At 38.6% G+C, this 144179-nt stretch overlaps 1 protein-coding gene across 2 annotated transcripts; it reads left to right on the top strand.

Moving 5' to 3' along the window:
- The first annotated feature begins 33197 nt into the window (after window positions 1–33197).
- Window positions 33198–135615, top strand: ror2.S (receptor tyrosine kinase like orphan receptor 2 S homeolog). 2 transcript variants are annotated; one of them, XM_018243888.2, is made up of 9 exons: window positions 33198–33740; window positions 99954–100031; window positions 116461–116748; window positions 117318–117348; window positions 127540–127667; window positions 129562–129870; window positions 131081–131326; window positions 132133–132338; window positions 132968–135615. In XM_018243888.2, the coding sequence occupies exons 1-9, from the start codon at window positions 33650–33652 to the stop codon at window positions 134381–134383; spliced, it is 2793 nt and encodes a 930-aa protein (XP_018099377.1). In that variant the 5' UTR covers window positions 33198–33649; the 3' UTR covers window positions 134384–135615. The 2 variants fall into 2 exon arrangements, with proteins under 2 accessions (XP_018099377.1, XP_041436104.1); XM_041580170.1 differs by lacking the exon at window positions 33198–33740 and adding an exon at window positions 99210–99330.
- Window positions 135616–144179: the final 8564 nt, after the last annotated feature.

The raw sequence follows: 144179 nt of genomic DNA, 5'->3' as shown, positions 1-144179 counted from the left end.
GACCTCACTAATTGAACTGCACAATGCTATTATTTGGAACAAGCTATTATTATCTTGAACAATGCCATTATTTGGAACAAGTCTCAATTAATAATTCAATTACACAGAATCAGCAGCATGCATGTCATGACTGTTGATTTTCTATTACTCTACTACACTTAGTAGTAAATTATTTGTAATGTAGACAGAGCCCCGCCCCCTCCGTACGGCCAGAAACGGCCGCATTAGAACAGTGGCGCGAGCTGCCGGGGGGGGCCCTGAGGGGGTGCGGGCCCTGGCCCAATTGCACCCCCTGCTCCCTCAGTAGTTACGCCACTGAATGTAGAAATATAATTTAAACCCAGGCACGTTCCAGCGTTCAAAATGCCACCCCCTCCCGGGGGTCCGGGGGGGAGTCGCATCTCTAGCGCAGAGAGTGAAATTGTGCTCTCTGCACTAGAAAAGCCTAATTTCCGGAAATTCGGCTTTTAAAGTTACCAGGAGCGTATTTTTGCCGCCCCTGGTAACTTCTGGGGAGATGCCGCCTGAGGCAAGGTGCTCACCTTGCCTCATGGCAAAAAGGTCCCTTTTTCTCCCAATAATTCTGAACATAACTCTGTGTGTTTGTGTATAGCTATGAATGTCATAACATTGCTTTTTGTCTAAGGAGTATTTGCCTTTAAGCATTACCATTATTTGTAGACATTTCTCATTCCTAGTAAACAAATTATACAATTACTTGTAGCCCTTGTCCTGTCATAGACAAAACGGACATATACTGTATCTCTAACAGGTGCAAGCAGGTCAAGTACAAGCAGTTTTCTAAGGGCCCTAGGGGGTGAAATAGCCTTGTGGTCATATAATGCTTTTCCAAGTAAAGCAATAATTTTTTAGCAGCTAATAAGTAACTTTTTAAACCGTATGATTGAAAATACATGATGCTCACCAGCACCATCTCTGCCATTTTTTAATACAAAGTGGAGATCATTTGTGTTCCAGTAAATATTTCCATCTTTGCATTCTCCTTTCATACTGTAACTTATGAAGAAGAGTTCAGGAAACATTAGATCCTATTGCTGTGTTACATTATCAGATAAGATTTATTTAAACTACCTAAACAACAGAAAAATGCAGAATATAAGGAGCAGAAATAGTTTCAGCAGTGGAACCACACTTTGTTTCCTGTCCTCGACTATTTGTCCATTTAAAGTAGACTCTAATCTATGACTTTCTAAACATGCCCTCTGGCTCTTCTCAAAGAGGTTTGTGTCTTAGGAGACAGACCACCCCAAGGCTTAACATTATGGATTGAACACATTTGGGGATTGATCAGTTCCAGAACTCATTAAGACAAAGACCAGAGATATAATGCTTTACATTGCACAAGAAACATTGATACTGCTATAGTGACCTGTAAATAATATTGCTTGTAATCCCACAGTCATAGTTACACAGTTACTACAGATTATTACAATATTACAAAAATTTGTGACTAAACATTTATAAAACTGCATAACAGCCCCCCAAACAGAATTTCTGGGAAAGTCCTCTAAGAGTCGTTAGGCTTCAGTAAAACATATATTTAGAAGCGACAGAACAAAACAATAAAAAAAAAATAACTCGGAGTAGTCAAGGCAGAAAATATTAAAAGATTGTCTAAGAGGTTTATTAATTAGCACGATTAAACTCTATTTTTCTAAAATCACGATTGTCATGAATGTTGTTAAAAGATCCAAATATAAAAAGTACGAATGTAAAAAAATGCTGAATGATATGCTAAAAAATACAAATATCTCTAAAACCTCAAGTTTTTCTATAATTACGAGCTGGGGAAAAATCTGAAAACCTGAAGAAAAAAAAAACCCAACAAAAAATAGTATTTTGGCTCTGCTTTGTAAACCAATGTGCCACTGATTCTAGTTATGATTCTAGTCATTTTGTAATACAGGTATGGGACCTGTTATCCAGAATGCGCTGGATAAAGTATCTTTCCATAATTTGATCTTCATACCTTAAGTCTTCTAGAAAATAGTGTAAACATTAAATAAACCCAATAGGCTGGTTTTGCTTCCAATAAGGAATAATTATATCTTAGTTTGGATCAAGTACAAGGGCCCCGCACCGGATAGTCCAGTTACGGATAAACTTCCTGGTATGGGTACGGAGAAGAATAAGGCCCATTTTATATTACAAATGGAAAAGGTTTAACATAAGCCAGGTTGTAATTATTTCACTTAAACAGACATTGACTGTAGTAATGGTATAACCAGGAGAGGCACTCTTTTGAAACTTGTAATTACTAGTAATTCTGAATGTATCTCCAATATAACAAGTGTTGGTGAGCATTTGAGGAATAGTAATTAGTAAAGCATCTCTGAATTTGGTATTTTTGCCACAAGGCACAATGATAACCACAGGTGGCACTTTACTAAGAGTGGCAAATTGCTGCCCCAGGACATTTCCCCTTTTTTTTTTTTTAAAACTGAAACGGAATTTTTAGAAACCCCTTTGTTTTACCAGGTTCTGGCAAAAATCTCCCAAACTGCTATTTAGATTAAAACAACCTTTTTCTCAAAAATGCATTATTTTTTTTAACCTTTTTTAATTAATTTTGTCCCAAATCCCTTCCTAACGGTTACTTAGCCCTTATCCCCTCCATCGTCTCCGACTCGTGTTATAGACCTCTGAAGTGTAACGTAGTCGGCATCACAAATCTTGACGTCATCACACACCTTTACCCCTGATAAACTTCTTATCATCCCACCGCTCAGTGTACGTTCGGAGATCCTTGGGCAGTCACATTAATTAAGGAAAGGGGCAACGGTGTTTTAACTGTTTTTTCATTCATTTTTATTGCTGCTTAGGATAGATTTACAGGAAGGGGGGGAGGAGCAGGCTACAAAGAAAACGCTGTGGAAAGGAAAGCCGAATCACTGTCCCAGGGACTAATAAGAGATAAGGAGAGGCATTATGGGGGATGTAGTTTTTGGTCATGTAATTTGAAAAAGTAGTGGTGATGTCAGAAGCACTACATTGGAAACCTTTTGAAAATAAACAGATTAATGCTGCTAGTTTTCTGTAGTAGAAAAAAGGAAAAATCCTATTCAAAGATTGAGAGGTGGGGATTTTTGGATGCTTAATATTATTTTACATATTGAGGCCACTCTATTGAAGATTTTTTATCATAAACCTGGAGTTCTCCTTTAACTGGGACACTTTTTCACACGGTTAAACTTAGAAATGTGATGGAATGTTTTTTAAATCTCAGTTGCACCAAGGAAAGAAAAAGCCGAGAAAGAAAATTGCATTTCAGCTTCTTTAGGGCTGTAATATTCAGCTGTAGTCTACCTGCAGTGTCAGACTAGAGCACCTCAAGGGCTCAACCCAGTTGTGAACTTCCCGTCCCCATCGCAACTCCCCCCCTCCACACAGCTAACCGCCCATCCCTGTCCCATGTCAGTCCTCTTGCAGAAGGTTACAGGGGGCCTCAGATTCTGGGAAGGCAGCAGTCCAATGTTTGTGGGACCCTTGAGGACTGGAGCCTACCAGGATTTCTCCCTGGGCCCTGACAGCCTATTCTGACCCTCTTTGATTATATGTAAGCCTGCTTAACTGCTTTTGTTCTCTTTGCATGACATTTTATAGTTCAGCAACATGGCACTGGGTAAAGGCGATTAATGAAAAAACATAAAATTGTTGTGCAATGTTTTTTTCCTATATTTTGTTAGGGTAAATATGCACAATATATTGGAAACCCACGGAACACAAATGAAATATCAAGAAGGAAAGGCATACTAGGTGGTCCAAGTAATCTTATTATCTCTGGACATTGGGTATTTTCCCACCACAGAATGCCATGTGGAAGCAATGTATGTTCAAGGTTTCTGTGGGTCATACCAGAGGCCAAGGTGCTGTGTTTATTATTGCTTATTACTAGAAGTTTCTGCAGTCTGCCATCTAACTCTTATCTAGCTCTGTATCTACCCTTTTGCTGTTTTTTGTGCAGATTTAGAACAAGTTCAGATTTCATACTGCAAAATCTGTTGATCTGTAGAAGTATATTGGGGAGTAGAGATACACAACATGTTTCGGGCTATGCCCTTTGTCAAGTGTTTCTAATGTGCAAAATCTGTTGTCAAGAAAGGAAGATTATATTTATAATACACAAATATTTGCAAAAATCAGGCAAATAATAAGACTCTTATAACATCATGGAGTGTTCAGGATGGTCTTGCTGATGGCTTGATCCATCCATGAAGAAAGGGTTGGCGCAAGGTCAAAACTGACCAGTTAATCAATACATTTTCTACTGTGTATAGCTGCCATCCCTCCACCTACATTGTTACATTTAGATCAGCTTTTGAAATAAAATCACAAAGGTATAATCTTTAATGACATTGTACCTATGTCTTTTTATTCTCTGTTGCAAAATGGGTAGTTGCCATTTCCTTGTGTAGACTATGAATATCTGACTTACACGAGAGTAATCCTTCAGCTGTAACAACAAGATGTCTGCCAGTAGTAAACAGAACATTTTTGAGGTCATACATGGAGTGTGCTGTATTATAGTGTATAAGGTCAATAAACAAAGGCCAGCCACACTGTAAAGGAAACATTACTGTCAGGAAACATGTCTGGGGGGATAAAGTCAGTTGTATTTTTAAATAAGACAAAAATGTAGGGTAAATGGGGGGTTGGGGTGGGCTTGTTAACTGGATTACAAATGTCATCATCCATTTGTCAGTTGAGCTGGTCAGAGTTACAGGTATTTGCAGTCACCTACTGTCTTTGCTTATTTTCATACTGTCATATGGGAATCAGGGCCATTGCTTTATTAGATTCTACAGGTGATATTTTATTTTGCCTTGGCAAAGGCAGCAACTCCCACACATGATAAAAATATGCCGATAAATAAGGTTTCCAGAGCAGAATAAATCGTTCCAATATTTGACAAAACCTTTATAGAACAATAAAGTGAGCGCAAAGCCTTGCTTATAAATGGTGTATATTTTTCATTAACCCACCCTGTTAAGCCGCTGGAGTTGAACATAATGCTTTTTGATTGCATGGCAACTCTTGGCTCTGCAAATGGGAAATATGTGCTTTTTGTTGGTGCTATACACAAAACAAATGTTTCATCTGAGGGCATGAAAACACAATCTGTTGGTGGTTAAGCAACTGAAAATAAAATAAATCTCCAAACACAGCTTTTTTAAATAGGATATTAAGTAACATCCGGGGAATGCAGTGATTACATGGTGGTTTGTTTATGTATGTCAGGCAAACATTTTTGTATGAGAGCTGATTTGTTAACACGCCGAGAGGGGGACATGTTTAAATAAATATGACTGTCTATGAATCTTGTTCTCAGTTCAAGAGCATCCACTACAAATACATGTGTCTAATAAGTTTAGCTATGTCAAGTTACAATATATTAATTTCTTAAAGGCATGACAAATAAAGCAGACCAGCTTCCGACAAGCATGAGAACATTAGTTCAGAGCCATAATCGCCCGGCAAGGTACGAGAATCACAATCAAACAAGGACAGTAATTCATCTACCTGATACAAGGAATGAAACATTTTTACAACTGGGGTATTGTTAATGGATCTGGTATAGTATATTTACTAATACCAAATTGATGCAATAAAGCTAATTATAAGAGTGTTTTGCTGCTAGGAGAAATGATTTAAATTTTGCTCAGTTGTTGGTACTCCTGCGCCCTTCCAGAATCACATATATAATTTTTTTAATATACAGAGTTGCTATTGAAACTGATTATTTCTTGCTGTAAGGTCTGTCCATGTGTGAGAAGAGACTGGACGTTCTAGTGGTCATGCATGAATTAGGTGATGCAGGGACAGTATATATCCAATTACCGTATATACTCGAGTATAAGCCGAAGTACCTAATTTTACCTCCAACTTATTAACTTAAATTAACATATATTCTTCCTATAGCACCTGTAACGCCATAAGCACTAGTAATTTAAAGACAGGAGAAAATAATCTTTTTCAAAAAGCAACAGTAAATAGTGCTCCTCCAGCAGAATCCTGCAAAGAAATCCTGTTTTTTAAATGAGCAAATAGTTTTTTAATATTTAATTTTGAAATTTGATGTGAGGCAAGCTATTTTATTTCCCAAGTTCCTTCAGACTTTTGACTTGTGCTCTGATAAGCTTTGTATATTCATTCAATGGTATGTCAGATGTTATATATATTACGACTTGCTAGCATGGAAGCTGAACCCTTAGGATAATTACCTGTTATTACAAGTTGTAGTTATATAATTCAGTGCAAGTGTAAGAATTAGAAACACTGTAACCAATGTTCCCTCTAATTCCTTCTCGGCAATGTGTGAAAAAATAAATTTTGTGCACACAAAATTCTTTGTGCGCATCACAAGTTGTTGTGTGTGCTGCCCTCAAACTTTGTGTGTGTGTGCACAAGTGCACATCTTAGAGGGAACATTGCCTGTAACAAAATCCCCTTAACATGTCAGTAAAGTAACAGGAAGGGGGATCGGAGGGAGTTGTTCTGGATTTCATCATTTTCTCTCCCATACATCATAGGTTTTTGGAGGTATCTGTAGGTGCTTTCTCACGCTCACTTGGGACTGGACTTATTAAAGAACGCTAGAGAAATGCAACACCGTTTACTGGTTACTGGTAAGGGAAATAATAATTTTAGTTAGATGGGGGAAGTGTCGCCTACTTTTACTGACTTTTCCTGACATAATGTGAACCAGAAGGAGAGCCAACCCAGTTGAAGGTATCATAATGCTTCCAACAGCAGAGGCATTTCCACTATTAGCAACCTTTTAAACTGCTAATATACAGAAACCTCTTTATCCATCTTTCTTAATGTAAAATCCTCAAGATTCTAGATCCTACAACTAGTATGAGTTACTAAGAACTATCTTTAAATATGATACATACGCCTGTGAGTAAATATACAAGATGTACTCCAGAGTGCTCTATTCAGCAGCAGACCTTTCCAGAAGGTATAAGGGCAACCCGCAAAATGTTAATCTTTTTTGGTACAAACAACTTTAAATTACTTTGCTATTTAATAACATAATATGATGGTGATTACAGAAACATGGTTGCACGATTCTCTTTAGTGTACAGTTAAATTCATGACAATCATGTAGCCATGGAGTGTTAAGGGTCACATGCTTAAACCTGTGCTGTTCTGCTTTTGTCTATTCTGAAATTGTATTTAGCTAAATCCTTTAGCTAAACCATCTTAATAGAGCTTGGCTTGCACAAAGTTGAGCCTGCTGTTTCTCATTCAAGCCTATGTTGCGGCAGGGGATCAGTGTTCCACTCCGTTCAATGATGTACAAATTAGTCGATGGATAGGAGCTGAGAGATGCTGTGTCTTGTGTGCTTTTCCCCAACTGCCCCTCATGCTGAATGTGTTCCATTTTGGAGTGCAGAGACCAGCAAGAATTCTGTGTGCAGCTCAGGGTGCAAAGTGTAAAAAGATTTTTTGCACTATACACTGGGGCTCATTTATCAACACTGGGCAAATTTGCCCATGGGCAGTTAACTATAGCAACCAATCAGTGATTAGCTTTTTCAAGCCAGCTGCAAGTAGAACAATGAATGCAGCAATTTGATTGGTTGCCATGAGTTACTGCCCATGGGCAAATTTGCCCAGTGTTGATAAATGACCCCCACAGTGTCAATGATCCATTGTGTCATGTGACTTTAAAGTCTTCAAGAAATTTTAGAGAACTATGGCATCTATGGGATCGCTGACCTTTGATGGATTTATGGAACACAGATGATTTGATAGACTCGGTGCTCACTGGATGCACCACAGCATTTAAAGCACCTTTTATTGCCCGTCAATCCAGCTTCATAAGAATGGGAATTGCTCTTACTATGGCAGACACTGGTGATGGCAGGCATTCCAAAGTTGCACCTGTTGGACATCATCAGCGAATTTCATTCCCTGCTGAAACAGAGAAACACCCCACTTCTGCCATTTAATTGATAACTTTAACATAATGCAATCAAGTTAGTCTAAGCAGGATTGAAGAGAACAAGGTAAAAAGACTGGTGTATGATTCCGAATCATCAGCATAAAAAACACAATAGATCATCAGACCCCAATCCCATCTATGACATTTTTCTTCACTGGGAAAGTCTTCCAAGATCTGCTACAAATTAAAGAGTCATTTAGCTGCAGGCATGTATAACAACAACAAAAAGACTGGCCTCCTCCCATTACCTCCTTTACAAAAAATATTACCTGCAGAGAAGCACTGACTGAAAATTATCTGTTCTGGCCATAACCCAGTCCACTAATGAAATCCTTCTGCAACTGTATGAGTCTAATGTGCAGATGAGAGGTATTTGCCAGAATGCTGCTTTGTCATAAGATACTGTATATCACTCTGACAGAATACTGCTCTTTATCTATCTATTATCTATTCACAAACTGATTATTATTTCTATCTTGTCAGGTCTTTTACCTACACGTGTCATGTTGTTTGGAGTTTACCAAGTTGCATATCACTTTTATGCCTTTTTCTACACTTTATAAAAACTCAGAAAATGGTAGGGCCGATCAATTGCTCTCCATGTGTGGTTTGTTTTACTCTGTTGTATTTACAGCATACCCGCTTGGATCCAGTAAGGGACTTTCATTACTGAAAATAGAAGAAAATAATAGATTAAGGTTTTCAAAGTAAAATTATGGGCTCTGACTTCCAACTTGTATTAACATATTGCTTCCCCTCTGCCTGCTCTCAGCTGCAGATTCCATAGGTACAGCTGCAGGCAATTTACCCATTAATGTCACCTTAAACTTCTCCTCCTCCTCCTCTACCTCATTGCTGGATCATTGGTGATCAAGCCTGTTACTGAGTTCTGGATTCTCTAAGTTTGACTTACCCTTATTTTCCCCACATTCCAACTTCCTTTTTTTTTTTATCCCTGGTCTGTTCTCAGATTTTGCTTGATGCTGCCTGCCCTAAACTTTTGCCTGCTTCATGGACAGGTTTTGCTGCTGCCTGCCTCAATCTCTTGCATACCAGCCTCTCTGCCTGCTCCTTGTACGCATCTCTGCTGTTATCCTTTTTTGCAATGTTTTATTAAATCTTTTGTTTTCCACACTGTTTTCATCAAGCTTCTGTAATGTTTACTAGTGGTTACACATTACAAAGGCTCCTGCCAACTAGTTCAACTAACCATTCCGACAAACTGTTCACATCAGCCACACTGAAATGCTGCTTTGTTTTTATCCAAGAAAACATACCTTTAAACTCTGCATCCTGAGTTTAAATTCTCCTTATTGTTTTAAAATATAAGCTCTAATGAGCAGGGCTCTAATTTCCTCTTGTATTCGTATATAAGTTGGAGTATACAACCTTATATTGTATAGCACTGTTGAATATGTTGCCACTTAGGACTTTGAACAATGTCCCTTTAAATATCTCTTACCATTTTACCTGCCATTATGAACATTTTATTAATACAAAAAGTCTTAATTTTACCCTTTTGTGTTTTTAAACAATGTTTCCAAAACATCCCATACTTGAAATAACAGGAACATCTTTCTACACTTATTGCCAAATCATGCTCAGAGTTGTGATCTTGCTGCTGTGAGGTCATACTGAGTACATGAGTATTTTAGCGGGGCCTCAGGACAATTATGGAAGTTACTGGTTTAAATTAGGCAAGTTAACTAAACCAACCTTAAGAAGGGACAGTCAGGATGGCAAAACAGTCAGGTTTAGGAACTTCAAGTAACAATTACTAAAGCAGAACTATCAGCGAAAAATTTTAGTGTCAGTATCACTTTAACCACTAAGAACGTATTATATATTCTTCACATCTCACACAGTTGAATTGTATAAAATTATGGGCAAGTCTTCCGAAGTATTGGATTCTATTTTTAAGAGGTAAAACAACTGGCAAATAATGATGTTCTTTGCAAAGAATAAATGCAGAAGGGAAATATGCTTGCAATAAAAAAGCACATTTTATTTGAGAGTTAAATTTAACTAGCTAAATGGAAGGGAAGAGATCACAGACACCAGGACAAGGCCTCTTCTTCGGGAAAGTTTTACAGAATTAAAAACCTGCAAGATACTGAGGGCTAATTGTATGATAATATTTATTGGAGAGGGCTAGAGAATTTTTGCTGCTATGTTAATATCAGGATTATTGGAACCAAATGAACTTTAACCATTATGAGGCCAACCTCAGTCTGCCAGGTTTGACATTGCTGCTTTTTGGACATATGGCACCATTATGCATTCACTTTAACAGTTTCAGCAGAAGGTTTTATTGCAGAGGTCACAACCAATGGATCTTATTCAATAACAAAGAATGAAATATTTTACCATAAAAGCTATATGGACACATACACAGAGGCCTTTTGCAGATAAGAGAAAGATGTTAATTTGTTTTATCCAGCATTTCCAAGTGGATTTGATGCATGCTAGTGGTTTTGAGGCTGACTTATACTGCTGCAAAATGGTGAGCAGAAACTGAAGAATATGGGTGTATGAGTGGAACCAAGAAACATTTCCACACTGAGACATTAGAGAGCCTCTACTTTTGGGTGCAGGCTAACCTGGAGATCTCCACAATGGTGTCAGGAAAAACTTTGGTTCAGTTCTATGATTTCGGCCCCTTACAGAAGTAGGTAAATAGTCAAAGATAGAAACAAAGGTTTTTATTGTGCACCTCAAAAAGTAACGCTCACCAGTTGTAACGTGAGGTCTGGGTGAGCACGCCCTAGACCTGCAGTTTGAAAATGGAAAACACCATCAAAGATTTTTGGCAGGCACCTACAGAATACCCCAGGCATTATATAATAATAGTAGATATTTATTCAAGTGCGTTGTCATGAAAGCATAATAATGCTGTAATTAAATAATTACTGCTGTAATATCAAACATCCATCCCTCAATTAAATAAAAAAAAAATATAGGGGTAATATTATGAAGCTGCTTTTGTGTTACAGTCTACAACTGTAACACTTAAGATCTCTGTTTAAGATCTTCGTATTGAGTAAGATCTACCTTTTTGGTGTTACAGAATTGGAAATGTTACTGGTCTGTGTCGGAAAGATACGTTTAGTCCTACTCAGGGCAGACTGTGTGCAAAAGCTTTGACTGTAGGAATGGGTACCAGACAGACCAAACTTCCATGGGTGGCATCAAGAAACATCGGTTAGTTTCAGAATTAAAAAAAAATGCTCATAGATAATCAAAAAAATAATAATTAACTAATTAAAATAACAATTAATTCAGATAAAAGAAGATTTTAGGTAAACTACTGCTCAGCCCCATGATGGTGCTGTGCTTTGGGAAGGCCATGTATAGTCAGGGGTCTTTAAATCTGGAGTACAGCTAACTTATGCTCTAAAATACACTTTGGAGTGCCAAAGTATTAAGTAGTTTCCAAGGGAAATTTTTAACTAATATACAATAAATACAGTTCACATTAGAAAAGTATGAGTAGGCAAGTTTTTATCATTCCCACTGGGTACCATATCACATATTTGGACTGAAATGTAGCAGCTATTTATAAATATTGCCTGTCATAATTGTTTGTTTTCCCATAATAAAGCAAAAATTGGCATCTCAGTGTTTATCACACCCAATATAAAATAACCATAGGGAAAATAGATTCATTTTGCCTGAGCTGGCAAAGCAAATTCATTTGTTACTGTTATAGTGAGTTATGTTTGGAAGAAGAGGATGTGGGTCATTCTCAAAAGTGTTCATTGTGGGAGTGTAACACTTTAAATGCTAAAAATAGCTTTTTAAATAAAAAGAAACAACATCATTGATTGAGGATATTTTTTCCTTTTAAGGGTTTTTATTTTTAACCTATTGCTGCTCAGGATTTTAACTCCTACCTTTATGCTGACATTTCTTACCTTCTGTTACTACTTATATTCATATACACAGATTGTTTGCTGTTTTCTACATACATCACACACTATTTAAAGGGGTTGTTTAAATGAATTATAGTATGATGTAGAGAGTGATGTTCTGAAACAATTTGCTGTTGGTTTTCATTTTTCATTATTTGTGGTTTTATGTTATTTAGCTCTCCGATTTGCAGTTTCAGCAATCTGGTTGCTTGGGTCCAAATTACTCTAACAACCACGCATTTATTTGAATAAAAGACTGGAATATGAATAGGAAAGGGTCTTATTAGAAAGATGGGTAATAAAAAGTAGCAATAATAATAAAGATGTATCTTTACAGAGCATTTGCTTTTAGATGGGGTCTGTAATCTCAAGAAGAAGGCAAATAATTAAAAAAAAAAACATTAAAAAGATAAAATGAGGGCCAATTGAAAAGTTGTTAAGAGTTAGCTTAAAAAACCCTTTAATGTTTGTTTTGTTTTATATTCTACTTTGTTAAAACTTTTTTTAAATAAAGTTTTATATTTATGGAAATACAAGCAAAATCAAGAATAGTTTGGATTATATAAAAATTAAATATTGAATAATATAAATCCTATATTGAAGAGATACAGGTATAAGACCTGTTATCAAGAATGCTTGGGACCTGGCTTTTTCCAGATAATGGGTCATCTGTAATTTGGATCTCCATATCTTAAGTCTACTAAAAAATAATGTGAACATTACCTAATAGGATTGTTTTGCCTCAGTTAGGAACAAGTACAAGGGACTGTATTATTATTACAAAGAAAAGGGAAAATGATTTAGAAAATTTGAATTTTGTAAATTAAAATGGAGTCTATGGGAGATGGCCTTCCGGTAAATCTGCTCTTTCTGGATAATTGGTTTCTGGATAATGGATCCCATACCTGTAAAAAAAAAATACAGCAAATACTTGAGGTCTCATATGCTAAAACTAGAAGTGTTCTCGTATTAATTAACAAGTGATAGAACTGATGCATTACTGGTTTTACCCAGAGAATTTTTTTTAAATTAAATTGCTAATCCCTGGCACAAAGTGCCCAAATTGTAACTGACCAAGGACACTAACCCTGCAAAGCAGCAGGGACAAGTAGTCATTGAGCTTTAAACCATACAAACTTCCTTATTGTAAGAATACCCCATTGTTAGCAGAAACATTTGTGGGTAAGCATGTCCACCTATATACCATACAAACAACAAGCAGAGAACTGAGTCAATATAGTAATAGTTACAACTCAAGCACAAAGGAGAAAATAAACGTATGGAAAGATGACAAGTTCATTTTTATACAAGGTCATTTTACTTGGTGTGAGAACATCCAGCATAATACAATACTGTAGTCTGAAATGCCACTTCTCTAGATTGACTAAAAGTATATGGGCAGTGGCATGCCAGGCAAAAATAGGAATCGATTTGTCTTTGACAGATGCTGGTGATGACATAAAGGGGGTCCTTGTAATGTTTTGGATTCCTGAGTGGTCTCTGTCTTATACTGCTAGCCTCTTTCAGTTACAACCAGCATAGTTTCCCATTTTTTTTAAATGTGAGCAACAAAAGGCAGGAAAGGGCTATTGTCAACTGCACAATGATGGATACATAGTTAAATCGGGTTGAAAAAAGACCAAAGTCTATCAAGTTCAACCCCTCCAAATAAAAACCCAGCATCCATACACACACCCCTCCATGCCTTCACATAAACTATATATACCCATATCTATACTAACTATAGAGTTTAGTATCACAATAGCCTTGGATATTATGCATGTCCAAGAATCACTCCTAAAGGAATTAACAAAATCAGCCATCACAACATCACCCGGCAGTGCATTCCACAACCTCACTGTCCTGACTGTGAAGAACCAGTTCTTCTGCACTCTCTCCAGCTCATTTATATCCCTCTTAAGGACTGGAGTCCAAAACTGCACTGCATACTCAAGATGCGGCCTTACCAGGGACCTATAAAGAGGCTAAATCAGGGGTGTCCAAACTTTTGGCTCACAGGGCCACATTGGAAAAAGAAAAATTGTCTGGGGCCACACATGAAATACACAAACATGTTTGGTTTGTAAAAGTAAAGGAAATACACAGAAAAGAACTACAATGCCAGTTGGATAACCAGATGGAGCTATACACTGAAATATGGGACACCTGGATATTAAATAGACTTATTATTATATTATTATTACTAACTGGGCAATGGGCAGAGTCCCCCCTCCTCCTATATCTTTTGCAACATGAAGTTTCCTCGGGAACCAAGCTGGGCTGCATTCATATGCATCCTGGGCCGCATGTGGCCCTTGGGCCGCAGTTTGGACACCACTGGGCTAAATTGTAGATTGTCATCCCTTGAATTTATGCCTTTTTTTTATACAAGACAGAACTTTATTTGCCTTAGTGGCCACAGAAGGACACTGCCCAGAATTAGACAACGTGTTATCTAGAAAAATCCTTAGATCTCTGTGAAAGAAACTCCCTACACACTGCCATTTAGTTTACAACTTGCATTTATATTATTTCTAGTGCATAACCTTGCATTTATCAACACTGAACCTCATTTTCCAGTTTGCTGCCCTTGTGTACCATATGAAAAAAGGTTTGGGTTCAGTAGTAAATCAATATTAAAATGCGTCTCAGGTTTCAGGCAGCAAATCCAAAAAAGTCGCAGTTTTCAGAGACAAATCAGAAAAAAATGGTGTGATTCTTATTTTTTCACGATTTTATCGAGTCTTTTCCTGCACAAGAAATTTTCATGAAAATGAATTTATAAATAGGTGAGAAAAGTCAGTGCAGACTTGGTTGGGGTGGTTTTCAGAAAATAGTGAGAACATTTCAGATTTTGATAAATAACCCCCTAAGTATCTGCACTGAAAACTAACCAGTGGTGGAAGGAAAGATCATTATTGTCTATGGCCACCTTTACAGAGCATTTGTTTTTTTTGATGGGGTTAGTGACCCCAATTAGAAAAATGGAAATACTGTTAGCAGAAGAAGGTAAATAATTTAAAAACCATAAAAAATAAAGACCATTTGAAAAGTTGCTTTGATTTGACCATTCTACAACATAAGAAAACAACTGCTTGGCACGCACTCCACAGGACTCCAGGTAGCGGTAAAAACTTTTTACTTTATTGCACAAACATATCTATGTATGTATATATATATGTTTGTGCAATAAAGTAAAAAGTTTTTACCGCTACCTGGAGTCCTGTGGAGTGCGTGCCAAGCAGTTGTTTTCTTACCTTGATGTCTCCCCCATGCTGAGGGTTCGGGGCGCAGCACCCGGACCACCAAACAGGAGCGGTGAGTGACCCACAGTCTTACCATATTGGAATATTTTAAGCGGAGGGCCCGGGGCAAGTGCACCCGAGCCAATTTGAAACAGCGGTGAGCGCATTTGTAATGAATGATATAACATACCGCTATGTAGAAAGGGTTTCCAATTCGTGATATCAAAGTGTGGCGGGTGGTTTGAGCGCTCCTGCCTTCCTTCTCTAAAAGTACATTCTACAACATACTAAACGTTAACTTAAAGGTGAATCACTCCTTTAAGTTTTAAGGGAGCTAGAACACGGACAGATTCGGTTTCCGAAGTCGCAGATTCGATTTCGATGCCTCACGAGGAAACTTCAGAAATCAAAGCACCACTAGTGCATTGGCGCTAGCGTTTTCTCATTATAGCAGGCGGAAGGCAGAGGGAAGGCAGTTCGGATTTCAGATTTAGTTAGCCAGAAATGTAATCTTTAAAGTGACTGCTTCATGCTTTTCAGCTCTCTAACTCTGAGTTAGTCAGCGACTTGAAGGGGGGCCATATGAGACTTATCTGTTCAGTGAGTTTGTAATTGATCCTCAGCAGTCAGTTCAGATTCAAAAGCAACAGTTATGACCCATGTGCCCCCCTCAAGTCTCTGATTGGTTATTGCCTGGTAACCAATCAGTGGAAACCTAGAGAGCTGAAAAGCAGGAAGCAGTGTTCTGACTATTATATCAGACATCCAGCCACTCCAGCCTTTATACATTACATTTTTGGCTAAATAACTATATGAGAAACATTTTTTATTTTGCACATATTATCTATTTACCCAGTTTTTATTTTTATACTGAACAATTCCTTTAATTTTGGCACAATTTGTATGTTTCCATGATATTTTATGTGTTTCTGTATCCTGCGTTAGTTTCTCCTATGGTACAAAAACGTCACAGTAAGTTAACTGTCTCCTGGTTGTCCCAGTATTTGTGTGGCTCTCTCGTAGATATACTACTGGTACAAGAACTGATGTGGATGATAAAATATTCTCTGGTAAGTGTTAGGTAATATATTGATGTTATATAAAAAAGGATTATAAAAGGACTAACATTAGGACAATAATAGGTATGCAGTTGTTGTTTGCTGAAAGAACATAAGTAGGAGGCTCCATATCAATCAATACTTCCTATTTATAGTGCAGGGGTCCCCAACCTTTTTTACTCGTGAGCCACATTTAAATGTTAAAAGAGTTTGGAGAGCAACACAAGAATGAGAAAGTCCATGGGGTTGTCAAATAAGGGCTGTGATTGTCTGTTTGGTAGCCTCTATATGAACTGGCAGCCTACAGGAGACTCTGTTTGGCAGTGCACCTGGTTTTTATACACCAGAAACTTGTCTCCAAGCCTGGAATTCAAAAATAAGCAAATGCTTTGAGGCCACTGGGAGTAGCATCCAAGGGGTTGGAGAGCAAGATGTTGCTCACGAGCTACTGGTTGGGGACCACTGTTATAGTGAGTACTGTTCAGTACTTGTGCCCCTGGACAGAAAAGTAGATTGTAGTCATCTAGATGGCATATGATAAGAGCACAAATAACTACTTTACTGTTCAAAGTTAATGGCTACAGAACTGTATAGGAACCTGGGCTCCAGTAAGATGGAAAGATTACTAGTTCATAATGAGATTTAAGCAGAAAGAGAACATAAAGGAAAGAAGTGGTTCCAGGCAGTTTTTGACACAACAGGAAGGAGTTTAAGATCTGGAATAGAGAGTGTATAAAAGATACTGAAGCCTAAAGAAGATGGTCAACTGATCAAGGCCATCAAGAATAATCATCATCATCATCATTTATTCATAATTATTAATTATTCATATATTCATAAAGCTCTAGATTTACATTATTTCACAACAAACAGGGGTTTTACAGTAATTTAACTCCTTATCAAGAAAAAAGTACAGTAAGGAGCCTGTAATATATATCTTGCTACTGGTAATGTTGAAGAGATCAGGAACAAGGGAAACTAGCTGATGACTGTAAAGAGATTGTGCACCAACCTCTACAACTCATTTAATTTTGTATCCCTAGCTTTTTGAAATAGATTTAAAACATTCACAAAAATATTATTTTATGTAGGTGCAATGAGCAAAGGACCCCTTTATCAATAGTAGGTATAAAGTACAGAGCTACATTGTGCAATCAGAACTTTGCATGAAAGCACCTTACGTATTGTATTCTTGAGCCTAGATCTTTCCTCTTTCTATTATAGCCACAAAACTGTAACTGGCTGCCCTAAATAGGTAAAATAGTGATATGTGGAGGAAGAAAACCTAATGAAAGCAATAATGGAGCTAAAGTACAAGTAATCGTATCTAGTTTCCCAATTAAACTGCTGTGTTTTGTCTCTTTAATGCAGAAATTCTTAACCTATGGGTCAGGACCCAAAAATGCCCCCCCCCCCATACTGTTTACTGGGATCACAATAATTCTATAAAAAAAGATTCTGCTTGGATATAGAAAATAAGAAAATGAACCAACTTTTGGGTTGCAAAGCTATTTCTTTATTATTGTGAGTCCCCTAAGAGAAAGATTAAGCAACTATGGAAAAGAGTTCCAACCCTATTTTCCCTTTTAGATTGGCACATTACCAGAATAAATAATAATGAAAAGGCATAAAACATGCAATAGCCCTCGGAAAACAATTTTACTTAGAGGATAAAGGCAGGATCCACATCAAACCTATTGCTTTAAACTTAGAATTACCAGTTGGCAGATGCAAACCAGATTCCCAGTTTTTTTCTTACAGATGCCTGTTTGCATGTTGGCACTAATACAAAAATTATTAATATCCACCTTTTACCATGTCATCCTCGGCTGTACCCTGCTGCTTAACCCCTTCTTTTATGCCCAGTCAGATGTTCTAGAAATAAATCTGCTATTGTTGCACATATATACAGTTAGATTGTATTGCTGCAGGTTATCTTCCTGGGTAGTAACTATAGTTCCTGACACCCACAAAAGCTTCTTAGGTCAGTGCTTATCTTTTTACCACTTCCAAAAGATATGTGGATGTTCTGTGTTATGTGTCTGGGGTGCCAGGCACCCAGGCATATTTATGTCTCATCATGGGAATACTCATTAAGCTAATATAAGCAATCTTAAAGGAAATCTCTTTTATTACACATGGAAAGTATCATATGGTTTCTGTGTCTTCAACACAAACTTGGGGGATAGTTATGATTTTTTTTCAGCTTTATAAAATAAGATGTCCCTTTGAAGGAGTTGGAAGGAGCAGTCACCCTAAAGAAAATACTACTTATTCATTGTCAGCGCTGTAATAGAATTTGATGGACACTACAGATTTTTTTTCAGATTGTTGCATAGAGGCATCTGTGGGCTGCTGCTTTGTTTGAGTTTACTCTTTTGGGATAAGGTAGAATGTGACTTTAATTTCATTTTCAATGTTTGCCCTGTTTAGAGGGCAAACAAAAACCATATTTTTCTTGACTAAAGGAAAATGGAAATAGCATGTTCAGCACAAGCCCTATTCCCTGAACCAATGTTGGAAATGGGGGGCATATTGTTGCTTTAGGCAAGGGTGGGGCCACCATAAGGGGGGCACAGGGGCAACTATCGTCCTTTGCTGCTGAAGACCCTGCTTCGGAGAAGAACTAAGCCGCCACTATGGAAAAGAATGAAGAAGCCCGCAATGGAAAAGAACGAAGAAGTAGGAACTTTAAAGGATGTTTCACTGAACACCAACGCTTTTTTTTTTTTAACTTTCAGGGGGCACTGGCACCATTAGTTTTTTTAACTTGTCGGGGACCCTGGCACCAATTTTTTAACTTGCAGGAGACACTGGCCACAAATGTTTTTTTTTAACTTTTCAGGGACCCTGGCACCAATTTTTTAGCTTGTAGGTGGCCCTGGCACCAATGTTTTTTTTAACTTGTCGGGGGCCCTTGCCACCAGTGGGGTGGGGCAGGGCCCAGAAAAATTTGTTGTACAGGGCCCTGTGATGATGGCAGCCCTGGTCTAGGGGCACATGGCAGATGATCCACTTTTGCCCATTTGTACTTAGCACAAAACATAGGCAGAGAAAAGCGTATCTGCTCCATTCCTTTGTGTAGCTCCACTGGTGTGGGTCTGTGCGCAGCTACTCTGAGTTGATTTTGGTAGGAAAATGCATACAGTTCGTGTTTTCCCAGTGAAACTGCTCAATGTAGCTGGATGCAGGCTGACACCCTGTCTGTCAGTGTAGCTACACAAAGGAGCAGATGGGTGTGAATCTGCTTTTCTCCTCCCGAATTAAAAAAACACAGAAAAGCAGATCATCTGTCCAGTGTACCCCTGGCTTTAAGCTAAGTTTCCTGCTAGTATCAAATTTGTTTATCACAGTGCTATGGAAATGGTTAAGTTGGTTATAAAAAGTATAGATCATGGGCACACTCCACATAATGCTTCTGCAGACAATCTTTTGAAGAAAACTTCTTTTATTAATGAGATCCCAGCAAACGTTTCGGGGATGTGCACCTTCATCCAGTGCTGCTTCATCCCTTCATATGAAACAAGTCTTTGCGGGGAATGAGTTTACAAGTTTGGTTAAGTTGGTTATAGTCAAATTAGAGAAATTTTAGTATTCATTTTGGCTAGAACTTCAAGCAAAGGCAGTAACACCTTGTAGGAAGCCAGGAAAACAATACCAGAATAATTATAAATTAACTTATGAAATTTGTATGTTTTCAGCAGCTGTTGGCAGCCCAGTAGTTAAAAAGGTCCCTGTGGGATCTCAACTGATGAAGTATTTCAATTAATTATTGCAGGAGAGTTGAAAATATTTTGATGTGGCAACCAAGAACCTCTAGTTACACCACTGAACAAATGGACACTAACTTTATTGAAACTAACTTAAATTTATTTTACAATTTATTGTTGACATTCAGCTTTTTGGGTTATTGTTGGCTGAACTCCTCCTCCTTTTTAATCCCTCTTTTCCTGACAGTATAATACAGCATCTGCATTTGTTTTCATGGTTGGAAGGTTATGTTATGAGCTTTTACTTTTTCATAAAAGTGAATGTGGCCAGTCTTATCTGAGTCCTGCAAATGGGCCAAGTCTAAATTTGGTTGCTCCAATATTGAATTATATACTACGGTGTCCTTTTGTTAAAATACAAGATACAGTATATGTCAGTATTATAGTCTCCATTATTGAATGCTCCAGTAGTACATAATAGTGCTCCAAGACCCTAAGAAAATAGAGCGATAACCTCATAGCCACTGAAAATGATTCTTCAGCCCGACACAGAAGGAAAATAACATGGCACTGATGAAAACAACACTGTTGGTTAATGAGCTGCCATATTATTAATCTGTACAAATGAGTTGCCATGAAAGATTATCACAGGGAAAAGACATTCCAATAAATTCCAAATCTAAAAAGTAAAAGGATTTCTAAATCTGCAAAACCAAAAACCTGAAAGTTGTTTCTACAAAACATCACAGAAAAGGCTATCCAAATTTCTGCTCATTTATAAACTTTATTATTTTCTTTCACATAAATACAAAACTCCCTTGCATCTGTGCACAAGCCAAAAAAGGATCCCACAAAGTGGGCAGGGACAGGGCAAGGGGCTAATGATAGAGAATATTAGTGCACCAAGGCAATTTATTGATCTCAGTTTAGGATAGATGTCTGTGAGTTTTGCTTGAAACCCACAGCCTCTCAATAGATAGAGATATTAGCTTGTTATCCTATAGAACCTACAACACAAAATTATATGAGGTCTAAGGATTAAAAATGATAGCCGTGTCCTTTTGTGCTGTGCAGTCCAACCCCACTACTTTTCATCAGGCGCACATTTTGCGAGCGTAATGGTTGCAGGATGTTGCCTGAAGGAAACGGAATATTATTGAGTGCATTTGATCTTGCGTGACAGAGATATTCACTCAATTACGAGTCAGACTAGATGAGAAAATCAGACTATATTTCCCTTCTAAAAGGTATTTTTTATATGCAACAATGTGAAACACATGTGCATATTTTCATTCTCTCAAGTACATACTGACATTTATGGAATACAATTCTTAACCCATTCAAGGGGGCTGTGCTACAATAAAAGTGTAATGTTGCACAATCCCCATGCCATGAAATTTGCTTAAATGGCATTTCAGGATATTAGAAAATGACAGAGGATATTTTCTTCTCACATTACAAAGAGAATGTTTTTGACTCCCCCCAAACCGAAAATTCACTTAGGGAAATATACAACAATAAATAAGTGTTTGTTAGGATTTCCAAGGACATGGCAATTTAATGGGAAATATATATTTTATATGGTGATATTATATTGTCACTGCACATTTGACTGCCCATCTTACCCCAACAAGAATTTGCAAGGGAAAAAATAGGTTAATGGGCAGATCTTAAAATCTACAGGGTAGGGACTTCCATCCTCTTGGGTCCTTGACACTAAGCTCTTAATCTTTACTGTAACTGTACTTTGTATTTATATGTATGTATTGTTGTATTCTTTATTTGTATTTATTAGTGTAATGACCCCATGTTTGTTCTATTAAAGGGCTTGTTCACCTTTGAGAAAACTTTTAGTATGATGTAGGGCAGTGATCCCCAACCAGTAGCTCGCGAGCAACATGTTGCTCTCCAACCCCTTGGATGTTGCTCCCAGTGGCCTCAAAGCAGGAGCTTATTTTTGAATTTCAGGCTTGGAGGCAAGTTTTGGTTGCATAAAAACCAGATGTACTGCCAAACAGACCCTCCTAGAGGCTGCAAGTCCACATAGGGGCTACCAATAGTCAATCACAACCCTTATTTGGCACCACCCAGGAACATTTTCCGTGCTTGTGTTGCTCCCCAACTCTTTTTAAATCTGAATGTTGCTCACGGGTGAAAAAGGTTGGGGACCCCTGATGTAGGGAGTGATATTCTGAGACAATTTGCATTTGGTTTAAATTTTTCATTATTTAAGGTTTTTGAGTTATTTAGCTTTTTATTCCGCAGCTCTCAGGTTTGCATTTTAAGCAATCTGGTAACTAGGGTCTAAATTATCCTAGCAACTATGCATTGATTTGAATAATAGACTGGAATATATATAGGAGGGGGCCTGAATAGAAAGATGAGTAATAAAAAGTAGCAAAAACAGTACATTTGTAGCCTTACAGAGCATTTGCTTTTCAGAAGGGGATAGTGACACCCATTTGAAAGCTGCAAAGAGTAAAAAGAAAAAGGCAAATAGCTATAAAACTATAAAAAATAAATAATAAAAACTAATTGAAAAGTTGGCCATTCTATAACATACTAAAAGTTACCTTAAATGTGAACCACCCCTAATGTATTGTTCTGTTGTATAGTGTTGCATTCTCAAGTAGCGCTATATAAATAAAGATATACATATGTAGATCTTGTAACATAGATTATTTTGAGTTTTTGTAGTTGGCGTCCGTTTTGTGGCCACACCCCATAATTACCATGTTCATTTTACAAAATTTGGCAGGTTATGAAAGTTTGAACATACTGTATTTCTGTGGTTTTTTCAGTTATTACAGTTTTGCTAATGAAGGTTAATTGCCCTTTAAGCTGGGAATCTAACTTTTCCCAAGGGACCTGTTATCTTATAATGTTACAATTACTTATTTGCTTATCTTGAAATTGTTACAAAAGTATCTTATCAGCTGCTGTGGCTGTTCTTTGCTCTCTGCCAAAAGCCAATTAAGTTAGAAACATTGTTTCTGGCTGTTCAGTGCAGAGAAAAACTGGACTTTATGAGGTTAAGGCTGGAGTGACTGGATGTCTAACATAATAGCCAGAACACTACTTCCTGCTTTGCAGCTCTCTTGGTTTCCACTGATTGGTTACCAGGCAGCAACCAATCAGTGACTTGATGGGGGCCACATGGGTCATAACTGTTACTTTTGAATCTGAGCTGAATGCTAAGGATAAATTTCAAACTCACTGAACAGTTATGTCCCATGTGGCCCCCATTCAAGTCGCTGACTAACACAGAGTTAGAGAGCTGAAAAGCAGAAAGTAGTGCTCTGTTCTATTTTGGTAGATATCCGCTTACTCCAGCCTTTTTCAATTACATTTGTGGCAGACTAAATATATTAGAAAAAATTTTTTATTTTGCACAACCTAACTATTTAACCCATTTTTTCAATTTTACATTGAACTGTTACTTTAAGACCTACCCTTAATTCCATATACCTCCTCCCCTGTGGATAACACAGTACCCCCCAGCACATGATTGAACACCGCAGGGACCCCTAACAACAATTTTCAAATGCTAACAAACCCACAAAACAAATACCAGCCTTATGCTCCACAGGCAGAGTATGGCACACAAAGAGAGCATAGGCAAGGCAGACTATGGCACACTGAAGGAGAATAGGGCAGGCAGAGTATGGCATACACAGGCAGAGTAGGACAGGCAAAAAGTATGGCACACACTGGGAGCATAGGGAAGGCAGAACAGATCAGGAAACAGTTTCCACTGATCAGGACCACTCTAATATGTACTACATACAGTGACACAGTGCTGGTGCCCCATTAGCATTTTGTATAAAGTGTGAACAGGTGAACAATGTGGGCAGTTTCAGTCTGGGTCTCAGGTGTGAACAGTACAGGCCTTTAGGGGTGTGAACAATAGAGGTGTCACAAGTGTGAACAATACAAGGGGGATCACATGTGTGAACAATACAGGGGATTACAGTCTCAATTTGATTAAATAAAGCAGGGGCCATTTAATCTCTGCAGTGAACACAGCAGGCAGACACCTGACGAAGGGCTACGCCCCCATAATGTTGTACGCAGCTACGTGTGCTGGAGTTACTTCTGTGGAGGGGTCGTCCTTAGTGATGGGCGAATTTGCACCGTTTCACTTGGCCGAAAAATTTGCGAATTTCGCGAAACTTTGAAAAATACGCGAAACGGCGAAAAATTCGCCAAGCGGCGCCGGCGTCTCGTTTTTGACGTGGGTGCCCGTTTTTTGACGCTGGCGCCCGTTTTTGATGCCGGCGCCCGTTTTTGACGCCGGCGTCCGTTTTTTCGGAAAAAAAGTTGTTGACGTGGGCGAATTTTTGCCGCGAATTTTCACGGGCGTTTGGCAAATTTATTCGCTGGCAGCGAATCACGCAAATTCGCCGCGAAGGGGTCCCTGTTTGAACTGAAGTGTCACGTCAGCTTTTTATGTAACTTTTAAATACACCTTTGAGTATTTCATGAGATATCTCGGTTTTGCTGGTCATTTCTTCATTATATATATAAATAAATATATATATAAATATATATTTATATATTATGTACTGGAGTTTGTACTGGACAGCACTGGCTTCCATATAGTTACCTTGTAGCTGCCCTTGTGGACGTAAAACTAAAACATTTAAGAAAAATGAAAAACAGCACCAAGGGTCTTTGCAAAAATATTTTTTTTTATTATGGCATGGTATGCACAACCGACGTTTCAGTTAACCATTTGCGTAATGGTTTTTAATTACAAGTAAAACCTTTGCTGTTAAACCTTTGCTGTTTCTATGAATGTATCCCTTGAAGTCATTTTTCTGTTATCAGCCTAACCCTCAGACAGTTTTCTAGCATTCCCAAGATGTAAGGCAGATTGATACATAAGTGCTGCACACTCGCTCTTGTAGCTTTTGCCATGTGCTTGCACACACAGATTGTCACTGTCAGTGATCACATTTGGAAACTGTTCCAACTAGTTTGATTAATAACAGATTCTTCCTGGCAGCATTGGTATGCAAGACAGCGTCATAGCTCTTTCAGTGTTAGATGTATATACACAATTTACAAATACCAGTTACACATATGTCTATGAGGGATTAAAGAATGTTGAATTTAACAGGCCTCCCGGTTTACAGAGCCTGTCTCTATTTAGAGGCTTTGCTAAAACTGGGACTTGAGGCTTAATTAAGTCAACGTTGAATGCTAATCATCAAGCCCCATATGCCCGTTGCAGTGGTGTAGGGGAAGTAATGGGTGCCCACACACCCAACAATCCAAAAGAAAAAAACAATAGGGCCATTTAGAATAATGAAAAACCAAAGAATAAAAGTCAAATAAAATATGGTAAGTACTGCATCATCCTCTTCTGAAGAGAACTACCTATCATCTTAATTTTCAGAAAATTTAGAAATACATTACCACCTGCCTGGAGGGGAGACCGCATTGCTAAATCACATGGTGGACGTGGCTTATCTTCTAAATTGCTCCTGATGTATTAAATAGAGTGAATAGGTAACAGTAACAAAAGATAACCAGATTTTCTATTTAAATTCCCCTAACTCAGTAGGTTGGAAGAAGGGTACATGCATTCCTGATAAAACTCCCGTGAGAATTATCTGAAGACCCCTACTAGTCTGCCTGCAGCAGCACCACTGGAGTGGGCAGTCACAAGACCTTTTGGGGGAATGTAATAATAATCGGTAATGGGAAAAAATATGCCTCTTTGCGAACAAATATTCCTTTGCGCAAATTTAATATAGCTTTTGCGAACCCGGAAACTGTTTAGTGTCCACTTCTGACAGTGGAAGAAGGTTTGCAAATTTTATAGTTTGCGCCAGTGCGCAGTGAATGTAATAAAACGTCTTACTGAAAAAGTTGTTACCGTATATACTCGAGTATAAGCCGACCCGAGTGTAAGCCGAAGTACCTAATTTTACCTACGAAAACTGGGAAAACGTATTGACTCAAAAATAAGCCTAGACACAACTACAGCCCTGTCTCCCAGCAGCGCACATTCCGCCAAAGCGACCCCCCCAGCAAAGTTGATGGTGACAGAGAATTGCCAAATGGATTACTGTGTGCATTGTCCCACTGTCCCACTACCATGTGCAGAGGGTGCTGTGTGATATTGCCATCACTGTTATTCTTTCATATAACCAACAGAGGGCGCTGTGTGATATTGCAGTCACTGTTAATCTTTCATATAACCAACAGATGGCGCTGTGTGATATTGCAGTCACTGTTATTCTTTTATATAACCAACAGAGGGCGCACTTATTCTTTCATATAACCAACAGATGGCGCTGTGTGATATTGCAGTCACTGTTATTCTTTCATATAACCAACAGAGGGCGCACTGTCATTCTTTCATATAACCAACAGAGGGCGCTGTGTGATATTGCAGTCTCTCCCCAAGCGAACTGTTGGTATAGGAATGATTAAAGGTGACTGCTATCTCAGCTACTGCCCACTGACTCAAGTATAAGCCGAGGTAGACTTTTCCAGCACATTTTGGATGCTGAAAAACTCGGCTTATACTTGAGTGTATACGAAAAAATTACAACACCTTCAAGCTCTTCTTAAAAGTGGGCTCTACATGATGGCTTCCATTTACAAAAGGACCTTTTCTTTATACTATTCTACCCTTGTATCCCTTTCTGACGGCTCTTGGGTTGTAGCATCACCATCATCACCACATGCTACAGCAATGTTTGTACCCCTAGTTTATGTTATATTAGTTTCATACAATATATATTTTACTGGCCATATCGTTTCCTGTAACCGTTTTCCTCATCTGAGAAGATATTTGATGTGAAAGTTTGTTTCACTAACACTGCTGTAATGATTTGCCACAAGAATCCAGGTACACTGTTTTTTAATTACTATTCCTATTACTTCAAATACCTGGCAAGTTTGTCTGGCAACTAACTAAATGCTGTTCCCAAAGCAGAATGCAATGTGATAGTTGCAGGCAGCCTCTTTCCTCCATAAAGAACATTGACTTAAATGCTGGGTCAATGACAGCAATTCTGCAGGAGAATAGAGAAGCTAATAATCATGAAATATGGTGCAAGCCTGCCAAAGTCTAATTATGACTTCTAATGAAATCCAGCTCTATAACTGAAAAAAGAGAGTATTTTTTTTACACTAAACTATTTACTCAGTGTTACACAAGGTTTATAGATACAAATAAAAATCTTTTATAGTTGCCCAATAAAATATTTCCTAGCACTATATAAATATACAGTATATATATATCTTGAAAACATTGTTATTCTGTTATCCTGTTGGTCTGGGGCAGAGACTGTATCTTGTAGACATGCAGCAATGACCATCTATCAGCATTCCAAATGTCCTTACAGGAACAGTAACACCAAAAAATGTAAGTGTTTTAAAGGAATGACAATATAATGCAGTGTTGCCCTGCACTGGTAAAACTGGTGTGTTGGCTTGGGAGACACAACTATAGTTAATAAAAACAAGTTGCTGTGTAGCTATTTAAGCACAGGATACACAGTAGATAACGGATACATTCTGAAGAATCCCATCATATACTACAGTGCTTATCTGTTATCAGCTGTGTATCCTGAGCCTTTTCTCCTTTTTCCACTTTGAATGGCTGCCCCCATGGCTACACAGAATCTTGTTTATATGAACTATAGCAGTGCTTCTAAAGCAAACACATCAAGCTTAACAGTGCATAGCACACTACATTATATTTTCATTACTTTAAACCACTTTCATTTTTTGATGTTTCTGTTCCTTTAATCTAAAAGAAAATGATTGAAAACCAAGTTGAATGCTAAACAGAAAAAAGCAAATCAAAGACTTTACTCTACTTTCTCCTATTCAGGATTCAGGATTATGTCTGTAAGTGGCCCTTGTCTAAAATATTAATGATTGTTTGAAACATGGAATGCTAAAAAAAGGAACACTATGACCATATGATTTTCTTATGTAACATAAGCCCCCACCTCCAACACCTTTGAAAAAACATACCATTATACACATACACAAATTGATATTTTTTATAGTCAGAATCTCAGAGTCTCTTTATGCTTATGGAGAAAAAGATATGCCTCTTTGCGAAATGGGTAAGAATGGAGGCAAAATCATAGAATCTATGGTGTACCATCACTGAAGATTTTTATTTTTTCTGGGTTCTTTTGATACCTATGAGTAAAACGCATAGATTAGCAACAGTTAGGTTGGCTGTGGTCCCTGTGTCTGATTCTTTAAGGGTTAATTTGCTTATTCAATAAAGTTGTCAGACTGGTTATTTTACAGGATTCTCATCAGGCCGTTGGAATCTAATCTTCAGAGAAATTGCCTAGCCAAATAGTTTGTTTTTTCCAACTTGGAAGTAGGAATGGCTCAGAGCTTCTACACATGTTTGGCCTTTAGAGACTGAGCCAGATTGTTACTTCTTTTACCGAGTGCTAACAGATTACTCACATTATAGAGAATGTTCAATTAATCATATAATTCCCTGCCAGAGTGCATCTAACAGTCTTACTTTCAACTTCATCCAGGCACAGCCCTGGACAGAATCACCAAAGACCCTGATCTGCAAGCCAGTGAGTCTAATTTCTGTACCACCATAGTTATGCCTTGCATAGTTATGCCTTTACCTAGGAGTTGCATCTTCCACTGAGATGCCAACTGTCCGATGTACACTAAAAGGCCTATTTTCTAACATTCCATTTCTATCGTTCTCAAAATCTCAAAAAAATTTTGTTTTTCTTTTAAAAATCTCTCTTAAATTTTAATTGGATATTTATTAAGTGTTAGAAATACAAAAAAGTCACAATACAAAAATTTCCTTAGTAAAAGATAGTGAAGGTTCTATAGATAAACTCAAATTTTTAGAGGTTTTCGAATTCTTTAGAGCATTGTTCAGCAATTTTTTCCGTTCATGCTTTTTTTTATATTCGGATCTTTTAATAACGTTCATGACATTCCTGGTTTTAGAGAAAATTAATTTGTGGTTTATAAAACCTCTAAAACCTCTAGAATTAGAATGTTGATAAATGGGCCTCCCCAAGTAGCTAAAGTATATCAGTCCAAAGTCCTTTGACCTTGATCCAGATGAGATTTATGCTGTGTCATGTTTACTTTATATGTGTCTCCGTCACCAAAGTTTGTAAGACTGTAAGCTCTTTGGTCAGTGACTTAAAATATGCCTAAATAATCTTGTGTATAATAATTTATGCATAAAATACGGAGTGCTGTACTGATAACATGATCATCAACTTAGCAAAAGGGCTGTATTTTTCCTATGTGCCATTCCTACACAAGCATGCTGATATTTCAGTTACCTTACTAACAAATAGCTTGAGTATATTTTATAATAGTAACTCACTGTATAGCCACACACACATCACCAAGACTTAAGTAATTGCTGTGTTTTTCTTAGTTCATATTGATGATGATGTTACCATGTAGAGCGAAAACAAATGACTGCTAAACAAGCTTCTGAATTTGGAATCCATCTGCAGGACAGTGTGTACAGAATAATTAGTCAAAATTAGTGGTAAGCACAACTTTCCCTTGTTTGTTACAGAATAATTAGTACCACTGGGTTCCACAGTTATTAAAAACATGAATTTAGTCGGTAATGTTGTTTTGAGAGCATTTTTAAAGGATGTTTATTTCGATTCTTTTCTTCAATAGAGACATATAGCCCCGAGCTACCTATAAACGGAATTTTCAAGCATGTTGATAATAAATCATACGTTTATTCATGCACCAATGCGTAACTTTCAGCCCCTTTGGCAAAAAATGTGGATTACGCTTAGAAGGCAAGCTGTGCTGCAGCTGCAAATTCTAGCCTAGCTGCACCTTTACTGGACAATAGTTTCAGATCTAGTAGATGATAATGCAGCAAGAGGTACACCAAAAGTTCACAATGACTGAGCTAAGCTGAGCTAATGCTTTTTATTTAAATATTTATTATGTTATGGTCACATAAGAAATAGTTGTTAAACATAGCAATAAACAGTTTTTCATAAATCAATATTTAAAAGGGACCCGTCACCCAAAAAAATATTCAAAATCCTATTTTATCACATTAGTCAAGCAAAATGAACTTTAATTACACAATATGAATTATTTGAATCTTGTTTCCTTCAGTCTGGAAATTCATAATTATAGCAAGCAGGCAGGAGCCATTTTGTGGACACTGTTATTAAGACAAGCCTTGCATCATCTCAGAATCTTGTTTGTGCACCAGAATGGGGGACCTGATGTTCATCTTCATGCACTGGCTACACAATTAAACGGTGAAGAGAACTGGGGGAATGTGGGCAGAGCAGTGACATCTAGGAAGTGCTGAATGGAAAGTAATTGTCTGCCCTGGCTCTATGCCTAAGGCAGGGATCCCCAAACTTTTGAACCTGTGAGCAACATTCAGAAGTAAAAGGAGTTGGGGAGCAACACTATCTGAAAAATGTTCTTGAGGTGCCAAATAAGTGCTGTGATTAGCCATTTGGTAGCCCCTATGTGGATTGTCAACCTAGATTGAGGCTCTGTTTGGCAGTGCACCTGGTTTTTATACAACCAAAACTTGCCTCCAAGCCAGAAATTCAAAAATAAGCACCTGCTTTGAGGCCACTGGGAGCAACATTCAAGGAGTTAGAGAGCATCTGTTGCTCACGAGCTACTGGTTGGGGATCACTGGCTAAGGCATAGAGGAGGGGCAGACAATATTTGACAGACAGCTGAGATTTTTAAATTAGCTTACAACAGCTATGAATGCTTTAATAAAAAATAGAAATTGGATTTCATGTTTATTTTGAAAAGACAGGTCCACTTTAAGTAATATTTGCCATGGAACAGAATGCTAATAATGCTAATATGGATTTAGATCATAATGGGACAACATCACTAAAAGTAGACCTCGCATTAGTAAAGTATGGCCACTCCTGGTATATAATACTAAAAATGTATTGAAATATGAACTACCCTGTTAGTATTTTATAGATGGTACTATTCTAAGGAACTTTTACATTTGGCTATTATTTTTTTGTTATATTTTTTCAATAATTTGCCACCTTCTGCTCCCTCCTTCCAGATTTTGAAATGGGGTTGTTTGTTATTGGTACTTTTTATTACATATCTTTCTATTCTGGCCCACTCCTATTCATTCTTTTGTTCAAACCAGTGACTGGTTGCTAGGGTAAATTGGACCACGAGGTGTCAGACAAGAGCATTTGACTGCCATTGTTTTACACTAGGTGGCACTGGTAGTCAAATGCACCATTTGCCATTAGCCCACATTTCAAGCCTGAGAGCTTTTAGAACAAAAATATAAATAGTTTAAAAAAACACAAATTTAAAAAGAATGACCAATTGAAAATGATCTTAGAACTCTGCTGTCCACTTTATTCTAACATGTCATTTATAGTGAACAACTCCGTTAATCAACTGCAACCACTCTTAAAAATCTATTCCTTAAAGCTGGCCATACATTTAAAGATTTGCTAGTTTGGGGAACTCCTTTTCCCGACTTAGCCACCCAGGAGCTGATTTGGCTCCTGGGCTGATGATCAGATAATTCTGTCGACCTATAGGGACTGCATCAACAGGATTGGACTGGTCCAGTGGTGAACTGGGAAATAACATGGTGGGCCCCAGCTAGGGTTGCCACTTTTTCATAAAATTGGAGGATGGGACATGAAAGGGGCAGTTGTGACGTAAAAGGGCGTGGAGCCACATCACGCGACAGCCAGAAGGCGGAGAAAAGTTACGTTTCGAGGGGATTGGGGGCGGTCCAAAGGCTTTTGTTAAAGGTATTACCAGCAACTACATTGCCGGTAAATTTGTAATACCGGCCCTGGCCTTGGCAGGTGTTTTACAGGCTAGGCCTGTAAAACAACCCTAGTGCCAGCCAGGACCAGCGTACGCAAGTTTTTAGGAGGCGTATTGGGAGCAGGTGAGCAGACATGCACAGGGGAGATTGCCATGGGGTAGGAGTGGGCCCTTAAGGTTGGGGGCCAGTGGGCCCTGGACACCCCCAGTCCAACCCTCAGTCCAACCCTGTGCATCAAGATGGTCCTTCCCCAATAGGGATTCAAACCTGCCAGATATTGGTAGTACAATCGGTCCCAAGTACCCCATACAAGGGCCTGGAGGGGCCACAGCTCTGTATGACCATCTTAATATTACTGTGATTATATTCAGCCCTGTACATGAATATATAGTGAATAAAGTACCCCCTCTTGTAAAATATAAGGATATTAGAAGTTACCGAGGAGTTTCATAACCATATAAAAGTACGAGGCCGAAGGCCGAGTGTTTTTATACAGGTCATGGAACTCTGAGGTAACTTCTAATATCCTCATATTTTGCAACTGGGGGTAGTTATAATACACAAATTTCAGTGAGTCATGTGACAGAAATTACATCAGAACTCACTGTTTATAACTGATGATGACATCAGAACTCACCGTTTATAAGGATATAATTTACAAGATATTCATAACTTTTGTGTATTATATAGTGAATAAAGTACCCCCTCTTGTAAAATATAAGGATATTATTAGTTACCGAGGAGTTTCATGATCATATAAAAACACGAGGCCGAAGGCCGAGTGTTTTTATACAGGTCAGGGAACTCCGAGGTAACTTCTAATATCCTCATATTTTACAACTGGGGGTACTTTATTTATTATAATACACAAATTTTAGTGAGTCATGTGACAGAAATTACATCATTACTCACCGTTTATAACTGATGACATCACTACTCACCGTTTATAAGGATATAATTTACAGGATATTCATGGCTTTTGTGTATTATAAAGCAATAAGACATGCCATCAGCCTCAGTCATTATAGTATAGACAGGTGAATGACTAGCAGTATTTCTCACATCAAAACATCATAAATGAGGTCTGGCACTCAATCTAATGATTTATGAAGTGTATTCGCTACAATAAGTATTTATATCAGAGTTTCTTGTTCCTTGTTCTGTTTGTGCCTAAATAAATAGTATTTCATGAGCTCATAGTTAAGGTTGGTCTGGTTTTTCAATATACATATATATATATATAAACTCCAACCGGCAATAACTCTTCAAACCATACTACAAACTACAAACTCGAGAGGAGTATGATGATGAAGGAGGAATAAATTATCTCAGACAGTTTCTCCTCAGCGTTTCCAGCCCGCCCACTAAGCAGCCAGCAGATGGCGCACGCTCAGGTAGAACCCCGAGTACTTTCCAGTGGTTCCCCAGTGACGTCACGAAGCTGCTGGCAGGGAGGAAAGCCTGGCCACTCCCCTCACACTGTTCGGGACACACAAGGGGGCAGGACTGCCACACTAAGAAAGGGCTGCAGTAAACTTTTTTTTTTTTTTTTTTAACTTGCAGCTGAGTTTTTTTTCTGCCCATCAGCAGCACATACCTAGCGCCTGTGAGGAAAGATGGCTACACTGGCCACATAAACCGGACTGTAAGAGAAGGCAGCATTAGCAGAACGCTAAGAGCAGCGCTGACTTTGGAGTGTCACCATAAAGCTTCAGTGGAAAGGTATCAGCTCGGGCAGCAGCAGCAGCAGCGCGACAAACAGCTCATTGTACTGGACTTGGAGAAGAAGCAGCAGCAGCAGCAGGCGGTGGGTCGGGGGCTGCCAGGCAGCCCCTCTGTGCTTGGTTAGTGTTGCCCCTTTACCTCGCCTGACTTGCACTGTTCTCTGGGGACTTGGGATACTTTACACCGTTACATATTCTCTGAAGCAAATCTCTGGGGATGTCCAGGACCAGGAGCCAGAATGGGGGGATTGGATGTGTCCTGCTCGGGCTTCTCGTGGCTGCCGTATTGCTGCCTGTGCAAGCTTCAGGTAAGGAGAAAGTGTCACGTGTAGCCGCTGCCCCGGACACCAGGAGCAGCCAACGCGTTAGTGGGCGCCGCGTGTTGCCATCTTCATACTGTCCTAATAATGGCAAGTTTAATTCTCAGGACAATCCCCTGTGTCCTCCTTATGTTCTGGCTAGCATGTGCGGGTGCATTGGACTCAATGGGACTCAGGGTGGGCATTAGGACTGCTAGTGGGCTCATTCACATGAGTTAGTAGGGGAGCAGCCTTGGTATGATGGTATATTACTGGAATCACACTGTGTATTAGGATGGGTTAATAGGGGATCATAAAACAGAGAGATCAGCTGGTGCTCCAGAATCATAAAGTAAATAGCTCACCAACTTAATCATGAGGTTCACGTGTGCCAGCTTCAGATCCCCAGCTTCAGGGGCCCACCATAAACCCTTAGACCAGGGGCCCACCTAAAAACATTTAGACCAGGGGCCCACTCTAAGTATTATTTTCTTCCTCTCCTCACTCAACCTCTATTCTCCTCTTCTCTTTTCTTTACATACTCTATAACTTATTATTCCATCTATTTAGCCTCTTTATTCTAATAGAAATAGGCAATAACCATGAAATAGGCCAAATTTTTAGAAGCAGGAGGGCCCACTGACACCTGGGCCCACCGGCAGTTTTCTTGGTATCCCGGTGGGCCAGTCCAGCACTGTGTACAGCAAAGAAAAAGAGCTATCAGGAATCCACAGGGCCAAAAGTATAAGTTAAAAAATTTTTTTTTTTATTGATCATAGTTAAAAGTATAAATGCATCTCCACAGGCCCTACATGTTTCGTTCCCCCAAGGTACTTAATCATGAGGATCAACCTGTGTTTCATGGTGAGTTATTAGTAGCTTGCATGGGTGCCTGCTTTTTTTTGTTTGCCCGAGTTGGTAATGGAATCGCCCTCTATGTTATAATGAGTTAATAATAGGGGGTACAGGTTTTCATATGAGGATGCATTAGCTTGGTACCAGTATAAATGTGAGCATGGGCTTGCAGCAGGATCATTATTAAGCATCTAGATCTTGCAGATGATGAGTGGAGTGTTGCAGCAAAGAAATGTTATATTCATGGGGGAGGCAGCTTTGTGCCTGGATGAGATCTGCTGGGTAGATTGGGATTCAGTGAAGCTGATCGGGAGATCTGATGGTTTGGTGCTGCTGTTCCCTGTGCTGAGCCAGTCCTACCAATAGATGGAGCTCTGTTACGAGTCGTTGCAGAGCTGCTCTTGTTAGAGCTGGAGGGAAGATGTTATAAAATTTAAGGTAAATAGTACAAGGGTAAGCAGAAGGCGGTGGGAGCCTAAGGTGGCCCTGGGCCCTTCTACTTACTAACAACTCAGATTCAGTGCTGTGTATTATACCTGTTGCTGAAAGTTTCTCTACTCTTCTTGCTGGTGATTATTAGATGAGCAGCAGTGTCGGAATGGAATGCCAGGGGCCCACTAGTAAGCCTTAGACCTTGGGCCCTCCAGAAAACCTAAAACCATGAGCCCACCAGAAAACCATAGACAGTGGACCTTTCCAAACTATTATTCATCCTCTACTCACTCAACCTCTTTAATCTCCGAGTCTTTTATATATACTTACAATATTCTCCCATTATTAAACATGTTTCCCCATAAAGAAATAGGGAATGACAATGAAATAGACCAGATGTTTAGAAACAAGAGGGCCCACCAACACCTGGGCCCACCAAGAGTTTTCCTGGTATCCCGGTGGACCAGTCCGACACTGATGAGCAGGGCTACTCTCCTCTTTGTCTGCTGGGGGCACTCTTGCAGAAGGCCCTGAGCTGGGAAGTTTTATCTGTAACATTTTTTTCAGATATACACATTTAAAATGATACAAGAGGGGGCGAAACTTGTTCTCTATTTTGTATTCTAATGGTCTGGTGTCAGGCTGGGGGGGGGGAGTCAGGGATTACAGAAGGGGTCAGTAGGGCAGTGAGTAGAATGACACAGATAAGTCCCTTGAGTTACAGATAACACAACTGGGAAGTACTTAGGACAATAGAACTAGGATAATCTTATCACCAACAGGGCCCTCTATCTGCTCAGCTATTGAAGGTGACTGTGAGGTCTCAGTGGGTCCATGTCCTGATTATTGTGGCCTTTATCTCTATCCATGTCCTTGTGCGCTAATCCCATACTTCACATTAACCATACAGCTGCTATCACCCCGGCACCTATGGGTGCATATTAAATTGGAAAATATCAGATCATTCCACCCCATGCATTTTGTTTGTCTGTTTATTTGGTTCTGATTTAAATCCCATCCCTTAGTGGGCCAAGCAGTAAGGTTGCATATTGGAGCAGACTTGTTAATAGTATGCAGGCTTTGAAAGGATTTTCCCCCTCCTGCTTGGACCCTATAATCCATTTAACTCTCCCCGGGAGGTGACAGATGCTGAGATTGTGCACTTCATGTTGCTCAGATCTAGAGCCCGAGCCTTCTCACTGCCATTTGTTATGTTACCTGGAGGGGGGAGGGGAAGCCTATCTCTTGCCTCTGTGTCATGTGGGACATTTGATCTGAGCAATGTGGACAGTTTCCCTTTATTCCCTGTTGATTTATGATGACCCCTTTTGAAACGGTTGTGCAGAACCACTTTTTACCTTTTAAGAAGGAGCTTCTGCTGCTTGTTGGCTTGTAAATTCAAGGGCCTGCCATTTCCTTCAAAGCACAGCCTCCTCATTGTTATCTGAAAGGGGCCCATTTTAGGACTAAGTGAGTGCATTACTTTTATTGGCCTTTCTCAAGGGCCATCACATTGTAAGTTCAGTGTACAGTGGTGGAATGTTGGGGCTGTTTTATGTCTCAGTTTAATTCCTCTGTCTAACGGGAGAGGGGGAGAAGTACTGGGGAGAGAGGTGGGAGAACCACACAGCTTTTTACGCAGGGATTTTCCCCCATTTTTGCTCTGCTTTGTTGCTTAATGGGGTGCTTATGAGGTGGTATACCTTAAATTTCCTTTGACTGTGCATAAGAACATCTATTGAGTTATTTAGGACTGCCCAGGGTCCAGCTGTCTTGCACTACAGCTCCCAGCATCCCCTTTCAACTTACAAGTTTGTCAGGTGTTGCTGGATACTGTACTTTACAAACACCACCAAAAGGCTAAGTAAAATGACATATTACTATCCAAGCATCTGTGCTTTCACAACTTGGCTAAACTCTTGGAATACAACATTCATTTCTTTTGTACTTCTCCCAAAGAAATGTCTGTCCCATTTGTTTATCTATCCTCTCAGTGGCTGCAGATAGTCACCTCTCACCACAATAGAGCTCTCTTTATTGTCTTTCTGCAAACGGCACAGAAGTTAATTAGAAACCGGAGGTCTCATGAATTCCAAGATTTGGGTATCTATGCAGTATAACCTCCCTTTTTCGATGTTCCACATGAATGATGCAAGTCACTGGTCTTATCACCTCAGACAGTATCTCAGTCTTGCCTGGGCTGGAGAGGACTTTATTACTCCCAAATACCATTTCCCACAATGCTCTAGTACCCAAGCAACTAGGCGGTTGTTATCAGACAGTGGACGAAACAGATGGCTGTACCCTTAGGCACATTATAATTTTTTTTAAAACAGATATCCTTTCTTTCTTTTCTTTCCTATCGTTCTTTCCTTTCTATGGTAGAACAGACTATATCTTTTTATTAATGCAAATGCAAGTTTGCACCAGTCAGTATTGCATAGCAACCAAAAAAACAAACATATTCTGTAATTTTCCTAACTGTGAAATCCAATTTCTGATTATGGTTTCTGTTGGTTATCAAGTGAGACACTTTATAACTGAAGTATAAGCAAACTACCAATTCCAGCAGATGCAGAACTAGTAAAATAAAAACCTGCATGTGCCTGTCCTATCCAGAAACAGGCCATCTAGTTTCCTGCATCTCCTGGTATCCCATTCTTTGGTCTGACTGGCAGATTTCATAACCATTATAAACACCACATGTGAAGAAATACAGGAGGAGCGCAGTTCCCCATAGAGTTTATAATATAAGTAATAATAAACATTACAACAAACAAGACTCACAGCAGGGGTTGCTGACTGAAATAATCATGCAAAATGACTTTATATGGTTCTGACTATGGGAACAACATAGCAAAACCAAAACTGTATGAAAGTTTGGAAGGTCTTGTAAGTTATGAAGCTTGATTGGAGGAGAACTGACTTCTACCACATACAGTTACTTTACACGTCAGTTGTTATATATTGGAAAGCTGCTTAGGGCAAGGGCACACTGCAGTTAGCTGCACTAACTGGTACAGTGTTGGACTAAGAACAGTGTCTATTAGTGCTGCTAAACACAGAATTATATTGGACCTGTTTCCAAAACGCAGGTTTTTGCCTAATGTGCCCTTGCCCTTAGAAATACATCCATAGGCTAAAAGTATATTAAACACTAGCAGTTTTGCTCTTAATTGTATTTAATATATAATAATTACGATATATCTTACAAATAAGTGTGAAGTATTTATTTTAATGGTCAGAAAGGTTTCCTAAAGTTGTTGTCGCAGTATTTGTAGCTGAAAAACCGAAAGAAGAGTGGAAAAGCTTGTTCTTTCATCCACCAGATGATCAAGTAATTGCACCAACTTCTTGCATATAAAATTGGATTTGAGGGCTCCCAGGGACACGCAGTCCTTATATCTACAGACTTGCACTGTAATCACACAGATGTACAGTGTATTTTGCTGTCACCCTTGACCTGTCAATATTGTCATTAACTAAGGTCATTAAATGTTCTAGAATATTTTATGTAATGCTGTTCCAGTATAATACATGGTATTGACAAAACTCAATATTTTGTACTGTGTGTACATGACATTTCTTATCTGCATATATCTGTTCATTATACTTGTGTGGCTACCATATTTCATGCCCTAGCTGAAGGCTGTCTGTATAGACATATGAATTGTAAGATGTATTGGCTTGTGTTAAGGGGCGTAACTACAGAGGAAGCAGAGCCTGCAGCTACGGGATGGCACAAGAGGTGTAGGGGCCCCATGAGTCCCTATATATATATATATGTATATGTATATGTATATATATGTATGTATATATATATATATATATATATATATATATTTATATTGTATTTGTATACAATTTCAATAAATATTGATAAATCAATTAAACCTCTAAACATTTTGGGGGGCTGAAAAATAATTTGCTGTAGGGCCTAGTAATATCTACTTGTGCCACTACATGGGTTACTTGCTACTGTTGCATATTCTACTGCTGAATATGATGTAATCAAAATACAGCAGTATGACTCAGCCTAGGATGCAATTTGGGAGCTGTTATTCATAAATATAAATATGCAGAAAAAGCATACACTACACAGTACACACATCAAGCTATGCCCTCAGGTTTTGTTGTCTCATTAAAGGTGTTTTTCACCATCTAAACACTTTTTTTTCAGTTCAATTGTTTTCAGATTGTTCACCAGAAATAAAGACTTTTTTCAATTACTTTGCATCTTTTTATATCTTACGGTTTATCCAAATTCAAAATTTTAAGTCCCTGTCTGTGGTGTGGAGTCTGGCAGATCAGTAATTCAGGTGCAGACTCTAAACTGTTAAAATTCCTGCAACATTTAGTTGATACATTTTTTAGCAGCATCTCTATTAGCAACTATTGTATCAATTCTAACTGCCTTTAATAAAACTCAGGGATTCTGCTCAGCAGGGACAAAGATAACAATTGTATCAACTAAATGTATCAATTTAGAACAGTTCACAGAGTCGGCGACCCCCCCCCCCAGAGCTGCTATAGAAGGTCAAAAATGAAGTCTAAAAGTAGAGAGTAAACTGTCTGAAACCAACTGAACTGAAAAAAGTGTTGGAAGGTGAACAAACCCTTTAATGGAAAATAGATAATAAGCCATCAATATAAATAATACATATGACCCATATTGATACAGATCCAATTTTTCATTCATTTAATTAATTATTATGAATTTCATTTTGCCATTGACTTTTGCATTTAATGACTTGGTCTCTACATATGGATAGATTTTAGTTGGGGCCACACAGGAGATTTAGGTAACCAGTGAATAGCATACATGGCCACAAAATGAATTTGGTCAGTATTGACAGACTGCCATACACACACTAACTCCCAAATGTAATAAAAAGCGCTAAGTTTGCCCAGGAGCAGTAACCAATGGCAACAATAAACAGGTGACGAGTAAAGGAGAAGGAAAGGTTAAAATTAAGTAAGCCTTATCAGAAAGGTCCATCTAAATATACCAGTAAACCCCCAAAGTAGTGCTGCTCTGAGTCCCCTGTCAAAAGAAACACAGCATTTCTTTCCTTCTATTGTGTACTCATGGGCTTCTGTATCAGACTTCCTGCCTTCAGCTTAAACCTCATTGCCCTGGGCAAGAGCATGCTCAGTTTGCTCCTCTTCCCCCCCCCTCCGTTCTCTGCTGTCATCTGAGCCCAGAGCAGGGAGAGACTCAGGCAGGAAGTGATGTCACACCATGTTAATACTGCAGCTCCTATCCTAAACAAACAGAGAGTTTCTAGAGGTTTTTACTCAGGTATGGTAAAACATTCTACAGAATAAATATAGCATTAAAGCTTGCACTATTGCAGCTAATCTATTGGCAATAAAATGCCTCCGTAGCTTTCCTTCTCCTTTAATGCTACCTGCTTATTGGTTGCTATAGGTTACTGTTTCTGGGCAAATTTAGTGCTTTTTATTACATAACCTCCTATATGTATAGTTGCCCAGAATGGCATTATCTAATATGGCATGATCACTGATGGTGCAAAAATGCATGAAAATATTTTTGAGCCATATGTGAGCACTTTTAGTTATATCTAGGTATGTATTTAAAGTATTTGCACAACCAGCTGTTGACATTATGAGAGTTGTAGTTCAGCAAGAGCAGGAAGGCCAATTTTAGGCAATCTTATCTTTCTGCAGGAGAAAGAAGGGTAACTGCATGGGAATAGGCAGGCTTGAGACAAGCTTTCCTTTGAAAAACTGAAACCAATGGAAACTTCTAAATACAATAACTCTATTCAGTAGTGGGACATGTTCAGCATGGAGTTCACAAGGTGCCACTGTGCAGCCACACACACTGCATAGTCTTGTTTCAAAATCCTCATTGACTTGCATGGCAGATATTCATGGTTTTGTTTTATTATGTGTCAGTTCAGTGTATGTAGTGCTGGGCAGATAATCAAAGGTGTATTGTATATTATGTGAATTATGGTATCTGAAATGACTCATAAGAGGCCCAAATGGTCACAAATGTCTTTAAAAATCAGTTTAGCATACCATTAAATTAACATTTTGCTCCAACCACTAAGCAAGTTAGTTACAGAGTTTTCTAGATGTTTGTTGTTTACACTGGTGTCTTTGTGTCTGTTATTTAATCATAGCTACAGACTGCAAGGTGCCATCGTTTATTAAAGGCACTATTCTGCAGCAATGTTGCACAATATAGTTTTAATAAAGTAATTTGCAATGGTATTTATTTTGCACTGCTTTCTTAAGTCACCTTAAATCAGCCAAATGTATGTAGTTTAGGGCTCTCTTTTAAAGGGTTGATAACTTTCTAGAAGAGTTATGAGAAGCCATTCAGTGTTTTTAATAGGATACTTTCATGGAAAACATTTTTTTCTCAAAATGCATCATTTAATAGTGCTGCTCCAGCAGACATCTGTTTTTCAAAAGAGCAAATGGATGTTTTAATATTTAATGTTTTAATATTTAATTTTGAAATCTGACATGGAGCTAGACATATTGGCAGTTTCCCAGGTGCCCTCAGTAATCTGACTTGTGCTCTGATAAACTTCAGTCACTCCTTAGGGCTGATGGGGGGGATGATATCACTCCAGCTTGCAGTGCAGCAGTAAGGGCAGAGACAGATGCGAAGATTCTGGGAGATTTAGTCGCCTGTAGACTAATCTCCCCAAAAAGTCTTCCCGCCGACTAGAATCTAAATCGCTGGAAGGATGGCCCAAAGGCTTTTCGGGGAGATTAGTTGCCCTAAGAAGAGGCGATTAGTCACCGGGCGACTAAATCTCCCCAAATCTTCACGTCTGTCTCTGCCCTTAAGCTGGCCATACTGATATGCCACTAACGGCATGGCTATATCGGGGGTAATTCGAATGTTCAGCCGCATGGGCGAACGATCGAATCACGATACGCCAAGGAGCTCCAATGGGTCGGTCGGTTAAAAATCAAACCTTCCCGATTGATATCGTGGCCAGATATCGATCGGGAAGACCTGTCGGAAGCCCCCATACACGGGCAGATAAGCTGTCAAATTGGTCCAAACGACCGATACCGGCAGCTTTATCTGCCCATGTATGGCCACCATTACTGCTGCCCTTACTGCTGCACTGCAAGTTGGAGTGATAAACCCCCCCCATCAGCCCATTATCAGAACAATGGGAAGGTAAACAGATAGTAACTCCCTAGTATATATAAGCACAACACTCAATAGTAAAAATCCATGCCCCACTGCAACTCCTTCAGTTACATTGAGTAGGAGAAACAGTAAGATCAAGTGTAGTATCAGGAGGGGGTCTTCTGGTGGGATAGAGTAAAGGTGACCATACACGATCCGATAAAAGCTGCAGACGACCAGATCGGGCAAATGTCGATTGGGCAGGGTTAAAAATCCCGTCAGATCGTGGCCGCATCTGTTCATTGATGTGGTCCCGCAATCTGACCACCTGTATTGCCTGAATTATGATCCGATCTTTGGGCTCTAGGGCCCATAATCGGATCATCCCGATATTGCCCACCTCAATGTGGGCATATCACAGAGAAATCCATTTGTTTGGCCACATTGCCAAACAAGCGGATCTCAATGTGTATGGCCACCTTTACACTTAATCCTCTGGGCAGGAGCCGAAGTATCATGGAAGCCTGAAGTGTAGTGCCCCCTACAGGAGTGCCTGACTCAGGACTTGCACTTTATGGTTTTTATATGATGCTTTTATTTATTTGCTTGGGTCTTTTGGCTAGTCAAGACATTTTTTTTATTCAGCCTTACATGTCACTTTAGCACTTACTTATTGCACTTATTTTAGTACTTATTTTTATAGTACTTTTTATCTGTGTTTTTATATGTGTGTTTTACTGTACATTGATTGTGCAGTGGTAGTTGACCCTTTTGGGCTCTGCCCAGGCTTTTGGTGCTCAGGGGGAAGCACTGTGCACTTAAGGGTGGTGACAAATGCTAAGATTCTGGGGAGATTAGTCGCCCAGCGTCAGATCTCCTCTTCTTTGGGCGACTAATCTCCCCTAAATGCCTTCCAGAGAGCTAGAATGTAACGCTTAGTTTTCTGAAGTCATCGAAGTTGCCTCATGAGGAAACATCAGATTCCAAGTGCCATCCCGCTGGCGGTTTACATTATTTTTGATAACACATCCTCAGGCTTTCAAATAAAATAAAAAATAGACTGTCAGAAAGCAGTTCCATAGTACAGCACTGGCTCTTTCTGACCTATTTGCCCCAAATCTCACCCTATCTGTCCTTCATGCTGGACATTCTTTCCATTTCTCACCCTTCCTGTCTGAGCTCCCGCTGCACTGCTCAAGCCCCCCCCCCCCCAATTTAGGAACTGCTTCACTAAACAAATGCAAAATCAAAATGAAAGTATAGTGTCAGAATGGAGATTTGCAGAACACAAAAATTATTGAAAAACACATTTATAAAGTACCCACATTTTCTGAGCTCTTTCTGTGTTCTTTGCATATGTCCTGCCGGACTGCAAGGAGAGTAAACACTTGTGTATCATATTGGTTCTGTCACTTACATGTCACACTGTCATATCTGTCTGTAACATTTATACAAATGGGGAAAGAGCAGTTTATTTTTTCTTTTTTGTCAAACAACAGGGAAGCCTAGTTGCATTTTTATAGGGGCAAAAAAACTATTTACATTTGCCAGTTTCAAAATGGATGTTATCATTCCATTGAAATACGCTGCCACCCCCTGTGCATTGTTCTCTTTATCACTTTGTTGTGTTGTAAGTAACATATTAATGCTAAATTGTGGGGGTTGGTGAATAATAGGTGAGGAGACAGAAGGTGAAAATGGATCATGTTTAACCAGCATTAAGTTGCCAGCAGGCAGCCTAGCATTCAGTTTTATATTCACTGCCCTATGGTGTATGTGTTAATCACCTTTTTCATTTGTATGGAAATGGTTTGATTACTAATTATAAAACTCCTGGCCCTTTAAAAGGTGTGAGCTGAAAAGGAAAATGGCAGCGTTCCCATATGTATATGCCATTGATTACTGAACCAGTCAGTGCATATGACTGGTGAAGTACATGCAGGGTAAAGCTACTTACAATCCTTGAGGTGGCCATACACGGCAGATGAAAGCTGCCGATATCGGTCATTTAGAACGAATCGGCAGCTTATCTGCCCATGTGTGGGGTTCCAGACGGGTCCTCCTGATCAATAGGCCAAAAATTGGCCACTGGCCATATATTGATCAGTCAAGTTTGATTTTCCGTATAATCCAGGACTGCATCTGCTAGTTGATGCGGTCCTGCAACCCGTCGGAGCCTATTCATAGTATTGGAATCCAATTGTTCGGCCCCAGGGCCGAATGTTCGGATTCATCTGATATTGCCCAACCGTTAGTGGGCATATTGGGTTAAGATCCGCTCGTTTGGCCACCTTGCCAAACGAGCGGATCTTATAGTATATGGCCTTCTTTATTAGTTCAGTATGATTTTAAAAAGCATGCAGCATTAAAGCAACCTATTTATGTTATTATTTATGTGACCATTAAAAAACAAAAACATAACCAAAATTCTCACCCTTTTTTATAGTATCTGGTCTGATATTCCCTTACTCACTATGCTTTTATTTGTTTTAGGGTAAGGGCACACGCTGGGGCGACTAATCTCCCTGAATCTGCCCGTGTGCCTTTACCCTGAAGCTAAGGAAAGGGGCTCAATGCCTCTTCTATAGTAGCACATCCACGGGCTGCTGGTTTTGATCAAGAGAGAACTGATACACATAAGATAAAGAGAGGACCTCCAAGTGAGCAGAAAATCACATTTTACAGTGCAAAACGTATAGTAAACTATTGTTATGATAGATTAGGGGGCCCATTTACTTAGCTCGAGTGAACGAATAGAAGAAAAAATACTTTGAATTTGAAATGGTCGAATATGGCTACTTCGACCATCGAATGGGCTACTTCAACCTTCGACTACGACTTCGAATCGAACGTTTAGAACTAAAAATCGTTCAACTATATGACCATTCGATAGTCGAAGTGCTGTCTCTTTAAAAAATACTTCGACCCCCTACTTCGGCAAATAAAACCTACCGAGGCCAATGTTAGCCAATGGGGAAGGTCCCCATAGACTTCCTAACAATTTTCTGATCGAAGGAAAATCCTTTGATCGATGGATTAAAATCCTTCATTCGAAGGATTTAATCGTTCAATGGAACGATTTTTGCTTCGATCGTAGGAATTGCGGTAAATCCTTCGACTTGATATTCGAAGTCGAAGGATTTATATTCGGCAGTCGAATATCGAGGGTTAATTAACCCTCGATATTCGACCCTATGTAAATCTGCCCCTCAAATTCATGATTTTACAGCCGTTAGGGCCTAAATATGTTCCAAAGCAATGCATGACATGTCTCAACAAAATAATTCTAATTCTTGTCGATCAGCTTGCAGGTAGAGCTGTCTTTTGGTGGCAAAAACAGGGTCCTGTTTCTGGTTCCTGCTCCTAATTTATTATTATTGAAGAAAAAAAGAAATGATGTGCAACACCACATCGTTATTTAATCCTATTGTAGGGTTTGTGCTGTCATATTAATATATAACATGCACTGTGTTCCCAGGGAAGTAATTTACATGAGGTGCATGTGTTCCAAATCTCAGGAGCATTGTTTACAACTGTTAAATATAGGGGCGTTGTGGTTTTTGTGTGTGGGAGAATGGGAGCCCTTATCCAGCTTCTGCTTGCATTATCCCCAGGGGCCGGGAAACAGCCAGACTTTTCATTTTGTTTATTCCCATCAGAGCTGTTACTCAATAGAGGAAGTTGTCATTAAGCATGTCTGAGGGTTATGCAGGCTCAAGGCTTCCAGTCAGGCAGTTAAAGCTGAAAAGAAAGCAATGGAAAGGCATTACTTCACAGGCACATTGTCATTGCCTCTCACTTATACTGACCGAAGATGTGTCATTGCTGGCTGAGAAAGACAACCAAACAAAAAAAACAAGAGAAACAATGACCTGTATTCCATAGAACAAAAAAAGTGCACTCAATGCTCGGGGAAAATCATAGAACTCATCCCAATGTCAGGCATATATCTCTTCTCTGAACATCAGATGCCTTGGCTCATAATGATCCAGCAATGCCACACAGAGATATAGGTAGTGTTTAAAAAAATAAATCTTTTTCTACTTCATACATTCCCATTGGTATCATGCTTCAGCTCAGTGGGTGAGTGGACAATGATGGATGACATTTGACCTCTGGATGTTTATGCAAGCCTCTCCATTTCAGCAGTAAACAGTTTCATTTGAAAGTTTGCAGAGAAGCACAAAGGGACTGTGTATGTAGGGCAGGGGGTAATCACAGGCTTTCTTTGTTGCCTATTGCATGACCTTTAGGCAACTCTTCTTTTTGACTATTGACATTGAAGAACTCCAGGGCCACTTGCAGCAAAGATGGAACCTAAAATAAAATAATAAACCATGCTATTTTTACTAGCACAAAAACACCAGTGGAGGTAGTGCCAATACCTCCTGTGACACATCCCACTAACTTCAATGCTATCTGCTTGTCACAATTAAGTATGCATTTTTGGGTGAAATATTTTTGCCTCAAAATGTTTTTAAGAAAATGAAATGTTTGTATAAGAAGTTTGGCATAATATAATTCTGGCATAGCATTGGCACAAACAACCCCCTTAGCTTTCTTCATAGCTTCGTGGATAAAGACATACCTTTCCAAATAATAAACAATATCTTGATACCCTGCTCACTCTGATAGGCTGTACCAAAGGTGATGATGTGCTTAAGTAATCCTGAGTGTTGCACTGGCCTGGAAATATTCAAAATGGAGCTCATTGACTAACAATGCTGGTGTAAAGTATAACAACCAATCAGAGATTTGCATCCATTATTCAACCTGCATCAGTCTGATCAAAGCTAATTGCTAATTGGCTGCTATGGGTAACTAGCCTTGGGTAACTTTGATCTGAGGTATTATGTAAGTCCTCTGGCTTTTTCTTGAATGCCAGTTAATGTTATGGCTAACACATTTTCTCCAATATTTATCCATTCTCTCCATTTTTATAAAATGTAATTTATAGGCAAAATTATTGGATTTCATCCTCCAGCAGGGGAGAGAGGATTAATACACTGCTTAGGCCTTAGACAATGCACATACGTTTCATTACTTCTGTGATCAATCATCTTGTCCTTAAAGGATAGGTGTTCTTGAGTGATAATCGAAGAGGTTTATATGAGGTCAGGCCCTGGTAAAAAGTAGGGGGAAGCATGTCTTATATTTTAGGGGAAATGTTCAAAAGTAATCAGCTATCTTGTAAAATACATCTGGCTTTAAACTCAGCAATAAACTTTGAAAAGTGCAGTGCAAATTGACACTGTTTTCCACCTTAAATCACCTACATATTTCAAGGTTGCTGAAAATAAGTTGCTCAAATTGCAAGTAAGCACTAACACCCCCTACATGAAAGAGTTTAGTACTGTCATTGTATAGCCATGTATCATCAGATTTAATTAGTTTAATGCTCTGTAAATTATATTTCATTTAGGCTAAAGCCATTAGCTTAAGAATTTAGATATAGTAAATGCTGTTTCAGTAGATGAAATCAAAAACCTATGATTAAATGATTCCTGGACACAAAACGCATTTTACCTATTTGTGAAACAAATAGATAATTGTAGATGGAGTGTTGCAGCAGCAGGTCCATTTTGGCCGCAACTCCCTCTTTTGCCATAGGCAGATGCCTAACAGCATCTGCCTGTGTGTGGCCAGCTTTGGTCGCTTCTGCCAAGTTCTGCTATTAAGTTAACATTGGTTTGAAGAAAAAAAGATGGAAGCCCTTCTTTAGTTGTGAAATACATTAATGAATAAAGTTTTGTGTGTATAAGCTTATTCATGCATGGGGAGGGTATTTCATCAATGTAAGGATTGTAATTCCCACAGGTTCTCTTAGAGTTACAGTCAGAATGCCAAGATAGAGAGCTTTAAAATAAACCAGACTCCATAAATATACATGCTTATGTCGCATTCATTATTAAAAATAATCATGCTTAAATATTGATTTTGGCAGTTCTCATATTGCATTGGATAATTGTTTTGCCAAATGGTAATTAGCAAAGTTTTATCACATTGTACCAGAAACCTTTTATTTTCAATTCTGTTTAATTCAGCTTTAAGATTGAGCAGAGAGAAAATTCTCATATATGCATATGGGGTAGATTGTTATTAACAGGGTATTAAGACTAGGTAGGCCCTTTTCCAGCCTAAGCCTGTTCCAGTTGCTGGTATAAGCAGTGTCGGCCTGGGCCAGTGGGACACCGGGAAAAAACCCGGTGGGCCCCCGCCGGCCCAGCCATGTTTCCTGATCGGGCTCCCCCTAAAAAAAAATCTCTGCTGCGCTACAGCTCAGCGCAGGCATGCAGTGCGAGGGAGTTTGCGCAGGCGCGCACTGAATAGGCGTTTGTGCAGGTGCACGCCACTCCAACATTCTTGCAGGAGTGCGCACATGGAGACTGGGAGGCGCACAGAGGTAAGCCAGGAGGGGGCCCCTGGTGACTGCCTGCACGGGCCCTCATGTTGCAGTGGGCCCCCATTACTCCAGTCTGACCCTGGGTACAAGAGATTAGAAACCAGTGCCAGTGACTTGTCCCAAATTGTGAGGTGTTTGGACTAGTATATTTATCATTCGTTGATAAACTTTACTTACATTATATTTACTATTTACTATTTAAATGTTGTTTCCTTCAGTCTTGGAATTGCACAATAACAGCAAGCAGGCGGGTGCCACTTTGTGGACACTTTTATTAAAGGAGAACTTTAATAAGTTTAATAAAGGCAACTTTGGACGACTATTGAAAACGCATCGCCGCGTGTGCATTAGTGCAGGCAATTTTGCATTGTAGCCTATGGGGAAAAATGCAGAGGCAGTTCGGGGAGATAGTCACACAAAATCTCCCCAAATCTCCTAGTGTGGACTAGCCCTAATAGCACAGAGGTTTTGCTGAATCACAGACAGGAGAGCATTCCCAGATAAGATCTTTCATTCAGTCAGCGTTTGTAAGGTCCCCTGCGAAGGAAGGCTTATTAGAGATCATTATCTTTGTAAAGGAATCATTCCTATCCCATGCTATAGTGTGTCCGCATAATATGTTAACCCTTACATGTACCTCTCTTGTGCCGTAGTGCATTTTATTCTGCTAGAAGTAACTTATATAAACCAGCAGTTTGGCATGTCAGTTCAAGTGAACGGAGAAATTATCTGTTCTTATCTCTGCTGAAGTTTCATGTAACATTTCTCCCCCCCCCTATTCATGTACCAGATGTTACTTTTTTCCAAGCCTAATCTAGCAGTAATGAAATACAGACACAAATTAGACAATAGCATGTATCAAAACTGTTGCACAAGATTTAAATGTAGTCATCACATTGGTCTGCTATTTATTACAGCCAATTTAGCTTTTAACAGATAATACAGGCATTACCCGTGCAGTGCAGAGCTAACATTTCATTGATTAAGAAATCTTTCAATTGGGATTATGTGTTTTGATGAACACCTTGTAACGCCCTGGCTTTATGTAGCCTGCTGTATTAAGGAGCTAGCTATAAATTTAGAGTAGTCAAGTAACTGGGTGTAGGTTGGCAGGCCACTCTTGTATATATTGGTTCCAGAATAGATTGGCGTAATAAGCTACAAGCAAGCTATAATGTGTGATGCCTATTATTGCCCATCTATAATACTGCAATCCTAGCTACTACTTAAACTGGGGACAGATCATTTGCAATATGTACTGCAGCATTCATAGTGGATATAGTCATGATATTGCCTACATTTATTTCAGGACTTTAGCCATTCCATTACAGATGGTCCAAAAAGATACATATAGTGATACAATCTGTGACCAGCATTAGAGCCATATGGGTGGAAAGGATCATTTATGACAGCTTCATGACTATACTACATGTCCATATGCTGTAGTTCAAATGTTTTTAATAAAACGTGTCTGGATGGGTTTTTCTGGTAGGAAAAGTCATTTAACTTTTACTAATAAATATTTCACTTACTAATACATATCTCAAGTAGAAAAAGTGACTATTTATAAACATCACATTTTATTCTATCACAAAATTCTTATTCATTTACATTTATGCTCCTCTACTGACCTGCTACCTTAACTCTTCTCTCATTACCTCCTCACATGCTCGCATTCAAGACTTTGCAAGGGCTGCACCCCTCCTCTGGAACTCTCTCCCACGGTCTGTCGACTTTCTCCCAACCTTTCTGCTTTCAAGAAATCTCTTAAAACGCACTTCTTTCGAGAAGCCTACCCTCACTCTGCTTAACTACCAAATGCAACACCACATACAGTACCACATTTCTCACCCACTTAATTCGATCTTGCCCACTCCCACACCTTGTGTATTACTCCCTTCCCTTTAGAGTGTATGCTCTTTTGCATAAGGCCTTCCTCACCTTTTGTACCGGTATTAATTGTGATGTATGTAACTCCATATGTTCTATGTATATAATTCATGTGATTTAGTTGTATAATCACATTTACTTTACAGTGCTACGCAATATGTTGGCGCTATATAAATACATGTTAATAATAACATAATGTTACATAGTATGCCATAAGTCAAAATTAAACATATTTTGTTAGCTACAGAGTCTGAAATATAATAGGGTAGAAGGACATAATTTCACATAGCATATAACAAATAAGCTCTGTAGCATACAGTAATTGTAGTATGGGGTTAAGCACAGGTTAAATGGCATGCAAGGTTCTCTACAAAAGTATAGGATGAAAAACTCTCATACAAAACTGGAGATTTGTTGCCAAGAAATAGTTTATTTGTAGGTGCTGGATGGACAGATAAAAACTTTATAAGTTTTAACAGAACAGTAACACCAAAAAATGAAAGTGATGAAAATATCATGTACTGTTGTCCTGCACTGGTAAAACTGATGTGTTTGCTTCAGAAACACTACTATATATAGTTCCTATAAACAAGGTGCTGAGTAGCAATGGTGGGAATTGAAATAAGACTATATTGCACAGGTTAATTAGTGTATAACATATAACACCATTATGTTCTGCAGAACTTATCGGCTGTATAACTTGAGCTTTTTCTACTTTGAATGGCTGCCCCCATTGCTACACAGCATCTGATTTATATAAACAATAGCAGTGTTTCTGAAGCATTATATTTGTATTACTGTAAAAACAATTACATTTTTTGATGTTACTGGTCCTAAAAAAACAAAGTCACTTTACTGGACCTTTAAAACAATAAACAACACTTTATCTAGAACGTTTGCCTTGTCATACAAAAACAAAGCTTGCAAATAAACTCTGCTTTTCATTAAGATACCCTTATCTCTCTTTTTGAAGGCTGAAATATGTTAAGACATCACTAAAATCTGCAAGCAATGTGCTGAATAAGCTCATTTACAGACCTCCACAGTACCCCTGTCCTTTCCCACACTTCCAAAGGGCCTAAAGCCTAACCTTCTGCAAATACCTAATTTTTGGAGAAATAATCTGCTCCATATTCTTTACAGTATTTAAAGCAAGCTATATCTCCTCATATAAAACATTATTTGTGAGTGGTGGAATAATTGTAACCTCTTACTGATTCATTGGTACCTATGCTGCTGATCGGAATATACTGATAGGAGTATGGACGAACACAGTGACAGTAATCATGGTTTAGTTCCAGGCATCATTATTTCTAGGGGAAGCACATTACCTGATTTTAGGCTGCTGAGTCAGACGAGATGATGTAAGAATCACTAACATGGAGTGAATTACCTGCCCTTTAAACAGTAAAATATGCCAGTAATTATCTGAGGATTATAGAAGTAACATGCCCATATACAGTGTAGTGAGTGGCAGATTCAGCTTTATTCTAAGATTGGCCCCAGCTGCACTTAAAGGCACAGGTATATACTTTACCAAGTCTATAAAATGCTTCTGTTAAAAATGCATTCAAATAGAAAGGTTTATGCCAGGCTGAGAGAACATCTGGTGTGCAGGATCTGATTTCAGGCTCCGTATACATTGGGGAATCCGTCCTGGCTCTTTGCGTACCTGGCCGCTAATTCAACTCTGCTTCTGCAATTAACAAGGGAAGCATTATAGAGGGTTTTTATGCCCATTAAAGACATAATCATGATTGTGTAAAAACTTCCACTTAGTTTATCTGCATACCGTAAAATGCAATCTATTTAGTTGAATGTTGCAACATGTGTGTTTGGAGCAGGGTATGGCCGTGGGAAGCAGCTTTCCTTTGCCTAGTGCTCACAGTTAAGTGATTCACACCTTCTTAAGGGGCAAGGAATGGGATAATCACTGGGGTGCTAAATGTTAGACACATCACAGTGATTAAAATACTTTACCTGATTCCTGGGCCATTGCCTCTCTTGGTTAAAAGTACTTTCGCCAAAGTTACTATATTCTACTTCTACTATCCTACTATGCCAAACATGTGGCACTCCCAAAGGAATTTAATTTTGCTTTCCCTTTTAACTGGCCATACATGGCCCTGAGACAGCAATTTATTGTCCTGAATATGGGGCCCATGGAAAGGCTGGGCTGACTCATATTTGGCCTATATCGACTGGGTATGCTTGAAAATCCCATCAGGCAAAGGCAGAGGAAGCAGACCCTGTGGTTGCAGAGCGGCACAGGAGGTACAGTATTGTGGGCTATTTCAACATGTATTGGTAGAACTGGTCAACTTCTGGATATGTTGGGGCCCTCAAATGAATTTGTGGGGCCCAGTATCATCTAGTTTTGACACTAGACAAAGGATTGGATCGATGCAGTCATTCCAGTTATTCCTGAGTCATAACAGTGGCTCAGCTTTGGAGAAACTGTTATGTGGAATTCTTGATGCACACGCTATTAAGTGATTTGTTTCGCCTTGAATCATGGCCTATGTAAGGATACTGTGAAGGCTTTTAATCTATGTGGGCCCCTTTATGAAGCAAGGTTATCCAATTTGTAGTTGTGGTACTGTACAACAGCCTTTACTGTCACTGGAATGTAGGCTGAATATTGATATAAATTTTACAATTTACACTAACCCTTTCAGAAAGGTTATAAATCTGCATAATTGGGTTTATTTCCCTCTGCTAACAACTGCTTACTTGTAGCGATTCAGTTTCAACATGGGAATACAAAAGCAGTCATTTTTCTGTGATTAACCTGATTTTTCTGCACGTTTTTTACCTGTGCAATTACAAAGTTAGCGAAGGCAAGGCATTTTGAGGGCAATTTGCCGTCCGCAGTAGTACATTTTTAACTTGGGCAACAAATCTCCTGTATTTCTTTTTTTTCCCTTAAAATTCGCTAATCTAGCGGAAAATACAAAATAATCCAGCGGAAAATACAAAAGAATCTATTTTCTTCACTATACGCTGAATTGTTGTATGTAAAGTTTTTTCCATGTGGCAATCCCCATTCTTCTGCATTACAAGTTTCCCTTTTGTAAGGTTATGGAAAGACAGCATGTACAGTACAAGTAGGGTTTTTGGGGTAGGGCCAAGTACAAATTGAATGCATGTCAACACAGATTATACATTTCTTACATTGTAACAAAGCAGCACTTCCTGCTGTAAAATTGCAATAAAAAACATGTTCATTCAGAATATTAGTTTGCTTAACCAGTCTTGATGTGGGCAAGCACTAACTGTACAATAAAGTGTATTATTAATGTTAAAGACCCAGTAACAATATAAAATGAAAATCTTTTTAAAAGATAAAATTTGTATCTGTTGATTCAACATCTACAAACATACCATTCTATTGGTAACAAATGTTCTATTTAATGTAAGAATGGGTTTCATGCTGTAGTTCTGCTCCTGTTTATCTTCCCCTGAATGAACTAAAACCAAAGCATTCTCTCTCTGCTGTTCGCTATGTAAATGTCTACCTTTAACCCAATTTTTTACTAGAAAGTTTAGCCACTGTCCCTGTACCTAAACAGAAGCTTATTTATATTAACAGTAATAACGCCTCTGTAGAAAAACATTTTTTCCAGCACAGGGTAACAGTACATTCGATTTTTTTTTGGCGTTATTGTCCCCTTAAATATTACTGTAGACTTGGTAAGCACGAAAACTGAATTTCAAATCACACCTAATGCGCAAATGTATAATATGGATAGGGAACACTTCTATAAGTACCTGATGGGCAAGCCTGACTGTCCAGAACAATCAGCATGTACAGTTTAACAGTTTAATACAGTTTAATATAAAGGTAATACTGAATGTATTATTCTAAATGATATTGCAGGGATTTCCTTTCTACTGTAGAAATGTTATTAATTCTGCCTTCCCAATGAAATCGTATCTGAGAAACTTCCCACATGTCCTCCCAAAGCTATCTTGCCAATCAAAACCTTGTACAATAGTTGGAATGGCTCCTAATGGATGGGGTATGGCCAAACCTTTTTTTAGTGCATAAGCTCAGGGATGAGGTGCTAAGCAAATGTTTGTAGAAACCTCTAGGAAAGGTTTGATACATAAACTAATGACCTAGGGAGGAGAAACCAATTTTAAGCCTATCCATTCCACTATATAAGGCACCATTAGGCAGAAATGGGCCTCAGAAGATAATTTTATACAGGCTATTTCTGTCATTTATTCAAGAATTCTCACACCCATCTGCAGAAATAATAAATCACAAGCCCATTATGATTCCAGACCATTTTCTTGTAGGAGAGCAGCTGACTTCTAAATACAAATGTATATATCTATCTAGCTATCTATCTATACCCAATTCATATTCATGATCTTCTCCTGCTTTTATCTAGCCAGGTACCCAGTAATGCCAAAGAACACCCAAAATGACATCTGGTTATGCCCTTAGTTCACACCCCCAGTGTTAGAAACTTGTGAAACAGTTATCCCATGTCATTGAAACTTTATGCCAGCCTGAATTTATAGAAAGCCACCTAGGCATGGACCTAGGGGCCTAGGGCTTTATATATATATATATATATATATATATATATATATATATATATATATATATATATATATATATATATATATATATATATATATAAGTTAAAAGTAGCGACACTCACAGGTTTTGTAGAAGTTTTGAAAACAAAAGTGTTGTTTATTGAAGCTCAACGTTTCGATCCCCCACAGGGATCTTCGTCAGGAGAACACAAACAAACATTCAGAAATCCCAAAATATCCCAGTATTTAAACCCCAAACACAGGAAATGGCGCCAGACCTTGTTGCCTGGCAACCGTGCAAGCTGTCCATCAACCGCTGTACAGCTGTGCGCAGATGCGTGAAGTGCGAGGGAGAACAAAAAGGGAGGAAGGGACACAACTTGTGGAGTGCGGGAGTAGGTAGAGGTAATAAAAACATATAAGCGTGTAAATATGTGAGCCCAGGTTCCGAAGTTGCTATCTTTCGTGCCTGAAGGACCCACACTGTTGTGTAGAGCCGCCCCCACCCTGTCCGGTTTGCTGATATGTTAAGGGATCAGTAAGGGAGCGTCCAATCTACATCGTTGTGAGACCAGTTTGCTCCAATCATATATCTAGTAGAGGTGGGTGTGCGCATATGCGTACTGGACAACAGTATAGCCGCCCGTAGCCTGGTCCACGTCAGTTAGCAACCAGGGAATTAGCATATTGGCGCTGGACACAGCAGTCGCGGCTCCCCGCGGCTCCTGCGCCACTGCCCAGAAGGGGGCCGTGCCTTGTCATAACAGTTCCCCGTTGCCGGTAGCAATCACCCGCACACGGTAGCATGTATTCTCAAGGCATATGGATTAAAGGGATTCGGTTGCGTCGGGGGTAGATGCGTTCTACATTAGGAGTGAACGATCGGCTGGCAGGCATACATTTATCCGTCCCCACATATTAGATAGTCACAATGTAAGCAGTATACAGGTACAGCGTCAAAGGGTACAGGGCAGCCCCACCACGGTGGTACTCAGGCAGCAGATAGTCTTGGAAACAAGGGTTAAAAACAGCGTAGGAGAAACAGGTAGGTATAGGAGGAAGAGTATGGCATGTATATAAATATAGACAGTTTCGAAACCTGTCAAATTTCTGCTATTAGAAACATTATATCCACTAGCAGCAGCTATGAAACAATGTTGTAACTACATAGTAACAGAACAACATCTCAAGGAGCAATCAAGTTCACAGAAAGCATCCTAATGGGAGTGTCTCATTGAGCCCACGTGGGGTAACAGTATTCAAACGGTATATCCATTTCGTTTCCTTTCTGAGTAGGGCCAGGTCCTGGTTACCCCCTCTAGAAAGAGGAGGTTGGTGGTCAATGGCCATACACCGAAATGTAGGAAGTCCATGGCCCAATTGCAGGAAATGTCTTGCTACTGGTTGTTTTGCTGCTTGTTCCTTCAATGCTCTGCTAATCGCAGACCTGTGGTTGGCAATCCTTTCTTTTAGTTGAGTGGTTGTCTTGCCCACGTAGTAAAGCCCACATGGGCAAATGACAATATATACAACAAAGGTAGATGTACAGGTAAGTCTATGTTGTATCTTGAAACGTTTACCCGTATGGGGGTGAGGAAAGTCCTTGCCTACCAGCATAGAACGACATGTCATACAGTCTGGGCAGCGGTAGCAGCCAAGTTTTTTCTGCTCATTGAGCCAGTTAGTGTTCCTTAATGTTTTGTTGCTAAAGTCAGTCTGTACCAGAATATCCCTCAAATTCTGATTCCTTCCATGGCCAAACATAGGACATGGGGATTGGTGTAGGGATAGAGTGTCATCCATAGAAATAATAGGCCAGTTCCTTTTAACACATTGTTTCAGCTTTCTTGAAATATGGCTGTGTTTAGTAGTGAATATCAATTGATTCTGGGGATGTTCACTCTTTTGTTTAGATTTTAGCAGATCAGCCTGTGAATGGTTCATAGCTCTTGTAAGCTGTTGTTCCAGTAGGTCCTTACGGTAGCCTCTTGCCTGAAACCTCTCAAATGCTTCCCTCAGTTGGGCCTCTGCCATCGTTGGGTCACTATTGTTGCGAATTGTCCGAAGGAATTGTGAGTAGGGGATTGCCCTGATAGTTGAGGGTGGGTGATCGCTATCAGCATGAAGAATGGTGTTACGATCTGTCGGTTTTCTGTATAGTTTAGTGCCCAAGCCATCTGCTGTCTTGAAAATGAGCAAGTCAAGAAATTCAATCTCCTGATCACTGAAGTTCATAGTTAGACGGATTGGCGTATCTAGACTGTTGAGGCTATTGAAAAAGTTGGTAAGTGATGTGACATCTCCACCCCAGATTAGTAGCAGGTCATCTATATAGCGAAGGTAGGCGATCAGTGGTCCTCCAACCAAGCCCATGATGTTCTCAAGTTCGTACTGTAGCATATAGAGGTTGGCATATGAGGGTGCCAGGGCACTGCCCATAGCCGTGCCAGACACCTGCAGGTAGAATGTACTTTCATATTTGAAATAATTATGTGTGAGGGTCAATTCAAGTAAGTTCAGAAGAAACTCTGTTGGTACAGCCTTGCATGGTCTCAATTCGAGTGCTTTCCTACATGCATTAATACCTTGAACATGAGGGATCACAGTGTAGAGGCTCCTAACGTCCATGGTTGCCAGAAGAAATTCATTCGGTAGGTCTTCCAGTTCTTGTAGCTTTTGGATGACGTGGGTGGCATCACGAGTGAAGGAAGGCATATTCTTCACTAGTGGCTGTAGGAAGGAATCAATGTAGGTAGCCACCGGCTGAAACAGTGACCCTACTGCTGAGATAATTGGGCGTCCAGGTGGAGCCGTCTGTGATTTGTGAATTTTAGGTAACGTGTAAATAATAGGAGTCCTTGGGAAGTCAGAGGTCATATATAGGAAGGTATTTTGATCAATCCAACCTGCTGTAAGGGCAGTCTGGAGAATACAGTCAAGTTCCTTCTTAAAGATTCTGGTGGGGTCACCAGGCAAGGTTCTGTATGTCGAAGCATCTGTTAATTGGTTTAGTAGTTCCTGCTTGTAGTATTCATAGCTGAGGAGTACAATCCCCCCTCCCTTGTCTGCAGGTCGAATCACCAAACTGTCGTCTTGCCGCAAAGATTTAATAGCTACCCTCTCATCAGGGGAAAGATTATGATGGGGTTTACTCTGATGTAGACATTGTTCCATCTCCTTTGATATGATTCTGCCAAACGTGCGAATAGCTGCCGGTGTATTTGGAGGATCAAAGTTGCTGGTGGGTTTAAATTGTGGGGCTATCGACCTCGGTGTGTCCTTAAAATATTCCTTTAGTTTGAGTTTCCTCTGGAATCTGTTAATATCGCTCAGGATTTCAATGGGTTCTGGAGTCGAGCTTGGAATAAAGGATAAACCCCTATTAAGCACAGCTATTTCGCCTGGTGACAGAATATGTTGACTTAAGGTGGCCATACACGGGCCGATAAAAGCTGCCGACAGACCAAGTCGGCAGCTTATTGGCCCGTGTATGGGGGCCCCCGACGGGCTTCCCCGATCGAGATCTGGCCGAAAGTCGGCCAGATCTCGATCGGATGGGGTTAAAAATCCCGTCGGATCGCGGCCGCATCTGTTCGTTGATGCGGTCCCGCGATCCGACCGCCCGTTTGGCGAACGCTAGGATCCGATCGTTGGGCCCTAGGGCCCACGATCAGATCAGCCCGATATTGCCCACCTCAAGGTGGGCATATCGGAGGGAGATCCGCTCGTTTGGCGACATCGCCAAACGAGCGGATCTATCCGTGTATGGCCACCTTTAGATTATAGATTACGTCCGTCTCCCCCTTGGTGGTTTTGTTCCTATATTTGTGCCTCCCCCGCCTGGTGTGGCTTCTCTTCCTTTTTCTTTGTCCTGGCGTGATCTTGTTTTTACCCCTAAAAAACGGTCCTGTTCAGTTTGTGTAGGGGGAGTGGAGTCTGAGTCAGTAGACTGGTCTGAACTGTCGACGGTGTATAAGGTCCTAGGCTTACGTCTGCGCCTGATCTGGGAGAAGTGGTCGGATTTAATGCCCATCAGCCAACCATACACCCGTTTCTGTTTGTAATCATCCGCGACTTTTCTTATTTTGGTTTGTTTGAAGTTCGTAAGGTCCTGTTTGTGCCTTTCTATAATGTCTGTTAATTTCTTTAACCAGTCACATGTGTTATCGGTTTTCAGTGATTCCAGGTGTGCTGTTTCAAGCCTGGTAATGTCTTCCCTCACTGTAACCAGGTCTTTGCCGACTTGTTCTACCACCAGTAGGATTAAATCCAGGGAACAGCGATTCAGGATGCCGCACCACTTACTACAAAATTCAGGGTTATTTCGTCCCAAAGTAGGTATATTATTGATTCTAAACCCCCTAGTAGGGATGTAGCGAACGTCGGAAAAAAAGTTCGCGAACATATTCGCGAACTTGCGCAAAAATGCGAGCGGTTCGCGAACGGTTCGCGAACCCCATAGACTTCAATGGGAAGGCGAACTTTAACATCTAGAAAAGACATTTCTGGCCAGAAAAATGATTTTAAAGTTGTTTAAAGGGTGCAACGACCTGGACAGTGGCATGCCAGAGGGGGATCAAGGGCAAAAATGTATCTGAAAAATCTGCCTGTGTGTGCTTGGAAGAGATAGTGTAGGGGGAGAGCTGTTAGTGATTTCAGGGACAGATGATAGTAAGCTTGCTGGCTAGTAATCTGCTTGATACTGCTCTGTATTGGAGGGACAGAAGTCTGCAGGGATTTGAGGGACATTTTAGCTTAGGTAGCTTTGCTGGCTAGTAATCTACTGTTCTCTTTAAACAACTGCCATACGTTGACCTTGTAGGCATTGTTTGCCCAGTTTTTTTGGACGCAGCCACTGAAGCACAGTTGCCAGAAAAAATATGCCATATAAATGCTGAAAATAGTAATTTTTCGCCATACGTTGACCTTGTAGACATTGTTTGCCCAGTTTTTTTGGACGCAGCCACTGAAGCACAGTTGCCAGAAAAATTATGCCATATAAATGCTGAAAATATAAATTTTTTTGGTTGCAGCCACTGAAGCACAGAGGCCAGAAAAATTATGCCATATAAATGCAGAAAATATGCATTTTTTTGGTCGCAGCCACTGAAGCACAGTTGCCAGAAAAATTATGCCATATAAATGCTGAAAATATAAATTTTTTGGTTGCAGCCACTGAAGCACAGAGGCCAGAAAAATTATGCCATATAAATGCAGAAAATATGCATTTTTTTGGTCGCAGCCACTGAAGCACAGTTGCCAGAAAAAATATGCCATATAAATGCTGAAAATAGTCATTTTTTGCCATATACGTTGAGTCAACGTATGGCAAAAAATTACTATTTTCAGCATTTATATGGCATATTTTTTCTGGCCTCTGTGCTTCAGTGGCTGCGGCCAAAAAAACTGGGCAAACAATGCCTACAAGGTCAACGTATACACTACTACAGCGGTGGATACGGATTACGTAAAATATATGAATGCTGCTTGAAAAAAGTGACTCCGGTGTTTTTTCTGGAGACGGTAATATTATGGATATTTAGACAGAATGGGAACAAGGTCACACAGCTCGATGGCGGGTTGAAGAAAACAGTGTGCAAATAATGCCTACAAGGCCAACGTATACACTACTACAGCGGTGGATACGGATTACGTAAAATATATTATGGCTGCTTGAAAAAAGTGACTCCGGTGTTTTTTCTGGAGACGGTAATATTATGGATATTTAGACAGAATGTGAACAAGGTCACACAGCTCGATGGCGGGTTGAAGAAAACAGTGTGCAAATAATGCCTACAGGGCAAATAATGCCTAAAAGGTCAACTTATACACTACTACAGCGGTAGTAAAATAAAAAAAGTAAAATAAAAAAAAAATGAATATTAAAAAAAAAAATTAAAGTTGGTGCTGCTGAACTACTAGGAGCAGCAGATTAGCACACCAGTCCCACTCCCCAACACTGCTAGACTAATAGCACTGGGCTCTTATAGTAGTAGTAGTAGTAGTAGTAGTAAAACAACAAAAAAATAAATAAAAGCAGTCCTTACAAGGACTACTGTTATTGCAGCAGTCAGCAGATGAGATCAGAAGCAGGACAGCTGCCCACTGCAGCTACATACAGAGCACTGCAGTAGAAGGTAGATTACTAGCCAGCAAAGCTACCTAAGCTTAAATGTCCCTCAAACCCCTGCAGACTTCTGTCCCTCCAATAACAGAGCAGTATCAAAACGATTACTAGCCAGCAAACTTTCAACTGTCCCTGAAATCACTAACAGGCAGCAGCTCTCTCCCTACACTATCTCTTCAGCACACACAGGCAGAGTGAAAAAACGCTGCAGGGCTTCGGTTTTTATAGGGAAGGGGAGTGGTCCAGGGGAGAGCTTCCTGATTGGCTGCCATGTACCTGCTGGTCTGGGGTGAGAGGGCAAAAAAAAGCGCCAACAATGGCGAACCCAAAATGGCGAACGTCGCGCGACGTTCGCGAACTTCCGGCGAGCGCGAACACCCGATGTTCGCGCGAACAAGTTCGCCGGCGAACAGTTCGCGACATCTCTACCCCCTAGGAATCATTTTTTGTCTATGGTAATTCGATAGGAAAACACCATGCAAGTGTAAGTCCACTTCTTTGCGTTTCAAGTCCAAAAGCTCGTGGTAAATATTAATGGATGATTTACTCACAGTTTCTTCAAAGGTAACATCTGGAAATAAAATCCGGTCTGCGTCCAATGTAGTAAAGCCAAATTCTCTTGTCGTGTCTATATTCAGTACAGCTTGTGTGTTAGAATCCTCCATTTTCTCATCTGTTGGTCCTGCGATCCAATCCGCGTCCTGTTTAACTGAAGATTTGTCACTTGTCAAAAAAGATAGTTCACCATTGCCGGTGTGTCATTAGTCGAAGGTGACGGGTGCTACCATAGGTGGGATATAGGAGTCCCATATGTAACTGTCGTCTGAAGGTGCACACCGTTTCCACGTTCATGTACCTGGGTGCCAGCTGAATATTAAGTAGATGCAAAAGTTAAAAGTAGCGACACTCACAGGTTTTGTAGAAGTTTTGAAAACAAAAGTGTTGTTTATTGAAGCTCAACGTTTCGATCCCCCACAGGGATCTTCGTCAGGAGAACACAAACAAACATTCAGAAATCCCAAAATATCCCAGTATTTAAACCCCAAACACAGGAAATGGCGCCAGACCTTGTTGCCTGGCAACCGTGCAAGCTGTCCATCAACCGCTGTACAGCTGTGCGCAGATGCGTGAAGTGCGAGGGAGAACAAAAAGGGAGGAAGGGACACAACTTGTGGAGTGCGGGAGTAGGTAGAGGTAATAAAAACATATAAGCGTGTAAATATGTGAGCCCAGGTTCCGAAGTTGCTATCTTTCGTGCCTGAAGGACCCACACTGTTGTGTATATATATTTATTTATATTTTTATACATAAAATAAGAGCTGGGATTTTCCCCTGTGGATCAATATTCTATACTCCAAGGGTGGTGCCACAATATATTGGTCTACAGTGGCGTACATGGTTAATTTGGTCCTGAGATTACACTACCAGAAAGCAATGTCTCTCTAGGATGGTGTTCCCCAACCTTCTTTTTACACATTGAAATGAAAAAATAGTTGTGGAGCAATGCAAGCATAACAAATATCCTGGGTGGCACAAAATAAGAGCTGTGATTGACTGTTAGTAGACCCTATGTGGAATGGCAGCCTACATGAGGCTCTGTTTGGCAATGCACCTGTTTTTTTATTTAACCAACACTTGCCTCCAAGCCAGGAATTTAAAAATAAGGACCCGCTTTGAGGCTACTGGGAGCAACATCCAAGGGGTTGGTGAGCAACATGTTGTTCGCAAGCCAATGGTTCAGGATCACTGACCTAGATTAAGGTAAAATCTCCTAGTAGATTTTTAAAAATTACACTTTAGCATTTATTCATTGTCCAAAGTTAAGTTAAGTTTTCACAATAGGCCTTATCTGACCTGTATGAGTCCACATGACAGTTTCTGGTGATAGCCAGTGTGTCTGGTAACATTGAGGACTATTTTTGCTGTCTCTAAACAACTGCACTACGACGGCAGCCATTGTGTGTGATAATGAGCCTGTTCCTGTGGCCTTTAATCTCTTGAGTCTGCATGCTGTAGGAGCATTAATCTACATCTTGTGATAATAGCATCTCCACACTTCCTGCAGGACGTAGTCCAATTGGCCTCTGGTAACATTTCTCTCATCAGGTCAATAAAAGCTCAGCAAAGTTTGTTAATACACTCTTATGGCCTTCCCTGTTCTGCCTTGGAAGCTTTTACTCTTGAAATAGCCATCATGTAACAGGTCAGTTGTAAATATTGAACATTCCTTATAATTAAAATAATGAGAAACTAATGTCCAAGATGTGTTCCTCTCCAGTAAGAAATGTGCCTTATGGGAGTTTTGTATTTGCTGCTAATAAAACTATATGAAGTCATTAGAGTGCTTTTGCCATACAGCAAGAATGTCAACTCATTGGGAACTCTGCATACAAATGACTTTATTACTCACTGACCAGCTGGGAGAAATATATTTGGGGTTAAACTGGGGACTCACTGCAGATGAACTCTTCCTGGTATGACTTTTCAGCAAGTCTATACAGTAACCCTTCCCCTACCACACATCAAATGTCAGTTAGTTAAAGGGAAACTGTCATGGGAAAAACATTTTTTTTCAAAATGAATCCGTTAATAGTGCTGCTCCAGCAGAATTCTGCACTGAAATCCATTTCTCAAAAGAGCAAACAGATTTTTTTATATTCAATTTTGAAATCTGACATGGGGCTAGACATTTTGTCAATTTCCCAGCTGCCCCTGGTCATGTGACTTGTGCCTGCACGTTAGGAGAGAAATGCTTTCTGGCAGGCTGCTGTTTTTCCTTCTCAATGTAACTGAATGTGTCTCAGTGAGACATGGGTTTTTACTATTGAGTGTTGTTCTTAGATCTACCAGGCAGCTGTTATCTTGTGTTAGGGAGCTGCTATCTGGTTACCTTCCCATTGTTCTTTTGTATGGCTGTTGGGGTTGAAAAGGGAGGGGGTGATATCACTCCAACTTGCAGTACAGCAGTAAAGAGTGATTGAAGCTTATCAGAGCACAAGTCACATGACTTGGGGCAGCTGGGAAACTGACAATAAGTCTAGCCCCATGTCAGATTTCAAAATTAAATATAAAAAAATCTGTTTGCTCTTTTGAGAAATGGATTTCAGTGCAGAATTCTGCTGGAGCAGCACTATTAACTGATTCATTCTGAAAAAATTTTTTTTTTCCCATGACAGTATCCCTTTAAGTTTAATTTAGGACTTTGTGCACATTAACCCCCTTATTATTAAGCTGCTGGGGGGAATACCACCCACCCAAATTGTACCAAATTGTGTGTAAAACTAAAGTGTGACAGCGGTGGCCCTTTGGCTTGTAGTTGTTGAACTAAAACCCCAAGAATTGAGAGTTGCTTGAGAGTTGTTTAGCAACAGTTAGAGGGCCATAAATTGACTATGACTTTTGTGTAGTATAGATAGATAAATAGATAGATAGATAGATAGATAGATGCATGCTATAATAATGTACAATAGTTGAAATTGAAAAAAAAATGTCTACAACGAGCCGCCCAAATGAAGGTTTCCAGCTGCTGAGCAACACCTTCCATCATTCTCAACAATCCGCAGTGGCAGCCGTAATTCAAGATAGAATTTTACCCTTGCCCAAAAGACTAATGAGTCCTGTAATGAATGCTAATCAAAATAAGGAGTATAAAGGCCTTGCTTTTAGTAGCAAACGCCATCCTATCAACATTAAACCATTAAAAATGTACTTTTCTAGTTAATTGGCTATTAAAATAGTAAAGCCTTTACACAGCAGATTGAATGTGTACTTAAAGAGGACAAACCCAAATTACCATTTCAATTCATGGAAACGATGCACACCAGCAAGTAATCTCTTCCCTCTCTGGATGTAATTGTGGAGATTAGCAGACAGGAAATGCCCTATAATTTGCATAAACAAAAAGACAAGAGGTTTTCTTTGTCTCTTTCCATCTCTTTGGAATGGATTTTGTATGAATGGTTTGAATAATGCTCCAGGCACCAGACCTCTCCAGCTGCTGTGAAGCTGCCAGGAAATACCCACCTCTTTAGGTGTTTTTTTTTCCTCTTTGGAATAAATCTTCTCTTTTATTTGGAAGTTTTCACTATTTCTCATAAACCTCAAGCTCTTTTCAAACTGACCACATCAAGAATGGTCCAGGAACAGGGACTTCATTCAGTAATCCTCTTAAACACTTGTTAGCCTCGTGTAACTAGGGTGTCCAGCAAAGAGAGGGCTTACCCAAGCATAATTTCTATTTGTAATGAGCACGCTGTACAGTTGTGTGAATCTGTTTATTTTTAGGGAAAAACTGTAATTGTATGAACCATGGTTTGTTATATAATGCAAAGCTCGTTTGGTACTTGCAGTATCACACTAAAGCAGCTGTTTGACTAAGGCCCTCAGATTTTCTTGCAGAATTGTTATTACTATAAGAGAGGTAATGAGCTTGAGACCAGCCACCCAGAGAAACAACGGCAGTTTTAACAAGGTAAAAATGGCATGCTGAGTCAGTAATACCTTCATATAAGAACAAAATCAACTCATATTCATCTATTAGCAGAAAAAAAGATTTGCTGGCACTTAACCCCAGATTTTCTATAGAACTATACCGTATACCCTTTATGGAGAGATTGTCAAGCTTTGATCTTCCTCTGCAATGACAGCAGGAGGGCCATAAAAATATCACAAATATCACAATATCAAAATTAAATAATCTTCTAAATAATGTTCACTGCATTTTATTGTTTAATTATGGATGTATCTGGTCTCTGTTACTTGCACCAACTCAGGTCTGGAGAGATGGTTAACTGAAAGCCAATGTAACTAAAGTTTGCTGAGTGAGTCCCTAAGCTGAAAGTCAAAATGGACTGATATCTCCCCCTTGGGCATTCTTTGCATTTGAAGCTTTACCCAGCCCCCCTTATCTACATGTAATCGTAAGACCCTAAGTGGCAGCCTTTACAACTTGGCTGACCGTGAATTTAAGGTGACGATTGACTCAATCATTGGTGTAATGTCTTGTTTTGATTTACACCTTTGGGGGACTGGTCATTGTTGTGCTTCTTTAACATTAAAACATGTGGATATCATTATTGGCAGCAGAATACGAATTCTAAAGAGACTCCTCCACTTAGAGGCTAAACATCATATTCCACAGCCATTTTAGTCTGATGGGAAAAGAGCACAGAGCCCCTCCCAATCATTGAGTTTTGGCAGCAGTATGTTGAGGGTCTGGTTGACTTTATTTATTGTTCCCATTTTATGTTCCTTGTGACTTTAGCAGGAAATGTTCTTCATATATATTAGTTATCCACTCAGGATATAAGGACAACATCTTCTGATCTAATATTAGCTGTGTATTTCCAGTGGGAAATCAGTTACTGAACATATATACTTCTAGATATTTTGTGTATTTTTTAATATGGTGATATAAGATACAGGTATGGGACCTGTTATCCAGAATGCTCGGGACCTATAGTTTTCCAGATAATGGATCTTTTGGTAATTTGAATCTTCATGGCTATAAGTCTACAAGAAAATCATGTAATCATTAAATAAACCCTATAGGTTGGTTTTGCTTCCAATTAGGTGTGATGATATATAAGCTTGGATCGAGTACAAGGTACTATGTTATTATTACAGAGAAAAAGAAAATCAAGTTTCAAGTTTGAAATAATTGGATTAAATGGAGTTTATGGGCAAGGGACTTTCCATAATTCAGAGCGTTCTGGATAACAGGTTTCTGGATAATGGCCCCCTATACCTGTATTGGTATTTATTTTATTAAAAGGGGTCTCAATATTTTTAAATGTTTCTGCAGAATAGTGCTTTCTACAGAATGGTTTTATTTATTTGAAAAGATTACAAGAAAAGGGAAGGTATTGGTCTGAAATTAGAAATGAGAGATGGCATTACTGTGAAAAGGTCCATTTTGTGCCTTCTGCATATCTCCCAACATTTTGGAAATGTTTGACCACGCCCATTTTGTGGTCATGCCCCCTAATTACCATGTTCATTTGAACACATTTCTATGGTTTTTATGTATTATTACAGTTTTGCTAATGAAGGTGAATTGCCATTTAAGCTGCAAGTCACAGTTTCCCCATGAGACCTGCTTATCTTAATTTGTTATAATTGTTTCTTTGCGTATCTCAAATTGTTACAAAAGTATCTTAAGTGCACCTGTCATGTATTCTGGGCCCTCTGCCAGAAGCCAATTAAGTTAGAAACATTGTATCTTTTTCTGGTTGTGCAGGAGATCAAAGAGAAAGTGGTAACAATTCAGTAACAAACCCGGAACTGTGGTTTGAGCTGTCAAAATCGGGATTGTCCCGTGAAAAACAGGACAGTGGGGAGGTATGCTTCTGCCTTGTTTGAATAACTATGCCACCAGTGATGCCATGCTTCACTTTTATGTAAATATATAGGGAATTTTATGGTGAAAAGCTCTCTTTGAGGCTGGGATCTCAGGGCAAATGCTGTAGCAACCCACCTTTAAACTGACCCTGATAATTATTACATTTTTATGTATTCCTTTAATCTTATAAATTGCTGTGCCCCCATTTCTTAGTTTACTGTGAGCGGTTCTAGGAATAGAGTTCTGCTCCCTTCACTGCCAAGGACAAACTAAGGAGTTAAATTCTCACCTCAGACGGCTGTCTAATCATTTGTTCACAGCCCCAGGCTTCCTGTTTATTCAGTGCAGTGGGAAAGATTTTACATCATGATGTGCAGCAGAAAGCATTTCATCTGTAAGCCCTTCAGAGTATATAAGAGACTCCCTTTCCAAAAATGCTGACCTTTTGTTTGATCTGCTTATTATGGTGGCTGCATCATCATACACATTGCTTCTGTTGGGGGTTGCATGTCTGTGCTATGCATTTGTGTTGTAGAAATGAAGATACACAATCTTACACATGAGTGCTAAAGGGTGGAGTGTAGGCTTGCCTTTTAAGACGAAGGCGAAAGTTGTAGTAAAAGGGAGATAGCTTTGAGAAACACCATAAAAGCTCAAGCTCTTTAATATGCTTGAGACATGTTTTGACACCTTGTTCTTCAGACAGATGTCCTTCTTATATAAATAACACTTATCATCATGGAAGGGGGAAGAAGGCATGAGTAATGTCCTACTTAATGTCCCAATAATCTAACGCATTGATGAGACCCATCAGGGTGTTACACACATTAATGTGCAAAGCATAAATACAATTTGAAAGGCTTCCATGAAATGGAGTAGACTTGTTGATTCAGTTTTTTAGTCTGCTTCATAAACCCAGTAGATTTTAGAAATTTCACAATTGCAACTACAGACAGGCAAAGGATTCTGGGCATTGTTTGATGTGCTGCTTGTGTTTCATCTGTGGTTTGCAAGTTATAGATCCTTCCTTGCCTATGTCTCAATCATCATGTCCCAGCAATATCCTCTACTCTAAACCTGCTAGGAACAGAAAGTGCGATTTATTCTATCGAGTATCAAACAGTCGGAGGACCAGATGCTTGAAACAGTTGCTTCCACTAGCACTGTCTGGATCTGCAATGTTTCAGGATATATATTTAACTAATGTCTTTTTTCATCATCCATGTCGAAAAGTTGTTTTCTCACCATTTACAAAGGAAAGTTAAGACACAAAAACATGTCACAGGCCTGAATTGTGTTGTTTTGAAACTATCCAGAAGTAATGGTCTGTTTTCTTAGTAGTGTCCTAGGATGAAGATAAAAGGAAATGAGGAAGTGTAGCCCGGGGTGGGGGTTGGAGTAAAAAATAAAAAGGTGCCTGCTACCATTTTACTTGTTAACCTCCAATAATTTCTAGTTATGTGTTTAGAAAAGTACAGGATCATAAATTGCAGCCCAAATTGCTAATAAGGAGGACTGGAGCTGAGTGGGCAAGTGTTTACTAGCCTAGAATGGCAGAGGGTCCTACATTTGTCATTTTTATTAGAGTCTACATAGTAAGTTAGGTTGAAAAAAAGATACACATCCATCAAGTTCAAAGTTTTAACTCTATTTTAACCTGCCTTACTCCTAGTTGATCCAGAGGAAGGCAAAAAAAAAACCCAGTTGAAGCCTCTTCAATTTACCACAAAGTCCTTCCAGGCTCCAAGGTGGCAATCGGACTAGTCCCTGGATCAACTTGTACTATGAGATATCTTCCATAACCCTGTATTCCCTCACTTGCTAAAAAAGCAATCCTACCCCTTCTTAAAGCTATCTAATGTATCAGCCTGTACAACTGATTCACGGAGAAAAGTCCACATCTTCACAGCTCTCACTGTAAAAAATCCCTACTGAATATTTAGGCAGAACCTCCTTTCCTCTAATCAGAATGGATGACCTTGTGTCAGCTGGAAAGACCTACTGGTAAATAAAGCATTAGCGAGATTATTATATGATCCCCTTATATATTAATACATAGTTATCCTATTACCTCTCAAGTGCCTCTTCTCCAGCGTGAACATCCCCAATTTGGCCAGTCTTTCCTCATAGATAAGATTTTCCTTATCAACAGAGTTGCCAATCTCTGTACCCTCTCTAATTCAATAAAATCCTGTTTGAGCACTGGAGACCAAAACTGTATGGCTTATTTTACATGGGGCCTTACCAGTGCTTTATACAGTGGAAAAATGTTCCCCATCTCCTGTGAATCAATTCCCCTTTTAATACAGCTCAAGACCTTATTTGCCCTTGATGCTGCTGACTGGCATTGCTTGCTACAGCCAAGTTTATTATCTACAAGGACTCCAAGGTCCTTTTCCATAATGGATTTGCCTAGTGCAGTCCCATTAAGGGTATAAGTTGCTTGGATATTTTTACATCCCAGGTGCATGACTTTACATTTATCAACATTGAATCTCATTTGCCACTTAGCTGCCCAGATTGGCAGTTTGTCAAGATCCTGTTGCAAGGATGCCACACCCTGGATGGAATTAATTGGGCTGGATAGTTTTGTGTCATCTGCAAACACTGATACATTACTTACAATACCCTCCCCTAAGTCATTAATGAACAAGTTAAATAAAAGTGGACCCAATACCGAGCCCTGAGGGACCCCACTCCAAGTAGAGAATGTACCATTCTCCATGTAACATCATATAATATAAATAATTTGTGATGCAAACATAGACTGAAAGGGCCATGATCTTTTACAGATGGCATAGCCTGAGATTTGAAATAGAACTAGAGGCATGAATGTGTGATCCAGGTGTGATCAATATGAACTACACTCTCAAGCACACTGGATACAGCTTTCAGCCTGAATGTAGCCAGAGGCCATACTACATAGAGTAATGCACTCCAGATTGCTTGCATGTATTGTGTTTGCCTCAATTTCCAAGTGTCTGGTGGAGTATTTTATTTTGTAGCTTGCAAACATACATACCAATATGTCTGTAGCAGGGGATGGTTATACAGTAACATCAGGATCAAAAAATGGAACACTAATAAAAATGGCAAACTTCCGTAGTTCAAAGGCAACTATTTCATACCAGTCCCCATTATTATTTTTTTTTTTAGATCTTTCAATATTGCTGTGCGCATCTTAGAAACTTTATATTCAATAATATAACACACCAAAGCTCTTCAAAGCAGGAAAAATACAGTGAGGTGAGGAATGCTTAATAACTGTTTGAGATCACCAACATCTGCCATAGATATCAAATGATTTGGGAAGTTACTGCCTTTGGCACTGATCTAGAGTTTGTACACTGTTCTTCTGCATACAGCATCAGTGTGGAACTAAGTTGCCCAGGGGTTTAAGCTGAGCTCAGCTGGCATGCAATTAATCATGGGTTTGGAGGCTGAAAAAGTAGAAACGTATGTGCTGTGCAGACAATTAATGAAGGCCTCCCAGAAAGTTTGTTGAGGGAACGATAGATGGACGTACCGTGAAGCTTCATTTTGCATGTCATTAGTTAGACCTCTTGTTAAAGTGTTTTAATATGCTTTTTCTATTTTATATTAGACTCAGTGTTCCATATCATCTGGCAGAAGCTGACTTTGATTAATGAGGAAAGGGGCTAATTTAGGTAACATTGAATTTTAAAACGATTCTGTCAGCTGCATTTAAATTCTCTGTTTCCATCCCTGTCTGAATGATATCTCAGATTCCAACTTTTTTAGTCCATTTCAAATCTAATCAGCATTCTTTATGTCTTAGACTCACCACAATGGACAAAGGTTCCCGCAGTGTCATTTCTTTAATGCTATTTCAGAAAGATTTTCAGTGATCTGAGAGAATACGCAAACATTTTCTAAGCTGGTATTATATTTCTGAAGCACTAAACCTGTAATTTATATCACACAGAGACAGATGGAAGGGAGTTTGTTCATTTGGACAATGTTTCAAGTTTGTGTTCCAAAATATCTAGGGTTTCTGCTAGCAAATAATTTTTTTTCAGGCACAGAGATATTAAAAAAGCTATTTTGCTTTAAGAAATATTATCATAGTTTATGAAAAAAAGAAAGAATTATGCCAAGCAGCTGCTTTTGGGATTACATAAAGGTTCTGCTTCATATAATTTAACTTCCTTTACTTGTATTTTTTATTAACCAGGTTTTAGTGCTGTAACCATCACTATCACTACTGCTGTGACCTGTATATTTAATGCAAATTAATTCATAGATGCTTTACACAAAACCTATTGCTTAATTAAACAGTTGGTGGGCAGCAGGCCTGTACCCTTTACACATGGCTCACAGGAAGGTTACTTTTGCATATTGTATACATGGAATAAACAATAACAACAGTTTGGGAGGCATTGAGATATAGCGGTCCAGACACTCAACTTCTTTCTTTTTTTTGGATCTGTTACATATTAAGACAACATTCATGTAGAGTAGGACAAGAAAAGCAACAACTCTAGAGAGTGTTTACATTAATTAAAAAGAAGTAACCGTTTTATTGCAGGTTTCGAGATGCAGCTGTCTTAGTGGCACCTTGGCTTGATGCTATAAATGCAGATTTACCTGGAAGTTTCAGTTTGGAATAGATCGTTTAATTTTATCTAACAAAAATCCTATGTAACATTGAATAATCTTTGAGCTTTCCTCAATTTAAATAAATATATTTGAAAGTACTAGGGTAAATAATTTCTTATAGTCAAACAAAGCAAAGGCAAAGTGCTATGTAGGGTAGGCAGTAAGGCCTCCAGTTAGGGTTGCCACCTGGCCGGCCTGGCCGGTAAAAATGATGGTTGATCCAAATGTTTTTAATAGGGAAAAAATATAAATATATATGAAGGCCGCTATTTTTTTTTCCAGAAAAGGTGGCAACCCTACCTCCAGCGATGATTACTCAAACAAAGTCCAGATGGGTGACAATGATAAATAGAAAGAATGGTCTCAGTTATGAAGGCAGACTAGCTTGGCTGGTATTGTTTACATTATAAAATAGACATTTAGTGGTATTTATAAACATTATATATAAGTGAACATACATTTATATATATATATATATATATATATATATATATATATATATATATATATATATATATATATATATATATATATATATATATGTAAAGGACTAGTTTAAGATTAGAAGTAAGGTGGTTATATGTTAATGTGCCAATGATATATAAAGAAACAAAGAAATTTGTATCCTCTTTGGAGGAAAACTGAGCCCTAGTTATAACTGATAACAGTAGATGTCATGGAAACATCCCATAACCATGTAAACGCACAACTCTGAAGGACAAGTGCTTTTTTTAAAGGTCATTGATTTTTGAGGTGACCTCCAATATGTTCATATTTTGCAACAGGTGGTACATTGTTTTCTACAATACACAGTCACGACTGCTAAGTTTCTCTTTTAAAGGATATTCATGATGGCTCCAGTGTATTATATTAATAATATTGTAAGATTTTGTAAGATATATTTTAAAGGGTATTCATGGAGATTATGTATTGCAAAAAAAAAAATGTATTTTTGGTTTACCTCTGATTGCTGACTAAGGTGTATGATGAATGTCTTTTTCTTTTCAACATTTTTATTGAGTTTTCCAAAAACAAGCAAGATTTACTTATCACAGCGCAAATTGAGTGTGATTAAGCTATTTCAATGAATGTCTTGTGGTTGCCAGGGTTGCAGAAATGGGATAGCTAAGCATTCATGAAATTATCATATTTGAGAGTAACTGTCTATATTAATCATGATGTACATGTTCAAGATTACTTTTAAAAATTAAAAAAAAGGGTGATGTTTTTTGGAGCTAGAAAGTCATGCTTGCATCTAAATAAGGTGTGATTTTTTTCTTTTACAGTTTGCACATCTGAATTAAATGTAGTGAGTCTGTCTTTTCTCTTGAATTCTGAGTGATAGGCCAGGTCTAGCTCCAGCTTGGAAAATGCCTCTCTCTGAATGATGCAAATCCCTCTGGAGCTTACAGAATTCCAGGTTTTATTTCAGGAAGCACTGAGAGATAGGGCCATAGTAACGATCCTAATAGACCCCCTATAACCTTACATTTAGTCATTACTCTGGAAAGAATGTTTAATGTAAAGTAAAACAGTCACATTTTATGGGAGAGATGTAGAAAAAAGGTTGTATGTTGGGGGGAAAGATGCTGAGGACCAGTAACACTGATTTCTGGAATGAATAAAAATGATTCATATCTGGCATAGATTTGCCAACGTAAGGAAAACTTTAGCACATGTACTTTGTCTTTAGATTTGCATCCTGTCACAAGACATTTCATTGATGAATCCTTCCCCAGTAACTTCTTAGACTAGTCATTTTTCTTTTTCATTTTATATGCACTGTCTATTAAGTTCTGGTTGGTTTTCTCAGAGATGTCAACCCCCCCCCCCCCCCCGTATGGATTTTAATTACACACAGTGGTGCTCTATACATGGGCTCTAAGGGGTACAATGTTGCACCTGGGGCATGGGGGAACACTAAGGGGGTTAATTATCAAGGTTCAAATTTATCTCAGTATTTCTAATATCAAACTTTGAGTAACTCGGAATTCCTGAATGGACCTTATTTATGAAGAAAAAAGCCAGAAAAAATAGGGTCGGGCAAACATCGAAGTTTTCTGAGTTTTTTGCGCAGAAACCCCAAAATCATTGGATATCAGTACGGACATCAGCGCAGACACTGGGACCTTCCCCATTGACTTATACAGGACTTCTGAGTTTTTAGACCATCGGACTTTAATAAATCTAATAAATAAATCTTTTAATAAAACTACGAATTATTGGAGGCTCGGATATTTGGACCTTAAAAAATAACCCCCTAAGTCTCAGGTCTCGTATCCACTATATTAAAACATAAGTGTATTGCAGTACTGCTCTGGGAGTACAGATGGCAGAAATGGAAAGGGGACACATAAAGTATAACAATGACAGAAAAGTACAGTATAAAGTTGGGAAACAGATAACCAGTTTAATGCAGCTGGTATAGTTCCATGTGAGGCAAGAACATGTATCAATATACAGAACATTAAATATGGAAGTTTGGCTTTACAAACATAAATAATAGTATTTGTTGCACATTCATCTATATGGTTGATATTGTACAGTACTTAGGCTTCTAGTATAGCTTTTGCTCAGTAATTTTACATTACTGTGTTATTTCTTTAAAACCATTGTATTGTTTAGGTAATGATGATAGGGGTTTGAGTTATACTTCTGAGTTATACTTAATCCCTACCAGGGTTTGTTCAATTAATGCTTGAAGATTTATGGTGGCAGGAGCAAAAACCAGATCTCTGAGCTAATAAATACTTCCCATTAATTAAAGGCAGTGATTCCAATACACTTCATTTGTCTAGCCTCCTTTTTGTCTTTTTTATTCCCTGCCCAAAATGTTATACACCTGGCATGAGACACTGGGGTCACACCAAATTTTAATTCATTCAAAAAATATTGGAGCTTCGCCAAAGCAAACTGCTGTAAAGCACTGTCCAGTTGTTACAGCAATTAATGGGACTGATGATTTATAGCAGCAATAGACTTCTATCTTCACCTCTGTTACTGTTTTACCATTTGAAACAAAAGGATCAAGAGGTTGATGCTTTAAAGAGTCTTTTTAAGTGTATGCTGCTAAATCCATGCAAGTGGGTAAATGTACAGAGCATGACATTTCTACATGCATGGAATGACCAGAATGGTTGCAACCTGTCCATCTGCTGAGGTGCCACATTAGCATAACTTAGTACACACAATGATGCCAACAGAACTAACCACTCAACATTAGCAAAATTGACATACAAGTTTAGTTCTGGTAGATGAAGGTTGCATTTAGGACATCACAGGATGCAACAACTGGCTAAATGTAGTAGTGCTCACGTGGTCTAGTAGGACTGGGAAAGCAATACTTATTAACTGGGAGAAATTATGATACTGCATATATTTAGTGCTGAAAAAGGGAAATGTCATTGGAACGAGTCAAGACTGAATTAACAGTAATATACTTTATAAACTCATAAAAAGAACCGAAATTTGTTTTCCATATAACACTTTGTACAGTGGCGTTCATATGCTCAGTTAATTAGGGAATTATGGGTTCTGTTGCTGCTGATTGTTTAGTCAATAAGCACAACTCAAAAGGCTAGTTCTAAATTGTAGGGGAAGGGGATTAGATAATTTAAAGAAAATATTACTCAGTAACCTTGATTAAGAGGTTTATTTGGAATATATTTGGAAAGTGTGGATGTGGTAGTTTTGGTGGTAAGCTGTTCTGTGTGACGTTACTTTTGAGGTGTACTGCCAGTTGTAGACTTGTGGTAGTAAAATACTCCTGACTGTAGCTTTGAACTCCACTGCTGTTTACTTGAAGCATTCAGGAATACAATTATATGCTGAAAATTTCCAAACTTTTTGATTTGTTATAAGTGAGCCCCTGTTTAAACTGATTACTTTGGCCTATACATCTAATTGCACTAACCAAAAAAGGAAAAATATACAGCTCAAAAAGTGGTCTGTTTTCTTCCCCTGTGTGAACTCTATTGTCTCTGTTTAGTACCACATGCCAGTAAACTACCCTGAGATGCAATGACTTGTTCAGATATTCTATAACTCTCCCTATGCCCAGCTTAGAAAACAGACAAAATAATGCAGATGTGATAATTGCTGCAATGCATGTGCCTTGAATAAGTGTTGAGAGTTTGGTTACCTAGTCACTTTCTCCTATATTTAAACTGGCTGATTAGGTAGGCATTTCCAAACACTACAGAAGCTTTAAGCTTGCCTGGCAATCTCCCAAAAATGAGTTGATCTTTCATTGTTATGGTGGGCAATATCCACACTTTGGCCAAAATATGTAAGCTCATGTGCCACTATTTAAAGGTTATTACTGCATATATGGGGTTAAATTTGGTGATCTGTTGATATTAAAAAAAAAGTAACATAAACTCTGGTTTCATTTAAATTTCAGTGTTCAGTTCTACTTAGAGTGATAAAGTAAGGTTTCCCCTAATATACATTCACGTTTGCCTTCCTCAGCAGCAGGACCTGGAATCTCTCTGTCAGTTCTGTACTTGTGGTTCATGTATCCAACCATTGGCGCCAGGAATGAATCCAGACAATATTTTTCATTTAAAAGTACATCATATTCCGTTACTTTATTAGAGAATCTTGTGCCGTTGTTCCAAACGTAGCTTATTAAAGGATTTCAAGCATTTTCTAGCATAGAGCAGTGCAGATGCCTTCAAAATAATTTAATCTGAGCTGAGTCCTTTAAGTTTCCTTGACTCATTCTAAGAAGGAATTTCTTACTGCTAATGCAGAGGTATTTTAAGGTAGCTAAAATATAGGGCTTTTTTTGCATTACCCATACCACTTTGAAAAGAAGAGTATTATGCATTTTATAAGGCTTATCCTGTAGAGGAATTTAGGCTTATGATCCTCCATTACAGTGAATGGTATTGATATATCATTTTAGAAGCAGTATTGATGCTTAATAAGCATATCTAAAATTTTCATTTTAAAAATTTGGGATGTATCTGAACGATTCTTAGAACTGTGTACCATGCATCTTATCTAATCGTATACCACCACTTCCTGATGGGGTTGCACCTCTGTAAGATTGCATGGTGAGGAACTGTCCCAGTAAACATGAACAGAGGATATGCACAACCAATAGTCAAATGAATAACAGTATGGTACTGGTGCTGTCTGCTAGCCTCAATCACTCAAGTCATGTCAGTGACTAGCTGCCTCAGTTGAGGAGGGTCTGCTGGACCTCCTATGTGACCTGTTAATTAAACTAACCAGTTGCCAAATCAAATAAACTTATTTACCAATCCGATCAAGGGAAAACCAAGCTATTTCTGGCTTCTACAAGTAGTTGATAATAATAGGCCTGTGTTACATGTTTTACTTTTCTTTGGGTAGTGTCAATGATAATTGGTATCTGTATGGGCACTGTTTCTGCAATTGCTCTATTAGGAAACCTTACCTTTCTCATACTCTTTTAACCTATCAATTCAGGTCTACAGGCTCATGACTCTTGCTACATTTTTAAGGGAAACAATAATTCAGGAGGGGCCGCTAATATTTTATGCACTGATTTATTTCCCTTGACTGATGTTCAACCATCTGGTTCTGAAACAGACCAGCATTCAGATAATAAGGTTGCTCTCTATGCTTCCTCCATAAATCTTTTCCTTGACTGTTTTCTTTAGCAGGTGATCTCAGTTTTACATGGCAGAGACTGAGCATCTACAGCGCTGGAATTGTGGGGGCAGAGAGTTGCCAATACTTCTTCCAATGTCACAGCTATTTAAATCATCACAGAGACAGGGGGTTTTATATGTGCACCACAACATAAAAATGATTCAATAGCTATTCATGAAAATTTTGGGTGGTAACGTTTTTCCTGTGGCTTCTTTTAACGGTGTAGTTCAACAGCTGGAGGAACACATATTTCACATTAATATCATTTAAGGAGAAGTTCACTTATATAGTATGTTAACTTCTAAGGGTGCATTTAACAACAGAGGGGCAGGATGCAAAGTGCAAAATATACTGTAGGTGCAAACCGCACATTTCCGGCTTCTTATTCTGGTGGGTTTTCTCTCTTCTTTCATTACTAGCATTGAAGCAACTTTATGGAATATGTATATAAGTCTATGTTTTGGTCCCTATGGAAAAAGTAGCATTTTTTAAAATAGGGTTTGATTATTTTTTTGCAGTTCCAGCTCTGTTATTAGATATTTAATTTACAAGTAACTATGATCCTCAGTCATTTTTAAGCCCTATAATTAATTTAATGGAGACTCCCATTTTCTGGCCCACCCATATTACGAGGTTCTATGTTTTTGGCTGTGTACAAGTAGAAACATAATCTCTTCTTGGCGCTGAGCAGAAGTGATTTAGTTATGCAGTGTTTTATTGTTGAACAGGGTGAATTAGCTCCATGTTTATCAGAAAATGGTTTGAATTCGGAACTGTAAGGTAAGTGGCAGCCAGAACAGGTAGAATTACCTTCAAAGAGGGGACTTTGTGCTAGGCTGCAATTACTCTTTCAGTTCCTTCTTCTTGAAATGAGATATTAGTCTTTAAAAGAAGCATTATTACTTTTTCCATGCAATCCTTTTAATGTTTAACAGCATTGCACAATCACTTTTTACAGTGTCAGCTTCTTACCTGTTGGATCAAGAATGTTATTCCTAAATGACATGGGGGGGAATGGGTAAAACTCAGCAAGGGCTTATCCAAAGGCTGCACACTTAAACATTCTATACAAACATACAAAAAAGAAATACTATGCTATAGATGTAAACATCCTCTTTACTCCTTTGTTGAGTTTCCTATTGATTCAATTTAAATACTGATAAAAGAATTCCAGAACCAATAATACTATCGCTATGATCACTGTAAAAAAAGTTTCAATTTGTGAGAAAGGAGTTTGTTTACAAGTCTGGGAGGCAGGACTAAAATACCATCCATTGTTTCTGTGTGACTGGTGACTATAACCTGTGTTTTTTTTATACGGGCCTTTATATATTTCTATAGTGATCACCCCTTAAAGGAACAGTGACATCAAAAAACTAAAGTGTTTTAGGGTAAGGCCAGACGAGGAGATTCGGGGAGATTTTGTCGCCTGGCGACTTATCGCCACGTCTTTTGTGCGACTATCTCCCCGAACTGCCTCAGCGTCTTTTCCCCATAGGCTACAGCGCAAAATCGCCTGCGCTAATGCACACGCGGCGATGCGTTTTCAATAGTCGCCCAAAGTTGCCTCACTGAGGCAACTTTGAAAACGCATCGCCGCGTGTGCATTAGCGCAGGCGATTTTGCGCTGTAGCCTATGGGGAAAAGACGCTGAGGCAGTTCGGGGGGATAGTCGCGCAAAAGACGTGGCGATAAGTTGCCAGGCGACAAAATCTCCCCGAATCTCCTCGTCTGGCCTTACCCTTAAAGTAATAAAAATATAATGCAGTGTTGCCCTACACTGGTAAAACTGCAGTGTTTGCTTCAGAAACACTACTATTTTTTATATAAATAAGCTGCTGTGTAGCAATGGGGGCAACCATTCAAATGAAAAAAAGGCTCAGGTTACACAGCAGATAAACTCTGTAGGAAATAATCTGTTATTCACTATTTAACCTGTGCCCTATAGCCTTTTTTTCAATTTCTGCCACTGCTACACAGCAGCTTGATTATATGAACTATAGTAGTGTTTCTAAAGCAAACTGATCAGTTTTACCAGTGTAGGGCAACAGTACATGATATTTCCTTTACTTTAAAACACCTTAATTTTTGTTGGTGTTACTGTTCCTTTAAGTGCCTCTTCTCTAATGTTAAAGATATCAACATGGCCAGCTTTTCTTCATAGTTGATATCTTCCATACCCTTTATTAATCTATTTAGTCTTCCTTGGTTTTTCTTTATTTCATTAATGTCCCTTTTATACCAAAACTGTGCTAAGTGGGTTCCTATTACTATTTATATAGGAATGGGACCTGTTATCCAGAATACTTGGGATCTGTGGTTTTGAAGATAAGGAATTTTTCCATAATTTGAATCACCATACTTAAAGTCTACTAAAAATAATTTAAGCATGAATTGAACTCAATAGCATTGTTTAACCTGCAAAAACAAATTCACTAATATGTGAAGTTGCACCCTGGCCACCGAACACTGGCGGCTTTTCCCTAGCGTTACTTAGGCAGTGCGAGCATTTCATTGCGAAAATGTGCTGGCGTTCGTTTGTATCTAGCGAAAATTCGCTAGTGATTTTGCGCTTGGGTCAATTTGCATACGGCAGGTAATTTAAAGTTGTATTTATTATAGATATTGGTGCAAATGATTGAAATTACCACTTTTTATTACACATGTCCAGGGAACCGTAATAAAGATAAGAGCGTTAATTTAATGCCCTACACATGAGCTCACTGTAAAATGAATGTACCATTTGTTAGAAAATGTCTGGAGAAAACTAGTTACCCAAAAAAAGTTTGTTAGGACTTTTGCAGGCAATTCCGCTTAAAAAAAGGAAAAGTCGCAAGCGTTTTTTGAACATTAATGCATTTTTGGCACACAGGATATGATGTCAGTGACAGAAGATTGAGGAAGATCTAGCTTCTTTTTAGCACTTCATCTGGTCCGAGGTGGTGAAGTCAAATATGGCAAAAGATCAAAAGTCGCTAGCGACGGTCTCTTTCGTTAGCGAATTGACGCGCCTGTTAGTGAATGGGCAATGTCCCTGCGTATGTGATTTCTGTCGAAAGGTCGCTAGCGTTAGCCACTTTGCCCTTTAGTAAATCTGCCCCTATGGGAGCTGGCCTTTTCTTATTTGGAGGTTTCCGAATAATTTGTTTCCAGATTATAGATCCCATATCTGTATTACCTCTTCTCTCTTGGAATTATACAGCCTTCCTTGCCTTTGCTGCTGCTGACTGTTATGGCCTGGCTAATCTGGCCTTTCAACTGCTATCCGAAAAACCAGTTCATCAAAATCTATAGCCAGGTGAGAAATGTGTGTGTGGCCAGTTTATTACTTTGTCAGTACTATAAAGTATATAAGAGAGTATTTAAAATACAGACATGAACTATCGTGAAGTCCTTTTAATTACAAACCTGCAAGATGAAGCCACAACGTGAGCTACTTCTGTGAGTAAGTGGAAAGTATTCAGGCACAAACCACTGCATAATTTTACTAAGTTGTTCCAGTGCCAAATAATGATTGCTTTCTACTTGTTATAAAGCAGAACGCCGAAAAATGTCTGCTGTCTGGGTGAGCCAAAAAGAGAGGAGGATCCGTGCGCTAGAAGTTATTGCCATGTAATCACTGTGGATTATGGTTTCTTAAACCCTATTTCTACTGTAATCTTGATTGGAAAAGCACATATATTCTAAACAGGGATACAAGTTGATGGCAAAAACGGATTACTGGTAAAGAAATCAGTAGTTTCTAATGCATTTATTTTTATTGCAAGAGGTCTTTTCTTAGACATTAGTCATGTAACTTGTAACTTCGTTTAGATTAGGTAATGCAGTGTTAAAAATGATAATAAAAAATTAAAAGATGTTCTGCTTTGTCTGCATGACACTTCTGGTGGATGCAATGTGTGCAAATTCAGATTTCATCCTTCCGTGCCTGTGCAAGAACACATGTAATTGGTGTGTCTGCTTGGGTTTGGTGAGACAGGGTGGAACTGAAGGTTGCCGAAAATAAAACCTGCAGCCGAGAGAAAATAAACAGGGCACCTTTCATCACTCCAGCTTAGCTGAGGAAAGGCAGAAGACCAGATATTAAACAAACTCGATGTATGATTTACTAGGGCCTACTGCTCCAAACACCACAAACAAAGCTCTTTTTAACAAAGCTCTATTTAGTCTTCTGGCTTCTAATCTGTCAGATGAGTATTTTACAGAAATACACATGCACAGAGTACACTCCAAATAAATGATACTATTACAAAGGTATTTATAAACAACATTGCACCATGTGTGTATCAGTTTAAGTCTTTGTTTCATGGTACCAATTAATGATGTAGACTTTTCTGTTGTTTTATGTGTTTGCCTGACCTCCACAGCAAAAACTAGATATTATTGATACCTCTAGGTTATTCATTGGTTCTTTTCTCTCTGATGGTTCCAAAAATCACCAGGCTTTCCATGCAGACCTTGGAACCTGTCCTTGTCAAGTGTGAGGTCCAGGGCAGCTTGCACCCATTTATTACCCCTTAAGGGTGGATCTATCTGTAGGTGATCAGTAAGAGCTTTTTAGGGATTCATTGTGTGACAACTAAAGAAAGCGTTTGGAACCTACCCATAAAAGCGTTTTTTTAAATAAATGCTTGCATTTTTCATTAAGCTGGCCATAGATGTACAGATTTACCTTCATATCGGACCAACGATCATTCGTGCCATCTCCCGACCTGCCATTAACCATTCAGATCAAATAAAGTAGTAAAATAACAGGACAGCTGATGTTCTGACCTGGACAGCAATCGTACAAAAGTTATGTCTGACAAAAGCTGGCGACAGTCTCCCACTGATATCGTCAGATCGGCAATACATGCAGAGATATTATCGGTAGCGACAGAAATTTTCTAACCTGTCCAATCAACTGAACGTCTGATCGCCAACTCACGAAAATTGTACGAAATGGCGATTCGTACAATCAAATCTTTGCATCTATGGCCAGCTTTAGGGGGTAATAGTTGACAAGCCGCACCCAAAATCCATGCTCTGAGGCTGCTGTCTAGATCACTGCATTGAGTAACAGTGAAAATACTTACTAATATTTTTTTTGTATGTGAAAATGTTGAAATGCACATCGACATAAAAAAATGGTATTTAGAATGTTGAAAGCATGCCCTTACCAAAAAACATTTAGGGGGTTATTTATCAAAATGCGAATTTATCTCAATATTTTCTGCTATAAATTCCGATCAAATACGCTCAGGTTTTTTCACTTATTTATTATTAAATTTTTCCCGAAAATTTGCTTTGCGGGAAAAAAATCATATTTTTGTGACTTTTTTGGATTTTTTCATCCGATTTTCACGATTTATGCTGAATTTTCACCGGAAAACTTCGGTATTGCATGAAACCCAGCGCACATCAAAAAATCATTGTGACTTTTTCCATTGACTTATATGTAACCTCGACAGGTCTGAGATGCCGGATTTTCAGACTCAGACTTTTCCATCTTCAGGGATTAATAAATTCCAAAAAAATTTTGATTTTTTAAAAGTCTGATCTTATAAAAAAAAAATCAAGAATTTTTCGTGATTTTTGCATTCAGAGTTTAGTAAATAACCCCCTTAGTATATTTAGTGAGTGCTCAGATTTACAGAGGCGTATAAATGGGTTGTTCCCTTCAGGAAGTTCAAAGATGAAAACCTGTTTGGAACCTTTATCATTAAAATTGCTTTATAATATTACTGTTTATTTGAGATCTTCATAGAAGTCCATGCAGGTGCCTTCATGTGGCCTCAAGTCATATTCTCGCAGTGCATTTTGGACAAGTTGTCGTTTTAATAGCACTTTGGTCAGGATGTAACTGGGACTTGTAACCCCAGCCATATAGTTTTTCAACATTGGGCTTCATTAAAGAGACCCATTAACAACACATTCTCAAACAAATTTTCACATATGCATAACATACAGTTGGATAAATTGGGGGAACTCTAGGATGAAATGACTATAGTAGAACTTGTGAAATTAGAAGACTCAGAGTAGCAGTATGCGGTGCTAATCAGAGCAATGTAAATAATTGTGCCACTTGGGGTATAGGTGCACAGAGCTTCCCGTATTGATTCCTCAACGTCTGCATGCTCTCTGGCCCGGTTAGAAACAGATGTGGTTGTTCTATAATTCGCCTATTCTGCTTCTAGCATCTGCTGTTTGTCAGAAGCTTCAAACACAGTGTGCAATGCCCAGGCCTAGTGCCTTCCCATGATGAAGGGTGGTTAAGTCCTAAAAAAGAAAGCAGCTGAGGCCAACCTTTCTGCTTTCCCATTAACTTGCTGGATGATATATTGGAGCATAATGTTTAGCCACTTTGTTATTAACCATATAAAAACTGGTTCTTCATTGGGCGCCAAAGAATGTTGTATTGAAGCTGCCATTTAGCAGGCACTCATTATTTTTCCTGCCAAAGCAGCCACTGACCAAAGTAATTACAAACATATGAAAGTAATTATACATGTAAGAATGGACCATGCCATGGCCCAGTGTTTTGCTTTAATGTAAACACGCCAAGCAATGTCTTGCAAGTTGCTACAGGACTATGCAGTCATCTGTCTAATATAGACAGCCAGTTTAGATACAACATATACCCTATCAAGGTACTCTGTGTCCCAGAATGTTTATACATATAAAAACTGTTCTCTTATGAATGGTGGGACTTTTCAAAAGCAAAAGTGAAGAACGCCTGTATATCCACATTTCTAATATGAATGTCTGCTCAGAATATGGAGAATGAGATTAATGATGTCTATAAAGTGTCTATATAGTTAAAGGACAATGCGTTTGAATTGTTTAAGGATTATGTATTTCAATAGTTTAAGGACTTATATATTTTAAACCAGAACACATTTTTAAAGAAACCATGGGGTATATGTTTACCAAAGAGTGAAGTTAGAGATCACCAAAATCCTCTAGATTTAAATTCTGCCACTCTCCATTCATTTCTATGACATTTTGAAAGGCATATTTATCAAAGGGTGAAATTTCACTTTCACCCATTGATAAATACTCTTTTAAAAATCCCATAGAAATGATTGGAGAGTGGCGGATTTTCTGTTGAGAGGACTATGGTGATCTCTAACTTCACTCTATTAGACATAGATTTAAGCATTTTCAGTCCAAGTTTGGCAGTATAGTAAGTCATCACGGGCAGCCTTTTTAATAGTTTTTTGTTAAACTTTGGAAAAAAATAAAGGGCTAACATGAACAGGTTAACTGGGTTTAAATTCTTGGAGCCATGTCAGAGCCTGAGTGTGCCTGAGTAAATTACCCTCCTTAATACTGCCATGAGTTAAACTGATTTACATTGGCAGAAACTACATAAACAAACATGTATTTTAAAAGGGAAAAAAAGAGCTTTTGGATGCAGTGATCTCAAATTTGGCAAAGCAGAAAAGGAAATGCTTAATAAATTGTGCAGAATTGTAAAGTTCATTCTTTGACCCCAACTAGTAAATTAACATTATCCGTCAAAGTCGTAAATGAATGTGAGAAAATAGCTGTTCTAATTATCTTTGAAACATTGTATTAACTAAAAGAGATGAATGGCTTGTTCTTTGTTTACCCTATTTCTGATTTCAGGGCACATAATACATTTATTAGAAGCACATTAACTTCTGCTGCAGTGATTTAAGGAGAAACATGGAAACTGCTCTTATTTGTATTATTCTGTATTGCTAATGTTGTACATGTTTCAGGAAACGGATAATGTTGTGGGATAGTGATACCTTTGAGACACAATTTACATAGATAGATTGTTTAGTTTTATATATGATTATTCTGTTATTATTATATTATTATTATTATAGGTTTAAAGATCCTGCCGGATCGAGGACCACATTGGTTCGTTAATGCATGCCTCAATCCTATTCTCCTTGTTGTGATCCAATCATTGGGCCCTAGGGCCCATGATCGGGTCGGCCTGTTATCGCATCAGATAGTACATCAGAAACGTACAATTAGGCTGGCAAATATAGAAGTATAGGCCTGTGATGGTGGCCAGCTTTATCTATGAACCACAGCAAAACAGATACAGGCCAGAGTGCTCGATATTTTCACTACTGTAACAGGGGTGCAAGTTTACCTAATTAAAACCTAAACAGACATGTTATGATAATGAATAATTGAATTATTGTTGTTTCAGTACAGAGAACCCAAAAAAAACTGTTCTTCAGCATGTGAATGCCTCAGTAGGCATAAACCATGAGATCCACCCTATTACATTGCATTTTAGAGATCAGGAATTCCTTATATAACCTGCTTTTCCCTTTAAATAGTAATAGTTTGCCTTGATATTATGCTGAAAAGGCATGATGAACTGAATGGAAGAACTTGACAAATCCCTGTAGGCCTAATCTTTGGGGCCTCCTTGTTTATAATAAGTGAATAAATAAACACTCTGTTTAAAAACGCAGTGATGAATAAAGTCAAATGTATGTGAGGGTATTTTAGTATTTCAAGTCAAATAAAAAATGAATGTTTCCTTTAAGAAGACTTTTAAGAAAGACTGAATATGATAAATCACCCACTGGTAAATATCTGTGATGACTGGGAAAAACTTAAGATGGGATGTTACCTCCTGTGCTGTACAGTTTGGCAGGCAATTTGACTTTGCTCACAATATCCTTAGAGATAACATACTCGCCATACTTCATCATTCTTTTTGTAACAGGAGAGGGAGGTTGTGCAGCTGTTCCATATTCCTGCTGTTTTCCCCTATACTAACTTTTGTTATTCTTTGACTTTTTTTTATTGGCCCCTGATCCCTAGTGTTAAAACACCTCAAATTCTATTTTCCAGATTATGAGTTTTTATTGCTTTATGTGTATTTTGTCACGAACACACCATTTTCTTCCCTCCCCAGATTTATTTAAACAGAATTCTGGATTCCTAAACCCATTGTTTTTCAAAAGGATTGAATTATAGTAATTTTCTTTTTTATTCTATCTATCTATCTATCTATCTATCTATCTATCTATCTATATCTGTTTATCATCTGTTTATTACTGTCCCCATCATAGAGGGTGGGAAACTGTTCTTGATAGGATTCTATGTAAAACAGCTATACTAAAAAAAAGACATTCACAAGCAATTACATGCAAAGTGAAGCCTTCTGAAACCAGAATGTATTTACTTGTCTCATGTCACCTAAATACCAAAATGAGAGCATTAATTCTCCCATAAGGCATCATGGGTCGGAGACATGCAAATTACCCTGAATTGCAAGCCAGATGCCTTGAGTTCCAGCTTGCAGGCAGCTGAGGAATGTTACAGGATGATCACATCAGGGACAGTAGAATGAATCAATAACAGCTATTGATAATGTTCCATTAGTGAGCGTTCTACTAGGAACATATCAATCAGCCAAAGTACATAATAGGGACATACACTTTACTATGAGATTAAGACATCTAGGGGTATATTTATAAAAGAGTGAAGTTAATAGTGAAGTTCTGCTACTAGAGTGAAATTCTGCCACTCTCCATTCATTTCGATGGGATTTTTATAGGCATATTTATCAAAGGGTGGACTTTCACTTCACCCATTGATAAATACGCCTTTCAAAATCCCATAGAAATGAATTGAGAGCTGCGGAATTTCACTCTAGTGGCAGAACTTCACTCTTTGATAAATTTTCCCCCAAGACTCTTTATCTTGTGAAGTATTAAGCACATGTTCTTCTTTCATAAGAAAATAGTAGCATTTCCAATTCCACTGCTGTCATCTTTATAATCTAATCTACTGTATATACTTGCAGAAATCTCTCGCATCCCCCTCTGATTTTTTGAATTTTTTTTTTTTGCAAACTCGGCTCTTTTGCTTGTATTGTTTATTTGAGTTGAGACCTCAGATAGCTCCTTCTTGCTGTGGATGAAATGTCTCTCCTACCCATAACCAAAAGCAGAATACCAGTAACAATCCATTCACTGTTTAAATGCCTAATCTAAATACCACTCTCTTACTGAGATTCTAAATAGACGTTAACAAGTAAAATAGTCCTTAAGAGCTGAACGTTTGTGTTATGCACAAAATGTCAGCAGCTGAAATTTGTAGGTCCTAGCAGACTGAATAACATAAACGGTGCAAGCTACAGAGAGACCACCATTTTATAGATGTGTATTTTGTCCTATTGCCAAGATAAAATTGGATAGTTCTGTCAGTTACAGGCATTAGACATATGTAATACACCACATGGTAAAAAAAAAAAATATATATATATATATATAATTTTAAATAAAGGTGTCTGTGTGTCAACCATTCCATAACTAAAAGTGGGACTAGTAGTTTCCTCACTCTAGTGCTATATGTAACTAGGAATGCACCGAGTCCAGGATTCGTTTCTGGATTCGGCCAGGATTCGCCTTTTTCAGCAGGATTCGGCCGAATCCTTCTGCCCGGCCGAACCGGATCCTAATTTGCATATGCAAATTAGGGATGGGGAGGGAAATTGTGTGACTTTTTGTCACAAAACAAGGAAGTAAAAAATGTTTCCCCCTTCCCACCCCTAACTTGCGTATGCATATGCAAATTATGATTCGGATTCAGGGGTTTGGCCGAATCCAAAATAGTGAATTCGGTGAATCCCTATATGTAACATATCCAGGATACCTGTCAGAATTTAACTCAGGAACATGATTTATTCGAATACTTTTCCTGGTTGGCTAATGGGTTTACATGTACTGTTAATGGACATGACCAGTGTGGGTTTTACTTAGTTTTGCTGGCATGAAGCTGAATAGATGGGAAAGGACTTGTGCATGGTAATAAAAAACTGCCGGGGACTTGAAAATCAAAAAAAAAGCACCAGAAAAATAATTATTTTATGATGCAGTGATAACCCAGACATCGGGTCAAATGTTGGAAGCTATAATTGGGCCCTAGGTTGCATGATCTGCTTGTTTGCCAACATCACCAAATGAGCAGATTTACTCAAGTATTGCCACCTTTACATTCCAACTACACCTTATGTTATTGAACTTGTGGCCTTTGGTGCTTCGTGGGTGCTGGAAACGGTGCTTCATTAACAACTGCAGGGCCAAAGACGGGGCAACGGTTCCATGAAGCCAAACTGCTCTCAGTTTTGTTTTGTGACAATTCAAGTACAAAATCATGATAATGTTTTAGTGACTTTTCCTGCCCCAGACACTATTTCTTTTCTTGTTTGCCCCTTTTTTTATTATTTCAGGATGATGCAGTTTGATAGAAATGTGTCACTAGCTTGGCAAAACAAAATTTTTTTATTGCATTTCACATAGTGCTCAGATTTATTTGTTCTGCTTAAGATGGCTTGTTTGCCATCACATTATTAATTTTGGGACATCTTGAGTTTTAAAAAGGTTGAGTAATTTGTGCCTCCTAAGTACTTTTATTTATGAGGTGGCTGGCTTCTCTGCTAGCACTTTATGTAAAAGAGTGTTTAGCACTGTGAGAAGTCAGCATATGGACTTATATTGCCATAGTTTAAATATATGTTTTTTTATTACCATCAGAAACAGATGTTTGGTGTAAAAAAGACCCTGTCTAGGCTACGGAGAGTTTTCAAGCAGGATTTTGCTTAATTTTGGTGATCACACCTCACTTTTCCTACCTACCTCCTTTTTAAAAAATCTTGGTAATCATAGTGGAAATTACATTTTGTGTGTTATATCATTAATCAGTTTTCCAAACCTACACTATATAAATACTAGGTTTATGACCTTTTATTGTTATTTGCACCTCTAAGTCTAATGTTGAACTGCATAATTACTCAGAGGTGAATGGGAGCATAACTGTCATCAGCAATGCATAATGGGACACAAACTGGTGCCATCCACAGCTGCTCTGTGATACTTGTGGGTCTCGGCAAAGATCCAACTAATAAAAGATATAGATAAGATATATATATGTCTTGGAAAACTCTCCATTTTGTCTGTGGGGTTGATTCAAACAATGGATACATCTATCTGCCACATACTGGAACAAGTGGCTGTGCTTCTGTAGATAGAAAGGATTACACTTGTTTAAACACGCACCTTTGTTTCTAGTGAAGCGTTCCTTTTTATGTTACAGATGATCAAACAAAGGCTTTCCCTTTTCAAAACCAACACTGAACTTGCTTTTTACTAAAGGATTAGCTAACATCACAAAAGTCATTCTCAAATTGTCTTTCTGTAGTTACGTCGCATTTTGTATTATTATTAATATTTAAAATTTCAGGGCTGCAGCACACAGTTACAGGTATGCAAAGGGCATAGAGTATGGAATACCAACTCACAAAAATAAGAATAAAAAAAGTATTTTGCAGTTGTAAAATACTATTGTAAATTCCAAAGGATTTTATTATTTGGGATTTTTATCCAATTTGTGATTTTGCCAATAGAGCATAATATAATAACTGGTACAAATTCTGTTTCAGTTCTGGGATGGTCAGAGGATGGTGAAAAGTCTCTCCGCCCCCCCCCCCCAAGGTAGCATAAGCATTCAGACCAAAGGGTTCATTTAAAATCTAGTGTTAAGTGCAGAAAACGGCAAATATGCTCTATTCACAGTGTATCCTGCATTGAATAAGTAGCCATGGGTACACCTGTCACTGTGGTATACATCTTGGATGAAATGCTGCCTGTCACTATCGTAAGACTAAAGACCTCCGTTGAGTCATCTTATTTGATCAGGCTAAGTGCAAGGGTGAAACAAAAACAGCAGGGTTAGACCCAATACTGCCCCCCAAACTATATGCAGTATCTTTCCATATGAAGGGGGGGGTGCAACATTGTTTTGTTTTGGGAGCCAGTCTCTGGCTGAATGCTGTTGTCTGGGATTAAAGTTGATGAATAAATGATGACTTAGTGCCAGTGCTGCTGTAATAACATTAGCTCATTGTTCACTTGGCAGATCTTCCATCCATAATCTATATGGATTCAGATAAGAATTTACATCTGCATAGAAGCACTCAGATCTGTTTCCTTTCATTTAAAGAGAAATTAGGCAAACTAGGCATAATAGTTAGTCATAGGCAATAATTACACCTGGCTTCTAATTGGAAGAAATGTTACTAATATTCATACATAATATAGCTGCTTGCTTTGCAGAATATGATGTTGTATAAAGACTAAAAAGCAGACTTGGTTCTATACAACTGTTATATATATATATATATATATATATATATCTCCACAAAAACCGCACACATAGGACTTGTTAGTGCAAAAAAAAAAAAATTGAAAAAATGTTTTATTCCGACGTTTCGGTTCACATACAGGAACCTTCCTCAGGTGGGGTACCCCACCTGAGGAAGGTTCCTGTATGTGAAACGAAACGTCGGAATAAAACATTTTTTCAATTTTTTTTTTTGCACTAACAAGTCCTATGTGTGCGGTTTTTGTGGAGATATGTACAAGTTAGTAATTTAACCAGCACCTGGGCAGTTGCCTTAATAGAAAAGTGTGCTCCAGTTTTTGGACTTGCTTATATATATATATATATATATATATATATATATATATATATATATATATATATATATATATATATATATATATATATATATATATATATATAGGCAAAAAATAAAAATGTGTGCAGGTCTCATGTTGAAAAGGCCCTTTTCTCACTATGTACAGAATCGGATCAACTGCTGTGCAATTTGGCATCAGATCTGATATCTGATATACTGGATATCCGGTGATACAAACCATAATTAACGGGAGAGCATACACTTACCTGCTCTTTTCAGAGCAGTGGGTGCTGTTAGATGTCTATTTTCACAATGTAATATTCTTCCTTAAACTGTTATTACACGGCAAATTTTAATTGCACATTGCCCACTTTTAAGAAGTGCTTGAAGGTGTCGTAATCTTTCGGATCAAACATAACTTTTTCAGTAAAAACATACCTCCCAACTGTCCTTTTTTTGGAGGGACAGTCCCTCTTTTGACAGCTCAACCTGCAGTCCCTCATTTGTACTGGAAAGTCCCTATTTTGCACTGACAGCCCGAAAAAGAAACAAAGTTTCTCACTTAATTGGCTTTTAGCAGAGAGCCCAGAACAGCTAACAGGTGCAAATAAGATACTTTGTAACAATTTTGAGACACGAAAAAAACAGTTTAAATAAGGAGAAATATTTTCAAACTTTCATAACCTGCCAAACTTTGTAAAATGAACATGGTAATTAGGGGGTGTGGCCACAGAAAGGGGCATGGTCAAAAATTTCTGCTCTACGTGCGAAAAAGATTTTTGTCCCTCTTTTTACTTCCAAAATGTTGGGAGGTATGTAAGAAGTTTTATTACATTCACTGCACACTGGCACTAACTATAAAATTTGCAAACCTTCTTCCACTGTCGGAAGTGGTCGATAAACAGTTTCCGGGTTCGCAAAGGCTATATAATAAATTCGCGCATAACTTTTTGCAAATATTTTTCTGGTACCGACTTTTTTTTTTACATTCCCCCATATATGCGCTATTCTTTGCCTCTTTCTTGCATGAGTGCATCTGAAGCAAACATGTGTAAGTGATACCTCTGCAAACATTTGCTAAGGGATAATGAAAACCACAGACTGCACTTCTGAATAGACTCTGGATAATTGAACGCATAAAGATTTTATGTTTGGGAATATATATGTTTCCATTTCTGGCTTTCTGGGCTATTGAACAACAGCACAGGATATGCAGTTTTACAGCAATAATATTTAGTGGGCCTGTTCAAGGGATATTAACAAGTGAACGGGTAGCCATTTATGTTGGTAGCCGTTTGATCTGCAAGGCAGGGTTAGTAAAGCATAGAGGATGTGGCAGTATGCTGTGCAGTTATAGCATCTACAGTTTGCCCAGTTTGACTTTACTACTGCCCTTATACCAAATATTGTATAAGATGACATATAAATAAAAACTGTCCCCACTCCTCTACACTGCTGCATCTCCACCAGCCCAGCAGAGCAGGGCCTGCTGCCCTATTGTTATGCCCATAAAGATGGAAAGTCTCCTTTCTTGTTATGTATGTGTTGAACTTTCACAACACCATACATAAAGCATCAGCAGATCCAGAAGTAAGAAGTACTTTTGCCTGTATGAACGGGTTAAAGCTAATTTAAAACAGCTAATGCCCCAACATTTGGCCCAGTAGTTGATCCACTCAATATGCTCATTCAGCTTGTGTATGTCTGCCTTTCGTGTCCCTTTAAAGGAATTTAAGCCCTGATATATGCATCACTTTAGATTTACATTGTTGGCCCAAGAAGGGTTTTCCTGTAGATTAAGTTACTCTACTAAATTCCTATATTTCCCTTGAGCACAAGTGCCCTGGAACTTGAGGTGTGAATTAACAATAAAAATGTCATAAAGGAGCACAAATGCAGTGTTGGCAAAGTTCTGGAGCTTTCCAAATAAATCCAGTAATTATCCAATCTTCAAAATGCATGTTCTCAATAGGGATCCACCGATTCCACTATTCTGGATTCGGCTGAACCCCCGAATCCTTCGTGAAAGATTCGGCCGAATACCGAACCGAATCCTAATTTGCACATGCAAATTAGGGGTAGGAAGGGGAAAACATTTTTTACTTCCTTGTTTTGTGACAAAAAGTCAGGCAGGAGGATTCGGCTGAATCTGAATCCTGCTGCAAAAGGCCGAATCCCGAACCGAATCCTGTATTCGGTGCATCCCTAGTTCTCAATCAAAGGAGGGAATGATAGGAAATATCTTACTGGTTGCTATTAGTTAAGATAGACATAGACGCACAGATAATATTGTACAAAACTAATTTTCGTACAATATTTGGTGCGTGTATGGTGGGAAACAAGCCGACCAATATAGGCAGAAGACTTGGATAACGTTCGGCTCGTCGATCGGGCAGGACGGTAAAATTTTGATTGGGTGGCGTTAAAGGTAACCAAACATCGGCCATTGTTAGTGCTGAAACGTCAGATACAGGTAGAATTCTATTGTTTCTACCTGTATATCTGAGGATTCAGCTCTACAAGTGTGTATTGAAACAAAATATCTTCCTTGGAAAGATATTTCCCAAGAAAGATCATAATTGTTACGTCTATGGTCACCTTTACTAAGCCTGGTCAAATGTAATGCCATTTATTACATATGGGGGTTAGTGTTAACTTCAAATCAATCCAATAATGCCCCTGCCCCTAGATATTACATCTACCACTGAATGTTTAGCCTAAGGTGGCCATACACTATAACATCTGCTCATTTGGTGAGGTTGCAGACAGGTACGAGGACAACATCAAATAACCAGTATGGTCCTTGATCACAGGGGAAAATCAAACCTGACGATCTATTACATTAGTGGCCAGCACTCTTAGGGGCAGATTTATCAAGGGTCAAATTTCGTAGTGAAAAAGCTTTTTCCTAAAAATTAAAATAGTTTGATCGCACAATGAAATCCTTCGAATTGTTCGATTCATACGATTTAATTGTACGCTCGTACGATTTTACAAAAACCTTCGACTTCTCAAAACTTAGCCAACGGCTCATATAGGTCATAGGAGGTTCCCCCATAGGCTAAACATCAATTCGGCAGGTTTAAGGTGGCGAAGTGTCAAAGTTTTTTAAAGAGACAGTACTTAATTTTTCGAATGGTCGAATTTGTGAAGTTTTTTCAATTCTAATCGAATTTTGACCTATTCGATGGTCGAAGTACCCAAAAATTACTTCGAAATTTGAAGTTTTTGAATTTGAAAATTCACTTTGACCCCTAGTAAATGGGCCCCTCAGTGTTGCGTCTGTTTCTTTAGCACTGCTGGTGACTGCTATTGATGCATACAAAAGGTATGGCTTATGGGCAATTTTGCTGAAATAAACACCACAAATCACCACATTAATGGAACAGTATACTATGCAAAACCAATGCACATTTATATAGTTGCGTACTTTTTTATGCCAATGTGTATCCGAGTGAAAACAGTAAAAAAATTGCTTTCTAAGCAGCATTTTATGCGACTTTTCATGTAAGAAATTTTTTTCATCTTGATTTGTCCCTTTGACTTCAACAGGTTGTACCAGGTCTGAATTGGTGTAAAATAATGGTGCTATCTATGGCATTTGTCTAAAGTGAAAAGAAATAAACCTTTGTAAATATCTCTTTTTAATGGATTATTTTTATGATTGGAAAACATGGTGTTAATTCATGCAAAAAGACAACAATGAAACTTTATAAAAACACTTTTTATTTTTAACTAACTTCTACACAATAAAATATTTTTACATATAAATATACCCCGTAATGTCTGGTTAAATAGTCCTGTATCTGCTGTCATGGTTTGAGTATTTGTCTGGGGTCACTGAGCATTTTTATTAGTTTAAGTGCTTTGCTGGTTTTACAATTTCACAACCCTGGTGTAGACATATGTGGCCATCCTGTAAGAGCAAAGAAAAAGTGTTGTTTTTGGAGGAAGAATTTAAGGCATTTAGAAGATTAACTAAACAATGTGAACTGTTCACCAGAGATCATAAGACTGACAGAGGTGAATTGCAGGGCTCTCTCTGTGTTATTCATAATTTATATCAATGAAATCACTGTAGCTTGGCAGCCATAATAATGCTCTTCTTATATTATAACAATCTACCTTACCTATTTTTTCCTCTGAGTGTTTTTAAACTGGGATACATAATATATAGGATATAGGCCAAAAAAAAAAAATATATATATATATATATATATATATATATATATATATAATAGCACAATGAAAGCTCACACTCACAGGTCTTAAGGTGAAAGACCTGTGAGTGCGAGCTTCCATTGTGCTATTGTAGATACCATTTTTTAGCTCTGCACCCAGGCACCGTACACTTTTAGACGTGTAGTGCCGGCATCTTACGTTCCAGATATATATATAAATATATATATTTATATATATATATATATATATATATTTATAGTCCAGAGAGTGGTGCAATCAAAAATGGTAGCCAAATGCCCAGGTGCTATCTACTGATTTATGTAACAGCATTATAGTGTATAGATGCACAGTGGGACATTAAAGGAAATTAAAGTGAAAAAATCAAAATGTATTTGTATACATTTAGATTTTTTATCACTTTATTTCAAAGTCCCAGTGTGCAATACAGTATAATGATATATATATATATTATATATATGTATAGTGAACATTGCAAGTAACCAAAGGTATTAATGCTACCATATAGTGCCATCTCAAAAATGCCAAGCAATGGGTTGTTAGGAATCCTAAGGCAAAGTGAAATGAAAGAACCCCATTGAGAAATGAAAGTGTTTGGCTACTCTCTGAGCCAAAGTAATCAGATTGGCATTTGAATCAAAGTGTACACTGGTCTCATTGTCTAACATGCACCAAAGGCTGGAAATCCCTAGAGGGTTAGCAAAGTAAATCTTCATAAAGCAAAATATTAGAAGGTCATGAAGTAAAGTTTGGGGGCTTTTTCAGGATTATGTTACTATGGACAAATTTATTATGAATTTTGCCTTGTTAGTCCAGGAATTTCATATTTATCAAATATAATATTTTGTTTTATGTTGAACTCATTTCAAAAATTAAATCAACAGATATATTATAAATCAACCTGGGGACTCCTGAAGGATTTCCAGCAGTTCAATCTATTTTGTGATTTATCAAAACTTTCCTGAATGGTCAGAAAATTGTGCATAAACACAATTATCAAAGCTGCGTGAGTCCAGTTGAATATGTTTGACTGATTTGTGCACTTGAATGTGATTCTGCTATATGGGGTGCTCAGTGGACCAGTGCTGGGGACTATCACTCATCTGAATTGTTGCTCCCCAAAGAAAATAACATACAGGGAGGAAGTGTTTGTAAAATTACTTAGGTCTGCTATCCATTGGCCTGCCTTTTGGATCTACCTAGGACTTATGGGTCACCCTCACAATCATGATTCTATGTATTGTTGTGTGCTGGGCTGCTTACATTACCAAAACCGATGGGCTACTGTAAGATGCCATAACCAGGGGTGCCCAAAAAGTAGATCAGGATCTACCAGTAGACCTTTAGCTGGTGATCAGTAGATCTCAAGACACTGTCAAAAAACACCCTCCTGTTTCATACTTTTCATTCAGATATTTATTATGTCAAGGTTACATAAGAAATAGTTATTTGTTAAATATAGCAACATATATTTTCTCATAAATCAATATTTAATATTATTTTCCATGGAACAGAATGCTAATAATGCTTTTATGGATGTGGATCATAATGGGACAACATCAATAAAAGTAGACCTCGCATTAGTAAAGTATGGCCACTCCTGCCATAGTCACTGGCAGGGGGATGTTTGGGCCTCTGTGTACTTGAAATGCCAGGGCCTATTTTAAATCCCAGTCTGGATCTGAACATGATTTGACTATTCTAATAAATAGATCTCTTTTTGGTGAGTCATGTGAGTTCATGCACCTGGGCATTTTATTCCTGAGAGGCAGGAGTGTCCCTTGTTCGTTACTATATATATATATATATATATATATATATATATATATATATATATATATATATATATATGTGTGTGTGTGTGTGTATATAATGGTAGCATTTCTTGCCTTTATCAAGGATGGCAGGTAAAAGCCCCCCTATGTTTTATAATTACAACACTAATTTAATAAATATCAAATGGGAAATGCATTGTGTGTGTGTTTAAATAGCAATCTAGTTGTGTGAAAAGCAAGAGACAAGTGTAATTCTGTGAATGTCACCCAAGGAGCTCAAATAAAATGCATAGATGCTGAGATTGTTTTTTGTGAAGCCATCATGTTTCCATTGTGGAAATTAGACAGCTAAACACATGCCATGGAGGAAGGAATGAATGGACATGATCGCTCTTCAAGTGTTGTGAAATGAAGATTTATGCCAGGGGTTCTTTAGTGCTGCCCAGGGGTTCCAAGGGGTCAATCAGATAAAGATAACGTTACTTCTGCTGTAAAACCACAGTCGGCTCAAATTTTCTTTGAAGAAAGACGCATTTGATGACTGAATAATGGATTCTAAATGTGTGTTCCTTTACAATTTGAGCTACCAGATCCAATAGAAGAGATTTTTTAGAAAGTGTACATTTAAACACCAAAAAATAGATCTTTGTCACATTGTTTATCACCAGTAGAATTACAATAGGTCTAAGAATGAGATCCCAATTTAGAGAATTTGTGAATGACAAAAATAATCTTCTGCCTTCCAGAGATAAATTAAAATGTAATTTCATCTAATAATAGAGCTTTCTTTATTAATTAATAATCACTGTTTTTATATATTCATTGTTGGCAATTGGTCATTATTTAACTGGTCTGGCTGATGCCAATGTTATTGATAGGGGACAATATTAGGCAGTTCTAATAAATAATCATTTATAATCAATTATAAATACCTGTATAAATCATAATCTTCTGGCTTTGATAACACTAAAGTTAAAGACCAGGAACATTTGAAGGACTACAGGATAAATCCACATATGAAAGAACATTTAAATCGTGACCAATTTTTATTCCCCTGTAACACTTATTTATAGAATGTGATATATAGTATACTAAAGAATAATCAATACCATGCCTAATTGTAGATTAGTAATGCTCACAGAGAACATTTATTGTAGAAATGAAAATATAACTAATATTCTGTGCATTTTATATTTGCGATAGTTCCCCTTACTGAGCCCCCACTGCATTTTCAGATAAACCTTCATGATCAAAGTATTCTGTATAATTCAATAAAGCCTGTCTCTCATGCATGAGTTATTTTAAAATAGAATATCAGCAAATTGAGAGCCTATCCACAGGCACAGGGAATATATTTGTATAGCAGCACTTAGAACTATTTGAATCAGTGAACAATATGACCATTGTAGTTGTAGTCAAGCGAGTCATTTTTTCCTAAGTACTGTGCCATTACATTGTGAAAATAAACATTTTGCAGCCTGCCAAAAAAAGCAATCATAAAATTGATTACAAATGTTCTTATGTAACAGTAGAACCCTTTGCCGGGCCAAAAGCAAAGCCTTAGACCATTTGCTCGGTTGCAATTAGGAAATAAATGGATACACAGAAAGATATTAGAATTTGAATAGAAGAAACAACACCAGGCTGGCTGTGTTTTAATGAGGTTGTGCAAGGAATTCCAAGCAAGATAGTGTGCATCTGCAGAACAATGGCCTGAACTCCCTAGCATGAAATCTGCATTTATTTACTAACCTCTAATTCATTTATATTGTCAGTAAATTAACATGGGCTATTGTTATTCATTGGTTACATTATGATCAAAGACATTTCTTGCAATCACTTTAGAACCTTTAGAAGATAAATTGATGCTGGGTTGTTGTTATCATGAATCTGCCATCATAAATGCTTTACCATTTTGGCACAAACGACCCTTGTATACAGTATTATTGAGCAGGAACTCCAGACTAAGATCTATTTCAATAGATCAGGATCTATTTAAGTGCAATAAGGACTGTTTAGCTCACATGTCTGTATATCAGCAAGATGACCATAAATGGAGGCAGTCTCTGAGTAATATTGTTATAGTGTGACCCTGTCTGGTGCAGCATGAATCCATGAGGAGCAAGCTGCATTCACATCTCTCAGGAGGGAGGGAGGCAGCCTGACTTGGAAGTTTGTGATGGTCAAAAATGAATTGGCTGCGAGTTGGCTTCTGCTGATGCAATTTCTTAGGAAAATATGCATCCATTAACAATGATTATAATACTGACCCTGCTGGTGCAATCATGGGTCAGGTGATAATTGCTCAGAAATGTGGCAGTGAGCATTTTTTTTAACAATAATTTGGCCTTTAGAATCTGACCCAGGAACTGAACCTTGGCCTCTCACAGTGCCTCTGAGCCATCCTCTCTTGCATATGTTAATGTACATGCCAAATGGTCATAAAAATCAGTAAGGGCTCTTGTTTTTTGCCTTCAGGCAGCATTACAAGCCCTGAATGATTTGTTTATTGCTTAGTATTCATAATGGTCTTTCCATGCACATGATCAGTTGGGACATCAACTAGGAAATAAGAGACTGCAGGCACTAAAGTAAATTTCTTGTTTTCTGATTATTTAAAAAACAAACAGTGAGCTGAATCCTAGAACCTCTGAACCTGGCAAATTTCTCAGTAGGCGTTTACAAGGTTTTAGCTCAAAATAGCATCATGATTGAGAGCAGAAACTGCTATATCATTAAATGGTATGCACTAATTAACAGATGATGAGACTTAATTTACCTGTTTTTCTTTTAAGGTGAAATGGAATTAGCAGACTTGAATGACCCACTAGGACAAATGGATAACCACGACAGGCTTGGAGCAACTCCTAGAGGTAATTTAATTCATTATTGGGAGGGTTATCATTTACCAGGTGGCAGTAACTTGGTACTGTTTAATGGCTCTTACTCACTGGCGTTCTGACCTGCGCTTCCCTGCGTTACGTTTTTTGGCGTTCAGCCGCAGGGGAGCGCAGGAATAGACGCATGTCATTATTTCAAATGGGGCTGTACTCACTCAGGCGCGTGTAGGCGCCGAACGCAGGAAAAATGCAGCATGTTGCGTCTCAACCTGCGTTCGGCGCCTACACGCGTCTGAGTGAGTACAGCCCCATTTGAAATAATGACATGCGTCTATTCCTGCGCTCCCCTGCGGCTGAACGCTAAAAGACGGAACGCAGGGGAGCTCAGGTCAGAACGCCAGTGAGTAAGAGCCCTAATGCACTTTTACAAGTGGATGGATGTATTTTTATCTGGTTGGTTGGTTGAATTGATTATCCAGTTAAATATTTCTTGGGTAGGTCATTAACTGGAGTCTTGCCTTCAGTGATTGTATCTATCTTCTATGAATTAATTTGCTCCATTTACCATAGTCATCCTGATACCACAAACGTAGGTAAATTACCTTTCTGGCAATGCATTACAGGACAGTCAAACCACTTAATACAGTATGTGGATGTTATTAGGGCAGATATACAATGATGAACAAATCCAAGCCTGCAGCACTATTGCTTGCTGTTTTGACTTCAACCATTTAGTAAATGCGCATCACTCATAAGAACGATATCCATTATCCATTGCATGTATTGTATTCTTGTAATTGTTTCAATAGTAGCTTGATAAATTACTGTAGCTATTTGGAGTTGGAGAGGGTGCAAGCAGGGCACCCAAAGGGCAACAGTTGAGGATGAGCTTTTATTCAGCAGTCTGCGAAACTGAAGCATCAATCACTTAAAAAATGTGATGTCCTAAGTGGATTTCCATCTCTAATGCCAGATACCTTCTGTTGTTGTGATTATCATCCTTTGGTGGGGAAAGTGCCATCAAAGTCACAGAGGGATTCCATCAAAGGCACTGTCAGAGTCAAGCTTCCAAGCATCTAGTTTGCACTTAAGTCTCCAGCTGTGGAGGGAACCTTACTTGTTAGATTAACATATGTCTGCTCCAGCTGCTTCAGCTTTCTGGCCCCAGGCACACAAACAGAACAGAGACACAACTGTTCACAGGAGTGACATCTGCACATCTGCATTTCTAAAAACACTAAATGCTGTGGTATTTGGGGACGTTTTCTTTGGGTTGGCAATTTATCTGCAGTAATGGTGTGACATACACTGGGGGTCACGGTTTATTACCAGAAGCAGCAGTTCAACAATTACCAACAATTTGTATCTCATGGATGCAATTGTTTTCTGCTACATATACAGCTTACTGACTGCTCAATATCTGCTTATATATGTGTATAACAAGGGTGCAAACATGGTTTTCTTATGCCAGACTTAACCACAGGGAAAATACTAAAATGCAAATACAATTGTCACAATGGTTGAAGGGAAAGGGGTACATCCCATTCCTTAGGAATTAGCACATATGATTCCCTACAAAACTAACATTTATCTGTTTACTGCTGCTCACATAAGGGGGCAGATTTTTTAAGGGTCGAAATGGAAATTCGACCTTTAAAAAAAAAAAAATTTTGAGTCAAAACTCTCAAATATGAATTGGGAATTATCCAAACCTAAACCCTGAGAATAATTTGACTATTTGCCACTTTAAACCTGCTGAGTTTATGTATAAGTCAAAGAGACAGGTCCAGTGACCAATTTGAAAATCTTATTAGCCTTCCTGACATTCAAGTTTTTTATTTCAGAGAAAAAAGTCGAATTCGATTCGAGTTTTCGGGTCAGTAATATTCGTTCGAGTTTTAAACATTCGATTTTTTCTTAAATATCCTCCCAATCGAATTTCGAGTATATTCGAATTTATTAGAAAAACTCACATACATTCGAAATTTGACCTTTGATAAATGTGCCTCTAGGTGTGTAGAAGGGTGTATCACATAGAAGATACTGAAAATGAACCTCCAAGTCTTAGTACTGCTATTGCAAACTAATTTCTGTCAACACTAGAAGGGATTAAAACAGATTTATATATTTATACTACTGATTTTCTGTGAAATCCAGTTTGGTGTCAGCACTATGTTCCTCTTATCACATCAGGTAAGTTGGTTGACTGCCATTCTAACAAAGTTAAACTAAACATGTGTCACATTAAAGGGATCCTGTCATCAGAAAACATGTTTTTTTTCAAAACGCATCAGTTAATAGTGCTACTCCAGCAGACTTCTGCACTGAAATCCATTTCTCAAAAGAGCAAACAAATTTTTTTATATTCAATTTTTAAATCTGACATGGGGCTAGACATTTTGTCAATTTCCCAGCTGCCCCTGGTCATGTGACTTGTGCCTGCACTTTAGGAGAGAAATGCTTTCTGGCAGGCTGCTGTTTTTACTTCTCAATGTAACTGAATGTGTCTCAGTGGGACATGGGTTTTTACTATTGAATGCTGTTCTTAGATCTACCTGGCAGCTGTTATCTTGTGTTAGGGAGCTGCTATCTGGTTACCTTCCCATTATTCTTTTGTTTGGCTGCTGGGGGGGGGAGGGGGTGATATCACTCCAACTTGCAGAACAGCAGTAAAGAGTGATTGAAGTTTATCAGAGCACAAGTCACATGACTTGGGGCAGCGGGGAAATTGACAATATGTCTAGCCCCATGTTAGATTTCAAAATTGAGTATGAAAAAATCTGTTTGCTCTTTTGAGAAATGGATTTCAGGGCAGAATTCTGCTGGAGCAGCACTATTAACTGATTCATTTTGATTTTTTTTTTTCCCATGACAGTATCCCTTTAAGTTTGTTGCACATGTTTTGGGGTTTCTGTATTACACACTGTACAGTATATGTATCACATAAGGAAGGGTAATGTGAAAAGATAAAGGACCATATTTGAAAAGCTGATTTTTACTCCAGGGCATAGTTAATGAATCTGTGTTATGGCTTAATGCCACCTAGTGGCTGGCACAATGGTTTGCGTCTTGATTGCACACCTACCCTAGGATATTATCACTCCTGAATAACACTCAATAAAACTTGGTTATGTTGGGTTCTCCATAAAAGTGGTCTATTATTTGGAGCAACATGACTTAAACATTAAACGAAACATTAAAAAACCAAGTCAAATATGAAGACTTCTTTGTTTAAATTGACTAATATGGTGCATGCTGATGTACTGCTCAACCTGAAATGATATATTATATACCTGAAGACAAGGAGTCAAAGCTTGCTCTAGTCTAATAATCCTTAGCAACCAATCGGATTTTAGCTTTTACTCTCCTACTGTTGTTAGAATATTAAAAGCAAACATCCAGATGGTTATGTTACTAGACCAGAAGGAAACCCTCTGTTATTTCATAATCTATATCTAATCCCCTCTGCTCTACACAGGAAAGCCCTAGAGAAGTATAAATAAACATGCAGAAAATGGGAATGGAAGATGGTTCTAAGACTCAGAGTTAAGGCCTGTGGCTCACTGGGAGTTCCTCAGCTGGCAGAGAAGCACCCATGCTTGTCATTAAGGGAAAACTATACCTCCAAAATGAACACTTAAGCAACAGATAGTTTACATCATATTAAGTGGCATATTAAAGAATCTTATCAAACTGGAATATATATTTAAGTAAATCTTGCCCTTTTACATCTCTTGCCTTGAATCACCATTTCGTGATTGTCTCTGTGCTGCCTCAGAGATCACCTGACCAGAAATACTTCAACTCTAAAGGTGGCCATAGACGCAACATCGCCAAACGAGCGGATCTCTCCCCAATATGCCCACATTGAAGTGGGTGATATCGGGCTGATTCGATAGTGGGCCCTAGGGCCCAATGATCGGATGAGAATGCATTCGAAACGGGCGGTCGGATCGCGGGACACGCACAGACGTGGCCGAGATCCGAAGGGATTTTTTACCCTGCCCGATCGAGATCAACTTTCAGCCAGATATCGATCGGGGAAGCCCGTCGGATAGCCTAACACACAGGCTTATAAGCAGCCGACTCGATCTGTCAGCAGCTTTTATAGGTCTGTGTATGGGAAGAAGTGTTGAAGCAAAAGACAGAACTCTGTCTGTTAATTGGCTTATGTGCAAATACAAACGGGGGTTGTGGGAGCACTCACATTGCTAAGTAGAAATGTATAGAAGTATAAGGAAAGTGCTACTGACATAACCAAATGGGTCAGTGCACATTCCATGGGCCCCTGTCTAAGTAATTTAGTATATATGCAAATGCATGTGTTCACAAAGAAAGGGGTTTTTAGTTACAAAGTTATGATCAAGTTGAAAAGCCACCATACCACGTCAAAGTAAGCCCCATATGGCGGTCCCTAACTTGTTTACCTCCAGTCATAGTATAGGGGATTCTGTGCCTCTCTGCATAATAGCATTAATTGAAGTAGAAGTCTCTGTTTCTGTCTGAGGGCTAGATCCTCCCCCGCTGCTAACTTGCAGCCCATTTTTTTTTTTTTTTAAAAGTATAATATGAAATGATAAAGAAATTGGCTCATGTGACCTAATAAGTATGAGTTGTTGGTATGCTTGTGTTCACAGTGAATTGTACGATCCCAGGGGGCGGCCGTTATTTTTTAAAATGCCAATTTTCTATTTATGATTACCCAATGGCACATACTACTAGAAAAGTATATTATTATGAAAATGGTTTATTTACATGAAGCAGGGTTTTACATATGAGCTGTTTCATGCAATATCTTTTTATAGAGACCTACATTGTTTGGGGGGGGGTATAGTTTTCCTTTAAGTTAAATTATACTCCATGCTGCCGCTAGAGTCGATAGGCAGAAAACACTCAGATGTGCGCTTTGTGACTAAACCCCCAATAACTGGTACCGTGACAGGAAGATTCCATTTAAAGGGGTTAAATGTTGTTTTTAGATAGATCACCAGAAATAACAACTTTTCCCAATAACTTTCTATTTTCTATGTGTCACCATTTTTCTAATATTGAAGTGTAAAGTGTCATTTTTCACCTTCTAAAGTAGCTCTAGGGGGGGTCGCCGACCCTGTAAACTGTTCTAAATTGATACATTTACTTGATACATTTCTTATCTTTGTCCCTGCTGATCAGAATCTCTGGGTTTCATTACAGTCAGCTGTTATAATTGTTACAATAATTGCTAATACTCCAGACATGCTGCTGAGAAATGTATCAACTAAATGCAAACTGTAACAGTTGAGAGTCTGCACCTGAATTACTGAGCTGCCAGACTCAAACACCAGAGACACGAAAGTTCAACTTTAAACTTAGATTTTGGAAAAACAGTAAAAAATAAATAATGGTAAAGTTTTTATTTCTGGGGAATAATCTAAAAAACAACTGAACTGAAAAAAGTGTTTGAAAGGTGAACCACCACTTTAAAGGAGTGGTTCACCTAAAGATTAACTTTTAGTATGTTATAGAATGGCAAATTCTAAGCATCTTTTCAATTGGTCTTAGTTATTTTTTATAGTTTATGAATTATTTGCCTTCTTCTCCTGACTCTTTCTAGTTTTCAAAAGGGGCAATGACCCCGTATAAAAACAAATGTTCTGTAAAGCTACACATTTATTGTTATTGCTACTTTTTATAACTCCTCTTTTTCCGACCCTCCTCTATTAATACTCCATATTCTCATTCAAATCTATGCATGGTTGCTAGGGTAATTTGGCACTAGCAACCAGATTGCTGATATTTGCTAATTGGAATGCTGAACTGAAGTTAACGCAAAGGTGAATAACCCCTTTAAAGGGATACTGTCATGGGAAAAAAAATTTCAGTTAAAAATGAATCAGTTAATAGTGCTTCTCCAGTAGAGATGTCGCGAACTGTTCGCCGGCGAACTTGTTCGCGCGAACATCGGGTGTTCGCGCTCGCCGGAAGTTCGCGAACGTCGCGCGACGTTCGCCATTTTGGGTTCGCCATTGTTGGCGCTTTTTTTTGCCCTCTCACCCCAGACCAGCAGGTACATGGCAGCCAATCAGGAAGCTCTCCCCTGGACCACTCCCCTTCCCTATAAAAACCGAAGCCCTGCAGCGTTTTTTCACTCTGCCTGTGTGTGCTGAAGAGATAGTGTAGGGAGAGAGCTGCTGCCTGTTAGTGATTTCAGGGACAGTTGAAAGTTTGCTGGCTAGTAATCGTTTTGATACTGCTCTGTTATTGGAGGGACAGAAGTCTGCAGGGGTTTGAGGGACATTTAAGCTTAGGTAGCTTTGCTGGCTAGTAATCTACCTTCTACTGCAGTGCTCTGTATGTAGCTGCAGTGGGCAGCTGTCCTGCTTCTGATCTCATCTGCTGACTGCTGCAATAACAGTAGTCCTTGTAAGGACTGCTTTTATTTATTTTTTTGTTGTTTTACTACTACTACTACTACTACTACTATAAGAGCCCAGTGCTATTAGTCTAGCAGTGTTGGGGAGTGGGACTGGTGTGCTAATCTGCTGCTCCTAGTAGTTCAGCAGCACCAACTTTAATTTTTTTTTTTTAATATTCATTTTTTTTTTATTTTACTTTTTTTTATTTTACTACCGCTGTAGTAGTGTATAAGTTGACCTTTTAGGCATTATTTGCCCTGTAGGCATTATTTGCACACTGTTTTCTTCAACCCGCCATCGAGCTGTGTGACCTTGTTCACATTCTGTCTAAATATCCATAATATTACCGTCTCCAGAAAAAACACCGGAGTCACTTTTTTCAAGCAGCCATAATATATTTTACGTAATCCGTATCCACCGCTGTAGTAGTGTATACGTTGGCCTTGTAGGCATTATTTGCACACTGTTTTCTTCAACCCGCCATCGAGCTGTGTGACCTTGTTCCCATTCTGTCTAAATATCCATAATATTACCGTCTCCAGAAAAAACACCGGAGTCACTTTTTTCAAGCAGCATTCATATATTTTACGTAATCCGTATCCACCGCTGTAGTAGTGTATACGTTGACCTTGTAGGCATTGTTTGCCCAGTTTTTTTGGCCGCAGCCACTGAAGCACAGAGGCCAGAAAAAATATGCCATATAAATGCTGAAAATAGTAATTTTTTGCCATACGTTGACTCAACGTATATGGCAAAAAATGACTATTTTCAGCATTTATATGGCATATTTTTTCTGGCAACTGTGCTTCAGTGGCTGCGACCAAAAAAATGCATATTTTCTGCATTTATATGGCATAATTTTTCTGGCCTCTGTGCTTCAGTGGCTGCAACCAAAAAAATTTATATTTTCAGCATTTATATGGCATAATTTTTCTGGCAACTGTGCTTCAGTGGCTGCGACCAAAAAAATGCATATTTTCTGCATTTATATGGCATAATTTTTCTGGCCTCTGTGCTTCAGTGGCTGCAACCAAAAAAATTTATATTTTCAGCATTTATATGGCATAATTTTTCTGGCAACTGTGCTTCAGTGGCTGCGTCCAAAAAAACTGGGCAAACAATGTCTACAAGGTCAACGTATGGCGAAAAATTACTATTTTCAGCATTTATATGGCATATTTTTTCTGGCAACTGTGCTTCAGTGGCTGCGTCCAAAAAAACTGGGCAAACAATGCCTACAAGGTCAACGTATGGCAGTTGTTTAAAGAGAACAGTAGATTACTAGCCAGCAAAGCTACCTAAGCTAAAATGTCCCTCAAATCCCTGCAGACTTCTGTCCCTCCAATACAGAGCAGTATCAAGCAGATTACTAGCCAGCAAGCTTACTATCATCTGTCCCTGAAATCACTAACAGCTCTCCCCCTACACTATCTCTTCCAAGCACACACAGGCAGATTTTTCAGATACATTTTTGCCCTTGATCCCCCTCTGGCATGCCACTGTCCAGGTCGTTGCACCCTTTAAACAACTTTAAAATCATTTTTCTGGCCAGAAATGTCTTTTCTAGATGTTAAAGTTCGCCTTCCCATTGAAGTCTATGGGGTTCGCGAACCGTTCGCGAACCGCTCGCATTTTTGCGCAAGTTCGCGAATATGTTCGCGAACTTTTTTTCCGACGTTCGCTACATCCCTATTCTCCAGCAGAATTCTGCAATGAAATCCATTTCTCAAAAGAGCAAACAGATTTTTTTTATATTCAAGTTTGAAATCTGACATGGGGCTAGACATATTGTCAATTTCCCAGCTGCCCCAAGTCATGTGACTTGTGCTCTGATAAACTTCAATCACTCTTTACTGCTGTACTGCAAGTTGGAGTGATATCACCCCCTCCCTTTTTCCCCCCCAGCAGCCAAACAAAAGAACAATGGAAGGTAACCAGATAACAGCTCCCTAACACAATATAACAGCTGCCTGGTAGATTTAAGAACAACACTCAATAGTAAAAACCCATGTCCCACTGAGACACCTTCAGTTACATTGAGAAGGAAGAACAGCAGCCTGCCAGAAAGCATTTCTCTCCTAAAGTGCAGGCACAAGTCACATGACTGGGGGCAGCTGGGAAATTGACAAAATGTCTAGCCCCATTTCAGATTTCAAAATTGAATATAAAAAATCTGTTAGCTCTTTTGAGAAATGGATTTCAGTGCAGAATTCTGCTGGAGTAGCACTATTAACTGATGCATTTTGAAAAAAACATGTTTTCCGATGACAGGATCCCTTTAACTAAATGACAGGCTGCAACTGGAGCATTTGTGCCTTTATCCACTGACTGAAAACCACTGAATATGCCCTGGGTACCATAGCCCTTAGTCCTTACAACAGAGGAAATGAATTCATAAGAAGACATAAAAATCCTAATTGTATGTAATTGTAGATGCATGTTGGAGTAGAAAGCAATATTTGTTTTCATTTGCATAACATTTTATCCACCATTTCTATAACCATAATGAAAGTGGCAACTGTTTAAAATTATACCCTAATTTTTCCGCCTAATTTAATTCATACCATTTTTGGCCCAGTGGCAAAGCATTTTAAGTACACTTCACAAACAGATGGTGCATTAAATGTCTGCCCATTTACTTTATGCAACTTAATTACCCACGCAGCCTCCCGGGTTCACTAGAAAGGTATCATTCTTCTGCTGTGAATAATGGCAGATGAGTATAGTACCAGACATTTACCAGTGTTTGGACATTCTCTGCTACCCATGACCTTGTAAGGAAAATACTTTCATTTAGTGGATATGGTTAGTTGGTTTTATGACTGGCCTAAAAGCTTTTAGTCTCCTGGTTGAATAAATAGAAGCACATCTTTTTTTATTTGTATTGGATGGGTGCCTTTCTTTGACTGAACTTCATAGTGTAGAAGACAGAAATGCAGTATTAGATTGGGGAGGGGGTAAGGGGACTATTTACTGAATGTTCAAGTGCTTTATGAGTCCTGCATATGTTACAATTTTATACATTTAGGGCTTTTTATTGTTATGCAAGAGATAACAAGATGGCTACCAAGAAATAAGAACCTTAAGTAGGCCCCATGTCACTACTTAAACCCTGATATGACATAGGGGAGCTCAAGAATTAGGTACATGTTGTTGTTGCAAAGGAAGACAAGGGTACCAAGAAAGGATGACCTCTGGACCCAGTGTAGTCTATGGATGATAAGAATTTATTAAAAAATAAACTTTTGAGTAAGATTTTCTCTACAGAATAACCTCTACTCAAAGGACAAACGTAATGAGAATGTGATTAAGTATTTTATCTTTTTGTGAAAACTTTTTTTTCAAATTGCCTTTTGTATGTAGTATTGTTTTAACTGATGGTTTTCATTACTGGAAAAAACTCTCTGAAGGTTTTATTCAAACCATTATTTACACAAAACGCCAGCTTTTTTTCTCTGCTGCTCGGCTGACATTTTACTGTGACCCTTCCCTAAAGAGGCCAGTGTGTTGTTACTAGTCTAAGCCTCTAGTGCTTTGATAACTAAAGTGAAATATGGAATCTCTCAGGCACACGTTATTATTATGCTGGAAGAATACTGTCATGTACAATTGTATTTAATGGCCAGGGCCCCCACAGAGTGGAAGGAGGTCAATAAAGTCACCCCCCTTTCTAAAATGTGCTTTATGTTCCTGGTATTTACAATTCCTGTCAAACAGATTGGACCGTTGAGTTATATTTGGTAATTGCGAAAAATGCTTCAAATGTGACATTTCAAAATGGATTTTTTATGCCGCATACTGTTGTATTATTAATGAGTCTGCTCTTGTTATACCACAAACCGACTCAGTCATGTCTATTTACAAATAACCCACATAATTGATTCAAAGAGTTATGTTCTCTACTGTTGCCATACACTTTCAGTAACAAGAGCTTTTACTTTTAAAGTAGACCCTGTCGGACTCATGTTACACAAGTGCTTTCTTTGCACCCTTTAGTGCTGTAGCAATTGCATCCAGGGCAGTAGTAACTGAAGCCCGGTTACACTGGAATTATATAATATCAAAATACCTCTGTATACTTGGCCAGCATTACAAAACTGAAACATTACCAAATAACGTATTCCAAAAAAGAAATATTTTAAAGCTATTCCTACAAATAAGGGACAATTTGCAACAGTGAAACCTCAATTTTCAATACCCTGATTTTAAGTTTCGCCACATTTTACATTTATTATTTGTGGTCCTACCAATTTATAGTGCATTTCAATGGGTGCATTTCCCTGATTTTAAGTAATGTTTTCCCGAATGTTCTTCTTGCAATGGCAGAAGAAGATTTTTTGCAATAAAGAATCATATAAGCTGCACATACATATGTATAGCACGTTATGCGCATGTGCTCTGACTGACATGGCTGCATGCACCGGGAGTTCCCGCCTGGTGCGAGTGTCCTAATTCTGGATAGGGGCAATTAAAAAAAAATTACTGTTACCTCCAAATAGAGTGTGTGCTCTATTAGCCTGCACTTGGTTGGGATAATATATTTAGCCTACAGGTGCCCTTTAAGTAACAATGGCTATACATTTAGTTTAGTTTTACATAGCAGTACAATACCCAATATAGGTATGGGATCTGTTATCCAGAAACCCTTTATGCAGAAAGTTCCAAATTATGGGAAAATAATTTCCCCATAGACTTCATTTTAATCAAATAATTAAAATTTCAAAAAACAATTTCATACCTCCCAACTGTCCTGTTTTCAGAGGGACAGCGCAACCCGCAGTCCCTCATTTGTACTGGAAAGTCCTGATTGTCTCTGCACTGAACTGCCAGAAAAAGAAACTATGTTTATAACTTAATTGGCTTTTGGCAGAGAGCCCAGAACAGCCACAACTACAGATTAGATACTGTTGTAACAATTTTGAGATAAGCAAATAAGTAATTGTAACAATATAAGATAACAGGTCCCTTGGGAGATGTTAGATTCATAGCTTAAAGGCAATTCACCTTCATTAGCAAAACTGTATTAACTGAAAAAAAACACAGGTTGGAGATATGCAATTTCTCTTTATTAATAAAACAGTACCTTGTACTTGATCCCAACTAAGATATAATGAACGATATGGCTATACAATCATATTACTTTTATTTATGTTTCAGTAATTTTTAAGTAGACTTAAAGTATGGAGATCCAAAATAAGGAAAGACTTTTAATCCAGAAAATCCCTGGTCCCTAGGATTCTGAATAATAGATCCCATAGGATAAGTGGAAGAGCTAATTCTTGTGCGCATAAGGCTCTATTTGTAGTAGGACTCCGGTGTAGCTGCAACTGAACCCTTTACAATACCTATACTGGCATAGCTCACTATAAATACTATATACAAACTTAGGGAGTTGTATTTGGTAATGTGGTCTCTGTAGGGTTTTATGGCTACACATACACACACAGTGATGATATGATAAGTACAAGGTTTTCAGTAGAAATCATTTTGAAACTAAAGAGGTTTAAACCAGACACATAAAATAATCTATGTGATGAAGTAATCAGATCAGCAATCAGATCAGTGAATGAGAACATTGGCTGTACTGTCTGCCAGGGACCTCCTGAGCATGTGGTCACTTGCCAGAAAAGCGCTAGTTTGGCTCTTCTTATTTGTGGCCACATATCTGCTTGTTTGACAAAACCGCCCAAACCTGTCCATGTTTGACCAGCTGTAAAAGTCAATATAAAAAGTATTGCTTACTCCTCAGTTGTTAGCTAATCGGGTCATTTCAGGAGGTTATTCCTATGAAGGCATGTAGGCAGCCATCACATCTGTACATGTATTTTATCCACTCCCATAAAGCAGATTTTCATACAAGCCAGATTATTATGATAGGCATTTTATTGAGATATAGTCCTGGCAGGTTTACACTAATACTTCAACTTGATTTTTTTTTAAAAAAATATGTCCTGTGTGATTTAATTATTCTTACAGTTTCAGGCATATAAATCTGTCCTGGCTGAAAGCAAAAAACGCAGAGCACTGTGGTTGGTGCAGGCTGCCTGTTGGACAGACATACAAATGGCACAGTTTGAAGCCAGAATAATACAGGTTTTGTTACTTGTCTGAACTGCTGTTTTATTACCTCAGTTTCTAAGATATTCTTTAAAGGGAATTACAACAGTTTTTTGTGACTGTGGGTCAAAGTATAATGGCACTCAGAGGATCGGAGTGTGTATGACATATTTTCTTTGATTATTATTTATTGCATCTATTACGTGTTTTTTTTCCTCTTCAAGTAAAAGTAGAAGGCTTTAAATCTTCTTGCATTGGAATCAGATTTACAGGAGCAATTAAAGCTTTCCAAAAGCATTTGCTTTGCTTCATTCCTACAGTGCCAGCCTCTCCCCTCTGTATTAAATGTGCAGGATCTGATATCTGGATGTTGTTTTAAGTGTGCTTCTGTAATTTGGAAGTCTAGCAAGAAACATATAAAAATTAAATCACCCCAATCAGGGTCGGACTTGGACTGGGCGGGACACTGGGAAAAAACACTGGCTCTCATGGGACCTTGCTGGCCCAAACCCACTCCCTGTCCAAGTCCACTGTTCCTCCCTCTCAGGTGCGTGTGCATGTTCGGGGCGGTGGATGGTGGGTTGAGGCAGGGGTGGGGGCCAGAGGGGGCCCTGAGAAAGTAGCCCCAGTCCGACCCTGACTCCAATCGGTGTGTTTTGCAACCAACATGAATTTATGCAGAGTTATTTCCCATTAATCGGGAAGGTACTGCCTTATTAATACATAGAAAAAGCAAATCTGTCAGAAATTGTAATTATTTGTTAGGAACATGATGCAGAATTGTAGTGCTGTTTTTCAGAACTTCTCAGTGGGTTTCCGGATAATCGATCTTTACCTGTATATACAGATGCTGAATATCAGTACCTAAAGAACAAAATATAGGGGGTTATTTACTAAAACTTTTTCTATTCGAGTTTTAAAGGGGGAAATAACCTTGATTTTTTTTCGGGATTTATTATGCCCCGAAGCTGCTAACAATTTGATTCTGAAAATACTCCAGCTAAAACCTGTCAAAATCATTTAAAAGTCAATGGCAAATGGTCCCTTTTACCTTAGGAACATGTTTGCCTTCGTGGCTCTCGTTCGAAAATCTGGACAAAAAAAATTCTCAAACCAATTTTATTGAGAAAAATTATTAGCAAATTAGTCGTGGGTAGGAGTTAGGTCAAGCTTGTTTTAATGAAAAAGTGAAAAAAAGTTGGGTTTTAGTAGATAACCCCCAGTTCAGTGGTGATATACATTCATATATGTTTCATTTATTAGGGAGCACTTTCATTGATATGAAAATTATCAGGACAAGAACATTTATTTGCAGACTTCTGTATAACATTTCAGGGGTGGCAACCCCCTTCCTAGAGTACAAAGTGCTTGCTGCATTCCAGTTGGTTTAAAGGAACAGAGGCCCAGCTTGAAGCAGGCAGGGGTGAGTGAGTGAGCATGCACTAGGGACTCAGCAGGCCTATTGTGGCTGATTGCAAGCATACTCATGCAGCTAATCACTTCATCTGACAGTTAGGCTTGCAATGTATAGAATACCGGCTGGACTTTAAAGTGACACGCAAGTGTTGCAGAAAGGATCCAGATCACACATTAGTATAACCAATAACACTTGCTAGTGGAGCTTTTTAAATAGGAGACAATTTGTCACAGTCTGGTGCAACACTAATGATTGACACTCCATGGGAATTAAAAAGACTTTATAATAATTAAATCACTTCTGAAATAAAAAAAGACATAGATGTCTTTGCTAAGCAAACCTAAGTTTTTCCATGCTGAAAAGTATTGTGTTCAAAAGTGATCATATAATACATTTTATTTAATCCAGGTGTCATAATAATCTGGTTATCAGGTCTACAGTTACCTGACAACAGTATGGCAGCTCCTTATCAGTGGCGTAACTAGTTGTTACTGGGCCCCATAGCAAATTCAATTTAGGGCCCCAAAATATTTATAAGTTGGCCTATTTTACCAAGATATATTAAAATTGCTAATTAATTAGGGTCTCACTGGGCCCCCTACACTCCTGGGCCCCCCTGCAACCGCAGGGTCTGCTTCCTCTATAGTTACGCCCCTGCTCCTAATCATGTGAAGGTTTCCCAGGCAGAGTAAGCCTAAACAAATATTTAACTGAGCATTTACAGGAAAATAATGGAAACATATACCATACTCTTTGCATTGCCCCTGTCAGCACGTTATAATTATGTGATCTCCCTTTGCATAAAACAGATTGTTTGGTTTCTTTACAATTAAAGGAGCATATACCAGCATATAGTGGAATGCTTTGATATAATGTCAAGTCTTGGAATGTGTGCATGCTGTCTGGGGATGGGGAAAAAAGCAACAACAAAAAATCATTATATTCCATTACCAAATTCCAACCAATGGTCATGTAAAACAGCGCATATATTTGTTTAGGTTACCGTATGTCAGGGATCCCCAACCTTTTGAACCCGTGAGCAACATTCAGAAGTAAAAGGAGTTGGGGAGCAACACTAGCATAAAAAATGTTCCTGGGGTGCCAAATAAGGGCTACGATTAGCCATTTAGTAGCCCCTATGTGGATTGTCAACCTACATGTAGGCTATATTTGGCAGTGCATCTGGTTTTTATGCAGCCAAAACTTGTCTCCAAGCCAAAAATTCAAAAACTAGCACCTCTTTTGAGGTCAACGGGATCAACATCCAAGAAGTTGGAGAGCAACATGTTGCTCACGAGCTACTGGTTGGGGATCACTGCCGTATGTTATACATCTCAATTAAGAGAATGTAATGTGTTTTTTGAAGGCAAATATTTAGAGCTACTGTAGGTGTATTAGCACACGAGAAGCATTTAAAAGCGAGCCATTACAAATAAGGCACGTATTCTCAGTAACATAAGCAATTCTGGTCCCAGCCTTATTTGTACAGCTTGGCATTTAGGCTTAGGGAGAGGCAAGTGGCAAAACCATCAGTGAAGTTTACCCAGGACTTTGAAGTCTGGTGGAACAGTAATAATCAAATAAACTGCTGTTTTCCCCCCCTTTTTTTTGCACCTCTCTTATCTCAGCTGGCAAAAGCCTTTGCTAGACATATGCTTGCACATAGACACACACACTATTCACCTACACACTCCCCCTGTACTTCCAAACTTTGGAAAGGTAGGATATATAATGGGAAATTATGTTAAAAACAGTTCTCATTTGGGAATGTAAGGAGCACGGACACTTTCACGTTTTTATTTTTTTTTTACACCCTTTGTCTATGTCAGAGTTTCCATGGATTTTTAGGACTTTAGTCGGGTGTTTAAGGTTCTTTGGAATAATAAAACTTTCCAATGACAAAAAAGGATTTTCATATTACATTTCTGCATGCACATTTGTGGTCCACAGCATGCCCTATTTATAGCACCATTAAGTCTGCACCACTGAAAGCATTTCATGGTATTAATATGAATGCAGGGACAATGTGCTCATCTGATGTTACTCTGGAATTCTGTATTAATGAGCAATATTACTAACAATGACCTGCAAAGGCAGAGGGTCACAGAGATGCCCGTTTACAAGAACTTGCCATTAGAAACCTAACTGAAGTATCATTGCAGTCTACAGGTTACATTTATAAGAAGAATTTGATGTTTTTGCTTTTTTTATTTATTGTAATCCAATATTTGAAAAGGTTTGCTCATCCCTGGAAATGATTAGCTAACTCTGCAGGCTGGAGGTTGTAATGAGCAGCAGGGATGAACAAAGGTCAAGCATCAACCATCATTTGTTCTCATTGGTATAGAAACAGGCCATGTGCTAAATTCTAGCCTTATTCTTCTTCGTTCCATTTACAGTAGGCAGAATTTTTTTTACCTTTCCCAGAAAAAAAAGGGGAATTGATTTAAATCAAGTGTAGCAGTCTGTGACAGTAGTGTGCTTTGAAAGGAAAGGCATTTTACAGAAGTGATGTACTGTACATAATTGCACCCTGGGGCCTGTCTCATCCAACTGTGATCTGACCCCTTTTGAATTACTTTTTCTCCCCCAGGATACTTCTTGACGTTTCTAGAACCCGTGAACAATATGACAATTGTACAAGGTCAGGCAGCAACACTCCACTGTAAAGTGTCAGGGAATCCACTCCCCAATGTAAAGTGGTTGAAGAATGATGCACCTGTGGTTCAGGAGCCCAAGAGAATTACCATCAGGAAAACAGACTATGGCTCACGGTTACGGATACAAGATCTGGACACCACAGACACTGGCTATTATCAGTGCGTCGCCACAAATGGAATAAAGACCATTACTGCCACTGGAGTCCTCTTTGTCAGGCTTGGTAAGCTTTACTATACTTTACAATGCACAGGCAATAACTGACCTTGTCGGCCCCTTCACCAGCCCAGTAAGAAGGAATTACAAAGGCGTACATGATCTTTATTTCTGCAACTGGTACCATTGGTATTTTATTGTTGCCCTGTCTTCTTAGATTAATTCCCAAAATTGTAAATTGTAAAAATACATTTTTTGGAAAGTACGGCAGTATTTTGTTTTTGCTGTGCCCCGGCCTTTTACCCACTCACAGCTCACCAATAAAATGCTTTTTATTTTTTATAAAGTTTCAGTTACAAGGCATACACAGCCTACAACTAGTAATGCATGTCTATTTATGTAAGTCAGTTAGTCAGTAATGTTTCGGACGACAAGGGCCCTTTTTCAAGTGTGGATGCATAATAAACACGGATTATCAGTTATTCTGCCTTCAGCATTTGATCCTCATACTTTATATTTGGACTTACACTGTAATTGCATTATTCACCCTTTGCCAGACAGCATCTCATATTCATATGTAGAAAGACATTACATGTCTGTAATATAATCTCTGTTTTTTTTTCTATGTTTGTATAGGACCAACAAACAGCCCTAACCCAAACATCCAGTAAGTACAATTCTGCAATAAATCCTGTGACTAGGCCTACACTTGTGCATTAGAAATATCCAATAAATGACATGGGATTCCCTCTGTGTTCCTTTGCTTGATGTTTTCTTTTAAAGAGAGCGCTGCTGCAAAACATATAATCAAATTAAGAGAGGCAGGCATGTAAAACAATAAAGAACAGTGCCATATTTCAGGAATTCTTTTTAAGAATGGGCTTCAGGGTTCCTGTATTGTCAGAGCAGAGTTGATAAGGATATGTAGATAAGGACTTGGATTTAATAAGGGAATGCTGACATCTATGCATCATGTCTTTTCAAACTGAAAGGGACAGTCTACCGGACAAAACCTGAATCCACTATTTGACCTTATTTATTTAACAAAAAAGCATGATTTCATCATATTGGGGGAAAACTTGATATAATCGAGCAAAAACCTTAATTGTACAATTTTTTTTGGAGAATTTTCCCAAATCGTACAATTATTTCTGGCTTTTTCCTGAAAAACATGAAATTTTCAGATTTTTGCCTAAAAAGCCTGAAATAGTCGGATTTTTGGGCTAATTCCAGCACAGACCACAGAGACTACCAAATTGGATAGGGACGTCTCCCACTGACTTATATACAACCTAGGCAGGTCTGAGAATTTTTTGAGTTGTAAGCATAAGACTTTAATAAATAACCCCCTAAGAGAAAGAAATGCAGTTAATAACTATTTATTCTGCTAGGCATTGTTAAATAACATCCAGAACTCTATACTGTACCATTTTTTCTTTCTCTTAACAAATCTTGGTCTTTTTGTGAAGGGGCAATGGCCATTTTCAAAATCATTGGTCAATCATTTTTATTTCTCCTTTCATTGCCTTTTGCCAGTGAAGTGGTGGTGTGTTCAATGAGATTTGGCTGGCGTGACTACAGAATTCTTGTTAAAGGTGTAAATCTATCCTCTGCTAACAGGAATGAACATTAACATTGCTTTTGCAAACATGTAACCTGACTCACTTTGTAAAGTCCCTTACACCTTATATACTGCTATAAAATGTTGATTGTTGTTGTCTCTGGGAAAGTCTTTCTGCAGGGTTCTGTAATTCTGGGTTTTAAAGTGAAATAAGCACTAAAAATTACCCCATTGAAAAGAGCTGCTACAACACTTGTACATCTTTGTTTTATATGCTATACTTTCATTGAATATACTAGTGCCAATTGTCTTGCAGTGGCAGAAGTAAGGCTTTTTAATTGGCGCCAGTAGAACAGTGCAGTATATTTATGACCACTCGGGTGCAGTTGCATTGAGCCAGTGGAAAGTGTATTTTCTGAAGTAAGCAATATAGTATGTCATGCTCCAATGTTATGCTGATAGAGAATATTTAGTGTGTATAGTAAGCTGTCCATTATCTGTGTAGGGATGTGTGATGTGTGATGCAGCAAAATCAACAACTTCGGCAGGCAAGCGGTTAATCACTAGGCCTGACACTAATAATCATTTCCTTATATGTAGGCTGCAATATTGTTGTATTGGTTACAGCTAACAGGCATTCTAAGGCATTGCTACAGTAAGGGGCAGATTTATCAAGGGTCGAATTTCGAAGTGAAAAAAACTTCGTAATTCGACCATCTAATAGGGTAGTCCGACATTCGAAGTCGAAGGATTTTTAAGATCGTACGATCGTACTTTGAGGTCCCCATAGGCTAACATAGCAATTTGGCAAGTTTAAGGTGCCGAAGTGTCAAAATCGAAGTTTTTTAAAGAGACAGTACTTAGATTTTCGAATGGTTGAATTTGTGAAGTATTTTCAATGCGAGTCGAAGTCGAATTCGGCCTATTCGATGGTTTTTTAATTCGACCCTTAAGGTGGCCATAGACGCAAAGATCCGCTCGAGCGAGCATAGCTATTTCGGGGGTAATCTGAACGTTCGGCCGTATGGCCAAACAATCCGATTACGATGTGCAATGGGCTCCGGCGGGACGAAAGATGTCGGCACTCTCCACACACGATCCGAAAATCGTACGAATCCTCGATTCGTACGATAGGATCTGTGCGTCTATAGCCAGCTTTAGTAAATGGGCCCCCAGATGTAAAAAAAATATGAAATGATTACATAGCTAAATACCTCATCCTTTAGCAGTTGAGAGATGCCTCTCGAGTATAGTTTTTTGGATCCTAAAAAAATCTAATAATCTGCAAGATATTTCTCATGTTTAAACACTGTTAGTTTTAGAAGATTTGTTTTGGCTGGCTCAGAGGAAATACATGCAATGAATAAATTGCTTTTTCCCACTCCCTACGGATATTTGACTCCAGTTAGATATTTGGCCAGTTAGAAATCCACGGGGGATTTTTGGACTCTTTTACATGATTATTATCTTATATACTATAAGGAAGCCCCCGCATATAATTGGCACGGTGCAGACAATTCAAGCAGATCTTAAAGAACAGCATAGTCTCTCCCATACCATATATGGCCACTAAGCAATTATTCTCATGACTCTTGCCCATAAGGCCATCTGAGTTGGCAGATGATACTGCTAACATGCCAGTGGGACTTGCCACCCTTGTTGATTAGCTTTAGCATGAACATGGATTATAAGAGAATGATAGTTCAAAATTCTCATTCAGCACCCACCCAGAGATCATATAATTTAGCCACATTGGCCCACAATGATGAATCCAATTTGCTTCCTTCCAAATATTATAAATGTTGGTATGTAACTCAAGAAAAAATCAAACCTATAAATAATCTATAACCAAAGTAAAGATAAAGGATTTATACATGTTTGGGTGTGTTTGTATGTCCTTTGTGAAAAGGATTTTAAAAACACAACAAATACACAAGGAACATTAAGACTTGAATTGAAAAGCAGTTTGTTCAAATCTTATTCTAAGCTCCCAAACAGCAGCCTTTGCCTTTCTTTTACCACATGTCCCCCAGCTGCTTTATATATTAACTCATCATTTGTGTTGATTATTTTTACATTTGAGACATACAGTTTTATCATTAGCCTAAGCTTTACTCCAATAAAATAGCCTGTACTTGCAATAGGAATCTGTACTTGGAAAAAGGGGGGACAGAAGGGTGAACAGTCTCAGTAATAAACACATCTAGGCTTAAAAGACACAGAGGGATACTGTACAGAAGCAGCATATCATTACAGACACCTCATTTACAGCACTCGGTAGTATTACTTTCGGCAATCTAATAATAAAATTATATTCTGTGCCAGATGCAGTTGTTTTGGCAGATTCCCTTAATGCTTTTTAAAAACCTTTCATTTTTTAATAAGCAGTGTTTTATATATATATATATATATATATATATATATATATATATATATATATAATAAAGCAAATGGACCCGCACTCCTTAGTAATCGTGAAGACATAGATGTGCTTTATTCACAATGCATTTCCTGAATAAAGCACATCTATTTCTTCACGATTGCAGGTCCATTTGCTTTATTATATTGGAAGATTTGACCTACGCACCCATTTATGTATTTGAAATCCGGAAAAAGTGCGTTCACCTGTTTGGACAATATATATATATATATACACGTATATATATATATACATATACACAAAAGTAGAAAAGATGAAGCAGCACTCGTTTGTTGCAAAAGAGTATATTAAAAATTCATGACATCACAGAGCAGCGACGATTCGGACAATCTGCGTGCCCTTTATCAAGCCAAAATGAATCCCAGCACAGCACAGGTATCACATTTTCTAGGCAATAGAAAGGAAATGACATCACAATTTGCATCACCCTTGATGTGGATCATTAACATATATATATATATATATTCATAGATACAAAAACAGATCATAATCACGATTTAAGACCAGTGGATGTAAAGATTTAAGTGTATTGATCCACCACCCCTCCCTTCTCTTCAGCATCAATTCTCTGTCGCCTCCTCTTTTTAAAGGAGCCACTGTTTCTAATACCATAAACTTTAACTGATCAGCAGTATGTCCCATATCCGCAAAATATTTTGATACAGATAATGAAGTATTGTAGTATTTGGATTAAACATCCTGGTGAGATTTTTATGATTATATGTCAGATTTAGGTTTTCACTTACCATATAACACCATAACAACTTTAGTTCAATAACATATATGTATTTAAAATTTAAAGGAAAACGATACCCCCAAAATGAATACTTAATTAAGTACAAATTAAATACAAATTAAGTGGCATATTAAAAAATCTTATTAAACTGGTATATATATTTAAGTAAATATTGCCCTTTTATATCTCTTGCCTTGAACGCCATTTTGTGATGGTCTGTGTGCTGCCTCAGAGATCACCTGACCAGAAATACTACAGCTCTAACTGTAACAGGAAGAAGCCTGGAAGCAATAGTCGTAACTCTGTCTGTAAATTGGCTCATGTGACCTAACATGTATAGTTTGTTTGGTATGTTTGTGTGCACCGTGAATCATACGATCCCAGGGGCGGCCCTTATTTTTTAAAATGGCAGTTTTCAATTCATGATTACTCAATGGCACTACTAAAAAAGTATATTATTATGAAAATGGTTTATTTATATGAAGCAGGGTTTTACATATGAGCTGTTTTATGAAATATATTTTTATAGCGACCTACATTGTTTGAGGGTATAGTTTCCTTTACGGTTAATCTATTAAAACTGGCTTTACCATCAGATTATACATACAGTATATATTATCTCTTCTAAATCTCTAATCAACCATACCGTCAACTGTTTTTTCAACATAGGGTAAACTCCCAGACAAATGGCAAAATAACCTAAGTACATTGTAATATGCCTTATTTGAAATACTCCAAACATTGGCACGAGGGGCTAGTTAGGCTTGTTGCCTAGTGGGGTATTAGATAGCACCATGGGTTCTCTGAAAGGTACTACTTGGTGATCGCACGTTATATACTGCATCTTTGTTATATCTATAGAGAAGAATGCATGATGCTGTATGGTTTAGTTCTTGTCTCTGTTAAGAAAGAATTCTTATATTTAGTTAATTTTCCTTGCAGAGCAAAACCAGTAGGTATTGATGTATAAATATAAAAATAGACTGCAGGAATCCATATAAAAATATAATTATTGTTTTGCAGTTTAGAGGAAGAAGAGCATCACATAAAACAGTGTGGGGCTATTGCCTAGCACAGCAGAGCATCCCATACAGATACTGCAGCATTTTAAACATCTGCTCTGTGTTTTACACCTTACACAGTCCATGTCAAATCCAGAGGTTATCGGTAGTATCAGTTACTGCTATAAGTGTTGCACTCAATGTAACAAAGCACCTAGCTCTAGGGCAAGGCAGGGATAACTACAGACAGATTTATTGTGTTATTATTGTGCTGTTCTGTGAGCTTGACTGTTGTAAGTCTTTTTTTAGCTACTAATTGGTTTTTGAATGATAAAAGATATAAGTGGCACAAGTATCAGTGACATATTGCAGCATGTGGATGCCAGAAGCATTTTTGTAAAGAAGGACTTTTTTCGCTTTAATGGAAATTGGAGACTGGAATTATGTCATTCAACCTAAAGGGTGTAAAACTTTTTCTCAGTAAATGTGGCTGCATTGTATATTCTGGAGAATGCAAATACTGAGGCTGGAAGCTCAACTTATTTTTCTCCTGAGGAGGGTTCACACCCTAACATTCAGTCTTCAGTAAGTTGATTTTCCTTTTGAATGACTGTAAATCCCTGTGCATACAGGAATGGAAGCAGGCACTATAGTCACCTTCATTTTTACTGATGAGTTCATAAATAGGATATGGAGACCCAATCAGGGCTTATTTGCCAACACCAGGCACTTGTACAGATCAGTTGTGCTTTGTATCCTTGTTCTTGTTGGGTTGTTGTGCCCACAGACCTTATTATGCCCCTACGATACATTGCATGCCCTGATGTTCCTTCCATTACATGAATAAAGTACAAGGACAGGGAATGCAAGTTAATTTGGTGGTCAGATGTTGCTTTTACAAATCAATTACAATTCGATTTTTCATCATAATGAAGTTCTTGAAAAAACATAGCCGGTACCCATCAGCGGGGTCACCCCAACTCTTTTATGGAATCACTGCTGTAGAGTTGGCAGTTGTGCTTAATATACTTAAAAGAGTAGAATTTCTGTTTAAAATAATGGACATTTGGTTCTTAAAGTTACCGATGCCATCTGAGGCTAACATTGTCCAATGGCACTAATACCCCTGTGCACCCTTTAATGCAACCTTTGTACAACTCGTCAATTTCTTGGGTTCTGTTCTGAAATTATTTGTGGGCTGCAAGAATCCACATGCTCTGGGGCCAAAGCATTATGGGTAAAACCTGTGCCACAGTATGTCCTGCCCCCCCCAGTGCCCTGCCATTACTTTATTTGTGAGTGCATTTTGCTTGATGATGAATATCTGTGAAGATGATGTGATGTAAAATCAGTCGTTTTCTAAAATTAGATCTACAGAGTTGGATCGACAATTCCCAGAATCACAGTCAGTAAGAATAGGTATGTGTATTTCATCCAACTAAAGAGACCGAATAAAGAGCTACTTTCAACAAGCAGTTAAAGAGAGCTTGGAGATTACTAGACTGCTCTTTCCATGCCATATATGGGCTGCACTGGAGCCACTGGTAAAACGTTCACAAATACACAGAATGGTGCTGGCCACAGCTATACACTCGCAGGCCAGTTTGACAGCAAACCATCTTAATGATACAATGATATTTTTTATGGCTATGTGAATTGAAATCCTGCAAATCCTGTAAATTGTTTTGACATAGTTAGCTTGCATTACGCTTTAGGGAAAATTATATTTTTAACTACGAGACAGTTTATGCCTTTTGGTTGATAGCACGTGGGAAATGTCGATCCTTACAATTCTGTTAGTGGGAACTGAAATGATTAATAAGCCTTTGCCCCACAGCATCTGAATCCCATTCATCTGAAAGAGAAGCATGCTGTTCATACTGTCAGGCTTAAATTACTTAAGGATGGTGCCTTTAGTTTCCTTATGGCACCTTATACCTTATACCTTATACTTATCCTTATACCCACCTGATGGCACTGCTGCATACCTCCCAACATTTTTGAAATAGAAAGAGGGACAAAAAGATTTGCCATGCCCCTTTTTTAAGGCCACACCCACTAATTAACGAGTTCATTTTACAAAATTTGGCAGGTTATGAAAGTTTGAATTCATTTCTGTGATTTTTATGCGTTATTACAGTTTTGCTAATGAAAGTGAATTGCCCTTTAAGCTGCTAGTCACAGTTTCCCCAGTTTATCTTAAATAGTTACAATTGTTTCTTTGCTTATCTTAAATTGTTATAAATGTAAGTGCACCTAGTACTGTGGAGATGGAATCCATATTGGAGGCCATTGATCTATCTGAAGATCATTGAAAACACAAGCTGAGAGAAAGCCACCCTTCTGAATCACTTGATATAGTAGTTGCCGAGCATAATGCACATAGCCCTACAGCCCATTCAGCTGCTGTGTTTTCCTTTCATTTATTTCACGTTGTTAAGACGATTTGTATTTGAACATTTCACAAAGGAGAAATGTAATCTATTTCTGAACTTGAGGTTTATTTACTAGCGACTGTTAACTTTTAAATGCTTCTGTGGGGCTATGAATCCCAAATCAAGTCAGGCCGTAGCACTCCCATGCAATATCCTTTATGAACAGCTGTAAGCATTTATATTTCATTTTAATAAATAACCACACTTCCATCTCAGTTAATTCTCCAGTAAAGTGTGCCTGCAAACTTTGCACTCCATTTTACACAGAAGTGCTTGTTCATCAAGGTACATCACAAGAGAACATAGCAAGTTCTTCCGTGTAGGGCTGCTTTTAAGGTAGGGCAGAAAACCCTCCTGTCGTTGAACTGAGGCTCCCTGTATTCCAGCTACTCCTTCATGCTCATTTTTTTGAGACAGGTTATGTCTTTTTATTTATCTACTTTGTTTTCATTCCTTTATTTCCATATTCAAACAAAAGGCCAGGTTGATAGGGCCAGTGAGCCTTGCAACCAGATTACAAATTAAACTGCAAGCAGGAGTGCTGCAGTACCATTGAGGAATATTTAAAAAAACACACACAAAAATGATGTTTCTTTATCATTTACAAATTGACTTTGAATGTCATTGTCATTGTAAGGGTCAGGGCACACAGGCAGATTCGGGGAGATTAGTCGCCCGGAGCGATTCGTTTTCCGAAGTCACCCAAAGTTGCCTCCGAGTGCCATCCCGTCGGCGATTCACATTTTAGCTGGCTGGAAGGCAGGGGAGGCAGTTTGGGGAGATTTGTCATTGGGCGACTAATCTCCCCGAATCTGCCTGTGTGCCCTGACCCTAAATTGTACCCTACCCATAAAAAAATAGCAGCTAGCAGAAACGCAAATTTGAAAACATTAAAAGCTTGTGATTTGGGCAGTTTTGTGCCTTGCAGCCGTGCCGCAGCTTTTCGGTGGCTCCAGGATGTACACTGTGTCCTAGTGCTGCGCAGCTGTGCTATAAATAAGGCAACCTGTCATATTTAAAGGCTACTGTATAGCAACTGTCTGAAAGCCTTGCTGTTTAACCATGTTATTGCGGGCTGGAATATCTTTTACCCCTGAAGTTGAATGTTACTGTATATTTATTTCAGAGACTTATTTAAAATAAAGTAGATTTCTAATTATCCGAAGTAACGACATTTTGGAAGGTCTCCACCATAATGCTCCTAAACTAGGTCTACCTCTACATTATACTAAAAGTTACATAGTAACATAGTAAGTTAGGTTGAAAAAAGACACACGTCCATCAAGTTCAACCTTTTAACCCTTGTTTAACCTGCTTAACCCAACTGCTAGTTGATCCAGAGGGGAAAAAAACCCATTTGTAGCCTCTCCAATTTGCCTCAGATCAGTCCCTGGATCAACTTGTACTATGAGCTATCTTCCATGAGCCTATTATTTCTTAAAGCTATGTATCGGTCTGTACGACTGATTCAGGGAGAGAATTCCACATCTTCACAGCTCTCACTGTAAAAAACAAACCCCTTCAGAATATTTAGGCGGAGCTTCATTTCTTTTAATCAGAATGGGTGACCTCGTGTCAGCTGGAAAGACTTACTGGTAAATAAATCATTAGAGAGGATTAGATGGACATGTGTCTTTTTTCAACCTTACATACTATGATTTTATTATATGATCCCTTTATATATTTATACATAGTTATCATATCACCCCCTTAAACGCCTCTTCTCCAAAGTGAAAGTTAACTAAAAGGTGAACCTCTCGTACCTCTTTCATTACAAGGGGGTCGAATTAGTACAAAGGGGAATTCTCAAAAGTGTAGTTTGCCTGAAATTGTAGTTAAGGTGGAGTAAATGGTTTGTTTATGGGAGAAATAATCTAACATTGAATTCACAACCCTACATACATTTGTTTTGTAACATTTAACAGTAGGTGTAACCGTGTAGGTCCATGTAAATCCATTTTCCTTGAATAATTAACTAGCCAGTGTCATGCTTGCTCTGACGGCTTGTGTCCCCGTTGTTGTAATCCGATTGTTAGGTCCTAGGGCCAACAATCAGATTAAAGCCCAGTATCACTAAATGAGCGGATCTTATAGCATCATATGACCACCTTTACACATAAGAGAGATGACAATTTCATTAGGATGATGCATTTATAAGCGGGAGAAGCAGGGGTTGTTTGCTTTAAATATGAAATGCATATATATTTTATTGTGCCATCTCCCTAGTTGTTCAGGGCTGCAGGAATCAATAGCTGTGTGTTACATATCTGGCTCCTAAGTATCCTAAGCTCCAATTCTTGTTTTAAACCCTACAACAGTTTTTGAAGAGGTACACTCAGTTGTTTTTACATGTTGGAGAACACAGTCCCTTAACCTCTTGCTTTCTAGGGAGGGGCCCCTCAGCACTTCCTGTTACCCTCGGGGGTTGAATACAAATAATATTTTGAAACATTACTATATGCACAGCTAATGCCTAATCCCACCATATACCTTGCTGGGAAATGGTTAATGACTTTTCATATAGCGCAGCTGATTCATTCCAGACCATTGCATCCATGTTCATGCAACACTTACATACATACATTTTTGTTTTTCCACAACATAACTCCAGTGTTCTCTGACATCTAGACATCTGCAGACCTACTTATGTAAAATGCATTTGTATGTGTTTCTCTTTTCCTCCAGGGATGACTACCATAAAGATGGCTTTTGTCAGCCCTATAGGGGAATTGCCTGTGCGAGATTCATTGGCAACAGGACCATATATGTGGACTCACTTCAGATGCAAGGGGAAATCGAAAACCGAATTACAGGTAAGAATTACCTATTGTTTTGGGGACAATGGGCTTTATTTGCTGGTTTGTGTCTGTCATCTTAAATCTGACTTGAACAGTCAGCAGATGCCTCCAGGGAAAGTCTAGACCCTGCTGCGACATATCTCTCTCTCTATCTTCCACACAGAGAATGGGGCACCATGTTCCCTACTGGAGTAAACTACATCTGTAGAACCAGGAGCGGTTGAGACCCCAAGGAGTATAAATGGGCCCCACAAGTTTTCTAATTGCATCACAGTTTTATTATACATGTGCAAAAGTGATCATTGTCAGGAAAAAATGGGCCCCTTAACTTTTAGTTATGATATTGCCACCTCGAATTTTGGAGATGACATAGGTTTGTAAAAATAGGTTGGTGGGGGAGGGGGCCTCCTCTACATACTGTACAGTGAATAAACTATAACAAACAAGGGAAAGTTGTGCAATGAGGCTGTGACCACAAGATACATATATACATACAAGAGTCCTCTGCACTCAACCCATTATCAATATATTTAAGACAGAGACATTTTGTGCATACTGCTACTAAAAAATGCCTTACCCTTTAAACAAAACAGGGATTGTTTGTCCATATATTGCAATATATTTAAGCTGGCCAACTAAGTCAAAGTCATCCCATGTCTGACCATATCCTACGCTCAATTTCCATCTGATTTAATAAGAATTCTATTGCTTCATTATACATTTTACAAAGGGACTAAGTTTTACCTGCAACTTACTTGCTGCTTTCAAAGTAAAACTCCCAAACTTGGCTGCCCTTTTATTAGACACCAGTGGGATCACCTGACTATAGCTGAGAAGGGTGGGAGCTACAACATGGAGCTGGTCACTGCTCCTGTATAACTATAACAAACAAGGGAAAGTTGTGCTCACCACTAATTTCTAAACCATTAAGTGTACAGAGTATATCTACTTTTATAAAAATATATATCTATATATTAGAATAATTGGTTTGCTTCTCATATCATTCTAAGCATAGGGTAAATCCAGAGACAATAAGCAAATGGTTTTTGGTTACTTTGCTGGTTTTGCATAGAGTGGAATTGTGAATTGAAACAGTTACTGCGGTTGCTGCCATTGCTCCTTGCACATATTCATAGATAGCTTATATATTTATGACACCCAAAAAAAACATAATTGTCTTGGTTTTTTTTTTTTAACATTGTTCTATATTATTGATTTTGGCGCCCTCTGCTGCTCAGTTGTCTCACAGGCAGGCACCAGCCTTCTTACAATCGGCAATTTGTATTAAGGAAAAGTTTCAGAATGAACATTTTATAGATTATGTTGCTAAGGGATACTATATAAATGATCTATTTAAGGATAATCAAATATACCCAAAGAAGGGTAGGTCCCATTTATGAATAAACGCAAATAAATTTGTCTTTGTGAATAGGAACTGTGACATGTTTTACTGAGCTTTCTACTAAAACAAAGGGAATGTAAGCTTTGGGGATACATATTGTATCGGGTTTTACAATCAGTACGTTTATCAGCATACAATTAGCTGCAGGCAGGCCAACCTAAACTTTGCCCTCTTGTGGGCAGATTGTTTTAAAAATGCAGTGCACATTTTGATGTGGAACTATTACTTTCATTCAACCCCCATTGAGGGCAAGTTCAGGCATTGACATTGTCAGGTGACATTGTAGTTGTTTGGCTTGACACGATTAAACACAAAGTGACGTCTCCTTGCAGATTGCCAGTTAGTGCTGCTGTCATAAAGCAATGAGCTCTTTGGCTAAAGAAAGTTCTATTTTCATCCAAAAGAAACAGTTGGTGTAGTTGGTGCAACTTTAAACTGATTAAGCTTAGTCTGAAAAATGAGAAATGCAATAAATGAAAAATAATGAACTGTTTTTTTGTCTTTCAGCTGCCTTTACAATGATTGGCACCTCTACCCATCTCTCAGACCAGTGTTCTCAGTTTGCCATCCCATCATTTTGCCATTTTGTGTTCCCTCTCTGCGATGAACACACTTCTAAGCCAAGAGAGCTGTGCAGGGATGAGTGTGAGGTGCTGGAAAATGACCTGTGCAGGCAGGAATACAACATTGCCCGCTCCAACCCCCTCATTCTCATGCAGCTTCACTTACCAAACTGCGAGGAACTGCCACTGCCCGAAAGTCCAGAAGCTTCCAACTGCATGAGGATTGGGGTCCCAGTGGAGAAACTTAACAGATGTAAGTGTTAATGATGAGATAAAACTGTCCTCTAGTGCTATCCACTATTATTGAATGAACTGTGGCTTGGGCTGTCTTGGTTCCATAGCACTTGATCTACTGCTCCTATAATTACTGTGCCATTGACTGTGGTTTGATTGTATATGAAGATGTGTTAGGCCTGTACCAGCCAGCACCACCTTATGTTAATGCAACATTTTTATAAATACAGACACTTGAATTGGCGTTCTCAGTAGGCAATAAGGCTTTTTTATCCATCTTTGAAGGCAAATTTTAATGAAAACATTTGTCTTATTGGTATATAGAGAGTTTAATTCACTTTGTTATTCATGTTGAATGCCTTGCTCTTGCTTTTACAAAGGTGTTTCCAGCTTTGCTTTAGACGTGTCATTTTTAGAGATTGTTTCTTGGACCTGCATAATGCCTATTATGTCATTCCAAAATGTTGATTTGTGTTACAATCCTTTTAATATGTCTGGTTTGGAGGGTGGGGTCTTGCATTTTCAGGGGATAAGACTCAGCCTCTAAGTATGCTTATAACCTGAACAATGACCTGCCTAGAAAGGTTCTAAACAATCAGACCTCATTTGGCCACCAACATGGTGGTGATTGAATCACTCAGATAGCGTAGGCCACTTAGCTACTTAGTCCACACTTACTTTTTGGAGTAGCATTAATTTAGGTGCAGTTCTTGGGCCAATGAAGTGTTAATTCAATTAACAAACTCTTATTTGCATCTAAATTCTCCCTTTGTGTGGGCACCAGTAGACTCTGTGATACTGAAGATCGTTTCCTAGCGAGTTCTGTTCATTATCACTGGCCATCCCATTTCCACTTGTTATTGACTTGTTCTTCATTTCCATGTGAGTTTTCATGTTTTAGACAGATATCTGTTCATTGTTTGTAAATCTCCCCAAAAGAGCCTGACTCATTTATGACGTGTCTATTTCTGTTCTGTGGCTATTTAACTTGTTTAGTGTTTGTGTCTAAACACCGTGACATCCATGCCAGATGTGCAGCATTTGTACAGAATTTATACAGAATCCAGAGACAGGGTTGGCTACAAGTCTGAACATCAAAGTCTTTAAACGCCACACACGTACAAAGAATGTTCCACCGATCTTTTTTATATTATGGGGGTTATTAACCTCCAATATGTATAATGGATATCTAATTATTACTGTTTCTCTTCCACTGTTCTATTCCTCAGATCAGCAGTGTTACAATGGGACTGGAACTGATTACAGAGGATCTGTCAGCGTCACCAAGTCTGGCCACCAGTGCCAGCCATGGAATAATCAGGTTCCCCATAGTCACTCACTATCTAGTGCGGCTCACCCTGAAATTGGTGGAGGCCACTCTTACTGCAGAAATCCAGGAGGCCAGATGGAGGGTCCTTGGTGTTTCACACTGAATAAAAATGTCCGCATGGAGCTATGCGATATTCCTGCTTGCCGTATGTATCATAACATAGAACTTTTTGTGTCTTATTTTTATGAGAAAAGTTTAAACGCATGTACACTGTTGACTTTTTCTTCTGCTAACTTCCTCTAATATATGCAAAGTATGGGTTTATTGGTTATTATTATTTGTGCATACATTTGTATTATAGCAACTCCCATTCGAATATTATTGGACACATAGAGAAATAGAATTGTATTTGCATACAAGAAGCAATGCAGTTATACATAATTGTCTTAGGGAAAATAAAACACAGCTGTCAGCAATAATCTTTCATTTTTGTATGGTTAGGCACTGACTCAATATATTATTTATAGTATTTTTTTAATAAAATAATTGATCCAACTGCTTATGACTTCATAACACTTCAAGGTACAAAATATGCGATTGATATTATTTATTGTTGCAAAATTGTTTTGTTTAAAATTTTCTTCATTTGTTCTCTTCATTATCTTATATCCATTTGTCACTGCTTTTCACATTCATCTTGTGAATTGAACAAGACTAAGACCATAGCGCAATGATATGCAATATTGTGTAACATGCTGCACGACTTGTGGAGTGCAAAAGTACTTGCTGATTTGTTAAGCTACAAAATAAAGAATTTATAAAAAAAACAAAAAACAATTGATCCATGTATGGGATCTCTTGTAGCACTTAGCAACCCACAAATGAGTTCATCAAGCACGTTGGAAACCTGGTCTAGTCAATGAAGAACATGGTAGTCACTGACCAACTTTGAGAATGTTTTCAAGTATGCATCAGCTGGTCCTTGCATTGAACTGTATTTCTCTTTGACAGGTACACATGACAACACAAAGATGGAGATTCTGTATATCTTGGTCCCCAGCATTGCAATCCCACTGGTCATTGCCTGCTTATTCTTCCTAGTCTGCATGTGCCGAAATAAACAGAAGGCTTCAGCCTCCACACCGCAGCGCCGCCAACTCATGGCCTCTCCAAGTCAGGACATGGAAATGCCCCTTATGAATCAGCACAAACAACAGGTAATGTGTTTTAACATATTAACACATTCTTAATGGTGTTAAGGTCCCATTATTAATTCCATATGTTGAGAATATCTTAACATCCTAAATTCGTCAGTGGGTTTAGTAGGCACTAGATATAGTTCAACATTGTAGAAATTATTATTGACACCACCTTGACTTAATATATAGACCACCCAGTTGTTGACTCTTTCCAGAAAAATAAATAAGTGTATATGGCACAATGTTCTCTGCTCTTCCATAGCTTGCAAATGATGATGTGAAGATCCCAAAAAGGCCTCAGGTGTTTGCCCCAGCCTGTACCCCCCCAAAAGACAGCAGTCACTACAATGATAGTACTCTCAGTACTCTCAGTAGCTAAGAAATATAGATTCCCTAGTGCACAAACAGAGTTCCAACCTTTTTTTTTTGATCTGGCTCAAATTGCTCACTATTATTAGATAATAGGAAAACACTAGAGTGAGTCTTATGTCCAAAACCATGTTAGACCTGGCATGTGTCTGTTGTACATCACAGTGACCCAATGTTCATCTTTACCAGAGCTATGCAACCTTACAAAATGTCTACCAGTAATTCTTACAGTGTCCAAAAGGCCATAATCTAATGTTATGTGTTTTTTCCCTTTTCAGACAAAAGTAAAAGAGATAAACCTGTCAACTGTAAGGTTCATGGAAGAACTTGGTGAAGATCGTTTTGGAAAAGTGTACAAGGGACATCTCTTTGGTACAACTCCAGGGGAACAGACTCAAACTGTTGCCATCAAAACACTTAAAGACAAAGTAGAAGTTGCTCTTCGTGAAGAATTCAAGCATGAGGCCATGATGCGATCCAGACTTCAGCACCCAAATATTGTATGTCTTATAGGGACGGTGACCAAGGAGCAGCCCATGAGCATGATATTTAGTTATTCTCCACTTAGTGATCTGCACGAGTTCTTGGTCATGAGATCGCCACACTCAGATGTAGGCAGTACAGATGATGATAAGACGGTTAAATCCACTCTAGAACCTGCTGATTTTCTTCATATTGTGACCCAGATAGCAGCAGGAATGGAATTTCTTTCAAGCCACTATGTTGTTCACAAAGATTTGGCTGCCAGAAATGTCTTGGTGTTCGATAAACTCAGCATTAAAATTTCAGATCTCGGCCTGTTCCGGGAAGTATATTCTGCGGATTACTATAAACTGATGGGAAACTCCATGCTTCCTATTAGATGGATGTCTCCGGAAGCGATCACTTATGGCAAGTTTTCTGTTGATTCAGATATTTGGTCCTATGGGGTAGTTTTATGGGAAATTTTCAGCTACGGCCTGCAACCGTATTGTGGGTATTCCAACCAGGATGTTATTGAAATGATACGAAATCGCCAGCTTCTGCTCTGCCCTGATGACTGTCCTGCATGGATATACACTCTAATGCTGGAGTGCTGGAGTGAATTTCCTGCTAGAAGACCACGATTTAAGGACATACACACACGACTAAGAACCTGGGAAAATATGTCCAACTATAACAACTCTGCACAAACATCTGGGGCAAGTAATACTACACAGACAAGTTCTCTGAGTACGAGCCCAGTCAGCAATGTAAGCAATGCTAGGTATGTTGGGCCAAAGCCAAAAACCCAGCCATTCCAACAGCCACAGTTTTTGCCAATGAAAGGACAAATTAGACCTATGGTTCCTCAACCTCAGCTCTACATTCCAGTCAATGGGTATCAACAGATGGCTGCTTATTTTTACCCAGTCCAGATACCAATGCAAATGGCTCCACAACAAATGCCACCTCAGATCATGCCCAAACCCGGATCCCAACACAGTGGAAGTGGTTCCACTAGTACAGGATATGTCACAACAGCGCCCTCAAATAATTCCACGGCTGACAGGGTTGCTCTTCTTGCAGATGGGGCAGATGAAGTACAGTTATTGGCAGAAGATATGTCTCCAAATCCTGTTCAGGAAGAAGAAGGATCTGTTCCAGAAAAAGAATTGCTGGGAGACAATGACACATCTCAATTAGATGAAACAGATATTCACTCAGAAGCTTAACGTGTTTAGCTGAAAAAGAAGACTTATAAGACTAGTACAGTTCATTTTAGCATGAATTTGGACAAACATCTTCACACAGTGCCTATAATACAATTGGAATCTGAAGTTTGAGCCATAAACAATAAAGATGTTTCATGTATGTGTTGACAGCAGCTTTTGTACAGATTTTATAACTCTTGGACTCAGAATGTTCGCTACCATAAAAGATTTATGTACAGTTGCTGTGCAACATATGGCTGATTTGCAGTGCACATCATGTGCCGCAAAGACTGTGATTGTAAATTGAGATGAATGTGCCCATGTATTGTTAGGCATAACAAGTATTTGGCATACAGCAATGCTCTGAGAGTGCCTGGACCCCCACAAACAGAGCTCGCTGAACTAAAGCACACTAAATTGTGAGTGTCTAGCTGCATGGAGAACAACATGGGAAAACTGAAATGCACCACCATACAAACACTGTTTGTTTTTATCTGAGAACTGGGGAGTAACCCCCTTCTCTATTGCTGGTAATTTTTACAGGGTACAGTTCTTATATCTGTGAACCATGTGTGCCAAACTCATGAGCTTCCAGATGTTGCTGGCTTAACCACGATCATTAAACAGCCAGTCACTGGACAGCCTTGCGATTGGCATCCTTGCAACAGATCCTGGTAATCTGAAGCCAAAAGTATGGTCTACTGTGCACTAACCAACCAAACATTAATGGAGGTTTGTTGCTTTTTGTTGTAGAGACTGCAAGTTTATTATATTGTTTTTTAAATAGTTTAGTTTTAAACTAGACTTTATATTTTACACAAAGAGAAAGCTGATTGCTTGGGATTGTATTTGGAACCCACAACAACCAAATTTTGCCCATTCATAAAAATGTATTCCTAAAATGTCTGCCTTTCTGCCAACTCCAGTGTTTCTTAATAAACAATATGTTGTTCTGGTTGTTTATTAAAAAAAATAAAATGTGTACAGACTTTTAATGTAATTTATGTTTTTATTACTTTTTATAAACATTTTTAATGGAAGTAAACCCATAAAGGAAAAACATGGCTAATTTATCTGTTTAAAGTTACTTGTGTAATTTCTGGTTTTATGTAATAGATACGATCTAATCTATTCAATTACTAAATCTTGATTGTTTTCAATCCACGAACAACCCATTGCGCCTCACAGTTGTCTTTTTGTAAATCCGGATACTGAGAGTATCAAATAAAGGTGACATATAAAATTGGCTAAAACCCTTGTGATCTAATTCTTATTGAACAGTTTATAATAATGGCTGGAATTTCAAGTTATCTGGAAACAAATGCTTTCTGAATAAGATTGTCCATTCACCTTTTCTTCTGACTTTGGCTTGATTTCTTTCTTTCTTTTTTAGCTGTAGATTTCCCAAATGACTTTATATTTTTGTAAGATAATCCATGAGATACATTGAATTGATGTAGGTCCTTTGTTTTCAGTTAACTGAAATCCAATTTCTATTATTTGGCATCTAATTAGGGGCCCTTAAGAGGCATCAATAAAATAACTACTATATAAATGATAATTGATTTCCAAACGAACGGTTTCTATCATCTATCTACCTGTATAGTGTATCTATCCATCTAGCTATCTGTGTGCTGTAAATAACTAATAGCTAATAAGTTGCAATTACTACTACTACTACTACTACCCTCACCAAACAGCTTTCACACTATTTTAAAAGTTCTATCCTGCAGAAAAATGATAACACTCCAGTCTTCCAAAAGAAGGTCTACCACAGATTTACTAGAGGGGAATGGACAGTGTGTAGATGGGGATTTCTTTGTCCATTTAGAATAGGAAAAAAATTAAAAATAACTCATGAGACAATATTACATTCTGTTAGATCATTGCCTATTCCAAGGACAGTGGCAGGTGGGGAGTTTTGCTGGGTTGTTGTGTGGAGCAGGAGTTAATGTCTGTTTCTCTTTTGAAGGAAGGATATCAAAAAGTTTTTATTTAGTTGGCTCTGATTAGAATAATTCTGAATAACAGCCATATCATACTACTACTACTGTTGCAAGCTTGTTTTCTTTTTGTGAGTTTATTACAGAGGAATCAAATGGTGTAAGGCCATTGTTTGTTGTTTGAGGGCATGTTGACTGTACATTTATTCCTTTTGGCAGTGGCGAAACTACTGGGGGTGCAGGGGGAGTGACTGAACCAGGGCCGACACCCCCTTGGGGCCTGCCTGTGAATCCATCATGAACGTTGCGGAGGGGGGTGGGGGAGCAGCTGCATGGTTGGATACATTACTGTCTTTTGGGTGTTTAACTTGGACCTGCTTTCACTCTACTGATTTTTTTATTTTGCTGCTGAAATTAATGGTGCACAAAAATGTTAGATGCCAACAAAGTTGTTGGCTTTGTTTGTATGATAAAAAACAAACATATTTTAGACTTTATGGTAATAAAAAAAAAAAGATCTCCTGGTGTATGACTAGATTAACCAACATCAGGAAATATAATATAATAATAATAATATACAGTACAGTGGAGGTAGCGGAAGTCTTTAGATGTGGGTATTGTGTATGTACCAATGTAGGGATGAATCAAATTCCATATTCAGGATGGAATCCAAGTGTCTGACCAAACCGAATCTGAACCCTTAAAATCAAATTTCAAAATAAAGATGTGGCCGTATCCTTTGTGGAAGATATGGAATTAGGCCAAAAATTGGATTTGGTGCATTCCTATACCTATACATATAAGAGAGATTATAGACATAAAAAGGGCTAATTTTCTATGGGCAGTGGTGGAGGTGCTGAAGTATGAAAAAGAGCAAATTTGCACTCAATAAAATAAGCATTTATGTTCCTGTCAATGGTTGATGCTCCTGTGTTCTTGGAGTGCAATTGTCACTGGGCACATGGTCTTCTGTGTGTGGTTATTGCACTTTACACTTTGCCACCCAGTTGTGAGTCCTAAAAAGTATATTTTGTCCTAACTGATTTAGGTGCATCATGTATATTTTTTATGCAAATATAGACCGATATCTGTGATAAATGGTTCAAGCCTTTGGCAAATCACACCTTAAAAACAAGAGAAAGATCCTTTTAGTCCTATAAAGCCAAAGGGATTTGAAAGCCTAAAAATTATCAAATGTTTTGCTCAGACTGTTACTGGATACAAGAAACGGAACATAAACACTCAGTAAAACATTGATTTGCTTACAGGAAACACGACAGCTTTTTGCCAGCAGCAACATGTGTGTTCAATACTGCCAAGACGAGAATTTTATTGTTGTTTACTAAAAATGTAAAGAGTGACAACATTTGAAAAGATTCTTAAACTGAACGTTAATTCCAGCCAAGGAACATACATATCTTATTTATATGTGTTTATTGCTTGGCATTGGGACAAGCTATGATGCATGAGCACTGTATGTGAAGTTCTCTGAAGGAATAATGTTAACGCTTCACATCCTAAACTGCACAGTGTGGAGCAACTTGGAAATGTTTAAAGCTGCATGTTAAAGCCACAATATTTAGGCATCTAGGACCTTTCTTTTCACAAACGCACTTCTGTTTGCTACGCTTGTATTGATCCATTTCAATCTGAGGCAACAAAGCCATCACATATACTCTGACTATTTGCTGAGCAGCAATCTGATGTTTTGTATGCATTTATGCCAGACCTTAGGCCAAAACATGATGTCTGTTCAGACAATCCATTCATTTCTATAAAACACTTTACAGTGCAGTTACTAGAGTACAGGCGGCAGTTGTTTTTCACTATGCACCCTGACCTCTGTCTGTGCTACAAAAATGGCATAAAAGTAAAAAGAGTGGCATTTCATTCTCTATGCAGTATTGCACATTCATCCATAGTTGATGGTTGCAGAGTCAGACTGGGCTGGCGGGACACTGGGAAAAATTCTGATGGGCCCTGGCCCTTGGGGGGGGCCTGCTGACCCAGACCCTCTTCCAACAAGAGACAACAGCAACACTCCCTTACCTCCCCAATCACTTTGCAAGGAAAAAGAACAAGGTACAGGCAAAAGGGGGGGGTTTCCGGCACCATTCAGTAGAGGATTCCAGGACTGAGGCGGGGGCTACTGGGGTTATATGGGGGCCCTTGAGGTGGCAGTCCAATGCTGGGTGGGTGTTGCATGGCCATACCCTGGAATACCTCTCATATTTGATTAGGTTGTCCTGTATGCAAAAAACACATGCACGTAATATTTATGGAAAAGTATTTTGTTTAGTTTGTAGCATGGTGTCATGGAAGCTGTATGGCAGAATGGTGGATAACAATGGCTAAATTAGGGAAAAGCAGTCATTAGACGAGTCATTTTTTAGGGCTAGAATGAGCAACAGAGGTATATTTTATACTTTGTTTTGGGAGAATGATACATAAAGTACATAAATTGTAAATTAATGACTACACATATGTTGTCCAGGTGCACATTATACCACATTATTAGAATGAAAGGAGAACTGAACACTAAAAACTAATATGTGTAGAAATGCCATATTTCTTAGACTGAACTTACTCCACCAGTCTAGAGGTTCAGCATGTCTGTACACAGGGCAACCATCAGAAATCACGGGGCCTTGTACAACAGAAATACACAAAGCCACACTAACATGGGCCCTTAAACATGAACACTAAAAACCCAATGGTGGCCAGGGTCCCCATTACAAGTTTAAAAAAAAAAAATTGGTGACTAGGAGCCACAATTAAAGTTAAAAAAAAACGTCACTGTTGTCAAGGCCCACAGCGGGCACCTGAGTGGGCACACCATGATGGTTCTGCTGCTATCTGCTGGATCAAGGCTCGTGCACGCAAGAGTGCAATAGACTAAAAAATATCAGCGACAGTAGGGAATAGAGGGGACTGGACATGGGGTAGGCGACAGAGATGGTATGTGCCTGCCGCCCCCCCACCAGCTTTGTGCCCTAGGCATGTGCCTACAACATATCCCCGCATATAAAAATGCACTCACAGGATAAAAAAATTTGTATTGCATATAAAATTCTTATCTGTCCGTGTGTTTCACTCTCTGTCCCACTCTGTGTGTGTTCAATGCTCAGAACCAGTCACGTGCCGGCAATCAGTCCCTCTGTGGTCCAGATTTCAAGCTTTCTCAATTCACACTTGTTTTTAAAAATAGTTTTGGAGCCCCAAATGAGAAAACTTCTTCCCTCCTCCTGTCCCTTGATGCACAAAAGGCGTTTGACAGGTTGGACTGGAGGTACATGTTCGCGGTTTTGGAGAAAATACAAATACCAAAACCTTTCCTTACTGGATTTCAACAACTCTATGCAGCTCCATCAGCTCGAGTGGTGAACATGGGCCTCCAGTCGGACTATATAGAGATTAGGGGAGGGACACGGCAGGGATGCCCTCTATCACCTTTGGTGTTCGCTCTATCTCTAGAACCCTTGGCCCACGCCATCCGCAATAACCCCAATATAAAAGGCTTTCAGGTAGGCGGACAAATGCATAAGATTAATTTATTCGCTGACGATATCCTTCTTACGCTGACGTCCCCCCAAACCTCTTTGCCAAACTTGATCCACACTCTAGATCAGTTCCAATCTCTCTCCGGTTACAAAATCAACCCCACAAAATCACACGCACTCCCGCTGAAGATGTCAGCCTCGGAACTGAAGTTGCTACAACTCAATTTTGATTACAAATGGGAGCCTAACTCCATTACGTACCTGGGGATACAACTGACCTCATCTTATGACACATTATATAAGGCCAACTACCCCAAGCTGTTGGATAAACTTAAGAAGGACTTACTCACTTGGCATACATACCACCTCTCTTGGTTTGGCAGGATTGCTGCGGTTAAAATGACATTACTACCACGATTGTTGTATCTGTTTAGAACACTACCGTTACACTTCCCAGAACAGTCCGCTCGTATCCTCCAAAGGTCAATATCCGATTTTATTTGGTGTGGTAAGAAACCAAGAATCAAGGCGGAGATCATGACTAAGCCGAAATCTATGGGGGGTTTGGGGGTCCCTAACGTACACCGATACTATATAGCTAGCAGATTGGAGGCTATGATACATGTGCATGCCCCAACCAGCGAACCCTGGAAGGAAATTGAAAATCACTTTATCTATCCCCTCCAGCTAGCTCACCTTTTCTGGATACCTAAAGCTTCCAGAAATGCCTCCCTGAATGTTTTACCCACGTCACGACAGGCTTTGGATCTTTGGGATGCAGTGTCTATAAAGTTGGGTCTGAGTACTTCTAATTCCAGATTTAGGACTATTTTTCACAATACTGATTTCACACCGGGTTGCTCTCCACTTGATTTTACTCCATGGATAGCGGCAAATCTGACTACCCTTACTGCCTTTCTGACGGACCAGACAATGCTCTCGTTTCAACAATGTAGAGAAAAACATGACATTCCACACTCACAATTTTTCAGATATCTACAAATCAGACATTACATGGACACGGCCCTTAAGTCCGCCACGAACACTACACTAACGTACTTTGAAACCATTTGTCACAACCGATCATACCCGACTCATCTCATCACCAGTCTCTACAGCTCCATTGCGTCAGACACCACTACATATCGCCAACCCTACATGACGAAATGGGAGGAGGACCTTGGTTTTCCGGTTTCGGACAAAACATGGTCATGCATATGGGACACGGCCAGAAAGACGTCCATTTGTGCAGTCTCTGCCGAGAGAGCATATAAGATTATATTTAGATGGTACTATACCCCGTTACGCATCAGTAAACTCAGCGGCAATCCAGACCATGCTAACTGTTTCAGGGGTTGCGGAGAACAGGGATCATTTTTACACACCTGGTGGACATGCACAGTTGCCCGAGAATTTTGGGGGAAGGTGGCCGCTCTGCTTTCAGAGGTCCTCCAGGTCACTATACCAGCCTCCCCACACACCTTTCTTTTAGGCATGAAAATCCCAGAAATACACTCGAAAAGCTCGCACAAACTGGCCACACACATTCTTACAGCAGCAAGATCTTTACTGGCAGCTAATTGGAAAAAGCCGCTAATACCGGGGGTACAGACCCTTGTAACAAAAGTTAATTGGATCAGAGCGATGGAGTCCATTCGAGCCAGGCTTTTGGATAGAAGTTATGAGGAGGAGCTGGAGTGGCATCCGTGGACCCGTTACTTGGACGTGCTTTAGCTGAGGACAAATGTGGCGAGGTGAGCCACTGCACCTAGACGGTGTAGGACACGTTACCTTCGTTTAGATGTACTTCTGTGGTTGAACGCACTGCTATTTCTGACACCTTTCCTCTATTCTTTATTTTCCTTTCCCCCTTTTTTTCTTTTTCTTTATCTTTCCCTTCTCAACCCCCTATCCCCCCTTTTATAATTGACAATACAGTCACTTTAGCTTTTTTGAGGTATTGGTTCATATGTGGAAACTGCATTTATCGATCTGCTGTCTAGATACCTCCTTTGTTACTACTTCAGCCGATGTCCTTTTGTTGCATTACGTTCTGCAATCTGCACTGTATTGGTAAAAATCAATAAAAATTTCAAATTTAAAAAAAAAAAAAAAAATAGTTTTGGAGTACTCCAAAAACAAGTATGAATTGAGACTGGGGTCCGGTGGGGGCCGCATCGCTAGCGCAGAGAGGGAAATTGCGCTCACCTTGCCTTTTGGCAGAAACGCCCCTGGGTCTTTGGCAATTTGTGTCTTTGGCCCCTCGGCTCTTCACTGCTTTGGGTCTTTGTAGCTTCAGGACTTCAGTTTCAGCTGCACTTTCCGGACAAAAATCGCATAGGAATGTATAGAGAGTGGGGGAATTTTACTGTGGTAATCTCTAATCTCACACTTTTAATAAATCTGCCCCCTGTGAGTGGTTTACAGTAATCAACTGTATTTTTGCCATTTTGTGCACAGCCTCGCTGCACAATCTTTACTGAACTGGTGTCACAGTTGTTAAGTACAAAATGTCCACTAGGTGTCACACAAATAGTGGAAAAAAAAACTTTCCAAGAAAGACTTTCCAAATTCAAGATATAAAAAAAGCTAATGTCTAACAAGGACCTAACCTAAACATGTCTGGGCTATCCGTGATCATTGGGCATTAGCTGTTAGTTTAACTCTTAAATAAACAATTTGTGAGACCTAATTCTACAGGGGTAGGAGTTAAGCTAGGAGTTAAAACATTTTTAGAATTCTTGATTACAGAAGAATCCTGATTTTAAATATACATATTACCAATTTTTTGTGTTATTCATCAATTAACGTGATTTAAATAGATTATTTACATGATATATTAAATCTAGCTTGTCAATTTTAATATGGTTTAGTATAAAACTGTATACTGTAGGTTTTATTATACAGGAGATTATGGGGGTTATTTATTAGTCAGATTTTTTCTGGGCCGATTTTTAAGGGGAAAAACCATTTTTTGTAGAAAATTTTTTTTTATTGAACACGGATGGTGTTTAAAGTCCCAATAGAAAAGTACTCCAACTCAGACCTGCTGAATTCATGTAGAAGTCAATGGCAGATGTCTCATTAACACTTTGATGATATTGTGATCTGCGCTGGGTTTCATTCAATAATCTGGCGATTTTGTGGTTTCAAGCATCATTTTTTCAAGGTTTTATTGAGTCTTTTCCGGCATAATAAACTTTCGTTAAAATGTTAAAATGTATTGATAAATAAGAGGGAAGTCTGTGCGGATTTGGTCGGAGTGGTTTTCAGAAAATAGTGAGAACATTTCAGATTTTGATATATAATCCTCTATGGGGGAAATGAAATAAAATATTTGCAAAGAGCAAAGCGTTTCGAATAAAATTTTGCCTGCAGCAATGTAATATTCTTCGTTAGGGTTTTATTGCATTGTGAATCTGTATTTCGCATTGCCAACTGCAGTTTCATCAAATTTTTTCTCGCAAAAAATGGTTTGCGACTGCAAAATTAAATTACATACACTGCACAAACTATAATTAGTTTGCAATTGCTATCTTACTGACTTATGAAGGGCAAAGTGTTCGCAAAGGCAACAATTTTTTCATCTTGCGAACATTTATTCGAATTGCGAAGGGATTGCAAACAATTTTTGCAATAGAGACCAATATTACATCCCCCCTTATGTCTTTTTTCATTTATACAGTATCAACATATGGCACACTGTTAAGTAACCAATGCACAGTCCCTACTATAGTATAATATCCTTATCACAAGCACATAATATATTAATGTACTGTATACAGTATATGTTTGTAATGTGCAAGAAAACAGGAGTAATTTGAGAAACCTGCCCAAACAAAGGAAACACATGTTGGAATTATTTCATAAGGTAGCAAAAACCACAACTTAATTTGCTTGTATATTAATAACCGATTAAAACCTTGTAGATGCTCAAAGGGTTAGGGGGCAGAAAGGTATAAAAAGGAGATTGTTCAGCTGTCCAGGGGTAGTGTGACCAGTTCCAGTCCCTTGTTTATATGGTTCAGCCTGATAGGAGAGGTGGATGTGTTGAAAGCTTAGAGAAGAATGACCCAGTACCAAGCACCTAGCTCTAGGGTAATAAAGGACTTTAGTATAGTCTGGGAGCAGGGACTCTGTAAACAAGATAGGGGTAGACAGCTCTGTTATTCCATACTAAGAGACTGTAAAGGGCATGAGTAGTTTTTCATCCACCAAGAAGTGGCATGGAGTTAGTACCGGCCAGACAAGGGTGCACAGTTGGAAAGGAACTCAGGCTATCTTTAATGCCACTAGAGAAATCCAGTAATGCAGACTGAGGTAATGGTGGATGATATTTTGGAAAACTGCTTGATTTGTGAAATACCTCTAAAG

Source organism: Xenopus laevis, chromosome 1S (assembly GCF_017654675.1).
Source record: "Xenopus laevis strain J_2021 chromosome 1S, Xenopus_laevis_v10.1, whole genome shotgun sequence".
Lineage (NCBI taxonomy): Eukaryota > Metazoa > Chordata > Amphibia > Anura > Pipidae > Xenopus > Xenopus laevis.
Note: the sequence above shows the minus strand (reverse complement) of the source record. Positions and strands in the feature narration are given on the sequence as shown.

What these genes read in the sequence shown, in the direction of transcription:
- ror2.S (XM_018243888.2), top strand. Translation starts at nt 33,650, where the DNA reads ATGTCCAGGACCAGGAGCCAGAATGGGGGGATTGGATGTGTCCTGCTC. An exon ending in GCTGCCTGTGCAAGCTTCAG is followed by an intron (nt 33,741 to 99,953) that starts GTAAGGAGAAAG and finishes TTTTCTTTTAAG; the next exon opens with GTGAAATGGAATTAGCAGAC. An exon ending in ATGCGATATTCCTGCTTGCC is followed by an intron (nt 131,327 to 132,132) that starts GTATGTATCATA and finishes TCTCTTTGACAG; the next exon opens with GTACACATGACAACACAAAG.